Source organism: Panthera tigris, chromosome E2, assembly GCF_018350195.1.
Source record: "Panthera tigris isolate Pti1 chromosome E2, P.tigris_Pti1_mat1.1, whole genome shotgun sequence".
Lineage (NCBI taxonomy): Eukaryota > Metazoa > Chordata > Mammalia > Carnivora > Felidae > Panthera > Panthera tigris.
In genome coordinates this window covers 33,834,203-33,975,886 of record NC_056674.1, presented here as the reverse complement: position 1 = coordinate 33,975,886, position 141,684 = coordinate 33,834,203, and the positions used below count along the sequence as shown (strand labels likewise).

At 52.0% G+C, this 141,684-nt stretch overlaps 2 protein-coding genes across 15 annotated transcripts; both read right to left on the bottom strand.

The window, feature by feature from the left end:
- Nucleotides 1–174: 174 nt before the first annotated feature.
- Nucleotides 175–47,089, bottom strand: CPNE2 (copine 2). Of its 3 annotated transcripts, XM_042968735.1 has the most exons (17): nt 46,890–47,082; nt 31,312–31,526; nt 28,349–28,528; nt 26,568–26,642; nt 24,642–24,713; nt 23,684–23,767; nt 23,319–23,408; nt 21,969–22,067; nt 21,334–21,420; nt 19,787–19,846; nt 17,804–17,937; nt 16,505–16,552; nt 15,626–15,680; nt 10,426–10,477; nt 8,929–9,062; nt 2,030–2,266; nt 175–727 (listed from the first exon to the last, which is right to left on the bottom strand). In XM_042968735.1, exons 2-17 carry the CDS (start codon nt 31,489–31,491, stop codon nt 620–622), a joined length of 1,695 nt encoding a protein of 564 aa, XP_042824669.1. In that variant the 5' UTR covers nt 31,492–31,526; nt 46,890–47,082; the 3' UTR covers nt 175–619. The 3 variants fall into 3 exon arrangements, with proteins under 3 accessions (XP_042824669.1, XP_042824670.1, XP_042824671.1); XM_042968736.1 differs by lacking the exon at nt 16,505–16,552 and having other exon boundaries at nt 46,890–47,080; XM_042968737.1 differs by lacking the exons at nt 175–727; nt 2,030–2,266 and adding an exon at nt 10,150–10,318 and having other exon boundaries at nt 8,979–9,062; nt 46,890–47,089.
- A 7,116-nt stretch (nt 47,090–54,205) lies between these two features.
- Nucleotides 54,206–141,266, bottom strand: NLRC5 (NLR family CARD domain containing 5). Of its 12 annotated transcripts, none has more exons than XM_042970031.1 (49): nt 141,172–141,266; nt 116,001–116,117; nt 114,632–115,173; nt 112,849–113,155; nt 111,943–112,035; nt 107,880–107,960; nt 105,134–106,808; nt 104,037–104,120; nt 103,807–103,890; nt 102,353–102,436; nt 102,143–102,232; nt 101,344–101,403; nt 99,549–99,614; nt 99,016–99,099; nt 97,137–97,220; nt 95,820–95,909; nt 93,690–93,758; nt 92,838–92,906; nt 91,277–91,360; nt 90,763–90,846; nt 89,162–89,251; nt 88,367–88,411; nt 87,411–87,500; nt 86,412–86,495; nt 82,331–82,414; nt 79,887–79,976; nt 79,637–79,699; nt 77,094–77,180; nt 75,371–75,454; nt 74,634–74,723; nt 74,246–74,311; nt 72,551–72,634; nt 72,387–72,470; nt 68,987–69,073; nt 68,416–68,493; nt 67,531–67,614; nt 67,114–67,197; nt 65,422–65,505; nt 64,700–64,783; nt 62,904–62,987; nt 60,893–60,976; nt 60,509–60,592; nt 60,279–60,356; nt 59,473–59,556; nt 59,316–59,387; nt 58,957–59,040; nt 57,202–57,285; nt 56,814–56,897; nt 54,207–55,986 (listed from the first exon to the last, which is right to left on the bottom strand). In XM_042970031.1, the coding sequence occupies exons 4-49, from the start codon at nt 113,141–113,143 to the stop codon at nt 55,875–55,877; spliced, it is 5,568 nt and encodes a 1,855-aa protein (XP_042825965.1). In that variant the 5' UTR covers nt 113,144–113,155; nt 114,632–115,173; nt 116,001–116,117; nt 141,172–141,266; the 3' UTR covers nt 54,207–55,874. The 12 variants fall into 12 exon arrangements, with proteins under 12 accessions (XP_042825976.1, XP_042825965.1, XP_042825968.1 ...); XM_042970034.1 differs by having other exon boundaries at nt 77,094–77,177; XM_042970035.1 differs by having other exon boundaries at nt 107,892–107,960.
- Nucleotides 141,267–141,684: the final 418 nt, after the last annotated feature.

The following is a 141,684-nucleotide window of genomic DNA, read 5'->3' as shown; positions in this document are numbered from 1 at the left end:
TAACAGAGGGATTACTGTTTGTGTGGAATGTGTGCCCTGCACCCCCCCCCCCCCCTTAGGTAGAAATGATTGCACCATCTTGCCGGGCTTGTTGGGAGAAAGAGGTTTTCGTGTTTCCTTTCCCAGATCAGTGAGCCCATCAGGTCCCAGCTGAGGAAGGAGAGGACACAGGAACATCTGAAACTCCTTTATTACCCTGAGTATTACAAATAGAACACAGTCACAGTATAAAAAAACAGAGCAGGAATTAGGTGCAGGCAATGACACAAAGTATGCACTGGGGACACATTCCTTTCAGAGTCTGCAGCTAGTTACTTGGAAAAAGCCAGTTATGATTGTAAAAATTTTCTCTTTAATAACAGTAATTCCACTAAAATTATACAAAGTACATTCAATACTTAAGGGTAGGGAGGAAGCCAGTTTGGCCCGGAAGCATCATCAGTCGACTCCAACAAAGGAAGCCCAGCTGGGCTGGGGGAAGTTGGGGGTGGAGGTCCGGTTGTAAAAAAAAAAAAAAAAGGTTAAAAAAGCCACCCACAAGGAAGCAGGGTGAGCGTGCACGTTCCTGGAGAGGGCGGGAGGCCCAGCCGGCATGCTGCGGCTGGGCACGGGCTGGCGCTCAGGCAGGCTCCGAGTTGGTGGGGGGCAGGTTTTTATGCTTGAAATACTGCACAACTTGTTGGGGTAGTTCCGCCAGCACAGCTTTGGCCAACGTCTCTTTTGCCGCCTGCGGGGGTGGGGGGGGGGTAAGGTGGAGAGGAGAGACAGGGTTACTGGAGGAAAGTCGTGAGGGGCACCAGGCCCAGACAGCTGCTAGAGGGAGAGGGTGTCCCTGGAGAACAAGAGCGGTCTGGAGGGCCAGAGTGGTCTATAACGCGCATCCCTTGTCCCAGCCCAGGCCTGAAACCCCACTGGCTAGCAGCGCTTTCCTTTATATGAAGTCTGATTCTTACCTTGAGCACTTAAGATGCCTGGGAGTAACATTTTAGGATAAATTTGTGTGTAGGAAGCTCCTGGGAAAAGAGATGGTGGAGGCGAGCTGCATAGCCTACTCCCCTGGCAGATATTTCCTGAGCACCTCCTTGGCCACCATAAATGGGCTGGGACTGGCTCACCGCTGAACACCCAGCTGCAGGCCAGGCATAGGGAGTCAGTCAGTGTCCTCAGCCTGAATGGGGAGCCAAGGCCCAGCATCGAGCCTCAGGAAGCTAATGCCCCAGAGGAAGGAGCTGGGCCATCTCAGGCAAACCCAGAGGACACTGGGCAGAGTTGTGAGCACCACTGGGTATAAAATATGCAATCGGTTCATGCTGGGACTAGTTTATAGGATCTGAGCCACAGAACCCCGAGAGGCCTTATGGCCAAGGGAACCTAGGCCCAGAGACATCAGGGACTTGCCCAAGGCCACACAGTGAGCTTCTGGTCAAATAAGAGTTGGGCCCCAGGCTGGCAGTACAGGGGTGGCATCTGAGAGACTGCTCCCTCTGGGATCCTGGTGGGCCCAACTGCCAGAGCAGTGACCTTGTGGGCAGACCTGGGGCCACCTGCAAATAGGCTCAGAGCCACCTCCAGGAACAAGGCGGGGCTACCAGTCCCCCTGTGGAGGCCATCCTAAGATGGGCCTCGTTTCTGCTGGCTGAGGTAAGGTTACCAGGAAAGCCTCTCTCACCTCTGGGCCTTTGCTCTCACACCACCACCACCCCCCCACCCCTGCCTGGCTTGGACCCACAGGGATAACTCCCAACTTCTGGTTCAGGACCCAGGTTAGAGGGCAGGGCTTCCATGAAACCCTGCCCTGGAGCCCCAGTCTAGATCAGGCAATACCCCGTGTGTTCCTCGAGCTCAGGGAAGCAAGTGCTCATGTGGTCACGGGGCCTCCTCTCGGGGCAGGCCCTCGGGCGGGGCGCAGTCAATGGAGCGGAGGGTGGAGGAGCCTCAGGTTAGGCAGACACTCCCCAGACTTTCATCCTCACTAACTGGTTGCTGGGGTCCCGTAAGTGCCCCCTCCCCAGCCCAGACCCACACTCACGTTGCGGAACTCTCGGAAGGGCACGAACTGCACGATATCGCGGGCGGCCTCCTCCCCCGTGTGGGAGCGCAGTGTGCGGCTGTCCCCGTCTAGGAACTCCATGGCAGCGAAGTCGGCATTGCCCACGCCCACGATGATGATGGACATGGGCAGCTTGGAAGCCTGCACCACGGCATGGCGCGTCTCCTCCATGTCACTGATGACGCCGTCGGTGATGATGAGAAGGATGAAGTATTGCTGCGGGAAGGAGACAGCAGGTGCGCTGAGGCCTCTGCCCCCCGCTCCCCAGCCTCCCCCAAACCTTCGGACCCCTGGGAGGAAGGCAGCGCTCCATCGTCAACAGCTGCGTTCTTGGCAGTCAGGACCACGGCTGAGAAGGGAGACCCATGCCGGCCGACGGACTCGGGGGCCAGCCTCCCTGGCTCTGTTCCACCTGCGCAGAAACCCCTGCAGACCGCTTGTGCCCGATCGGCACGGCTGGCCTCTGAGACGGCGCACTGGTCATGCAGGCGGGCGCTTCTGGCCCTGTGGGACCCTGCTGGTAGTAAGTGACTTGGGGTCACACGGCAGACAGCATCAAGCCATGGTGTTAATTCCGCACAGGTCTTTAAATTCCACAAACTGTACCCAGGAGGGAGTCTTGTTTGATTCTAGTGTGCCTTTAACGCCTACCATTTGCAAACCTTCCTTACCAACAGAGAGGCGGGAAGCCCAGCCCTTCGGGGGACCATAGTTTCTAGCTAGACTTCACTATCAGGTCCGGTTTGTTGTGTTTATTTTTACAGTTACTCTCTACATATGGCAAGTGTAACTTTTCGCTTAGTTGGGCTACAAAGTTTCTTTATAAAATTACTTAAAAACACTAATTAGCATGGGTGATGTTGGCCATAGCGTGAACTGCAAAGGGCGGGGGTGGGTAGGCGAATGAGATTCAGGAAGGCTCACTGGCTGGTCTGGGCAGAGACCCAGCATTCTAAGCAGGCTGAGACCTCAGTTTCAACTTGGCCCTGACCTTAGCACCCTCTGGCCCCTTTTTGAGGAATGTGGTTTTCCTCCTCTGTAACATAAACAGAAAAGCCCTATGTGGCCCTAATATTCGGAAGCTTTTGCCTCCTAGCCTGATCCTCCGGATTCTCAGGAGAGGAAGTAGGGGGCCCAGACTCGTCCAGGTGATTGAGGGCAGACCCAAGCCAGATCTCAGATCAGCGCCTGGCCACCTTCTCACCCAGCAAAGCCATTTGCTCCCTGGGGAACATACAGAGGCCCCCTTGGATGCCCTGCTCTCCCCCTTGTACCTCACACAGTCGCAGTGGGAGCAAGTGAGCCGTGTGGAGGTGTAGACACACCATCCTAAGCCCCCTGCTTCCTGTGGCTGCCGTGCAGCACAGCCTGCACTGTGCCTTTAAGAGACCAAGCCCTTGGCTGGGGATACCTGTTGCTATGGAGATGACAGCCTAGATCCCTGCAGTGGAGGGCAGCTGCTGCCCTTCCCCCTCCCCTCCCCTGCCCCCCTCCCTGGTTGGGGGCCTTATAACCCCATCTACACCCTTGTCCCCCCCCACAGCCCACCATTGCTCCAGCACCCCTTCCTTAAGTGGCCCTCTGGCCCCCCTTCCATCCTGCAGGATAGTCCAGAGCATTATTTCCCAGGCACCTAACCTGGTGGGAGGGAGGATGCCTGGCCCCCATCAACAGGTTCACCACTGGGGGCAGGACTGGCCTCCCACCCTCCTTCCAACGACCCTCCTGGCTTTCCCCTTTCAATCGGCCGCACCTCTACACTAGGAGATTGGAGCCCGTGGCCCCCAGGCCTCCTCCTCTAAGGAAGGCCTTAGAGCCTTCTTCCCATGGAAGTGGGCGCAAATGGGGCCTGGGTTCCCGCAGGACCTCGAGTACCAACTCCCAGGGTGAAGAAGTCCCTGCTCACACGGCAACAGTGCTGGCCCTCCTCACCCTGTGCTTCCCATTTTAGAGATGGGGAGAGGGGCTGAGAGCGGTTCAGTGACTTGCTAAAGGCCTCACAGCTGGGAACGAGCACAGTGTGGGTTCAGACACCAGCCTGGCTGACTCTACAGCTGGGGCTCTTTCCACAGTGTCCTCCTCTACCACCCGCATTTTGTGGCCGAGCTTCTCCAGTAGTGGGCCCTGGCAGGGAGGCGGTTTCTGCACCCCCTCACCCCACACCGTGGGGTCAGACAGCCTTAGTGTCCAAGACAGCAGCCCAGGGAAGAGCCCAGAACCATGGCACTGGACATTAGCCCTTGCTAATGCACCAGCCCGCCATAATGCTCATGACCACGTGCTCGACCGCAGCTTCTGCCCAGCTGGGCAGGCCTTGGCAATGAACGTGCAGCTAACAAGTCCTGGGCTCCTCACCTACCCCAGGCAGAGTCAAGGTTGTCCAGGAGCCTCTTAAGCCACTACAACCCCAGGGGTCCACAGCCCCACCTCCAAGACAGAAGTGGGAGGGGGCTGTGGGAGAGGAGAATGAAGGGCAGAATCAGGAGGAGGGAGGAAGGAGGCTCTGCTGTCCCCACACAGAGCCCAGGTCTCCCCAACCCCAAGCTTTCCTACCTCCATGCCCTTCCTGGTGCCTCTCCTCCTGCCTGGCATACCCTTCCAGCCACAGCTCCAAGATCCATCTGAGCAGACCTCCATCCCAAGCAGATAGAAGGCCCTTCTGGGCCCTGAGCTCTGCTTCCCCTGCCAGCATTACCCCTTGGGGAGGTCTCCTCTGGATGCTTCTCTCTCCCCCCACACTCTGAGGGCTCCATGCTCCAGAAACACACCAGTCAGTGTTCTAACCAAAATTAAAACCCCCACTACGACTCAGGGATGGAGTATCTTTTGCCTTTACCCAGAGATTCTTCAGGCTTCTGGAACTGTAAACAGTCACTTCCCCTAATGCATTTAATATGTGATCTGATTTGTAAAAAATCGACCATGACAGTTCCAGGCAGTCTGGGGAAGCTGCTCCCTGGCTTATTTCTGGAAGTTGGCTACAGAAGCTTCTGGTGGTGGGGGGGAATTCCTAGGATGACTGTGTCCCAGCTCCCCCAGCCACTGGGACAGCAGATACCTAGGTAGCCAACCAGGAATGGGCAAGACCCAGGGTTTATGGGCAGAGGGAAGGATGAAGGTCCCACGATAGGGTCCCACGATAGGGACCCACCTGGCCCCAGCTGAACCTCTTAATACCCTTCAGTGGCTCCCCACAGCCCTCAAGAGAAAGTCCAGATTCCTCACTGGCTTCCAAGGCCCTGTGGTAGCTGGCCCTCATCCATCCCCATTCACCCCTCTTACGTCAACACTCCTTCCCTTCAGTTATGTCCAAACACGGCGCCTCCTGGCCTTTGCCTATGCTGTTCCCTCTGTCTGGGGCACTCCACTCATGGCTAACCCTTAAGCATCCTCCAAGCCTGGACATCACTTTTCCAAGAAGCCTTCCCTGAGCCCCCTTAGGTTAGGCGCACCTTTATGATCCTGTACCTCCGTCACCATGGGTTTGATCACCTTGCACCCGCAGCTGGTTTCCAGGCCAGGCTCCCCACTAGACTGCAAGCTCTGGAAGGGCAGAGGCCGTGCATCACAGTCTCCCCAGTGCCGCACAAAAAACATGATCCAGGAAGACAGGCTGTGTGTGTGTGAACGGGGAGGACAGGCCTGCATAGAGAGCTGCCTCCCACCACCTGCTCTCGAGTTCCTATACGTGGGTGTGCATACATCTAGGGACAGGGAAGGTGAAGCCACACCACGTATTGCCCCTAAAGCGGCTGTGCAAACGTGTCAGTTATCCGCAAATTATTTCCGTTTGCCTTGGGTCTAATTGTGCTCAGTGCCATCAAGAGGTGACCCCAGAAGATTCAGCCGCCCACATTTCTTGAGTGCTTACTGTGTGCCAGGCACTGTGCTGAGCAATTTACATGCCAAACTGGTTGAATTCTCACAGTGTTTCCATGAGGCAGCCACTGTTGCATCACCTCCATGGTACGGGTGAGGAAACAGGTTCAGAGAGCTTCGGCAACCTGCCTTGGGTCACACGGCCAGGCAAGTGGAGCAGCTGGGGTCTGAACGAGGTCGCCGGGCCTCTGGAGCCGGAGGCTGAACCATCAGGCGGCACCACCTTTGGAGCACAGTGAGATGTGGGACAGCAAGGCCAGAGGTGGAGAAGCCTGTCTATGTGGACGTCAGGGTGAGAGGGGCTGAGAGAGGCCCTCTGTCCCACTCCTGCTTAGAAGTGCCCCAAGTCACACCGGGGTGCGGGGTAGTGCTTCCATGAGGGGTGAGGGTGCCAAGAGGAGGCTGCCTCCCCAGGGCGGGAGGCCAGGGATGTGACAAAAGTGCCTGGGGTGTTGAGAAGATCAGGGGCTGGACAGAGAAAAGACCAAGTTTCCCCTCTGGGGAGCCGTCAGCAGTTATTCCCCAGGACACAAAGATCCCCTTCCTGGCCTCGCCCAGGGCCCAAGCCCCTGGCACACCCGGGACCTAGCAGACACAGGCACCTTTCCCCCCAGGACCACACGTCCTGCCCGGTCCTACCCTGGCTGCAGGGTAAGCCTGGCAAGAGCACTGGCTTCGCTCCTGCTACCATTTGCATTTCTTCCTTTTAAACAAGAGTGCGGGCCTGTTTTTCCATCCCTTTGAAAGCTGACTCAGGTGGACAACAGACTGGGGGTGACAACGGCCTGGTTCACAGACGGCAGGCCTCCAGACGGTGCAAGCCCAAGGGCTGCCTCTCGTCTGCCCTCCAACCCATTCCAGCCCTGCACCCCAGGAATGCAAAAGTAGTCCCTCCCAGGCCTTTCCCTGGTTGCGGTCTCATTCAGGTTGCCCCAGATCCTCAGGGCACCCAGGGGGGCTTTATTTCTCCCACCTCATAACGGAGAGAGGCTCAGAGCAGGAAGCGACTGGCCTCAGGGCCTCAGCCGCCAGCGGCCGGGCAGGACTGGCACTAGAGCAGACCATGCCCCCTGAGGAAGATGCCAGGACCGCCTTCCTTCTCCCCTGACCTGCATGCCGACCTCCTTCACGTTGTCCCGGCCTCTGGCGTCCTGTCTGCCTGGCCTTGCTCCTCCTGGGTGCAGGCATCGCATGATGTTGCTAATCCGAACACCACCTCCTCAAAGTAGGTCCTGTTAGTACCCCCATCGTACAAACAAGGAAACAGGCTAAGAGAGGTTACGTGATTTGCCCAAGTCACAACGAGGAAGGAGTGTGAGCGGGATTCTTCAAACCCTGGCAGCCTGATCCCAGAGCCCCCTGTGGCCTTCTGAACAACTAGACCGTGTCCTTCCGTCCTGCCCTCTCCGGGCCAGCCCTGGTGTCCTCTTTCTCGCTCTCATAACCTCCACCTCCTCCATCTTTACCACCACTCCCGAAGCCAACCTCCACCTCCCTAGTGACCAGGTAGGGCCTCACCCTCCCTTTCCCTTTAGGAGAGGCCCTGCTGGGTTCCCTCCTCCTGCCTCTCGAGTCCTGCATAGCGCCCAGTCCGAGGCAGGGCCTAGGACAAATTCATCCACCCCCCCACCCCCCCGCCATGATGCTTGAGCACCTGCCACAGGCCGGCAGGAGGTGATGGCGGACACAACAGCAGCAGCCCGGGGCCGTGGGGCTGTGAGTCATGGGGAGAGACGCACAACGGACGAGGAAATGGAGACAGCTAAACAGATGCTGCTGCCATCCTCGGAGTCCAAACGAGAATAAACAGAGAAGGTGGGAGAGCAACCTCAGAGGGGTGGTCAAGGCCCGCCACGGTGGGGGCATCTGAGGGGACCCTGAGAAATGGGTGGAACCGGCCGGGCAGAGTGTCACCGGAGCAAAGGCTCTGTGAGGGGAACAAGCTTGTGTGTGAGCAACAGGCATGAGGTTGGTGATAGAATCATAAAGGGAGGAAAGTGTGGGGGAAGGGTGGGAGAGGAGGTCTCCGTGGAAGGGAGGGGCCTGGAGGGGCCAGATCTGACATTTGCTGTTAAAAGGATTCCAGGCCGGAGAATGGATTGTAGGGGTCAGAGGGGTGAGGGTGTGGTTGTGATGTCAGATGACAGAAGACGGTGGCCTTGGCCATGGGAAGGAGAAGTCAAGAGAGAACCTAGGCATGGGTGCAGCTACTCTTTCTTTCCAAGGGGGAAGCCCAGAGAAGGGCAGAGGCTCATGAAGGTCCCCCGGGGGGAGTGGCCAGGCAGGAGTCAGACCGAAGTCTCCTGGGTGGCAGCCCAGGCTCCACCCCAGGGCTAGGAGCTGGGTTTCCAGCCGTGGCTTGAGCCTGACCGGTGGGCCTGGAGACAGGGCCTGGGAAGTACTACACAAGACACTGCCCTTGGGGCCGGGGGGGAGAAGACTTCCCACCAGTCAAGTCAGCGCAAATCCTGGTGGGGGAGGGAAGAGTGGACAAGGCGACCCTTGGTGACCCCAACACGGGCATTCGGCCTGAGGCTAGGGAGCAGGTGCCCACGATGGCCATCTGCCATGTACTCCAGATGCCACTGGCAGTGTCCGGCCAGGCCCTTGCCTCACCGCTGGGCCAGACAGTGGCCCAGGGGGTAGCTTTAGGGCCCGCAAGGACCACCATCCCTTGGTGTCCATGTATCCCAGGAATACCAAATACCCCCTGTGATCACAACCTTATTCACCACTAAGCATAAACAGAATCACTGTGTCTTTTTCAAGTCTGTGCTCCAGAAAGCCAGCACCAATCGAGTTGAGCTTGGTCCAACCCCCTTGCCAGACCTGCAGGTAAACTGAGGCACAGAAGGCAGAATATCCAGCTCCCCAGCCCTGTGGGGGCAGGTGGAGTTGGAAAGACAGGCCCCGGTCTGGCCCTCCCTCAAGTCAGGCAGGGAGGGCCCAGCCAGTGCCCGCCCTCTCCCACACGTCCACGCCGGTGGCTGCCTACTCACCGTGGCTGTCTGCTGCTGTGTGGCCTGGGCTGCAAACCGAGCCACGTGGTTGACGATGGGTGAGAAGTTGGTGGGGCCGTAGAAGCGGATGTGGGGCAGGCAGGCCGAGTATGCCTGGGCGATGCCATCGACACCTGCCTCGAGGAGAAGATTGTATCAGCAAGGTTGCCCCCCGGCCCTTCACCTACCCTCATCCCATTTGCAGACCCTACCTCTATTTCATGTTCACCCTAAATGCCCCTATGGTGGCCAGTGTAGGTCCCATGAGACTGGAAGCTCCCAGAGGGCAGGGCCAAGTATAAAGCAAAGAGTCCTGAATATGGAGTCAGGCGGACCTAAGTTCAAATCCTGCCTTGGCCCCTTCTTAGCTGAGGCAAGTTGTTTAATCTTTCTGAGCTCATGTCTTTGTCTGTCAATGGGACTGATAATCTTCACTCTTGGGCAGTTGACAAGAGGGGACCCAGCAGGCTCTTCCCAGAGAAGGAACTTGGCAGCCCAAGTCTTGAGGTCCATTCTGGACATGCTATGGCTTTGGCTGAGGGTTGCCGTGGGGAACTGAGATGCTTGCATGGCCCCTAAGAATATCCCACTGCCCGGTGGTCCTGTCCAGGAGGCCTTTGTCTGGGGAGGAGGTTGACCAACCCAATTTTGGACAAAGTCTCTAGAGACCTGCTCTAAGCGAGGCAGAGCCCAGGAACAGCAGAGGGCTACATTTTTAGCCAACAGATAGATGCCCATGGCTTCCGAGTCACAGTATCATTTGCAAGCTGGTGACTTGACACCTTTCCCTTCCAAGTACAAACTGGGCCCAGCTTTGGGAACTCCCAGGGAAGGCAGGTGCTATACCCAAGCCAGATCCTAGGCTGGAAGGTCTCGTGATGGCAGGGACCACCCTCTTCCATACCCACCTGGGGCCCCCTTCCTCCTCCAATAGTTTCTCAAATGATTCTGGAGGCTCAGAAATTCTCTTAGGTCAAGGGGGCAGGGGTGAGCACAGGCACCACACTCACTGCCTGCCCCTTTCTCTCCCCCTCCCCTCTGGCAACCCTCAGTCCTTGGGTGCCAAGGCTCTTTGTGGAAGGCAGGGGGAGCAGGGTGGGGTTAGGGCTGGGTCCTCCCAGCAAGGGCGGGTGGGAGGCGAGAGGCAGGTATATAATTTGCCGCCCTCACCTCGTCCTGTTCTACACAGGGCTTCCTGTCAACGCTTCCCTTAATTCTCACCTGACCACCCAGTGAGGTGAGCTAAGCAGGTATCATACTCCCTGGGGCAGGTGAGGAGGCAGAGGCCCAGAGAGGTGCAGTGATCTCTCCAAGGTCACACAGCCAGGAAAGGGCAGCAGCTGGCCTTGAATCCAGGACCACCTGACTCCAACCTCCAGCTCTTCCCCATCTGTCATTATGAGCAAGCATGAGGGGGAGGGGAAGGGAGAAAAAGACAAAACCTATACTCTGCCCCTCCCTCTGCCCAGCGCAGATGCAGGTGGGCTTAGCACTCACCCGAGCAGAAGGGGTTGGTAGGGTTGAAGTTGATGGCAAACTCATGGGAGACCTGAAGTGCAGAGAGAATGTTGAGCCGGCAGCCTCCTGGCTCCAAGCCCCACCCACTGCTGGGCCAAGTCTCCCTCTGTGGGTACCTGGCTCTTCAAGCCCCATCCCCACCCCAGGTCAAGGCTATTGACACCCCCCTACATCTGCTTCCACCTTCCGGTGCTGGGGCTGAGCCACACAGAGAGGTCTGACTACCTTCACTTTGTAATGGGCACCACATCACCCCCATCTCTGTCGGCCGGGGGTGGGGGGGGGGGGGGTCAGGCTGCTGCCTGTGTCTCCTCGCCCCACCAAGATAGTTCCTGAGTGGGACAGAGAGGCTTCTGAAGGCATCTAGGTGGACTCCAGGAGCATTTGAACTGAGCCTCTGTCACAGGCCATCACTGACGGTCCACTTTGTAGGGTCCTGAGGGCTTTCCTCTGACTTAACAGCAGGAGTGCTAACAAAGGAGCCTGTGTTATGCCAGGGAGCCAAACGGGATTAGCGATTAGCGGACAGCCTGCTCAGAGCTGGACTGGGGATGAGGAAGCATAATGGGACCAGAGGAACGGGGGGCAGGGACAGCTATCACAGTTCCCCTGGGCCCGGTCCCATTTCTCTGCCTCCAGACCCAGCCCCCAGCCCTGTGGGTTATTCTGCACACTCCCGATCCAGGAACACAGAGGAACAATAACTAGACCCCATTCGGGGCTGCGGGGGCTGCAGAACCCGGGCCTCTGATGGGGCCCTCCCCACTCTCTGTCCTGCTGCCCTCTCACAAAATCCCCACGCGGCCCCCTTCCCTACCGCATGCCACAACCCACGTTCAGAGTTTTGCAGGCATCCCCTCACTCCTGGCAATGACCCAATGGGGAAAGGCCTGTAATTACCCCATTTTCAGAAGATGAAACAGACACAGAGTGTTCTAGAAAGTTCCCAGGCTCTCACATTTACCGAAGGACAAGGTTGGGACTAGAACCAAGGTTAGGCTGCCTCCTGAACCCACTAACCTCAGAAGGCGTTCCTCTCGGTAGGCGTGCGGACAAGGACTCCATCTTGTGTCTGCACAATGACCTCCCTCGGGGCTACGTGTTCTAGGCCCCAAGGAGGTTAACGTACGCCCACATGGGAATGCAGGAGGGCTTCTTCTGATCTTTATAAAGTGGTGCACGAAGGCCCTACGTTAGCTAACCCGTAGAGAAGGCGCGCACACAGAGGGCCCCACTTTAGATAACTACCCTGTGACCTCACCACCACGCCCCTTGCTCTGTAAAAGCTGCGGCTGAAGGTTCTGCTGGCCCATCAGTAAGTTATCCTGAATTAAGCTGTGGAAACGGTAGGGAGTGGCTTGCTTCGTTTTTCCCTCTTAAAGTGACTTCTCAGTCCGGAGGATACTTTACCGACCCTCCTCTGCCTTCTAACACTCTTCCTTCCACCAGTTTTAAATTAGGAAGATGAAGCGGTCTAGGGGAATATCTGCCAGGTGAGAGCTTTAGTCTGGGCACAAACACTCCCAGACGACTCATTAGCTCCAAGACAATTAGCTCTATACAACGTGCATGTTAGAAGGCCCCCACCAAGTCCAATGTACCCATTTCACAAGTAAACAGAGGCCCAAAAAGGGGAAGCCAGGTGCCAAGGCCACACAGCAGAACAGGCCTAAGACCTGAGCCTCTCATGCGTCCAGTGGGAGTTGGAGTCCTGGCCTTGTGAGCCCTCCTGGGCCAAGAGGGGTGAGACTCAGCACGAGGAGTTCACCCCAGGTGGGCCCTATGGGTGACTGGGTGGCCTGAGAAGACACTTCCCTGTTCTGGGCAACAGCTTTTCTGTTCTTTGCTCCCTCCGCCCTAAAGGCTGGCACGGAGCCAGTCCCCTAATGACCGTCTTGGGTCCTCTCCCTACCCTGGGACCCTCTTCATCCTGACCCCAATCTGGGCTCCTCCAGCTGTGGGGGCTGGAGGTCCTCATTGCCATGGCAACTTCATGAGCCTCTACAGAGATTAAGAGGGGGGCTTGTACCGAGGGGTTGAGAGAGGAAAATCGTTGCCAAGGAAACAGGCCTCTGTGGGCCAATGACTTCCTACAAAATCAGATTTTAGGAGATTTTAGAGACCAAGGGGGAAAGCCCCCTCCTGATAGGAATGGAGTAATATTCTGCTTTCTTGGCCACCCAGACTCTTGATTCTTCACTGCTTCCCCCCTTTCTTTGCAGGAGGGCTTGGTGGTCCAAGTGGATGGGGCTGTGGAGGTCACTCATCTAGCCCAGAGGTCCCTCAGGTCACCTAGACCAGCAGCTCCATTTTACAGGTCAAAAGACTGAGGTTCAGAATGGGTCAGGGCATGCCCAGGTGACACGAATGAGCCACAGCAGAGCTGGGACCAGATCTGGGAGACAAGCCTCAGCAGCCCAGCCCCCTCCTATGCTTGCTGCCCTGGTTTGCCTAAGAAATGCCTGTAAACAGGACAAGTTTCCTGGAGGCCATAAGCCAGATTAGGGGCCCCTGGGGGCCTGTTGGCCACAGGTCTTTGTCCTGGGACTCCCTGCTGCCTTGTGACAATCAGTGGTTCTGTTCACCAAGCCTGGCCCGAAGTCAGTGAGTTACTTAAGAGGCTGCTCCCTGTGGCCCTGGCGGGGGCAGGGCATGGGGGAGGGAGCTGAAGGGACCCCAGAGGGACTGTCCTCTCTGAGCCTCAGTTACCCCATCCTTACAGTGGGGAGAGTCATGGACTGTGCACTTCCCCACCGCAGATCTTCGCGTGCCCTCCTTCCCGCCTCATCCCTCTCTTCATCTGACCGACTCTGGCTCATTTTGAACGTCCAAGCCTTCATGTCATCTCCTCAGGAAAATGCTTCCTGAGTCCCTCCGCCACCATCCAGGGTAGGGGTCTGCTTGGGGCGCAGCTGGCCCAGCCCCAGGGAGGATCGAAGGTCCCAAGTGCACGTTCCTTCGAGCTTCTCACCCTCAGAGAACCAACACTTCTGTCTGCTCAGGCTGCTAGGCTGCTGATTCACTGTCAACAAGTTCTGCACTCCTCATGTGTGCCGGGAGCTGGGACACAGAAAGGAGGAAAGTGGGGGCCCTCCCGGACCGTGAAACCCTGGAGGGAGGCAACAAACAGGCCAACCCACACATACAGAGGCGACCATAAAGTTCTGTGAGGACAGTGCCTCTCACTGGACGAGAGGAGGGCCCCGCATGAGCTTCCTCGGGGAAGACCTCCCAGAGGGAAAGATCTCTTGGCCTCTAAGAGTGGGAAAGAGGTGAACAGGAGCAACAGGCCAGGGGAAGGCCAGGCGCAACGGCCTTGAGGTGGGGAGCAATGAAAGAAGGTTCAAGAGGCTGGGGCAAGGCCAGCTAGAATGAGAGGGAGGGAAGGGGCTGGGAGGGCCAGGCCTGGCATGTGCCCTTGCCCATCCTGGCTCCCACATCCCTCCTGGCGCCGCCGGGCCCTCCAGCCTGGCCAAGCCCGAGCCTCTCCAGAGCTGCCCTGTGACATTTCCAAGGAGGCTTTTGAGCGAGAAAACGTCTCATTCAGCCAGAGTTCTTTCAAAGCTGGCTGGTGTCCTAGCAACGGGCTCTTGCTGGGCCTGGCCGCACCAGCCCGCCCTGCCCCCAGTGGCATCACTGTCTGCCCAGAGGCCCGGCTTTGGTTCTGCAGGATCCTGCCCCCTGCACCCCCACACCGAACGGTGGCCAGGAGGCCACAGAGCCGCTCCCTAAAATCCTAGGTGAAGATGGTCCTCCCTAGAGAGGGTGGGAGGGTAATGCTCACTGGAAGCAGCGTGGGTCACAGCAGGGCAACAAGAGGGGGCACTAGCTGAGACACACGTGCAGGTTAGGAGCCCTCTGTGCCCGCAACAGCCCAGGCTTCTCACTTATGGAGAGGCAGCAGACCCTGAGAACAAATGGAAGCGTCCATTTGCCCAGCTGGAATCCAGGCTCCCTGTTGGGAACACGGCCTTGGGCAAATCACCTGAGCCTCCGTTCTTTCACCTGGAGAATGGACAGCACTCCTTCTCTTCATCCCTCCATCTGGCCCACTCTCACCCTAGCCAGTCCCCACTCAGCAGCCAGAGTGGGCCTTCAAAATGCCAACTGCTCTCTCTCTCTCAAAATAAATAAAAAATGTTTAAAAAAAATCTTTAAAAAGGGGTACCTGGGTGTCTAACTCTTGATGCTGGCTCAGGTCGTGATCTCACCGTTCGTGGGATGGAGCCCCACACTGGGTGCTGTGCTGACAGCACACGGCCTGTTTGGGATCCTCTCTCTCTCTCTCTCTCTCTGCCCCTCCCCCACTCGCTCGAGCCTGCATGCACGCTTTCTCTCTCTCAAAATAAAGACATTTTAAAAAGTCTTCAAAATGCCACCTGGATTGTAACGCTCTACATGGACCCTCCAGTGGCTGCCCATTGCTGTTTAATTAGCATTTGAGGCCCTGAATGGCCGGCCCCCCACCCTGCTAGCCATGTCTCCCTCCACCCTCCACAAAGAGGCCATCGCGGCCACCTTCTTTCAGTTCCTCCAACTTGCCCTGTCCCCCCTGCCTCCCAGACTTTGCAAAGCTGGTTCTCTCTGCTCTGAACACTCTCTCTGCCCCATCACCAACCCCAATCACTCTGCAAACTCCTTCTTGACTTAGACCATGCCTCTCCAGGAAGCCTTCCCTGCTACCCCCAGGCCAGGCTGGGGCCCTCCTCTAGGCTCCTCCCAGGCCCAAGCTGCCCCATCTCAGCACTGATGACCTTCCAGTCCTGGGGGCTTCCAGAAGTATATAGGATACCCCGTTCAATTTGAATTCCAGATAAACAACGGATAACGTTTCAGGATAAGTATGGCTCAGGCAATATTTAGGACATAGTTATACTTTAAAAATGTGTTTATCTAAAATTCAAACTTACTGGGTATCCTGGATTTTTGTTTGCCAGATCTGGCCTCCTACTTGTCTTCTTAACCTGACCTGAATACCAGGGGTCAGAGACCATAACTGTCCCGCTCATTATAGCCTCCAGCGCCTCCGTGAGGTTCAGGCTGAGGAAAGAGTGTGAGTTTGGGGTAAATGCAGAGAACACAGGGCAGCTGGGTGGGCCTCCAGCAACTTCCAGATTCCAGAAAGGCCAGACACACAAATCCCATCTCGACCAAAAGGAAACAGTCCAGCTCCACTCACCTTCCAGTCTGGGGGTAACTGGGCCCCGAAGCCCAGAGCCGGAAACATCTTATCACTAATCAGAGACAGGAGAAGAAAACTACTGTAAGACATCAGGTCAGAGGGCTCACTGCCCCCACCCACCCCTCCCAGCTCTCACCCAGGGCTGGGCCCACTCTGCCTTGCACACCTCCAAGGACAGAAGGAAAAAGCTCACCACCTCTAGAACGAGCTCTGTGTGAATGATCTACTGAGCTCACACCCACCTCTAAGTACCTGGTGAACGTGAGGCTTGACCCTATCCACACCTGTGGCAGACATGGCTAATCAATCACAGAACTTCTAACCGGTGGGCCTGGATGCAGCTTTTAGGTCCTTCTCAAACTGGGACCTCAGGCATCCGCTAAACCACAGTCGTTACAGAAATATACTGCCTGTCTCTCAACCTCCCATTTCTGTCTGAGAAAAATTCTCCTAAATGAGAACCCTGGCTTAGTGTCAAGGCCCTTCATCATCCAGCCCTAGGACCTACTCTCATCTCCTTCCAGCTGCCCTCCCTCATACCCCACTGGCCCAGCCCTGGCCACTGGCCACTAGCTGTGTCCCAAACACACGGGGCACCTCACGCTCCAATTTTAATCATGTTATATCTCCTTTTGCCCCCAGCCTGTTCCCTGTGGCAAACTCCTACTCATCCACTAAGGCCCAATTCAAATGGCCCCTTCTCTCTGTGGGTTTCCCTGAGGCCTGAGAATGCCTCTCTTTGGTGCTCCCATAGGTCCTGCCTCACATGTAAACCGCTCTCTCGGAACTCCAGGGATTCGTTCCCGGTCTTCCTCCCCGCGTGGGAACTCCCTGAGGGCAGGGATCATGTCTCACCTGTTCATTCACTCAACTTACATATTGAGGAATCCCCTGGCTGTTGTGTGAAGGACAAACTGCCAGGTGCTAGGACAGAAGCAGGGAGACCAGTGAGGAGCCTACTGAAGTGGTCTGAGCGGGAAGGGATGCTGGCTTGAACAGGCTGGTAGCAGTAGGGGTGGGAGAAGGGGCTAGATTCAACTAGGTTTGGGAAGGATTTGCTGAAAGAACACTGGGGGAGATAAGGGAAGGAAAAAGTGAAGGGTTTTGGGTGAGTGGTAGTGCCTCTCACGGAGATGGGGAAGAGGGTGAGAGGGGTAGGGGCTGGGGCAGGTGCCCAGAGCTTACTGGGTCCTTCTTTGCTAAGTCCGAATGCCCATGAGGAGGCTCAGTGAAGGGACTGAGTGGGCAGCTGGATACAGGGGACTCCAGAGCAGCAACAGCAGGCTCCTCCGCCCAACCATGCAGATGGGGACTTTCACCTCCCTTGCCCTGTGGGCTATACCTCTCTTAATGTGGCCAGGGATCACAGCCCCCCACCCCCCACCCCGGACCTGGGAATCAGACACTGGTAGTAAGGCTGTCTCTCTCAAGGAGGCCAAGTGCACACAGGATTCCTGAGCCTGCTGTTGTTCCTGCCAAATCTCTGGCACCTGCACCTTCCTTCCCTGTTCCCTATGTTTTGGCTTCCTAGTCATTCTGCCCTCTGGCCTGGAGGTCCTAACAAGCACCACCTGTGGCAATGATGCCATAACCTTCAAGTGACTTCTGATCCTCCAAGGCCACACCCCCTACACAGCTTTCCTTCACTGACTTTCCACTGCCCCCCCTCCTTAGCCCAAAGATCTCCAGGAAGCATGGCCATGGGAAGAGGGCCCACACGTGCTGGCTGCTCCTTCCAAGTTCCCAGCAGGAGTGAGACTATTAGGCCAGTAGGTGCCAGGCCCAGGAATCAGAATGTCTGGGTGCCAGTCCCCCTGCTCTGTGTGACTTCGGATACATTCTCTACCCCCTTCTCAAGCCTACATTTCCCCAGCTCTAAAAGGGAAAGTTGCAACAATAGCAAACACGTTTCATTTTCCATCTTGATTCCTTTTCTTACTGGCTACTTGGGGTACCATATGGAGAAGGATTCCAGCGTGGAACTGGGCTCCGTAGGTAAGAGGTCAGCAATTGACTAGCGAAGTCTGCCGCAGGTGTGGGAAGGGGCAATAAGGCACGTCATGTGTTGGCCATTCCTAGGTTTGATGATCTTTGGGTCCCTTCCAGCTTTGATAAGCTGAGCTTCCTGGTTGGATGAAGCTGGAGCTGACCTTCATGGTCCCTCCCCAAGTTTACCTGTCATAGTCCTGAATGATCTGCCCGACAGCCCAGATGGCTGACAGATATTCGTTGGTGCCCATGGGGTTGATATAGTGCAAAGAGGAAGGGTCCAGAGGATTCCCATTGGAGGCTGTGAAGTCTATCCCAACCTGTAGCGTGGGGGTAAAAAAAAAAAAAAAAAGGCCACTCAGGGTGGTCACAGACCCTAGCTCCCTATCGCATCCCCAGGGAACAATGAGCCTGATGGGACATGGGGAGCCCACTCGTCTCCCTGTGCCAACCCACCCTTCCGTAAGATGGTCTGACACCTGGAAACTGTCATTCCTTTGGTTCCAGTGCCATTTGGTTCTAGTGCCATTTGGCTCCCTATTACTCAAGCATAAAGTCTATTGCCCAGATGTGACACAAAGCCAACTCATAGTCCCAAATTCCTTTCTCCCCCTCACTGTCACTACCCACACACTCATCTGTTTCCATTTCCAGGCCTTTATTCATGAGGTTCCCTCTACCTAAAGAGCCAGGCCATCTTTTCTCCCTAATTCTCCTCCATCATTCAGGCCCAGTTTGGATCTGCTGCCCCGTGGAAGCCTTCCCAGACACCCTCTCCCCTCCCCAAGCCGCCTCCACCAAGAGGCCCCGGGACCTAGGGCTGCCTCGTATGGCAGTGCCCATCTGCCCAGAGTCGGTGCTCACTGTAGGCAAGATACGTGCCCCTGAAGCCAGGTCCGGGACTAGGCACAGAGCACCAGGGAAGATGCTCCATAGGAGCTGGGGCTGATATCTGCTCTCTCAGCCTGCAGGGAACTCCAGCCCAGCCCCCGGAGGGCTAGCAGATGAGTGGGCAAGCCTGCCTGGCAAGGGGGGATTAGGAGAGGGATCCAGGGAGAAAGATGGCCACCTTAGAACTTGGTCATCGTGGGATGGGTTTGGCATAGAGGAGGTGCTCAGTATCCATTTGTTGAATGAACACACACACACACACACACACACACACACACACACACACACAGGAGGAACAGGAGAGCCCAGCCTATTGGAAAGAGAGGGTAGTGGTGACCAGTGGGGTCAGAGATCAACAAGGCCAATCCCATGACCCCATATACTCATGCAGATGACCTCCCGCCCCATGGAATCTAGAGGTGGTGGTGGAGAACAGTGAGGCAAGGCAGGGAGGTGGGCAAGAGCATGGGACCCCAGCAGGACCCCTGGGCCCCAAGGTCCCCTTTGGGTGAGGAGCATAAGACCAGATGGACAGGACAAGTCTGTGGGGCCTACACTCCAGGCCACAGGCAGAGGCACAGTTCATTTACTAAATACCTACTGTGTGCCAGGCACTGAGTGATTTGCTGCGGTTGGTACAGAAACAAAACAAAATCCCTGCACTAAAGGTACTCACAGTCTGCAGAGTGGGACAAACAGGGACAAGAGAAAAAATACTTATATAATTTCAGAGTGGCAAGTGTCCTGAAAATCAAAATAGGAGAAGAGACAAGAAGGAAGCAGGAAGCATCAGGGGAGGCTTCCCTGAGGAGGTGACCTCTATGCCATGGCCTGAAGGATGGTAGGGCAGCAGCCATGAGGAGGTTCCGGAGGAGCGTTTCAGAAAAAGGAAACAGCATATGCAAAGCCCTAGAACAGAAAGGAGCGTGGCATCTTGGAGGAACAGTGGGGTCCTGTGGGCATGGAACCGAATGAGCAAACAGGAGGGGCAGCAGAGGAGACAGGAAGGCCTTCTGACCATTGAAGAGCTTCTTTTCCTGCTGAAGAGGTGTAACCAGCAATCCTCGGAGGGCTGGGCAACCATGCCCTGATCTCTAGCTACACCCTGACTCAGGCCCAATCACCTATGCCCTCTCCTCTGGGCCAGACACACCCTTTGCCCTGGAGAAGTCATTCCCGAAGTTTACCCCACGTCCCTCCTGCTACAGTGGTGACCCAAGCCCTTAGGGAGGATCCTCACTGGGGTTGGGTGGGGTGGGGTTGGGGGGAGAGACTTACCGTGAACATGAGCTGGCAGCCTCCCAGGATGTAGTCCAGGAAGGAGTAGTCCCGGTTTATCTGGAAGGGATCAGGGGAGTCACTGGGCCCCTGCTCTGCACCTGAGGCCTGGCCCTCTACCTAGTCACAATACCCAAGAATGACCTTTGGAGAGCTGATTGCTCTGTGCCCTGAAACCTTAGTAGAGTCAAGGAGGCCAAGAGAAGACCCAGTCTCATTATAACCAAACTCCAGTCTCTATAACAGCACTCAGAGTAACAGTTCCAGTGGGTGAGACTGAGACACACACACACACACACACACACACACACACACACACACACACACACACGATGATTCCAGGCAGGGCCCAAGGGCCCAGTGTCAGTTATACCTACCAATTACACGGCACAGAAAGTCTCAATTTGTTGCTGTTCAGTCCTTAAGCCCTCTTTAGCCCTGACCAAGCTCCGCTCCGAACGGAGAGAGACCAGGCCTCCAGCTCAAGGCCTTCTGCTATAAATTAATAAAGCTGCTAAAACACTGTGTTGGTTTTGATGGTCTTTGCTCCTTTTAGCAAAGGATGCTGGCCTTCTAATTTTGGTGGAGTCAGAGGGGGGTTCCTTTCAAAATAAATGTATTTAAGTAAAAAAACAAAAACCAGCCAAAGAAACAAAAAATCGAAGAATGGGAGAAGAAGGGCTGATTACAAAAAGGAATAAGTAAGGCAGGTGCCAAAAATCATGAAGGGGAATCTGAGGGACAGGAGCGTCAGGCACAAGGACCCAAAATCACGATGCTGTAACCTGACGGATCAGCTTTCACAGAGCACTTCCGCGTTGTGACCTCACTGAACAGTCGTGGAAACCCCAGCCTGTGACAGCGTGGACTCCAGACCGGGACATAGAAGCCTGGGGTCTGGGGTCAGCCAGCTGGCATGGAGAGGGCGCCAGGACTCACTCGGGACCTTCAGGCCCACCGACCAGGGCTCTCGCTGCCCCAGCCCAGGCTGTCTTCCTTAACATCCGGCCTCATTCCAGCAGATGCTTGGCTACCAGACATCCAGGGACAGCCCTGACCACTGCTGGTGTGAACCTCACTCCCCTTCTGGGCCTCAGAGGATCCAGCTCTACCACGGGAGTCACCGTTACCAGAGCCCTCGATGATGTTAGCAGACCCCCACCCGATGTCCCTCTGCCCCCGGGATGCCGAACACGCGGTGGGAAAGCCACCAGCATGGGAAGCAACTTCCCAGTGACCTTCCAACTAGCAGAGGCCCTGGAAGGTCATCTCATGCCCTCTCGGACCTCCTTATATCACAGGAATGTGAGCTGAGACCACCCTTCACATGCTTTACCTAGTTAACATCCCCATTCTACAGATGAGGAGACTGAGGCCCAGAGACATTAAGCTCAGAAGATCGCAGAGCCAGGATGTGGCAGAACCAGGATTTGAATCCAGGCCTTTCTGGCTCCATCCCCAAAGCTCTGTCTATACCTTCTGCGGTGATACCTCCCTGTGTGACCCCAAACCAGGCCCCTGCCCCGTGCCCACCCCTGTTGGCTCACCTTGCAGGAATGCAAGATAATGATGCCCGAGTTCTTATAGTTCTTTTTCTTCCTTTGCTTCTTGGGGTTGATGCACTCGAACTCCAGCTGGGCAACATGGGAAGAGAAAGAAAGCTCAGCTCAGAGCTTCCGTGGCGACTGACCCTCCCCTGGGCCGCAGGATCCCCTCCACAGTGCCTCTTCCAGGAAGCCTTCCTGGATGCCCACTCCCAGAAAAGGTTCCTGACGCTTCAGGCTCACACCAAGCTGTGCCTGCCCAAGGTAGGAGGATCTGCATTGCTCCCTACCCCAGATGACTCATCTGTGTCATGTCCAGAACTATGTGTATGCCCAGAACCACCCCCCAGGGCCCAGCTTCTTGGGGGGAGTTAAATGGATAATTTTGAGTGCTCCCCACATGCTGGGCACTTTACCTGTATCATCTCATTGAATTCCCACTCTCTTCCTCTGCCCCATTAGACAGATGGGGAAACTGAGGCTCAGAGGAACTGGATATTTTGCTTAAGAAGTCCTTCTTGATTTAAGGTCCTACAGCCAGAGAGGTGGGATCTGAGCCCTAGTCTGCCCAAGCCTGTGCCCCTCGCCCGGCCCCCGCTGAGGTTTCAGGGTCACACACACACACGGGCCCATCTCACCGGGACACCATCACGAGCCTCACACATCTGCGACACTGAGGTCTGGAACTCGCCGATGAAGTCATGGCCTCCGTCGTTGTCATAGTCGTAGCACATGACCTGGGATGGGTCCAGCGAGGTCACCCCAGAGCAGCCCCCAAGGATGTGCTCTCCAGCCCTCTCAGCTGCCTTAGCAAACCCCATGTCTTCCTTTTGCTTATGCTTCCCCAAACCCTCCAGCATCTGCCTCGCTGGCCTGGGATGACACTGTTAGCTTCTGGACTGTCTCCTACAGGAAGCTTTCCATGATTGCCGGCAAAAGGAGCACCCCAGCAATGGAGGCTGTACACTCTGGAGCAGGAAGCTTAACTCCTTATACACCTGTCTCTCTCTGCTCCTCATCTGTCTGGGGCTGTGATCTACCTGTCTTCACAGGCCATGGCCTGAGGCCCTCCCTAGACTCTTACTTTCCCTGACACAGGTACAAAAAAATCCCAGTTTTCTATGCTCTCTAATCTAGCCACCACTCCTAGGAGGAAGGCAGGAATTATCATACCCATGCCACCGACGGGTAAACTGAGGCTTCAAGAGAGAAGCACTTGCCCAAAGTCTCGCAGTGGCAGTAGTAGACCCAAAACTAGGTTTCCTAGTACTGTGTTTCAGAATCCCCGCCCTCGCCTTGCTGGCTTCCTCTCCCCCATCTCAGACATGGTCCCTGAGGGTTTTTAGAGACCAGTATTCATTGTCCTCATCAGTTGTCCACCTCAAAACACCACAGGGACAACACTTGGTCACCTCCAAGGTGTTTCCACAGTTGTTATCCCAGCTGGCAGCAACGCAGCCCTCTGGGAAGAACCAGACAGTCATTCTGTTCCTGTTTTAGAGGAGGGCTCACAGAGACGGGAGCCTTGCCCAGATGGCTCAGAGGGTCAGGCAGACCCGAGACAAGAGCCCAGGTCCCCTGTCTCTCCCCCTATATAGGTTCTCCTTTCTACCTTGATAAGAAAGAGCTTTGGGGGCCCCTGGGGGGCTCAGTCGGTTAAACATCCATCTCTTGATTTCAGCTCAGGTCATGATCTTGTGGGATTGAGCCCACACTGACAGTGCACAGCCTGCTTGAGATTCTCTCTCTCTCCCTCTCTCTCTGACCTTCCCCTGCTTGTGCTCACTCTCTCTCAAAAATAAATAAATAAACTTTAAAAAAAATCCTAAGAAAGAAAGAAAGAAAGAAAGAAAGAAAGAAAGAAAGAAAGAAAAGAAAGAAAGAAAAAGAAAGAAAAGAGCTTTGCCAAGGCATCCCCAGAAAGCCTCAGATAGACTGGGAGGCTGGAGCTGGCAGGGTGGGGTGCAGGGCTCCCAGCGTCCCCTCACCTGGATGGGCTTCTCCATGTCCCCATCACACAGGGACACCAATGGCACAGTGAATGGTTTCCACACAGGGTCCAGCGTGTACTTGATCACCTGCAGTACGTGAGGGCCAAGGGTGAACTCAGGCCCAGGGCAGCAGTGCTCTGGGGTGGGACCCGATGGGGATGGGGGTGGGGAGACCCACGACCACGCTTCTGGGGATGGAAGTGAGGATCTCTGTGGCGGGGAGGGAACAAATCCTTTGGGCACCGTTGTAGCCTTTCCTGCTCCCTGCATGGCTGCGACCACACAGCCCCATCCTGAGACACTGGGGGTGGCCAGACTAGAGACCCACTGGCTTAGAGACCCCCAGAATCCCACGCACCCACCTCAGTCCTGTGGACCAGCATCCACTTGCCATCATCTCCCGGTTTATAAAACTCGAGAAATGGGTCTGACTTCCCAAAGAGGTCCTGGAGGAGGCAGGAGGATGTGGGTGAGGGAGGCACGACTCTGGCGGATGCAGATGAGAGGTGGGGTGGCCCAGCCGCTGCCCCCAACCCAGGCTCAGGTGCGGGAGCGGTGGGCAGAGCCAGTCGCCTGGGGCCAACCAGCTCCCCCACCATCCTGGTGTTACCAAAGCCTGTGTTCAGAGACCCTGAGACCTGGAGTCCGCAGGAGCTACAACGTAGACCGGCCGGGACTTCCAAAGGGCGATTGTTTCCAGTGCAGGGCGATGCCAATGGGAGGATGTGATTTTAATTTATTTTAGTGGGCATCTGAAAAACTGAAACTATCCCAGCCCATCACAGAAGGGAGATGATGTCCTCTGGAAATCCATTTATTTAAGTTAAAAAAAAAAAATGTGTCAGGGAACATTCAGGGAAAAGAACTTCCCAGGCAGAGGGAATACCAAGGGCAAAGGTCCTGAGGCCTTTGAGGCCTGAGGAGAGTGCCTGATGTAATCCTGGAACAGTGATGAGGCTGATTTGGCTGAGGCAGAATGAAGGTGGGGAGAGTAGAAAGGGTGAGGTCGGGGGTGGGGGTAGGGGGCTGTGGACAGGGGCGGGGCCCTGTATGTTACTATAAGGATCCTAGCAATTTATACTAAGTGAGACAGGGAGTTCTAAGCAGTGGGTTTCCATCTATGTCTTGAATACCTCTAAATAACGGGAAACTCACTACCTCAGTGGTAAAGAGGTTCTAACTTGGTCCTAAGCTACGGACTTGTTCCTGGATGCGGGTGATAAAGGTGATAGCCAGAAGCACCAGGATTAGGCCGCACACCGCTGGGCTGGGGGAGGGATACTGCTCCCTGATGGAGAAACCCCTCCTTGCCTGCCTTACCTTTTTGTCCAGCTTCCTGCCCGCCAGACTCAGCGTGATGACCTGGTTGTCTGACAGCTCCTGGGCAGCAATCTGTAAAGCCACAGGAATGTGAGGGGTGGGACCTGCCCCTCTGGCTCCCCCTGGCGCCCTGCCAGGCAGAGTGAGCACGGGTGCTCAGGAGTCAGTTCTCCAGGGCTGGGAAGGGGAAAAAAGAGGAGGGGGAGTACCGGGCCACCCTGGTCATGCCCCTTGTCTTTTCAATGGAGGTTTTCTAAAACCTCCATTGCCATCTTCTGGAAAATGGGGTAACCCATCTGAATATGAGGAACCAGAAGTGACTCTGTGTGGCTAAAGAGAGGAGGCCATGTGAAGCTGTTACCAGACATGAGGGGAGATCTTGAGCCTTGGGGAGAGGTTCTGGGCCAGGGAGCAGCTTGACAGGCCCCCTCATGCCCCACCGCAGACCTCAAAATGCCACGGCATTGGGGGATTCCAGCAACCTAACCGTGCAGCTAGGGAAACTGAGGTCCAGGAGTCACCTGAGCTCCCTCTGCTGTCTTATCAGCTCATGCTGTCATCTGTCTTCCATGCCTTCGCCATTGGCCATGACCCTATGGCCCCAACCCAGCCAGTGATGGACCAGCTGAGTGACCTTGGGGCTACCTTTGCCCTCTCTAGGCCTCTCTCTGTCTCCCCTTCCTCACAGGGTAGCAGGGAACGCCCTTGGGCCGACAGCAACACAGGTGAGCTGGGTCCTCTCTTGGCTAGGGCTTCCTCTCCCCCCACACCTGTAGGACAGCCTTACCTACAAGATACTTGACCTTCCAGAACTACACAGAAGCCAGGCTGGATGCCAGGCTCCCTTTCCTCTCCTCCAGCAGAGACTTGCTCAACCACCTTGCAAGATAGGTCCTATTACTGCCCCCATTTCACAGAGTTAGGAACTGAGGTTTGGAGTGGCACGGTGGAAGTGCTAGGGGTAACAGTTACACCAGCCGGGCTGGTTTCCAGGTAGAGGGGAGGTGGCTGGTGAAGGTATTTAGATAAGGAGGTTCTGAACCCCAAGAGGTTGGGAGGAGACATTCAAGGCGGCAGGAACAGTGGCTAATGGTCTGTGATATGTGTGGTATACTAAGAATTCAGTTTGCCTTGAAGCCAGAGTATGCACACGAAGGCGTAAAACACGGCTGAGGCAGGAAAGCAAGGTGGGGTCCCTCACAGCCTTGAATGCAAAGCGCCACGGGCGTGGGGAGCCAGGGAGGCTCCAGAGCAGGAGGGGTGACTATATATGAGCACATACAGGTTTGGCCCTCCTCCCTCTAGCTGGCCAGTTCCTCTGGCCTCACGCAGTCTCTGAAGGGAGAGAATCTCACTGAGCCTCACCTCCCCAGGGCACTTCCTCTCTGGGCTCCAGGTCCCTCATCTGTAAAACAGGTTTCCCAGCCTTCTAGGAGACCTTGAGGACCCAGGACTGTTCCGAGCAGAGAGCCTGCGTAAGGCTGGACTCATTGCGCATCACTAGAATCATTGCACATCCCATGGCTGGAACTATTGCGCATCCCGAGGCTGGAACCGTTGCGCATTGCAGCCGCAAACAGAGCTCCACGGGTCAGGCGCTCCTCAAAGACCCCCTAGGGCAGGCCAGGAGGGGAGGGCCAGCTGGGAGGGCTAGGGTGGACTCGAGGAATGGGTAGGAGCGCCCCTGCCCTGGGAGTAGGAGGCCACAGGGGCCTCTAGCAAGCCCCCTACTCCCAGCTTGGCGGCCCCCAACGCATCATATGTGGAGCCAGGAGCCCGTTGCTAAGAGACCTGTTGCTAAGTTGTAAGTTGGGCCTTTTTACTCCAAACAAAGCTGGTGATTATCTGGCAGGGAAGCAGCCCATTGATGGGGGAGGGCAGCGAGCAAAGGCGGAGGGGTGCAGAGAGCAGGGAGGGGGCTGGTACCGTAATCAGGCCCTTCCCTGCAGGCTTGTCATTCATCAGCAGCAGAGGCCGAGTGATCTTCTTGCTGGAGACGATCTGGGGTGGGGAAGGAGAGAGGAGAGTGGCGCTCCTGAGGGTTGGTGGGGAGGAAAAATGCTCAGCAGTCACCACTCACAGCACGCGCATGCATGCGGCTTCGGCTCGGCACTGGCACTGGCGGGTCACTGGCTACACCTCCCCATGCAACCAGCAACCATCACTGACTCCAGGGCGCCGCTGAGGAGACAGACGCCCAGAGGGGTTAAGACACTCGCTGGATGTCCCACAGCTGGGGCGCAATCCCTGCAGTCCACTCCCACTGACCCGGTTGCCCCCAGGCAAAGGTTCTTACCAGGCTCACATTCTGGAGGCCCCTGCAGGGAGTCAAGCCCCCTCACTGCCTCCCCCAAAGCCACCTACAGACCCCACCCTCCTCAGGGTGTGATCCTGATGGAGAAGAGCAAATCCTATGTATTTTCACGCTCTGAAGAGAGAGGACATGCACACAGCGCTCGGTCGGCGATCAACACAATAGAGAGAGGAAAAGCAGAACATGTTGTAAAGTCGCCCCTCCGCCATCTCTGTACCCCATCCCCACACTCTTCCTGGGCCACCCTGGTTCTCGGTTTCTTGGCGGGGGGGGGATGTCAGTGTTTCTTTGTGCTGCCGTGCGCACATGCTGGTTTTCCTCCCCAGTCCACTCTTGCCCTGGCCCTTCCTACCTGCTCAGAGCACAGTGGCCTTCATCACCCCACGCGCAACCCTGGGCTGTGGGTACAGCCACGGGGGGCGCCAAAAGGCACCAGACGACCAGGAGGAGAGCAAGGCCGAGCGGTGGTTTGGCAGATCTGACGCTCCCACAGCTTCAGCTCTAGTCCAGAGGCCTCCATGCTGTGGCCACATCTCTCACGGGGCCCTGGCAACCTGCTGCCTGCCCTGCCCCCTCTCCAGGCTACGGGCGGTCCTGCCTGTGGCAGGTGCTGCCAGCTCACCCTCCAGCTCTCTCCTCAGTTACCCTTTGAGGGCGAGGACTCCAGGCAGAATCCCAGGGACACACCCTGCTTCTCACACAACTGTGGGCCCTTGCGTTTTTTCCATCCCATCTCCTGGAAGGCCCAGGCCATTTTTAATGTGCACTGTTCACCATAGACTGAGCAGTCGTCAGCAGGCCCCAAGTGAAATGGGGGGAGGCTGAGGCCCAGAAGGGGGTGGGGGCTTGCCCAAGGGCGCACAGCAAAAAGGGCTGGAACTCCTAACCCTGCGATCTCCAGCCTCGATAACTTCACCAAGGACTGAATTGGATGGGAAAGTGTGGCTCAGAGAGAGAAAGGAAGTTGCCCGAGGTTACACGGTAAGCCAGCCACGGAGAAGGATGCCCATGGGTGCCGTGGTTGCTGGTCAGGTGCTCCTAAGCCAGGAAGTCAAGGCCGCATCTGATCACTTCTGACAAATAGCAGTTCTGGCCACATGGGGTCCCCATTCCTGTGTGGCAACAGCTCGCAGGCACCGTGCTCAGTGTTTTCCACCGGGAACTCTTCAGCCTGGCCCCAAACCACCAGGCTGCTTACCCCCTTTCGTGCCTGCTGCCCCCCACGCCTATCCGCATTTGTGATGCTACCTCGAAAGCCAGCCAGGAAAATGGGGCCAGGGAAAGCAGGTGGCAGCAGAGGCTCTTTCCAAGGGACTGCCCTGTCCTTGGGAGCAGGGTGATGCCCAAGGTGAGAACTACCTTGCCCTCGTCCACCGGGAGGGGCCCGGCTCACCGTGCCCAGGCTGCAGGAGAACTGGCCCAGGAAATCATGCTCATCGAGTTGTGTGCTGGACTTGTCCTGGTCAAACAGGGCGAACTTGAGCTTCTGCACCTCCTCAAAGTGGTAGTCGAGGACGAACTTCTTGGAGAACGCGGGATTGAGGTTGTTGACGGCAGTTTCTGTCCTGTCGTACTAGCAAAGGGGCGGGGAAGCAGGAGCCTGAGTCAGGCAGCTGGTTCAACCCTTCTCGGGCTGCCCGAAGTCATTCAAACTTGCAAACACCTACTCTGGCAGGCCCTCGTGGCCAGTTACCTGGGTGGCTGAGGTAGTTATTACTCCCGGCTCACAGATGAGGACACTGATGCACAGAGAGGTTAAGGGACTTACCCAAGATTGAACAGCCAGACGGGCAGTGTCAACATTTGAACCCAGGCCTGGCTCTAGCACGGACAGTCTTAACTCTTCGACTCTGGCTCCACACCAGGTGCCAGGGGAAGAGCTTGAGCCGTGTCTCTGCCTAGGTAAGTGGCAGACAGTAAGTCCCTTTTGCCATCAGAGCCTCTGTTTCCAGTTCTGTGCAACAAAGGGATTTGACTATCAGTGCTTTTCAGTCTTTTTATCTTGGAAGAACCCTTTTTTCAAACCACATTTCACATGGAAGCTGAGGGAGGGAACAGAAAGAGGGAGGGGTATGTAGGGGCAGGTGGGGGCAGATGTTGGTATGTTGCACAGATTCCTGGAATGTCCAAACTGGGAACTGTACAGACCAAATCCACCCCCCCCCCCAACCCCACTGTGGAAACCAAGGCCTGGGTAAAGACAGGGCCTTGTACTGTGGGTCAGCGGTGGGGCTGGGACAAGAACACTGCCTCCTGGCCTCTACACTGAGGCCCCAAACCACGGAGTCTGGGCGATAGTCTATTTTGGGGCCTGGGCTATGTTGATTTTTCCTCCCACCCAGTCCATTTCCGAGGGCTGGAGAAGCAGGGATGGAAGAAGTCTTGGCCCTGGGCTATTTTTAGCCAGGGTGGCCAGCCTGGGTGAGAGACAGATTGTCAGGGGTGGGGGGTGGATGCCACGAGTGGGGGTGTGGTGCGGTGGGGATTACACCATTCCCTGAGGGGTAGGCGGAGGTCCCAGAGACCCGGCAGAGGGAACCAGGGTGCTCCAGACATGCTGGCTTTAGTCCTCGGCTGACCTCATGTTCCACCTCCCGCTTCTGGCTGTATCACCAATGCACTGGGTGACACAGAGGGGCCCCTACCCACTCTGGGCCTGTTTTCCCTCTGTGAAATGGGTCAACAATCTCAGCACCAGTTCCTTGGCATCATGAGAAGGAGCCAACATCTGTGGAAACTCTTTGTAAACCACAGTACGTTCATTGGGCTGCCCGCTGTGGCTCAGCTGGATAATTATTAAAAATAGATACGTATTTTGGAAATTTTACATGCACAAAACTATCTCAAAGGCCGGACACCAAACGGTTAACAGTGGGTCTCTCTCTCTCTCTCTCTCTCTCTCTCTCTCTCTCTCTCTCTGACACACAGGTTTCCCACCTTTGCTGATTACTTTCTTTAGGGCTGTATGTATTTTCTAAATTTACTACAATGAACAGAGACCCCTTTTGAAATAAAAACAAAGCCTCTTTTAAAACTTGAAAGTGCTAACAGTTTGCATTTCTCAATATCCTTCCTCAGGCTGCATCTCTCATCAGCCCACAGGCCAAAGTCTTCCAGTTCAGAAGTCCTGAGCACCATCCACAGCCCCAGGTCTGGGTCTCTGCAAGGTAGGCGGGAGGGAAAATATCCTCATTTTACAGATGAGGAGACAGGCTCAGAGAGGGACAGCCACTTGCCCAAGGCCACACAGCAGGGAGTGACAGACCTAGGTCTTGGCCCAGCTCTGGGACCAAAGACTGAGTTTCCCATTTCTCTGTTTGCTTCTTACTGAATATATGCTCATTTAGGAATAAACATGGCGGGGGGGGGGGGCGCCTGGGTGGCTCAGTCGGTTAAGTGTCTGACTCTTGATGTCAGCTCAGGTCATGATCGCATAGTTCTTGAGTTTGAGCCCCATGTCGGGCTCTGCACTGACAGTGTGGAGCCTGCTTGGGATCTCTCTCTCCCTCTCTCTCTCTCTCTGCCCCCCACCCCACTCATACAAGTGTACTCTCTATCTCAAAATAAATAAATAAACTTAACAAAAAATAAATGTGGAAGGTTGTTTTAAAAATGGAAGCATTTTGTAAAACCCTAAAATATATTTTAACTATATATTACAGTAATTTAAAATATTATGATATGGGGGGGTACACCTGGGTGACTCAGTGGGTTGATTGTCAGACTTTAGTTCAAGTCATGATCTCCTGGTTCATGAGTTTGAGCCCCACATAGGGCTCTGTGCAGACAGTATGGAGTCAGCTTGGGATTTTCTCTCTCCCTCTCTCTCTGCCCCTCCTCTGCTTGCGTGCATGCTCTCTCTCTCTCAAAATACATAGATAAACTTAATAAAATATTATGATATGAAACAATATAATTATAAATCGAAATCTATGAATTATAATAACTTACAAATACAATTATTTGAAATAATGAGTACAATTTTTAAAAATGTTTATTTATTTTGAGAGAGAGAGAAAGAGAGAATGCAAGCAGGAGAGGGACAGAGAGGGAGGGAGAAAGAGAGAATCCCAAGCAGGCTCTGCACTGTCAGCACAGAGCCTAACGCAAGACTCAATCTCATGAACTGTGAGATCAGGACCTGAGCCAAAAGCAAGAGTCAGACACTTGACTGAGCTACCCAGGTGCCCCTAAAATTCCATTTTAAAAGCAACAATCTTCTAAGTAACCCCTGGCCCACCCTCCAATGACCTCCAAGGGTCTATCTAACCTGGAGGTCCCAGGATCCAGTGGGAACCCCTCCCCGGCAACCTAGCCACCCTCCCCCCAGCCAGGGCACACATGGAGGGGCCTCACCTCAATCCACCTGCCATCATTCTCTGTAAAGAGGACACAGAAGGGGTCAGACTTGGAGGTGACATCCCGGTCCAGCAGGTTCTGGCCACTCACTGACAGTTCCACCTTGCACACACAATACTGGGAGCCCATGGGGGCCGCCCCCGCTGCCGGGGCGCCCCCACCAGGGATGTAGGCCATAGGGGTTGTCGGTGCTGGCAGCAGTTCCTGGCAGTCTGGGCGGGGAGAGAGGTGGGGGTCAGAGAGGGCACAGACATCCGCTCTCCCACCCTACCCCGAGGCGGTGTCACCAACCTGACCCTTCCAGATGCAGGTAGAGACGGAAGGAAAGGTGTGTGCATGGGATAACACAAGCAAAAGCTTGACCGAAGGAGAATGAAGAAAAACGGGTCCTTAGCAGGCATGTTTAGTTTGAAGGTATTATCTGTGCTGGTCAATTGTTACACACACAAGTCCAAGGTGCCCCTGCCAAATCAGCGACAGATCACGGTGGACGTGGGCACCTAAAATATTCATTTTGCCAGGAAAACCTAGGCTTCTCCTGAGCAATTAACAGTTTGGAATCGTGTGGCTACCGTGGGGCTTATCATTGCTCAGGTTTCCCTCATTGCTTTGGCCACTAGGAAGCTCACTTCTGATTACTTATCCAAAACTCGACTTTGTTCATTGCAGTCTTGTTCATCTTGTATCCCGGGCCTATGCACAGGGACTGAGGCACAAGGAGGCACTCAGTGTATGCTTGTTGAATAAAAAAGAGGAACGAGTGTCTAAATCAGTGAACGGACAAACCCTCCACATGGCTCAGATTCTGCCTGAGTTGGTCATTATTCCCAACATAGAACTCTTCCGCTCGTACGTGACTTCCCCAGATTCCATGCCCAGGGCCTTATGTACCCTTCCACTGTCACAGCTAATTACTGGCATTTGCTTATGTTAAGCAGTTCTGTTTTCCAGCAAGCGCAAAGTGTTCATTTGGAGCAAGGGAAGAGAAACCCATCTCGGGGGTGGAGGGGAGCTTTGGGTTCCGCCCATAACAAGGCCCTGCGGACAAGCCATCTGGCTCTCTGTGCCTCAGTTTCCACTTCTACCCACGAGACATCAAGATACAGCCTTGCCGAACTCCTGTGGTCAGGTCTCTTCCACTGGCTCGTGTGTAGTTAACACAAGCCCTGACCCCATGTGGATGAGGCCTTGACTAATATTTCAGCCCCTCCCTGCTGAGTGAGTAACCAGCCCTGTACTCCCCCAGGGGGGAGAGGTAAGAGAAGGGTGTTCCCTCGGGGGGGACGCAAACCCGACTTACTTACTCACAGTGTTGACCACAAGCTGGGCACATGATCTGCACAATGTTTCTAATTCTCATTCAGTCTTGTGGGTCAGGGACTAATATCACCCTGTTTTCCAGACAAGGACCCCGAGGCTCGTTCATCCACTCTAGAGTGTTTACTGAGCATCTACTAGGTCCCAAGAACCAAGCCAGGACTGGGATCCCGCAGTAAAAAGGCTGCCCAGTCTCAGCCCTCACAGCCTGGCTGACGGCTCGGGGACAGCAGCCAGGTCCTGGGGGTACTGGGGCTTTGTTCTGAGTGATGGAAGTCTCAGAGGGTTTTAAGCAGAGAGGTGACATGACCTGATGTGTGTTTGGAAAAGCTGGCTCCAGCCCCTGTGGGGAGGAGGGGATGTTAGGCTAGGAGAGGCAGCAGGGGGGCTGGCGAGGAGGCTGCTGTCATCCAGGGAGGAGGGACCAAAGCACGCCCACCCGTCTCCCTCTGACCCCAGCCATAGCCCGCTCCCTGAGCCCCAGCCTCTGGCTGGGCAGACAGATGCCCCAGTCTGCGGGAGGCCCAGGCCAATGTGGGGCTGGCACCAGAGGCCCCTCTCCCTCTGCAGACACAGCGAGCCCCGGGCATGCCTGGGAGGATCCGGACAGTGGCAAAGCCAGTCCTCAGCCCTCTCCCTCCCACTGTCTGTCCCGACAACCTCATCATAATCACGCGAGCCCGGAGCGTCAGGGCAGCACTGCAATTTGCCTGCAGGATTTATTCTTGTCGTGTAAAAATTAGTTTCCACTGGAGGGGCCGGAGAACTGCATTCACTCTCCCCGCGTGCAGCTGGGTGGCCTTCCACGTGGGGGCGGGGTGAGCAAATCCTCGACCCAGTCAGGAGGGCGGAGGGGATAGGGACGTCTAAAAGGGACACCTTGCCGTGCGGCTGGGAGAACACCTGTTTGTGCTCACAGCCGCCCTGAGGTGGGGTGGGTCACAAGAGTCACCCCCATTTTACAGATGAGGAAGCTGAGGCCCAGAGAACAGAGGTCACCTGCCCAAGGTCTCACAGCCAGGTAACCGCAGAGGCAGGGTATAAGCTGGGTCTCTGGCCTCCCCAGGCCAATCTGCGTGCTTCTGGCCGGGGTAGGGGTGCTGCTGAGCGTGGTAAGGACTAGGACCTGGGTGGGGACAGAGGGGAGTTGGCCAGGCAGAGGGAACCCCAGTTCCTCTGGAGTCGCACTGTCCGCACTTCTGGGGTCATCACTGAGGGGGTGGGTTCCAGTTTACCCGCCTCCTCTGCACCTCACGGGCCCCCTTCGTGACACGCTGGACGGCCCCACAAGGGCCACCTGTCCCCTGCTGCCAAGTCAGAGGCATCTATTTTCCTCCTGAGGGGTGTCAGGACGCACGCCAAGGCTGACACACTTTCTGTGCATGTACACACGTGTGTGGTCACACACACGCACATGTACGCACGCCCCAGACCAACACAGGCAAAGGCACGTAGGCCTATGAACACCGTGGGGCCGCTTCTCCCCTGCCCTCCCCCAGTCGGAGCCACTGTCGTCACTCCAGTGTCCCTGCGCTGTCCTCCTGCCCCACACCGGCTCCGGCCTGGTGGAGGGCATGGCAGGGAGGGCCAGGTCACAGGGAGGGTCAGGCTGGGCCGAGCTCCTCGGAGTCCACCGTGACTCCACCTGGTCTAGCTGGCAGGCCCTGGCTAGAGCGAGCAAGGGGTGGGCAGGGCAGGGGCACGTCTCCCCCAGCCAGGGCTAGGTTCCCCCGTCCCCAACTCACCCTCTGGCTGGAAGCTTCTGGATCCCCGAAATGGGGAGCACATGATGTCCGGAGTTGGGGCAGGCGAGGGTCAGAGCGGGCCCCTCTGTGCCAGCCCGGCAGCGGGCAGGCGGGCCGGACCCTGAGGCCTGACGCAACGGAAAAAGAAATCACAGCTTATGCTGGGCCAGGCCCCCTCCCCTCCTACTCCAGCAAGAGGGCAGGCGGGCAAGGTGTCATTAAGGGAGGGCTGGGCCTGCCATGCGCATCTGGGCGAAATGGAAACCTCCCTGATGCAGCACCCGCCCCACAGGTCATTTGAGGTTACAGGCTGCACAGGGGGCATGGGGAGCCAGGCAGGGCCCGCTCGCAGATGGTCCCGATTCTTGGCCCAGATGGGCACGGGCCTTCTAGGGCGACCGGATCCCCAGGGAAGGAGCTGGAAGCCGGGGATAATACAAAACTAGTAGCTGCTTTTATGGATGGGTCGGCTGAGGCAAAGAGAAGGCAGGGCTTGGGGATTCCCATTCAGTCATTTCACAAACGTTCCCTGAGTGCCCTGCGATGAAGAGTAACGAATGAACAAGACACAGAGGCCTCGGTCCCCACAGGCTCTAGTGGCCCCAGCTAACACATCTTGCCCTTCGGGGAGGACAGGACAGGATTTGGAGATGCTGGCGCTGAACCATAGATCTAGAACATTATGGTCTTAGCCAGAAACCTAGGAACCCATCATCCTTGACCTCTCTCTTTCCTTCCCCCCGCCCCCCACCACCACCCATATCCCCCTGCTGTGTAGATTCCACCTCAAGATGCAGCGAGCGAGCGATGTCCTTATCACCCCCTCCCCCCCTTCCGCTGCCTTGGCCCAGCCAGACCGCCATCATCTCACGCCCAGCCATGCACTGGCCCATGACAGATCTCCCGGAGCAACAAGGAGCCAGAGTGAGTCTTTACACATGCAAATCAGAGGCTACCACAGTTCTACCTAAAAATCTTCCAGTGGCTTCGCCTTCCAGGCCACACCAAACCCAAATTCTCTCCAGGCTTATAGGGCCCTGCTTGACCTGACCCCATCTCATGCCACCCTCCCCCTCCCCCTGTCTGTCCCAGCAACACAGGCTTCCTCCTGCTCTGCAAACAGATCAACCTCTCTTCTACCTCAGGGCCTTTGCATTTGCTATTCCCTCTGCCAGATGTGCTTTTCTTCACAGGATGGGTCTTAGTTGTCAGAGGCCTTCCCTGGTCACTTGAGCTAATGCAATTTCTGTCTCAACACAATCACAACCACACTGTTCCCTTCACAGATCATTGTAATGTGCAGTCACTTTACTTGTCTATTTGCCTGTGTATTGTCTGTCTGGCCCCCTAGAACATAACCTCCACGAGGGAGGGACCATTCCCGCTTCTCTAGCACCTAGGGCGGCCTCTGCACATACCGAGTGCTGAATAAATGCTTGCCAATGAATGAGGGAGGGAGAGAACCCACCATACAGGCTCTTTAATCTCCAGCCCCAGAGAAATCACAACCACGTCTCCCTGACATACATCACGAATATCACAAAGCCATTACTCAAACCCTGGAGCCTCAAGATTACTCTAAGAGGCCAGCAGGAGAGGGCCTCATATCCTACTTCGCAAGAGTGGAAACTGAGGCCCAAGAAGGGGCAGTGGTTTTTCTAAAATAGGGAAGGATGATGCTGAGGCCGAAGGCCACCTTGCCTGACTCTATCCTTTCACCCACTATTGGCTCCAGTGGTTCAGGACCCAGGGGCTGGGCTGTGCGCCTCACTCACTGCAGGGAGGAGATGGTGAGGCCAGAAGGGTTCCCAACTCAGAGATGGGCAGGCACAAGGAGACACCGAGAGGCAGGCACAGGGAGATGGGCAGTAGGGGTGGGGGAGGCAGACAGCTGAGCTGGAGACCTGGAGAGCCAGCTGGGGAAAAGAGGGGATAGAAGGGAAGGGAAGGGCTGACCGAGGTGCTCAGGGAGGCAGCAGCCCCCACCCCAGAGTCTCAAGTGGTGGGGACGACGGGGCAAGTGTAACAATGGGACGGCCTATCAGGACTTCTGGTGGGGGGATCACGTGCTGCATGAAAACGCGTCTTCAACTTGATATTTAGAAGATGGAAAAGAAATTCTGTTTTTGGTGCCAACTGTGGAACAAAAATGCTCTACAAAGTCTTGTTAGTGGTAGTAACAAGGACAGGGGCTCAGTCCTCTGATCAGTACCCCCAACAGTTAAGAGCACAGACGCTGGACTCAGAATGCCTGACTTTCAATCCCTGGCTCTGCCATTTATTTGCTGTGTGACCCTGAGCAAGTTACGTAATGTCTCTGGTCTCAGTTTCCCCCTCTACAAAATGGCAGACGGTGAGAGTGCTCCCGGGGGGGTATTGCAAGGAATAAGTGCAGTAAAGCACTTAGAATGACAGTTTGCAGCTTGTGGTATTATCAGCAATTCTTGATGGCTGGGGGACGCAGGGCAGATCAAAACCGCAGGAGATACGTGAAGTTTGCGGATTATGTAAAGGGGACAAAGAGTTCAAACTGGTTGAGAAATACGGCCCTAGGTTCCCCTTAACTGGAAGACATAGTGCTGGGATACCAGTGGAGAGCAAGGTGGTGGGTGGGGGGCCAGGGAGTGGATAACGGATTCAGACCCCATAAGGTGCGTCCTTCAGGGCCTCTGGGTCCTTATCCATGCAGCAAACCCCACTCAGTGGGGTTTAATCACTGACCACAAAGGCTCCAGAGGCTATGGCCCTAGGCTCTCATGGCTCCCCGTATTTTTCCCAGATGGGCCACTTCAGCATCTCCTGGGAGCTTGGTAGAAATGCAGCATCCTGGGGGTGCCTGAGTGGCTCAATTGGTTGAGTGTTTGACTTTGGCTCAGGTCATGATCTCGGGGTTTGTGAGTTCGAGCCCCACGTCAGGCTCTGTGCTGACAATGCAGAGCCCGGAGCCTGCTTCGGATTCTGTGTCTCCCTCTCTCTCTGCCCTTCCGCTGCTTCCACTCTGTCTATCTCTCTCTCAAAAATAAATAAAACATTAAAGAATTGATACACACACACACACACACACACACACACACACACACACACACATAAAGAAATGCAGCATCCTGGGCCCCACCAGACCTGCTCAGTCAGAATCCCTAGAGTGGCACTTAGCAACCTGTGTTTTAACAGCACTCCTGGTGATTCTGCGGTGGGCTAAAGTACACACAGACACCAGGGGGGTGGCCAGGTGGGCATCTTGCTAAAATGCAGATTCTGATTCAGCAGGTCTGGGGAGAGACCTCCATGTCTGCATTTCTTTTATTATTATTATTATTTTTTTTGTTTGTTTTTTAATGTGTATTCATCTTAGAGAGAGAGAGACAGAGGCAGAGACAGAGAGACAGAGGGTGTCGGGAGGGGCAGAGAGAGAGAATTCAAAGCAGGCTCCGGGCTCTGAGCTGTCGGCACAGAGACCAACACGGGGCTCGAACTCACGAACCGTGAAGTCAGACGCTTAACTGACTAAGCCACTCAGGCGCTCCATAATAGCTGCATTTCTAACAAGCTCCCAGGTGATGCTGAGGCCACCCATCTGAGCCTGCGCTCCTAGATCAGAGGTTGCAGTATGGCCACCCAACGGCTGACCATGTGTCAGGGGTGGCTCTGCTTAGCCCACGCTCGGCAGAATAAGGCAGACGTTGTATCTGGTCCTCATACAAGGACTGTCAGCCTCACACACGGAGTCTGCAGGCCAGGTCTCTGCAGATCTCTGAGTTTGCGATGTTTGGTCTAGAGGGTGACACTGTGAACTGGAACCCTTGGCTAACCAGATGCCTGGTCCCCACTGGCCCCAATGGCTGCACTGGCTGAACTTCTGGGGTCAGATCATGTCTCAAATATGTCTAGATCTAAGTTGCTCCTTCGCCCCATTTCCTAGATGAGAAGATCCAGAAAGACAGATGGTAGCTGTATTAGGCTTCCCCAAAGAAAACAGAACAAATGGGATATCTATATATATAGAAAGGGATTTCTTTTAAAGAATTGGCTCATGCAACTGTGGGGGCTGGCAAATTCTAAGTCTGTAGGACAAGACAGAAAGCTGGGAATTCAGGTCAGAGGTGATGTGGCAGTCTTGAGTTCAAAATCCACAGGACAGGACAGGACAGGCAGACTAGAAACTAGGCAAGATTTCTATGTTTCAGTATTTTTTTAAAAAATGACTCACCCCCAACATGGGGCTCAAACTCAGAACCCCAAGATCAAGAGTTGCATGCTGGGGCACCTGGGTGGCTCAGCCGGTTAAGCATCCGACTTCGGCTCAGGTCATGATCTCACAGTTCGTGGGTTCAAGCCCCACGTCGGGCTCTGTGCTGACAGCTCAGAGCCTGCAACTTGCTTCGGATTCCATGTCTCCCTCTCTCTCTGCCCCTCTCCCGCTCACACTCTATCTCTCTCTCTCAAAAATAAACATTAAAACAATTAAAAAAAAAAAAAAAGAGTTGCATGCTCTACCAATTGAGCCAGGTGCCAGCTGTGTGCCCCTCTATTTTGGAGTCTTGGGGCTGAATTCCTTCTTCTTGGAGAAACTTCTTCTTTACTTTTATAAAAAGCCTTCAATTGATTGAACAAGACCCACCCACATAATGGAGGGTAATCTGCTTTAATAAAAGTCCACTGATTTAAATGTTAATCAGATCTAAAACAATACCTAGACAGCAACATCAGACTGGTGTTTTAACCAAACAACTGGTCACCAGAGCCTAGTCAAGTTGACACATAAAATTAACCATCACTACAAACTTCAGCCTCTGGGAGACCTGCCATGGGGAAAAAAAACAGGGTGCTGGGGCTGGAGTTCTGGGCCAGCCCTTCCTAGATGTAGGAGATGGGTGGGCCTGCTCCCACCCTGTCAGCTGGAAGGGAAGAGAGGAGGTGAGTGTGGCTGTGCTGATGGAGAGATAATAATAAAATGAGAGTAATAATAATGTCCGCCCCGGACCCTGTGCCCAATACCTTATGGGCTTAAACTTCTACGGCTTCACAGCATCCTTAAGCAAGAGGTTAGGATCACCCCCATTCTCCAGATGAGCAAAATGAGGCTTGGAAGGATCTGCAATCCAGAGCCTCTGCTAAGATGACTCTGGATAAGCTCGGTCCTTCCGAATCTTAGTTTTCTTACCCATCAAACAGAAAGTAAAAAATGCCTAACACACTGTAAGTGCTGGCTCACAATGAGGAAGACCTCTCCGTGGCTCTGGGCCGTTCTCTGGACGACATCCAAGCCCCTCCCCCGCCCCGACAGAGCCCCTCCCACTTCCGGCTCCAGCTGTGGTGTCCACCACACAGAGGGCCTGGAGCGCCCTTCCCCCTTGTTTACTTTGCTTTTTCATTCTTCCAGCTCAGCTCAGCAAAACCAAAAGCAAGTGATACTGCTGTGCCCCCTCCCACCGCCCCACCGCCCCTCCCGGGATGGCCAAAAGGAAAAAGGCTGACAATACCAAGTGGTGACCAGGGCGTGGAGCACCTGGAACTCTCACGCTGCCAAAGGGTGTGTGCCCGGGACGACCGCCTTGGAGGGACGTTTGGCAGGGTCTACCTAAGCTACGCGACCGAGCCCCTGTGATGAGCCAGCAATGCCCCACAGAAACATGCACCTGTGTTCACCAAAGGACCCCCCCCCCCACCCCGCCCCACACCGACTTTCACGGCAGCACTATTTACGGTAGCTCCAGACTGGATGCACCCTGAACACCCCTCATCAGGAGAAGGGATAAAGAAATGTGAACACCCACGCAGTAGACTATACTGCTGGGGGCACGAGGGCAGAACCAGGGTGCCAATGATCCGGACGGGCCTCACGAACACGCTGAATGGAGAAGAGCAGACCTAAAGGAGCACATGGTCCTGTCTGATTTCATTTATACGAAGTTAAATGCAGGCCAAACGGATCTGTGCTGCTGGAAGTCAGGAGGGAGGGGTGCTTGTGACCCGAAGGGGGCACCAGGGGGCTTCGGTGATGGTCACATTTCTCTTCCTTGACCGGCTGCTGCTGACAAATGCTCTGGTGTGTGGACAGTCACGGAGTTGTACGTGTGGGATGTCTGCTCTATTTTGTATGTTTTATAATGTGATAAGATTCGAGGACTCCTCTACAAAGCCCCTCCTGAGCCCCTGGTCTGTTGGGGGGGGGGGCACTGACATCGTCACCATATTGTAAGTACTGGCTTAGGAGATGTCACCGTCCTTTGTTGAAAGTGAGGAAGAGCGAAAAGGTGAAGGGGGACTACAGATTCTCAGAATTCCAGGGCTGGTGAAATCTGGGATTTCAGAGTCACCAGTCCCCTGAATCCCTGAGCCGAAAGGCTTTTGGTTTATCTGGTCCCACCTTCCCAGGCATACACCAACCCCAACATCCCACAGCCCCAGTTCTCTGAGTTGGGCGGTGGGGGGCAGGGGGCCGTCCAGCCCCAAGCTGCTCATACCCCTGGGCCCTTCCTGCAAACCCCTGCCAGGGACAGCCCCCAGAGTGGGCGGGGCTGGCTCCGAGGTGCGAGGTGAAGGGGGCATCTCGACACAAATCCACAAATCGCCTCTCTACCTTAGCTAGGCTCCCGGCTGCTATACTCAGAAGACACCGCACTCCCGACAGGCAGCCGGGCCATTATGGGGATAAATATAGATGCAGACAGCACAGCGTGGAAGCTGCAGCAGGGGTCTGACACCCCTGGGGTCCCCAGCTTCCATCAGACCACACCCAGGGGAGGCTATTCTCTGCAGCGCCCACCTAATCACTAAGCTCTGGCCCCTGGGGAAGGGGGCCTCCCTTGGGACCCCGAGGCCCCTGGTTCAGCTCAATCTTGGTCCAAAGGGCTTGGCCCCGTGTCTCCCCAGCCTATCCCTCGAGGGGCTGCTGCCGCAGGCTGCACGGTGGCCTCCAGCCCACCCCCCACCCCTCTGGGAGTCAGGAGTCAAGGCCTGCTTCTGCCACCTCCTCCCTCCTAGGCCTCAGCTCCTTCATCAGCAAAGTGGAGCAGGTGATGGCCTGCCCTCCCACTTCCCAGGAAGCATGACAGAGGACGGGTGTAGATATACTCTGGGATACAGAAAGTACTTCGGGAACTCGGGAGTGGGTCTGGCCAAGCTCGGAGGGTGGACCAAGCTAATGGAGGGTGGAGGGCATGGTGACAGTGAACACCAGCCAAAGTCATTCCAACCTGGCTTCATTTGTAGGGGGCTGTGCGGCAGCCTGAGGGATGGAAGCCGCCCTCGGCCTTGCCCTGTGGTGCCCATGCCTACCTGGGAACTACCACGGGGAGACTAGAGACAGGGGTGCCCAAAAAGTGTGTTTTTGGAATTCTTCCAAGTTCCTTCCCCTCTCTGTGCCTCAGTTTCCCTGCCTGTGAAGAGCCTGGGCTCCTTCCAGCCTTGAGGAGTCTCTAAATACCCCTCAGTCTTTCCTGGGCTGCTCTGAGCCTCAGCCCCAAGCTCCCACCCAAAATCTCTGGACTGATGGGCCCTGAAAGTCATCGGGGCTCACCCAGTACCGAATCCCCTCGTGGGTTCCCGCATGGGGGTTAGACCTCTGCTCACCCCTCCGCATGTGGGGCTCTCCCTACTCTTTGTTAACGGTGTCTTACAGTTCCAGTAGCTTTTATGCTGCCCAGCCCACACCCTGCCACACTGAAGGGGTGCCCCCTGCCCCTCCTCAGCCAGACAGCGCAGAGGGGTGTCTGTGAGCCAGACAGCAGGTGCTACTTCAGGCCCAGGCCCTTCTCAGCAAGTCCTCCTGGTCAAGGACACTGCCATCTGTTCTTCAGCTCTGGGTCCCAGCTCCCAGGAAGTCCTCTCTGAGAAGAAGTAAACAGTAGCATGCACTGGGCATGCCTGGCCCTGCCCCGAGGTTGACAGCATTCTGTTTAGGCCTCCCTGCAATCCCAGGACATGTGCCCTCTTACTAGCATCCCATTTTACTGATCGGAGAACCGAGGCACAAAGAGGTTATGTAGAGGTTAGAGGTTGAATTATGTTCCCCCCAAAGCTAAGTTGAAATCCTACCCTCCTAATTCCTCAGAATGTGGTCTTATCTGGAAATACAGGAGCTGCAGATGTGACTAGTTAAGATGAGGTCATACAGGGGTAGGACGGGCTGTTAATCCAACGCGACTGGTGTCCTTATGAGAGGGACCGTATGAAGACACTAGGGAAGGAGACAGAGATCGGTGTGATGTCCCCAGAAGCCTGAAGAGGCAAGGAAACACACCTCCCCTAGAGCCTTTAGAGGAACATGGCCCTGCCCACACCTTGAATTTGGACTTCTGGCCTCTGAAACAGAATATATTTCTGTGATTTTGAGCCGTCTGGTTTTGGGTTCTTTGTTATAGCAGCGCTAGGAAACGAATACACTGCCCAAGGTCATCCAGCTGGTCCATGGCAAATCAGAGCGTGACATCAGGCAGCTGGGCTCCCTATGTGCACGCTGCAAAGCGCACCCCTTCCTGAGGGGCCGCGGGGTGACTTGGAAAGATTGCTGGGGCCCAAAGGAGGGAGAGGTTGAATGGCGTCTTCTGCTGGGAGCTGAGCATGCTCTCTCCTGCATCATGGGGAGGGGAGAGCAGGGATACAGTCGGCAAACCAGATGCCCCCAGCTCCCGACAAGAGCCACCGAAAGGAGAAAGAGAGCTGGGTCATAAGGAGAATGGGCTCTTGGAACACACGAAGCATGTTCCCAATGCAAGGCTTTTGCATGTGCTGTTTCCTCTGTCTGGGGCACGCCTCCCTCTTTCATTCAAAAATATCCACTGAGCACCTGCTGGGCACCAGGCACGGCTGGGATACAGCCATGAACCAGAGACCAAGGCCCTGGATTAGCATGCCAGCTCGAATGTCACCACCTCCTGCTCTAGAGGCCTCCCTGAGCCTCACACACTGCACTCCCCCATCATTCACTCTACCTTGCTTTATTCTCTTTGGGGCATTTTCCACTATCTGAAGTCTTTCTGTCTCCTTGTCATTTGCTGGCCTCTCTCTGTCCCCCCCCGCCCATTCCACTCTGAGCTCCATAGCCGCGCTCCCAGCTTCAGCACAGCCCCAGGCCCAGAGGAGCTGCTCAGTAAACATTTGTTGAGTGACGACAGGTGGCCACACAATGACTGGAAGGTGGGACCCAAAGCCACAGGTGGAAGAGGAATGACTCCATACACTGCCCTCTTCAGTTTACAAGCCCTTTCAAAGCTGCCTAAAGAACCCCATGAAGAGAGCAGTGGGGGCAGCTCGTGGTCTAAGAGTCCCCATTTCCTAGACAACGAAGCGGAGGTCAGAGGGGTTAAGAGACATGGCCCAGGTCACACGGGGAATGGGGACTCTCCCCAGTACACCTCGGTCCCCTGAGTGGGCAGCCCATGGCAGCAGCTGCCACCTCAGTCTCCTCCAGCCCCGGGTCCTTCAGTGCCAGGCAAATCCCACCTTCTCCAGACTCGTACATTTCCCTCCTCCATCAGCAAGGCCACTGCCCTGTGCCGGTGTCCCAGCACTTAGCAGGGAGAGCAGGGCTCCCTCCAGAGACCCGAGAGGGCAAGCTTATGACTCCTCGGGGCTCCATCAGCCAGCATCACAGAGTCCTTTAACAGGAGGCTACAGTGCGGGGCAGCCCCAGTCATTTATCTTCTCTAAGTGCAGGGAAAGGGCCCTGGACAAGATGGACGCTATCCTCGCCTGTTCGTGGCGCTGACACTCTTTGGGAAGGGGGGCAGATAATAAGGTGATACACGAATGAATAAATAAGATGAGTGTAGAAGGTGGCTAACGCCCGAGAAAAATTAAGCAAGGTGATACATAGTGAGGGAGCAAATAGCAGCTAATTAGCCTCATCTCAGACCCCGAAGGAAGAAGGTGAGGACAGAGCTAGGAGAGAAACACTCCAGGACACTGAAGAGCACAGTCCACTTGACTCCGCCATGGGAGCAGAGGCCGGGTGGCTCAATGAGGGGAGAGGGCACTGGGCTGACAACGAGAAGGCGCCTTAGACCCCCACGCAGTTCTGAGGCAGTGCAGGACCTCAGGAAGCCATGACCCCCCTTAGGACCCCATATTCTCCCTCTGGACAGTGGGAGTGGGACATGACTGTCCCCTTCTCCTGTTGTTGGCTGCCAAGATCCTAGGGTGACCCAGCCTCCTGGCTCCCAAGGAGCCCATCCTGTATCCTGCAGGGGGCTGGGCAGGAGGGGAGGGAATCCTGTTCCCTTTCTGAGGCCAATTCTCCAAGGGAGAGGGGGCTGGGTTCTTGAAATGATTGGCCCCGATTCAGCAGCTCCTGTAAGGGTTAGAGGGGGACAGAGGGAAGGAGACTTCAGCAGGCAGACGGGGCCCTGGCTCTGGGCTGGGGGCTTCTCAGTAGGGGACGTTTCCTGCCCCCAATGCTTCCTGCTCTGACAGGAGCTTTTCTGTCACTCCTCAGAGCCCTGTGGGCCAGCCCAAGGTGCACAGGGGGGGAACACTTTTGCATCCAGCATCCCTCATGATGTTCTCTTTGGGAGAACCTTCCTACTCAGGACTCTGCACCTTGAACAGCCCAGAAGTCTGACATTTGGCTTCTGAGGCTCCTCTCTCCAGGGAGGAGGTGGGAGAAGGAGGAGCAGGCTGGCCTGAGAAAATCCCAGAAGGAATCCTAAATGCAGCTGCCCTCACCGGGATTATGGATATTCCCAGGAATAACGATGCTCACAGTTACCAGTCACTGAGTGCTTACCACCAGACCAGTCAAAATGCTGGCATGTGAGCCCTTTGTCACCTAATTTAATCCTCACAACTACCTTTAAATAAATACACAACCACCCTAAAAGATCACAAAGCTATACAGCGTATTGTTCTCACTACTTTACAGGTATAGAAACAGAGGCTCTATTCCCAGCCCTCTTATGTACCTGAGTTTTTCATTTTCATGGCCCCTGGGAGGGGAGGGGTCCCTTGAAACACCACACTTGCCATTCGTGAAGTGCACCCCACTTTGCAGAACCCCTGTCCCCTGGTTCCAGCCTCCCAGCAGCCCTAGAAACGGGAATGTGTCATAGTTTGCTTCATTTTACAGATGGAAAAAGCCCCAAGCCCAGTGAATGACAAGGCACAGACAGGAAGTGGCAGAGGGCAAGGAGAACCCAAGTGTCCACATTCCCAGCCCCTGGTTCTTTCCATGGAGAAACCTGCCTGAGTGACCGCGTGCCTGGGGCCAAAGCAGTGCTCACTGGGCCCTGTGCCAGAGGGATTGTAATAAAACCACTCCTTTATGTCTTCATGTTTGCACCCAGCCTCCAGGCACACAGGTCCTTGACAATTAGCCCATTTTACAGATAAGCACCAGGTCAGAGAAGAGGAAGGGCCCCCAGCCCGCCACCGGGTGGGCATTCAGCCCCAGGTCTCCCCAAGCTGGCCACAGACAGGTTGCAACCGCTGAAGGGTACAAAGGGGTTCCCACGTCCGCACCAATTACTGAAGCTGTGGGTGCGCCAAGGAACAGAAAAAGCCCTCCATCCATGGATGACAGCCCACACTCCTAGGCAAGCAAAAACTAAGGGCACACAAAACAAAGGGCAGCTCACATTCTCCCAGATCCCTTGAGGGTGTCACTTCCCAAAATACGCAACAGGGCTGGGAGAATCACAGACATCAGGATGAACCCTCAACTGGCTACCAGAGCCCTGGGTTCCAGTTCCACTTGTGCTCTTGGGCAAATCACAGTCCCCTTTGAAGGAGCCCCTTCCCAAAGGCCTTGTCCAAGGAGGGGGGCAGAGGTCGGGGCTGGGATGGGATGGGATGGGAAGAGGGGAGTAAGACACCTCTATTCTCAGAAAAACAGGGCTGCGAGAAACGGAAAGGAAGGAGTCTTGCTCTCTCTCCCATGTCCCCCCACCCACCCCCCTTAACCACACAGGTGCCAGACAGCTTTTGCGAAAAAACTAGTTTGCAAACACACTTCGACTTCTGGGAAGCTGCCCAGCTCCACGCCCTCCCTTCGTAGCCTCTTCCTGGGCTGGGAGCTGGCTCTCCGGCAGTACGCTGGGGCGGGGGCGGGGGGGGGTGGGATATGGAGGTTGAGAGCAGGTTACGGCGCTGGGGGGCGGGGGGTGGCCAGGGGCCAGGGACCAGCCCGACCTCAAGTCTTCGGCAGCTGGGACTTCGGCAGCGGGGACTCTACCTTTCCGGACGCTCCCAGGCTCCAGGGAGGAGGTAGGAGAGTCCCTACACAGCTGGGCTCGGACACCGAGGGGCACCACCCTCCTCCAGCACCCTTTCCTCTTTCCCCCACGGTGGTCCGGGCGCAGCCGGAGCGCCCCCGCGTGGCCGGGTCGCAGCTGAGTCACCCAAAGGCCAGAGGCTGGGTGCGCGCGGGTGGCGGGGGCTTGGGGTGTCACGGCCCCCGAGGCGGAACCCAGCCTCCTTCCAACCCGCCACCGGCTCCAGAAGCCGAGCCGAAAGGCCGAACTTAGCGTTCGCGCCAGGGCGCCCCGCCCGCCCCTGGCCCGCCCGGGCCCCACTCACCACGGGTCCCGCGGGCGCCGCCGCCCTCACGGCGTGGTCGCCGCTGCCGCTGCCCGCGCTCCGGGCCGCCGGGGCATCCCGGGGCGCTCCTCTGCTTGGCGGGGCCCGCGGGCGCGGGACGGGCTCAGGGCGCTGCCCGCGCGGCCCTGGCCAGCTCGCGTGCGCTCCCAGCCGCCTGGGGTCCAGTGCTCCTCCCGGGCGGGCGGGCGGCGGCGGCGGCGGCTCGGGCTCCTCCCTCCGGCCGAGAGGGGGCGGGGGTGGGGAGGCGAGGCGGGCGCTTCCTGGAGGGGCGAGCGCTCCCCACGGGCGGAGCGGGGGAGCTGTCCCGCCCGCCGTCCGCGGCTCGGATCCCGCGGCTGGCGCGCCCTGGCGCTCCGGGCTCTCGGCGCCGCGGGGGCCGGAACCCGAGGGTCCGAACGCTCGAGGCCGGAATCCGAGGGTCCGAACGTTCCAGGCTGGGACTCCGCGGATCGGAACGCCTCTGGTTCGCACCCTCCCGGGCCGGTGCTGCCGGAGTCGCGGACACCTCCGAGTTCCGAGCACCGTGCGCTCAGGGCCGCGGACGCGGGAACCGAGGAGTGGGCTCAGCCTGGGCCTTCGGGGCCCCAGCTCGCCTCCTGCGGCCTCGACCCCGAGGGCCCCGCGCTGCGCCCTCGGGGGACACACCACAGGGCTAGGTTCTGGGCCGTACTGAGCAGCACTAGGACCGCAGTGTCGTCTCCCCCGCCCCCCAGTAAAAGAGCTCGGCATTTTCTTGTCGCCAGGCACTGGGAAGATGACACATATTTCTCAGAAAGGATAAGATAAAGAGTTTGAACAGTGCCTGGGGCTAGTTAGCAGGAGGATAATTAAGGGGGGGCTTGAGGCCCTGGCACCGACTCCCCCCTTTCTGCGAAGGCCATCTTTTCCCTAGAAGAAGCACCGATTCTTAAGAAATGCATCTGTCGCCGGGAGCTCCTGCTGCAGGTCACTCAACGGTATTTATGTGCACCCCCCCCCCCATTCAGTGTCTCAGACAGCTGAGCCTCATTTAACCAGATTGTGGGAGATCTCACGGCCACATCCAAAGCCCTTGGCCCTACAGCTCAAGGAGTGGGCGACTGAGAGTTAACGCATTGCGCTTGGGTTGTGGGTTTTCCATTCCAGGTAGGAGAGGGTTAACTAGGAGACTCGAGCTAGAGCCTGTGAACCTCCCTCCAGTCTGAGTCACAGGCACTTTGCAGCCTTAGAGGGGCATCCACCGAAAAACCCCAGGGCTCTGAGCTTTGTTCTCTGCCTGCCTGTCCCCCCACCCCCACCCCCATTCATCCTTCTTTTCTCCCAGCTCTCCTCATCTTTCCTCCACCAAAGTCCTCAAAGCCCTCAGCCCAGCTGTGGGGCAAACCAATCTATAGGCATTCTTAGACCAAGCTCCAGCCCCACCTCCCCCAGGAAGCCTTTCCTGATTGATCTGGCCCCCAGATTCCCTTTCCTCTCCTTGCCCCAGAGCCACAGAAGAGACAGGCGCTGGGACAGACAATGGTGAACCCAAGCAGAGTCCCTCCCCTGAAGTTGCAATCGTAGAAGTTGCAATCGTATTATTGTGTGAAAAGTGCAAAGGTTGGAGGTGGGTTGGCATAGAAGACCCAACTCAGCATGGAAATCAGGCTTCCTCTAGAAGCCCTGAAGGATGAGGTATGTGGGCCTACCCAGGATGAAGAAGATACTGGATCCCTGGCCTAATGGACAGAATACAAAGGCCAGGGATCAGAGCAATTCCACTCCTAGGAATTTACCCGAAGGAAATGAAAGCATATGTCCACGCAAAAACTCATACACAAAGGTTCATTTTAGCATGGTTCAGAATAGCCAAAAAGTGGAGATGACTCAAATGCCCATTAACGGATGAATGGATAAACCAAATGTGGCCTGTCCACACAATGGAATATTATTCAGCCATAGAAAGGTAAATATGAACGGACTTTGAAAACATTATAGTAAATGAAAGCAGCCAGTCATTAAAGATCACATATTGTATGATTCCATTTATATGAAATGTCCACACTAGACAAATCCACAGAGACAGAAGGCAGCCTAGTGGCTGTCTAGGCCTGGGAGGAGACTGGGGAGTAATTGTTATTACTATGGGATTTCTTGGGGGCGGTGATTAAAAATGCTCTGAAATTATAGTGATGGTTGAACAACTGTAGGTATACTCAAACCATTCACTTGTATACCCTTAAAGGGGTAAATGTTATATCTCAACAAAGCTGTCTAAAAGAAAGTCAGGGATTAGGAGAAGCCAGAGGTCAGGGTGCCTGGGTGGCTTAGTTGGTTGAGCGTCCGACTTCGGCTCAGGCCATGATCCCATGGGGTTCGTGAGTTCGGGCCCTGCACCGGGCTTGCCGCTGTTAGTGCAGAGCCTGCTTCGAATCCTCTATCTCCCTCTCTCTCTGCCCCCGCCAAAAATAAATAAGCATTTTTTAAAAAGAGGAGAGGCCAGAGGTCAACTGATTAAGGCCAAGTGTCTTACCCTCTGTCCTTCAGCCACACAATATGTAAGGCCGTTAGAGCAAAATGTTGGAGGACGTCTTTCCTTGCCCTGGTAGAGACCTCACTGCGCAAGCAGGAGGCCTCAATTTCCCCAAATTGGCCTAGTATGTAAAACACCTGCCGTCTGGGTGTTTATTTCCTCAGTCCAGGCTGTCGGGACAAACAGATCGGAATAACCAGGGCTGCGTGTACACTTCAGTGTGTTTGTGAATTACGGACACGTGAAGGTACTGCCTGTGTACCGGGCCCTGGCTGGCCTCAGGATGTGTGAGGGGGTAGAGGATGGAAGGGGTCCCAGTTATTTATGCTGCATCCACATCACCCCAAACTTTATGGTCTCTCATGGCTCTGGGGGGGGGGTCACTGGGCTCAGCGGGAGTGGTTCTTGCGTAGGATTTCTCAAACAGTTGCAGTCAGACCATGACAGGGGCTGGAGTTATCTAGAAGGCATATGTCTGGCAATTGATGCCGGCTGTCAGCTGGGACCTCAGCTGGAACTGTCAGCCGGAACACCTACCCACGACCCTTCCGTGCGGCCTGAACTTCCACATAATATGGCAGCTGGGTTCCAAGAGTGAGCATCCCAGGGGAACCAGGTGGATGCCTTGTTATCTTTTATAGAACCTAGCCTTGCAAGTCACATCATGTCACTTCTCCCATAGTTACCAGCTCCCTCCATAGACCCGCCTCTCAGTGAGAGGACTGTCACTGTCACATTGTAGGGAGAGCATGTGGGATGGGAGGAATTGTGGTGGCCATCTTTGGAAAATACCGTCTGCCACAGGGAATTGATATGGAGATATATTCATGATGGAGACAGCCCCTCGAGAATCTCATGGCTGACTCCAGTGCCAGGCTTCAGGCAGAGTCATGGCTGTGGGTTTGAATCTCAGCCGCTCTAGTTATTGCCTGGTGAGATCACTCAGTTCTCTGGGCCTCAGTTTCCTCCTCTGTAAAATGTAAGGATAGACTTGTATTGGCTTCTGGGGATGCTTGTGGGAATTCAGTGAGACCCTTTGTGGCTAGCACAGCACCAAGCACGCTTAGACACCAGGGCTGGTGCATTGTTCTGGCTATTTTTAGGTCCCAGGGCTGTGGTCACTGTAATGCAGGGATGCCCCCTTCTCCGGTCAGGATGCCCGGGCTCCCCTGCCCTTTCAGTCAGCCCCAGACACCTCCATCGGACCCAACCTTACACTGAAATATTTGTGTGGGGGTGGGGAACCACAGGAGCAGCTGGGGAAACCGATGCTTCTGTCCTAGGAACTCAACCTGGGGACCCCAGTTGGATTGTTCTCAAGTGAAAGCTCCTTTTTTTGGTGGCCTCCTCCTTAGGGGAAAGGTCACTTTCTGGGCAGCCAGGGCAGGGCTGGAGTTTGTGTGGGATGAACGACAAGGTATGGTTTCCAAGGCCCGGGGTCAGGGAGGACGCCAGCTCTGGAAGCTGGGAGACACATGGGGTAGGGGTGAGGTGCTTCATCAGGGTGGCTGCGGCGGGAGGGCGGACCAGAGGACCAGCTGTCCCCAGAACTTCCTGAGACCAGCCCTGGGAGGAGCTTTACCAAAGCAGCCACTGTCAGGTCTTTCCCAGGAAGCTCTGGATGTGTCCAGAGGGTGTGCCCAGCTCTGGGCGTGTCCAGCTCTGGCTGGGGTCACCACCCTCTGGCCTGGCCTTGGCCATGGGAGGGGGTTGGGAGCACAAGGTAGGCTGCACAGCCCTCCAGACTGGGGTGGGGGTCGTGGCGGGGGGTGCTCTCTGAGGAACACACAGACCTGCAGACCAGTTAAATCCCCAGCCAGGACCACCTCCACTTCCTGCTTGTTCCACGACTGGAATTGAAGCCCCACTGAATACTCCCCGTGTGACCTTGGCAAGTCTCGTTCCTCTCTGGGCTTCCATTTTCTCCTTTGTAAAACAGGGTAGCTTGTTGCTGAGATTACGGCTTTGGGTCTAGAGGACGTCATGGATGGTGGAAACCCTACAGGACAATAACCTGGCAAGGCAGGTGACAGAGGGTTCAAAACCCTCCCCGAGGGAGAGTTAACCATCAGGTCACCTTTGCAGCACTTGTGAAAGTAGGTCTTTGTGCCTTGTCTCAGTTTGCTCATCCTTTCACCGTACAGATGGGGAAACTGGGGCTGCACCTGTGGAACTGAGTCACAAAATTTGGAAGTGGTTAAGGGAGTGGATCCTAGGAGCTTTCATCTCAAGGGAAAGAGCCATTTTTTTCTTTCTCGGTTTTCTTTGGTAACTATATGAGATCCTGGGTGTTAAATAAACTTATTGTGTTGATCGTTTCACAATGTATGCAAGTCCTTAGCCTACGTGTTCGCACTCATACAGTGCTGTGGCACAGTTGTATCTCACTGAAACAGGAAAGGGGGGAAAAAGTCATGAAATGTAGGTTTGATTCCCGGTGCTACCACTTACTAGCTATGTGCCTTTGGACAAGTCAGGAAAAATCTCTGGGTCTCAGTGTCCTCATCTGGAAAGAGAGGGCCCTTGGGACAAAAGAAGGGATCCAGGTACAAAGTCTTGTCTTGCCTTCTACGCCCACAACTGCACATTAGCATTGTCTGGGGACCTTTCTAAATAATGTGTGTGTGTGTGTGTGTGTGTGTGTGTGTGTGTGTGTGTGTGTTTTAAGGTGTATTTATTTATTTTGAGAGAGAGAGAGAGAGAGAGGTAGAAAGGGAGAGAATCCCAAGCAGGCTCCACGCTGAGAGCACGGAGCCGGATCAGGGGCTCGAACCCATGAACCATGAGATCATGGTCTGAGCTGAAACCAAGAGTTGGATGTTCAACTGACTGAGTCACCCAGCTGCCCCTAAATACTATACTCTGGTTTTTTTTTAAAGGCATTTTAGGGAAGACTGGGGGCCCAATCGGTTGAGGCTCTGACTCTTGGTTTTGGCTGAGGCCATGATTTTGTAGTTCATGGGTTCGAGCCCTGTATCGGGCTCCACGCTGACAGTGGGGAGCCTGCTGGGGATTCTCTCTCTCTCTCTCTCTGTCCCTCCCCTGCTTACGCTTTCTTTCTCTCAAAACAAATAAATACATTTTTAAAAAGGCATTTAAAAAAAGTTTCCCAAGTGATTCTAATGCACAGACAGGGTTGAGACCCACTCACTGGCTGATAGCCTTGCAAAGCTGAGTGTGGTCCAGCAGTATAGACATCACGTGGGGGCTCTTAGAAATGCAGCATCCTAGGCCCTGCCCAACACCTGCTGAACCAGAATCTGCTTGTTAACAAGATCCCCAGATGATTCGATGCACATTACAGTTTCTGTAACTGTGATTTTATAGTTCAAGAAGTAGTGGCCTGGACAGTGGATTTCAGACGTGTGTGTTTGGGGCCAGGATGGAAGGGGCAACTGGGGAGGATTTGAGGCCTGTAGGGATAGGAAGGGAGATTCTGTGACGCCCATCAGAGAGGTGGATGTTCAATCTGTAAAACCATAGGACAGAGGCCAAGTGACAAAGTAGCAAAATGAGCTTCTCCCAGCCTTGCGGACACACGAGAGTACTTACCAGCCGGCTCACATTCTTGGGGAGAAAATTCACGTACAGAAATCGGGAGCGAGCTCCATGTTCATTACCCTGCTCACTTGGCCACAGCCTCACTTTTCTTTGAATTGTATTTGTTTCATGCATCTATTTAAACAGTTTACTTTTCGGAGGAAGGGGGCAGGGAGACTGGACCTCATCGGTGTTGGGTAGAAAAGCAGTCCAGGCCACCAGCAAGCAGGTGGCTGCAGAGGAAGATTAATAAAAGGAACGAGGTGCCTGCACACTGCCCGTAACGGGCCCAGCCAGCTCTGCAGTGCCCAACATACGGTTTATCTCAGGGCAGCTGCTGAAAGTTTCTTGGGGTTTAGAACTTGGCCGGAGCTGAAAGGGAGAGAAGAAGGAAAATGTAAAACGAATAAGCAGCAAATGAAGAGCATCCCTGAGCTCCGGGCTCTCCTGGTGTGCATTTCATCTGGCCTGGAGCTTCTGGTTGGTGCCCTGTTCCTTCCTCAGCCATGACTTCCTGGGAAAGTCACCTTCAGGCTTTGAGGGACTCATACTCCAGTTTTGGGCACAGAGAGAGGACAGTACAAGCACCCCTCCCCCGCTTGGTATGAAGGATCCAGAGTCAACTTGGCATCATTTCCCAGGGAGGAGAGATAGCATTTGGGGTTCCAGTTTTCTGGGGAAACTTGTTAGAACCTCTGCCTGCCCATCCCCTCCCCCATGACCAGGATCATGGCCCCATTCGGTGCCAGGTGTGCCCTGACCCTAGCCCGATAAGAGTGTCCTCGTGTGGGGTGTGGGTGCTTGGCACTTGGCCGGAGGACTTTCTCCTCGTGCTTGGCGGGGGACCGGAGACAACATGGAGAGCGGCAAAGGTCAGGGCTGAGCCACCCAGGTGAACCACTAGTAGGCAGAGTATCCCAGGATCCTAGGCCAGGTGGGACAGGCCCCTAGCATCACCTCTTAACTTCATTCTGGGTCCAATAGGAAGTAATCTCAGGAATCACCAGTGGGCCAACCTGCCCTCTAGTGGTGCTAAGCTGTAACTGCACCCTGTCTGCCCGCTTTTTCACAATGGGGTGCAGCTCTGGGGGAAGGCGCCCTGTGATCAATTTGTTCAGCCCACAGGCAGGTGACGGAGAGTGGGTGCCGTTCTCCTGTCATTTCAAGCATCTCTTCACCTCGTATATATTCAACCCTAAAAGGAGAAGGGAAATGGTGATAAACCATTACCCACTGCCTATTAGGGATTTTGTATATATACCATGCTTCCTGGATGCCTCCAAAGGTCCTGGGTGTTGGGGGGCGGGGTGGTTACTAACCCTTGTCCAGAAATAGTTCTTGTCTTCAAAGACCAGCAGCAAGGAGTCAAGTCACAGTCCATTCCATGCCCATCTGACTTCCAAAGCCATGTTTTTAATGTTCCACCCACCAGTGGACCCCTCTAGGCCAGGAGGTTCTAGGCTCTCACAAGAACGGCCAGGCAAGCAGCAAAAGGGAGGGGTGATACATCAGAGAGTGGTGGGGACTGTGGCAAACTAGGAGGTGTGTGTCCTATCCAAAGGGCATGGTCATATGACTCCCCAGATTACTCTTGAGTGAGAATGTGGGACCAACACCTAACAAAAGTTGAAAATCTAGATTTTCATGTAAAAGTTCCCAATCTTAAATACTGACAATTGATTCCGAAAAGAGTTTAAATATAATGCAGGTCCAACAAAGAATGTTTCTAACACTTCGAGCTTCTATAATACCCGCATAGTACAGCTGAGTCAGGAGAGAGAAGGCAACTTGCCCATGAGCCCGTGACCATATGGAGACAGAGTCTGGAGTTGAGCCCATGTCTCCTGACTCCCAGGCCAGTGCTCCTCTCAGTTCATCTCTCTGTCGTCTGTCCTGCTCTCCAGTCCCTGGGGCAGGGGGTGAACCACTTCTGACCTTGGTGAGTTACCAGGATACATCAGACTCAGGGTAGAGGCTGTTAACACGATCCACATTTATTGGTCAAATTTGGCTTACAGTGTAGCAGGGCCGTCCTTGGAAGCAACAAGAATATTACGTAGCACGTGCAGCCCCTGGGAACTCACCCGGATCCTGCTGAGGTAGTGACTGGACCCAGTGGCCTTGCCTGATTATCTTGGTAGTGCCTATCCCCACACCCTTAGACCTGGCTTCTTCCCTTACATAGGTCAGAGTAGGCCTGTCCATTCCCACGGACTGTACCTAGCCCTGGGCCCAAAGTCCTTGGAAGCCAGTGTTTAAGAGGAGGGAGTCATCCCATTCACAAATGGGAAAACTGAGGCTTGAGGCAGGAGGGGACTCATCCAAAAGCCTCAGGGCTGAGTCCTTGGCTTGGTTCTCAGGCCACTGGGCTGATCAGTGCTTGGACACCTCTCCCCATCCCCAGTTCTGGGTGGAGGACATTCCCTAGCTTAGATGCTCTGGAAATGCAATATATAAATACATACTTGCCTTTAAAAAGTAATAAATTAGATTTTGTACCAGCCTGAGGGTATCCTGCCAGCACATATCCTACAATATGAGCAGCTAGCACATGCCATCTATGAGCCACAAATCATATGTCCTGCCACGTGTGGTGCTAGGACCCATGACAATGACCCCGAGGCCACACCGCAAGCTCTATGTAACGCTGCATAGAATTCTGCCACGGGCGACCTGTGTCACCCATCACATCACGACACTCTCATTGTGCGACATGTCCCCGACTGCTCATGAATATCACATGTGATGCAGGGTAGTCTATTGGCCACACCAGGCTTTGGGCCCTTCTTGAAGACTGTAGCAAGACAAATAGGCCCCGCCCTCCTAGGGCAGCATACAGGGGGACCCAGCTGCGGCTCTTTTCCTGAGCCCTCAGTCCTGGTGGGTGGAAGCTGGCTTCACTTGGCTGTATTCAAAGGACCTTGAGGGGGCCATCAAGTACCCCAAGGGGCTTTTGGCTGCTTGTCAAAGAAAGCGAAGTCCAGCCTGGGCTCCTGCCTCTGCAGACGCCGCACCGTGTCGGGGGGAATGGGGTTGTTCCAGAGGCTGCAGGGCACAGAGGCAGGCACTCAGGTCTAGGAGTGGCTCACTCATTCTCTTGTCTCCATCCCCCGTTTGATCTACAGATGGGGAGACCCAAGCCCACGAAGGGGAGAGCCATGCCCAGGGCTACCTGGCAGAAGCAGGTATTAGACGAGCACGGCCACCCTCGGGAGAGGGTGTCCTCCACACCCACCTCCCGACTTCTCCCACTCGGTCTCCATCTCTGGGCGCTAGCGATCCCAGCCGGGGCCATGCTCTTATGACACATTTGGGCGAAGAGGGAAAAACTATCTTCTTCAAGACACTCTACTTCCATCATTTGAAACTGTCATAAGATATCGATTTCCATAGCACAAGACACTTCACTACCATTTACTAGAAATTCAAAATGTCAACTGTATAAATGATGTCCCTTAGTGGCAATGCCCTTGTGCAGTGCACAGCCTCTAAAACTATATGTGGTGGCTCTGATTATATAATTTTAAGTGCTTACTACGTGCTAGGCATTGTGCTCAGTGCTTCATATAATCGTCTAGTCCTCCTAGAAACTTTCTGAGGTAGATACTATCGTTGACCCCATTTTACAGATGGGGAAAACTGAGGTGAAGAGAGGTTGAATTCCTGACACAAAGTTGCATAACTGGCAAATGGCAGAGCTGGGATTTGATCGAGGTCTGCTTGCTGTCTAATTCCTGGTGGAGTGATGCAAGTCCCCTCTGATAATCCCCAGCCCGGGTCTTGCCCCCTCCCACAGGGAGTCAGTCCCCTTACATTGTAGAGGTTGATGTGGCCTCCCACCCACCATCCCTGCCCCTGTGAGCCCTTGTTACCGAATGACTTGGATGCCAGACCCTTGCGCCAACCCTTCAGCCAAGAGCCAGGCTCCACAAGCTGTGATCCGATTCTTCTCCAGGCTTCCCAACAGACAGCAGAGAGAAGGGAAAGAGAGAAACTGGCATGAGTGTGGGGGATGGGCTTCCCTATATCCCCCCACCCCAGGCCCAACGGAACCCAACAGACAACAGTGCAGCGGGAAAGCCAAAGGCGGGGACCCAGGGAGAGTGAAAGTCGGCACGGGCTTGGAGCAGGGTGTGCAACTCAGTGAGGGCTTCCTTGCAGGCAGGGGCCTGACCCAGTGGCCTCTCAGCTTTCCCCAGGATGCAGGTTCCCCTTCGCGCCCTCCCCTAGTTCTGGTTTCCCAGGAGGTGCCCCTCATACTCCATTCTCTTCAGCCGGCCCATCTGCGGCAGGACCCGGGCCAGCTCGGCAGCCGCCTCGTCCCCGAGCACATTCCAGGACAACCTGCAGGGTAGGGGACCTAAGGTCAGTGGCAGGAGAACAGGGAGGCCGAGGGGTAGAGACAAGGCGGCAGGTGGGGAGGCCTGGCGGCCCACGATGGGGGGGCTGTCACGCAGGTGCCAGAAAGGCCAAGATGGAGTGCTTGTGTGGCCTCCCCAAAGACTTCGGAGCACAGGTAGTCGCTTCCACTCCTGAACCCCGTTTTCCAACTGGTCATGCCTCAAGACCCCAGACAGCTCAGGAGCTGGCTGTGCAGACAACTCAGAGCACACGGTCTGCAGCAATAACGCCAGGGTCCAAACCTCCACCACGCAGGTGCCTCTATCATAATTTTTGCTCTATCCATGCACCTCCTGTATTCTATTTTTCTTAAAGCAGTCCTCACCCCCATCCTGCTTTTTTCACTTCAAGAAATTAATCTTAGGGAATGGTTATCACCACCATCAATGGAAAACCCGTGTTCACAACCCTAAATAGGAGGTAGTTATGGGACGTCTGGGTGGCTCAGTCGGTGAAGTGTCCAACTTCGGCTCAGGTCACGATCTCACAGTTCATGAGTTCGAGCCCCACATCGGTCTCTGTGCTGGCAGCTCAGAGCCTGAAGCCTGTTCAGACTCTGTGACTCCCTCTCTCTCTGCCCCTCCCTGCTCATTCTCTCTCTTTCTCTATAAAAAATAAACATTAAAAAAATAAATACATAAATAAAATAAAAGGAAGGTAGTTATAAGGATAAACACAGTGCAGACAACAGTATTAACTTCCAGCTGGAACCTAGGTTCTTTTTGAGGGTGATGAGCCGGTGGCCTGCCCCCTGCTGGTTAAAAAGGGAGAATCATGAAGAGAAACTGAAGCAGAGAAAATTCCAACACTGGGAAATTTACTCTCCGGCACAGTAATATTTCAAGACCATGACAATGAGGCTAACTGGCTAATCTCTGATTCATCTTTGGTATGAAGTAAGTATCTACTCCATGGTCATATACAATATTCCTTGACTCATTAAGCAAAAAAATAAATAAATAAGGGAGAATGCCTTAGCACTGATCTGACACTTTGTCTTTGGTGTCATGTAATGAGAAGGATTAAAACCTTTACGATGCAAACCTAAAATCGTCTTAGAATCACTTGTGTCCTGTATTTCAGGAGACAGCATTTTCTCCCATTGTGTGCTCAGGGTCCCAGGCTAGTCCTGGCAGTGTAGTGCTCCCCAAGGTCGGAGCGCCTCTGATTGCCAAGAGCAAGGTGCGCATGGCCAGCGGGCAGGTCAGGGGCATGCTGGTTTGGGCCATTCTTCACTACGAACCGGTGGTTTGTAAATGAAGGCCCTGTAAACCGGGTGAGGTGTTTGATCCAGCCACCTCCCAAAGGGAAGGTCAGGGGCAAAGAGCCTTTAGAGAGGAGCTGGCCTCCCTCCCTGCCCCACCCAGCCCCACCCCCACCACTCCAGAGGTTGGGAAATGGGCAAGAGAGGCTGAATGAATTTGCCCAACATCACTCACAGCTCACATGTTGAAACTTCCTCCAGAAGAGGTTTAAGCAAGAATGGCCTTCCCCGTTTATAGACGGGGACCGGCCAGGGAGGGAGGGGCCAGCTCTAGGCTGTACAGTGACTGGCAGGCAGGCCAAGCCCCCGATGCCTGCTTTTCCCAGCTTAGGCTTCTTGTAAGTACTCACAGAATTTCTTCCAGGGCCGGGCAGAGAAGCAGGCTGGCAGCGAGGGGCTTGGCAGTGTGGTCGTCAATATCACATGAAACCAGGCTGGGGACAGAGAAGGGGATGGGATGGAGGGTGTCTGAGTCGGGGGCACCTCCAGCCAGCCCGCCTCTGCCCACCTTGCAATCAGAACGGGAGGGAGAGGAGTGGCCAGGGTGCGGGGCAGGGTGGGAGTCTTAGGAAGGTGCCCCTTTTTGCTCCAGACTCCCCTACACCTGAGGCCCCTGTCACTTCAAAGGCCTTCCCAGGTGCCAGAGAAGGGCTCCCCCCATGCCATCCCAGCCACCCCCCCCCCCAGGTAGTCAGGAGAGGCTACTTACTCTATCCGCCTGAGCAGTGGGAGCCCCTGACAGAATTGTGGGATCCCTCTGGCCAGACTGTTCTCTGCCAAGCTGTAGGGCAGGGAGACACCTGTGAGAGGAGTCCCCAGATCTCCCTGGCCTGTCCCTCTGCCCAGGCTCCATGGTCCCTACTCACCTGACCTCTTCCACATATGGGCATCCGTCCAAGGCCTGGCTCAGGCTCAGCGCCCCCTCTGGGCCCAGACGGCTAGATGGCAGGCTGGAGAAAGGGGAGGAGGTGAGTAGAGCGTGGGGGACCAGTGTGGGAATTGGGAACCTTCCCAGATCCCCCACACTCAGCATTGTTTCAGGCCGCACCATCAGACCTTACATGGTCTCTGGGTGCCTGCCACGCCCCGACCGCCTCCCCATCCACACAGGACCTGGGTGGGTATTAAGGGTCCTGGCTTTGGGGTCTGAGATCCCAAGTTCAAGGCCTGGCTCTTTCTTGTGTAAGTAAGGTAAGCTCTCCATGCCTCTCTTGGCTTTAGTTCCCTTGCCTGGAAAATGGAACAACTAGAAACCGCGGCCGCGGGGCTGCTGTGAGGCTCAAACGAGACCGTGGGCACGAACTGGGGTTTTTCTCCTGAGTCACCCTTCGCCGACGCGCCCTCACTCACCCTCACAGACTGGCTCAGAGCTGAGACTATTACACTTCTTTTGCAGATGAGGAAACCGAGACTCAGAAGGGGTAGTGGCTAGGCCAAGGGCCAGGAAGGGGCTGGTGGCGACCCGGGACTAGGCGAGGTCTCCTGACAGCCCTGCCCCGGACTCCAGAGCCAGGCAAGGAGCGGGCAGGGTGGGGACAAGCAGCCCCAGTACATGTACCACAGTCTGACCTAAGGCAGGGCAGCTGGGCCAGTGGGGGCCTTGGTCCCCCACTGCTCCCAGGGAACCCCTCCCTGCTAGCCCTGCACCAGCCCCAGGCAGAGGGACACTCACTGCAGGATTCTCAGGTGTCGAGGCAGTCCCTGGGCCAGCCCCAGGGCTGTGGCATCCCCCAGGGCATTGCAGCCAAGCCTACAAGAGGAGAGGGATGAATCTGAGCAGGGGGCTGGTCTGCTCCGGACCCCTGCACTGCCCTGTGCCCACGTGGGGGACACAAAGGCCAGGAGGGCGGTGGGGACGCAGAGGGCAGAGGGCAGAGGGCAGCCACTGGCACTCATACTCACATCAGCTCCTCCAAATGCCTGCAAAGGCTGAGAGATTCTGCCAACTGCACTCCCCCAGCTGGGCCAATGCCATTTCCTGAGAGGCTGAGGGCGGGGCAGGCGTTAGGCTCTTGGACACCCCATGTCCCCCCACCTGCTTAGGGCCCCAAGAGCCAGCATCCCTGCCACACACCTTCCCAGCCTGATGGGGGCAGAAAGGACCAGAGAGGAACGGGGCCTGGGCCAACTAAAGGTCCCAAAGCTGGCAGGGCCAGGAGGCCACCCAGCCCCACCACTTGCACACTGAGGTCTGGGGGAGGAATGTCCACCCGAGGCGGGGGCCAGTGTCCACCCCGGCCGTGGTGTGGCCGCTGAGGGGCCCTGTCAGCAGGACCAGCCACTCACTCTATCTTCCTGAGCTCCGGCAGCCACGGTAGGACGGCAGCTAAGAGCTGGGCACCGGTGTCTCCAATCTGGTTGTGGCTCAAGCTTGGAGAGAGAACAGGAGATGATCTGGAACCAGCAGCCTGCCACCCATGTCATTTTGTCCGTGCCCCCGCCCCTCCCAGAACAGAAGAGGAGGCTGAAGTCTGGAGAGAGGCCTCAGCTCACACGGAGAGAGTCCCCTCACTCTGTGTTGGGTGAGGACTTCAAACTCCTGTCTTCTGTTTAGAATGTTCTCCCTGATGTCTGACCTGAATCCCTCTGGCTGCAATCCACACTCGCATCCTATCTCGGGGTCTCCTGGTGGTCTTGGCCTGGGGTCATGCAGTGGGCAAGTGGGTGAAGGTCATGGGACTAAGCAGGGAAGCGTGCTCTCAGGGAGCCCCTTGCTTTTATCATCTGACCCTGCCAAAGTTGTCTTGTGTTGGGGGAGGGACAGGCAACTCATTCCAGCTCCTCCAAGCTGGTGGCAGCTCTGAGAGCCTCGGAAAGCGGGTGGCAGCGACATCACAAACACCGTTCCTGCTCAGACTGGAGAAGCAGAGGCCTTAGTGGGGAGCAGAGGCCTTTGCAGGTGCTGCGCTAAGAACTCTACGGTTTACAAAGCTTTTACACATCCAGGGGTGCCTGGATGGCTCAGTCGGTTAAACAGCTGACTTCAGCTCAGGTCATGATTTCACGGTTCGTGAGTTCGAGCCCCACATCAGGCTCTGCACTGACAGCTCAGAGCCTGGAGCCTGCTTTGGATTCTGTCTCCCTCTCTCTCTGCCCCTTCCCCACTCATGCTCTGTCTCTCTCAGAAATAAATAAAACATTAAAAAAAACCCAAACAAACACAAAGCTTTTACATAACCAGGAACCCATGTGCCCATCACTAAACCTCATGGGTTGGGGAGGGGGACAGGCGAGGTGGGCATGACTGTACCCAAAGTCTGGATGAGAACACAGAGGACCAGGGAGGAGCCATGACTGGCCAAAGTCTCCTAGTGACTCCCAGGCAAAGTGGAAATGAAAGCCTGGAGCCCCCCACTCCTGGAAGCAGTGGCCACATTCTCTGGTTGGGTCAAGCTTTGCCTCAGCCTCTGTACCAGGGATCTCCAGCCAGCTGAATGCCAAGTTCACGTGGGCTCTGCAATTCAGGCAAATCATCTCTCTAGGGCATAGGTGCTCTAATCTATGCAAATGCTGGGCTTTTCTATAAAGCCAGTTTATTGTCTTTTCTGCACCCTGACCTTGCCCTGCCTCCATGAGGGGGGAGAAACAAAACGAAACAAAACAGCTGAGGCAAACTGTCTTGGCCCCATGTTGAGTCTTTGAAGATTGTTTTGTTTTCTTTCATTTCACAAAATCAACTTCAGTGAAGTGCCTTTCTAGAAATTAATTTTGGATGGAATGACCTAGTCTCATCTGATATGCTTCCAGAACTCTCTGACCGTGCATTTACCACCCACTCCATACCGCTAGCGTCGGGGGTGGGGACTTGGGTGAAAACAAAGCAGTGTTTTGTGCTATTGCTGGGGTTTGTTCTTAGCCACCACATTTCATATTTTGAAAAAAATCACATGAAAAGGAAGTGTTATATCTGTTAATCAAGGTGGCCAGGGGCCCAAGGCGAGAATGTCAAAGTCACCAGATCTGAGTCTAGACCCTCATTACTCAACGTGTGTGGTCTGTGGCCCCCAGACTTGGTATTACTTGGGGGCTTGTCACACTGGGTGAATCTGTGCACATTAAGGGTCGTTCCAGAGCTTGGGCCCGACCCCTTCAGGTCACTTCCATAGCCAGGAGGAAGCTGGTGGCATCCAAAGGCAAGAGGAGCGGGCACCGACCTGGGAGGGCAGCGATGTCCCCAGCAGAGGAGCCACAGAGGGTCCTCAGGAAGTCCCCCTGGTGCTTCCCTGGGTGGGTGGTCCCAGTGGAACTGGGGAGCATGCCCTCCCACTCATTCCCTCGGGCTCACTTGGTCACTCACCGGAGGCTCTGCAGGAGGGTCATGTGTCTCAGTCTTTGAGTGAGCATGGGCAGGATGGAGCCTCCCAGTGGGAGATGGCTGAGGCTGGAAGAGAAGAGGCCAGAGGAGGGCTTGGTATGGCTGGGGTTGGGTCCCAGGGGCAGACTGAGGCCCTGTCCGGTCTGGAGGCTTGAGGCCTTGGTGCTAAGCAATGCCCAGGGACCCCCAAGATAGCCACTTACATCCACAGCGAGTAAACACGTTGTACAAAATGAACCTGCCTGGGAAATCCAAAGGCCGTTTCTCTGCGTGAATTCAGGCCATCCAGGCGACAGTTCTATGTTCCAAATCACACTGGACCCAGACTGTTGACCAGGAATCATAGCAACCACTGTGTACTAGCATACTATTACTGAGCACATACTATAGGCCAAGCACTGAGCTCAGGGCCGTCCTGAGAGGTGGAACTCTTATCACCCCCATTTTACAGATGAGGCACACTGAGGCTCAGAGCATTAGAAAACTTGTTCAAGGCCACACACAGAAAGTAGAAGCCCTGGGAACAGAAGCCAAGGCTACAGGACTCCCATTCCTGGACGCCAACTACCTGTTACCCATGGGATCACACTCCTTAAGGCCCCCTGTCTGGGCAGGAGAGAGGAATAATAATAATAATAGTCAATACTTGTAGAGTGTGAACTCTGTGCCAGGCTCTAAGGACTTAATACGTATTATCTCATTTAATCGTTATAACAACCCACGGAGGTAGGTACAGCTGTTATTTCCAAACTCAAGATGGAGAGAAAAGCACAGAGAAGTTAAGTAATTTGCCCGAGCTCACACAGTCAGAGGTGGAAGCAGGAGGTGTCCTGGTTTGCCTAGATTTATCTTTGTACTTTGCAAATTTCCCTATGCTACGTCGTGGTGTTGAGCTGTTTTTGTTGATTTTAAGGGGCATTCTCTGTGCCTCCCAGACTTGAATGCCTGTTTCCGTCCCCAGATCAGGGAAGTTCTCAGCTATAATTTGTTCAGATAAAACTTCTGCCCCTTTCTCCCCACTCTTCTTCTTCTGGGATTCCTATGATCCAGATACTGTTTCATTTTATGGAGTCACTAAGGTCTCTAAGTCTCTCTTTGTGATCTAAGAATTTCCTCTCCCTCTTTTTTTTCAGCTTCATTGTCCCCCATAATTTTATCTCCTGTATCACCTACTCTCTCCTCTGCTTCCTCAATCCTCATTGTGACTGTATCCAGTCAGTTTTGCATCTCAGTTATAGCATTTTTTTATTTCAGCCTGGCTGGTTTTTGGGTCTTTGATCTCCACAGCAAGGGTTTCTCTGGTGTCTGGATTTGAGGGGGTCTCCAGGATGCGGGACTTTCAGCTCTGGGCAAACCGGGACAGGCGGGTCACCCTACCGAGACTTGAACCCAGGTGGGGTGGCTCCTAACCAGGGTCCGTGCCCCTAATCACTTGGCCACGGATGGAGAGGTGGAAGACATCAGCTGGAGAGCTCAAGGAGAGCTGCCTGTCAGGGAGGAGACCCTGGGAAATGACAGATCTGAAACCAGAAGAGGTGTCTGGGCAGCGAGGATCCCTCCCCTTTGTGGTGTGGGTCAGTTTGAGCGAGTATCTATTTCCAGCGACCGAGCACTTTGATGGCACTCAGAGCCAGGCGAGGAGGTAAAAGGGAGGGCATTCAGCTCACCTGCATCCATCCAGGGATTTCACAGTTTGTGTTCGCAGGAGCTGGAGAGGTTCCTGGCCATGCTCCCGACTCCTCCCCACCTTCCCCCCTTAACCATTCACCACCACTTACTCCAGCCTCTTCAGCCAGCACTTGCCCTCGAGGACCCCCATCAGCACTCTGGTGCCCTCCTCGCCAAATTGATTGTTGGACAAGCTGGAAGGGAGCGAGTACGAGGTGAGAGTTAGACGAGCCCCCTGGCTCCTGGAGCTGTCTCATCAGCCCCCTCCGTCTCTCAGTGCCCCCCTGGAGGGCAGCTCTGGGTCCGCAGATCCTAGACCACCGTCTTTGTCCAGGCCCCGCCAGGGCACTGCTGGCTCTAAGGGCCAGACACGGCCATCACAGCTGACCCAGCTGAGAAAGGATGCCCTGGATGAGGGCTGCAAAAGGGGAAGCCGGGGACAAGGGACACACACACGCACACACACACGCACACACACACACACACGTGCAGTGATCCCTTCCGCCCCGGAGCCTTCACTGTACCCTGGTACCCACAGCCACCCCAGGCAGAGAAAGAGGATGACCCCCGTTTTACATTTTACATGAGACAGTCCAAGCCCAGAGAGGCACAGTTGTTTATTTGTCCAGGGTCACCCTGAGTGAGTGGTAAGTTGGGACCAAGGAGACAGTGCTCAGCTCCCCCAGGCCACACCCAGGGTCGCTGGGCTTCATCGGGGAGCAAAGTGATAGGTGGAGTCCCCCACCCACCTTATCAGCGCCTCAACTGTCCTCACCACCCTCAGCTGGGTCACCCCTTCCCCCCACCTCCCACTCCCAGCTCCGCGACTCACTCCAGCTCCTCCAGGTGGAGGCAGTGGCTCAGACCCGATGTCAGGTGCACCAGGCCCTCGGACCTCACACAGCTGCAGGTCAGCCTGTGGGGGTCAAAGGGCAGCAGGTCAGGTAGGGGCTGTGGATCTTGAGAACCCCGAATGCCGGTAGCAGAGAGCAAGGAGGAGGGGTGCGGCGGGGGGGAAGGGGCCCTCCTTCCCTTCATAAACCTCCCTGCCACGGAATCATTAAGCTGAGGTATAGCTTGGAGGCAGGAGCACGGACTAGTTGAGCATTTCCCTAAACCATATCCAGGTAGCAACCTCACAATGTAAGCCACGAAGTCTAGCTAGCTACTATCTTTGACCATGAGCTCTGCCTCTTTAGTTCAACAGCAAAAGCGAGTAGCAAGTACTGGAGAGGTGTTAAAGATGCCCTGGCACCAAACGGACACCTTCTCCTTGATGCGTTCAGTTGGATTCAAAGAGAACGAAAAGTTAGAAAAGCTCCATTTCGCAACCATCATAATGACACTTGACCCAGGCAAGAATTATCAATGGAGGTTGAAATCTGTAGATTTCAGATGGAAATGTGAGGAAGGACAGGATGTTTACACAGTCTTAAAGTATCGCCCTACAAGATACAGGTTAATTAGAAAGGGGAAAGCAGTCGCCTTGCAAGGGAAGAAACCTGGCAGCCACCAGCTTAATCAGGTGATCCCAGTTCCCCGTCACCAGTCAGGGGACAAAGAGACAACATGTGCCTCCAGGGAAGAACACAACATCACCTCTGTGATATTTCTGTTCCACGCGCAGAACATAAATCTGAACATGAGGAAACATCAAAGCCAAACGGAAGGACGTTTTACAAAATCACTGGCACGTAAATGTCATGACAATATCATGCGCGACAAAGAAGGCCTAAGGACCCTTCCAGATTGTCAACTAGTGTTGGCAAATAACAACTAAGTGCAGTGCGTGATCCTCGGTGAAATCCAGGACTAGGAAAAAAATGCAACAAACAACATTATGGGGACATTTGGCAAAACGGGCACAAAAATGCTAGTTCTGATAACAAGCATGTGCCAATGTTACATTTCCTGCATTTTACACTTTCACTGGGTCATGGGAGAGCATGTTCTTGTTCTTAGGAGATTCCCTGAAATAGTAAGGGGGGAAGGGGCAGGTTTATGCAACTGCTTCCAAATGGCTCAGAAGAAAGAGAGAGGGAGAGAGGAGAGGAGCAGAGAGGAGGGATGAGGAAGGAGGGATGAGGAAGGAGGGATGAGGAAGGAGGGATGAGGAAGGAGGGATGAGGAAGGAGGGATGAGGAAGGAGGGATGAGGAAGGAGGGATGAGGAAGGAGGGATGAGGAAGGAGGGAGGAAGGGAAAAAGAGCAAAGGTGAAAAAATATTGACAAGGGGTGAATTTGGGAAAATGGTATATGGAACCGCTTCTCGGTCTTTTATTAGTTTGCGATTATTTCAAATAGTAAAGAAAAAGAAAAAGAAAGCGTTGGAAAGGAAATCGTTCTCTGCCATACGGCCATGTGGATGACCACACACCTTGACTTTCCAGAGCCATGGAGTGGACCCAGCCCCCAGGGTGGGGGCGCAGAGTTAGTTCTTCTGAGCCCAGGGCTGGGGAGGGCGGGAAGTGCGGGGGCAGAGCAAGGGGGTGCCAGGGGGCGCGTGAACATCTTGTCTGCATACCGGAATGTCTTCAGCTCAGAGAGGGACCGCAGGAGGCTCTGCAGCAGCAGGGAGCTGGTGTCGCAGAGGTTCACCTGGGACAAGCTGAAAAGGCGCAAGCATATTCGGGAGGATTTCAGGTGGGATGCTCCTCAGGGAACATCCATCACATAGAGATGGGGAGGCCAAGAGGGGGAAAAGAGCCACCCAAGAGTTCCCAGTGGGGGCACCTACACCACCCTGGAGCTCTCCTCAACGGGCCAAGTATGATTCTCTCCTGCTTGGGGAAGCAAGAAGGCCACGGAAAGCAGTGCTGCCCCAGGCTCTGCTCCTCGCCATCACAGACTGGCCAGCCTCTCCCCTGTGGCCCGGGGGGGGGACTGGGTACGGGGGTGACCAGAGACCTCGGGACCCTAGGAGGTGTTTCAGGGTTCTGACCTGAGCTGCCGCAGCCTGGCACATGTCTCCATCAGCTGCCAGACAAGAAGATTGTGGTGGGTCCCAAGGTCACAATGAGCCAACCTGGAGGTAGATAGGGAGGCAGCAGTTTCTGAACACCTGGGTTACTGTTGGGGACTCAGTCCCTGCCTACATGGAGCTTACCTTTTAGGGATAAATAAATGCTAATGAAATAAAGTCCCACAACTTTCTATTCATTTATGGGAAGTGCTATGAAGGAGAGGTCCAGATGGGGCAGCTGGTATGGCTGTGCAGGTTGTTCACCGCACAAGGGGACCCAGCCAAGAAGGTGAGCTGGGGCCGAGTTCCAGCTATGATCTATTTCCCAGAATGTACACATGCAAGGCTGTGCATTCACCTAAAAGGGGTGATGTTTTAGTTTCCAAAATGTGCTGCATGGATTCGGGGTGCTGTGAATCCAAGCATCTGTAGGAGTGGATCACGGGAGAACCTGATTCTTTCTGGGGGTTCAGACGGGCCTTCCTGAAGCAGTGGTGTTTAAGCTGAGACCTGGAGAATGGAGTGGGGGGCGGGTAGCCAGGTGAATCAGAAGGAGGAGGGTAGGGGGAGAGAGAACATTCTGGTCCAGGAAGAGCCTGTGCAAAGGCCCTGAGGTCAAAGGGAGCGAGGTGGTGTTGGAGGAAGTGAAAGATGGTGGGGGTGACTGGAGCTGAGACTAAGATCTGGGGTGGGGATGGAGAGCATGGAGAGGCAGGTTGGGCCGGCTTTCACTGGCCACCTAGACGCTTTGGACATCAAAGGACTCTGAGCGACGCATGAGAAATATTGATCAGAAGCAGCAGGTACCCCCACCCCTACCCCACCGCCAGCTACTGGTCTGGGGGTCCAGGTACTAGGTCCCACCTGAGGGCCACGGCCTCTGGGTTCTCCTGGCGGGGAAACTCCAGCTGGAGACAGAGTTGCTGCTGGGCCTCGGCAATGCTGAGGAGGGAAGGGGTAGCCAGCGTGAGGGCTGCAGCTGTCTCCCATGGAGGCTGAGCTCCGGACTGAGGCTGCCAATCGACTGACTAAGCTCCCAGACCCGGTAGGGACCAGACTCGGGGCAGCGGGACCCCACAGCCTCTGCTCTTAGCTGCCCTGTGTCATCTCTGTGGCCTCCGGTCATAGAGCCACACTGCGCGTTACTGTCATCCAGGGGCCGCTACCAGGCAAGCGGCACGGCCTCCGGGCTGTGCACCCCCGCGATCCAACGGCTCTTTGCATCCGCGGCTGCCTTCCTCTTTCTGGCACGGTGGCCTCATTACTGCATAAGTCACGACACGTGTGTGTAGCCCCTGCCATCTTGGGGATCCAGAGAATTTGCTAGTGACAGAGCTGTTAGCCCACAGGCCAAGAGATCGATGTCTAGGGTAGGGACGGTCCCAACGGTCTTGAAAAGATGAAGCATTCAGGGCGGCCTCCTCCCGCGACTCACCTGATTTCCGTGATGTTGCCTGAGGCCTGGGTGCAAACTTCCAGCAGGGCGAGGACCCCGGCTTTGCCTACCCATGGTTCCTCCACCCTGTCACAGAAGAAGGAGATGAAGGTCCCCCAGGCTGAGCAGGGGAGGGCGTGGGAGGAGGGCCAAGGAGGCTTTTTCGTTTGACTTATTTAAAAACTATAAAATTACACAACCACGCACAAACATAAAACAGGAAATTAACATCATCCTTGTTCCGACAGTTACTGTAACAATCCTAACAGAAAATATTCTTTTTTAAACAATAGTTTTAGACTTAAGGAAAGGCCTATATAGCATCATGTGGCAAAGATAAGGAAATAAAATTGTATATAAAACATCCCAATTTGTATTTAAAAAAAAGAAGGGGTGCCTGGGTGGCTCAGTTGGTTAAGCATCTGACTTCGGCTCAGGTCACGATCTTGGGGTTCATGAATTCGAGACGAACGTCGGGCTCTGTGCTGACAGCTCAGAGCCTGGAGCCTGCTTCTGATTCTGTCTCTGTCTCTCTGTCTCTGTCTCTCTCAAAAACAAATAAACATTAAAAAAATTTTTTTTATGTTTATTCATTTTTTTTGAAAGAGAGAGACAGAGCACAAGCAGGGGTGGGGCAGAGAGAGAGGGGGCGGGGGACACAGAATCTAAAGCAGGCTCCAGGCTCTGAGCTGTCAGCACAGAGCCCGACATGGGGATCGAACTCACGAACTGTGAGAACATGACCTGACCCGAAGTTGGATGCTCAACCGACTGAGCCACCCAGGCGCCCCAAAATAAATAAACATTTAGAAAAAAAAATTTAACAAGGGAAAATATGAGAGGGGAGAAAACATGGAGGGAAACAGAGAGACAGAGATACAAGAAAAATATATTAAATGCTAAGGCTGGTTGTTTAGACGGTAGAATTCTCACAAATGGTTTTTCCCCTTTTTCCTTAGTTTCCAATATTTTCCAGACTTTCTACAATGTGCATGCACTAATTTAGAAGCAGAAAAAAAAAAAGAGTTGTTTAAACTATTTCTGCTTTTGAAGTTATGTTGAATTTTTTTTTTCAAAGTACTATTTTCTTATGTTCATCTGGATTTTCCACAAATCTCTACGAGTATGTGTTATTTTTAGGGAACGGAAAGTTTTCATTTAAAGCATTATTTTGGGTGCTCCAGCAATTCTGGGTATATACCCAAAAGAACTGAAAGCAGAGATACAAAGAGAGATTTGTACACTCATGTTCACAGTGACTAATACAGTCACCGTATTATTGGCCACAGTCACTGTGGCCAAAAGGTGGAACAGCCCAAGTGTCCACGGACGGATGAATGGATAGATAAACAAGATGTGGTATGTCCCTACAATGGAACGTCAGCCAGCCTTTTAAAGGAAGGAAATTAATGGGGAGCCTGGGTGGCTCTGTCAGTTGACAGTCCTACTTCAGCTCAGGTCATGATCTCGCGGTTCGCGAGTTCGAGCCGCGCGTCGGGCTCTGTGCTAACAGCTCAGGGTCTGGAGCCTGCTTCCGATTCTGTGTCTCCCTCTCTCTCTGGCCCCCACCCCCACTCACGCTGTCTCTCTCTCTCTCTCTCCCTCAAAAATAAACATTAAAAAAATTTTTTTAATAAAATAAAAGAAAAGTCTGACATGTGCTACAACATGGATGAACGCTGAGGATCCTGTGCTCAGTGAAATAAGCCAGTCACAAAAAAGATAAATACTGTACAATTCCACTTATAGGAGGGACCTAGAGCAGTCAAATCCATAGATTCAGAAGGTAGAATGGTAGTTCCCCAGGGGCTGGGGAAGGGGGAAATGGGGATTTGTTCAAGGGGCATGAAATTGCAGTTTTTCAACCAAAGAGGTGGGGTTGAACAACAACGTGAATGTACGTAACGCTCCTGAACTGTGCCCTTAAAAATGGTTAAGATGGTAAATTTCACGTTATGCGTATTGTGCCGTAATTAAACAAGGATGTTATTTCGGGGAACAACCAGACTCACACGCCTCATCACTGGCTGTGCTGAGAGGTGCACAGCACTGGCCACAAAGGAAGTTTTTTGGACACAAAAATGCAACTGAATCTCACGGAGCCTCTTCTGATGTAACTTCCATTCCAGGAAAGTCAGCGATTTAGAGGAACAAACACAGTGACGTCACAGAGCCGGCAAGGGAGTCTACAGCACACGGCTGGTTTTGTCCATAGGTCACTGGCATAAAAGAGGAAAGTGGGGAAGGGGATACAGATTAAGAGTCCTAAGAGCCCCCCCATGCCAACACGGACCTTGCCTGGATCCTGGGTCCAACGAGCCAGCTGCCCCATTTGGGGACGATGGGAATTTTCAGACTGGATTGGGTAATCACGACACTAGGAACTGCCACTGACTTTCCTGGATGTCCTAATTCAACCGTGATTATGTACAAAATGTCCTCATATTTAAAGATCCATGGTGAAATATTTAGGAGTAATTTTTAAAAAAAATTTTTTTTTAATGTTTATTTTTTTTTGGGACAGAGAGAGACAGAGCATGAACGGGGGAGGGGCAGAGAGAGAGGGAGACACAGAATCAGAAGCAGGCTCCAGGCTCTGATCCATCAGCCCAGAGCCCGACGCGGGGCTCGAACTCACGGACCGTGAGATGGTGACCTGAGCTGAAGTCGGACGCTTAACCAACTGAGCCACCCAGGCGCCCCAGGAGTAATATTTTATGGGATCTATGGCTTATTTGGAAACACTGTAGCCAGAAAAAACAAAATTAAGATATGAAACAAATATAGAGAACCCTGAACATCTGTCAAGCCCAGGTGATAAGAACATGGGTCTTCAAAATTAGTCTACTTTTTAGTATCTTCAACGCTTTTCTGAAAGTTTTAAAATGATCATAGCAAACATGCACACATGGTATTTGTTATATATTATTATTTTTAAAATGTTTAATGTTTATTTATTTTTGGGAGAGAGAGAACGAGTGCGAGCAGGGGAGGGGCAGAGAGAGAGGGAGACGCAGAATCCGAAGCAGGCTCCAGGCTCCGAGCTGGCAGCACAGAGCCCCACGCGGGGCCTCGACCACGAGATCATGACCTGAGCCGAAATCGGATGCCTAACCAACTGAGCCACCCCGGCACCCTGTTATATATTATTTTTGACCTCAGCCGGGTGTCCTTGGGGGTTTCCTTTTTTTCTTATGTTTCGAAGCATAGGCCCCACCTCAAGGAGGGCGGCTTCTCTGTGTGCTAAGGGGGTTTCTGGGACCACTGTCAGGATCCAAGTGGTGGGGTTTGGGTGCAGGAAATGGCTGGGGCCACAATCCCGGGGGGCCCATCCTCCAGTAGCCACCCTGACCCCATTCACGCCACAGCCCCCTCCCAGGGCCACAGAGGAAGACAATACCTGAGATTGAACACTCCCACGGGCCACCTCACCAGACTCAGGAGAACAGTCAGCTGCTTCAGGCCCAGGCAGCACTGGGTCAGCCTGGGGACAGAGGTCCATTACTGGGGTGGCTCTCACAGGGAGTCCCTGTCCCTTCACCTCCCTTGTGCCGGGTCACTCACGTGAGCGCTGTCGGCCTCAGGGCCTGGTTCAGGCCGGTGGCCAGCCTGGGCACGTGCTCTGGCCTGAAACTGCACTGGCTCAGCCTGAGGGCAGAGGGGAAGGGGCAGAGCCCAGGTGAGGCCTGTGGGAGCTGTTGTCCTGCTTCTTCCTGTCTGCCCCAGGGTCTATGGGGAGCCCCACCCTGAGTGCAAAGGCCTGGAAGCCAGGCCTCAGAACGGGCCAAAGGGGCAGTTCTTGCTCTGGGAGCTTCCGGTCTCCTGGGAGAGATCACCACCCCCACCCCGACCCCGCCAAGAAGGGGCCGGGAGTGTCACTCATTGAGCCCTGACTATATGCCAAGCCGTGTGCCCGCCTCTGGGTACACCGGGTAGGCTCGCCTTACGTGCAGTATCTCGCGGAATTCCAAGCACATCGTTTACAGGCAAAGAAACCAACTAACCCAGGGCGCACAGCTGGTGAGCGGTGAGGGCAGAATCGGGTTGCAGTCCGGGTCAGCCTGACTCCAGACCCCAGGCCTACCTACCGCCGCAGCCCTACTCCCCAGTACGGCTTTACTCCGGGCTCCCTTGGAGGGAGGAGGCCTGGGACTCTGGGGGGGGGGGGGGACCCACCCTCCTGGCACTCTGGCCCTGGGTGGCCCAGGGCAGTTCACTCCCAAGGGACAACAACGAGGCTTCCACGAGAGGCTGACATCAGCTGCACGTTAAAGGACAGGGGGAACTTTATCTCAGAAACCACAGGGAAGACAGTGTCAGGCTGAGTGCCCCGTGGGAAGGAAGCTTCAGCGGGCCATGTGTGCTCTGAACAAGGAGTGAAGGTCCCGTGGGCTGAATGTGTGGGTGCATGTGTGCTGTGTGTGTGTGTGTGTGTGTGTGTGGTGTGAGTGTGGTGTATATGTGTGTGATATTGGGGGGCGAGGAGGAACACAGTAGGAAGTGGCAGCTAGATCAGACTGTGAGGAAAAGGCCAAGCTGAACAACTTGAACCCTATCCTGGGGACACTGGGAGCCACCAAAGGGCTTGGCACGATGGAAAGGGCACAGTCCGACGTGTGCTGGGAGATCCCTCTGGCTGCTCGGAAGTGAATGGATTGGGGGAGGCCTGGCCAGAGGCCGTGGACCGGTTCAGAGGCCATGATCACAGCTGAAGAAAGACATATAGGGGAAGTGACCCAAGACAGTGGTGGTGAGGCTGAGAGGGAGTGAGCCCAAGGCTACTGGTGGGTAATAACAACTGATACGGCACTCGGCACTCGCGAGCCAGGCCCTTTCCGAGCACTTTACGCTTATCAGCTCATTTAATCCTCATAATAACCCCAAGGGTCTGTCTTACTATTATTCCCATCTTACAGATGAGGGGCTGAAACAGAGAGATTAAGTCACTTGTTCAAGGTCACCTGGCTGGGATTTGCCCTCAGGTGGCTCCAGAGTCTGAGCTCTTAACCACGATACTCAGAAGCTTCCAGACTTAAGACGTGGCTAAGAGGCGCGAATACAACGCGAAGGCCTGGCCGCAAGGACTGGAGGTGTGGGGGCCTGGGGGCAGATCTGGGGGAGGCAAACCCAAGCCGTGAGCATGACGCTGGGTGTCTGACGGAGGAAAGGGCCCAGCGAAGGAGGCACGGAGGCTGCCACGGGGTCAGCCTCTTCTTCCCCATTCCCTCCCCTTTATCCTCACCCCAGACCAGGAATTACCGTAATGTCTTCCCGGCCTCCTCCTGTCGGGAGAAGTGGATCCAGAAGCTTTGCTCAGAGCCCAGGCTGCAGAGAGAAGGGTGTGGGAGGCCCAGCATCCTGAGACCCAGACACCAGGGGGTACACCAGGGAAGGGGGCTGGGCCCGCAGGGGGAAGGCAGACCAGAGGAGACCCCCAACCCACTCTGTGAGGGACACTGAAGCCCGGCCTTCTCCATCCTGTGACCTCCCTGGTCCCTATGTCACGTAGGCCTCAGAGGATGGAAACTATGATCCCCCATTCAGTGAACGCTGAAAGGGGCACAAGTTGCCCCAAGTCAGACAGAGGGCTGCTAAGCGTGGGCCCTTTGCTTCTCCCCCCCATCAGCAAGTGGCACCAATCTCTTACTTCACGGAGGCCTCCCGGACGCGTGGGCAGGAGGGGAGAGTCTTCACCAGGCACAGAGCACCTTCCACGGAGATGCTGTTGTGACTCAGACTGGAAGAGGAATGAGGCTCAGGATGGGGGCGCACCTCAGGGCAGCCCTGCCCAGCCCCCCTGTCTCCTCTCTTCCAGCTGTCATCTCTGGGAGGAGAGTCCTCAATGTCCAAATGCAGACTCTGAGGTCCAGAGAGAGGCCAGAGGGGCACTATCCCTGGCGGGTCAGACACCGGGCCCCGAGTCCTCAGGAGTTGGGGCTGACACAGGGTCCTTGTGGTCTGAGACAGGGCTGATGAGTCCAGGCTGGCAGCTCCAGCCCCAGGGGCTCGGGGAAACCCAGAGCCCAGCTCAGCTGCCTAGCGACCTGCTGTGTCTGGCCACCACTCTGTGGGTCACTGGGGTATCGGCTGAGAGTGTGGGTGACTTCCTAGGGGCCCTCCCTGCTGTGGGAACATCTCCAAATCTGTGTCCCGTAGAGTTAGTCAAGGGGAGCTGCAGGGACAGGATGGACCAGAGCCAGGACAGCTGGTGTCCTGCATCAGCTGGTCAGAGACAAACTGTCACTTCCCTGTCCCAAAGTCACCTTGGGTCACCACGCTTTAGTTACAGCTTCTCCTGATGCCTGGTGGGGGCTCTGCCTATGGTGGGCAATGAGGGAGAGAGGGGTGGGTGTGGGGCTGTCCCCCAGGCTGCTCATCACTTACTCAAGAGAAGCGGAGATGGGCAACTGAGGCAGACATTCCAGTAGGCACTGGAGCCCGTCGTCACCCAGCAGGTTTGCTGAGAGGCTGCGAGAGGCAGGAAGAAGTCGGTGGGGGTCACACGCGCCCCCTCGGCCGGGGCCTTTCTCTTCACGGTTACTATCACTGCTACCCAACCCACACAGGACTGCTTCCGTGCCAAGGTCACCATCACGCTGTCGCTGTGGCGGGACAGCACCGTGCCCACCTCCATCACACCATCCTCTCTGGCACCCCCTGCACAATCGCCCAGCACACAACAGCTCCTGCACTGCCCACTACCGCCCCCTGACCAGCACCGCAGGCTGGGGTCACCTCACCTACTGGGGCCCTCGGGCCTCCAGCAGGCTCCCCGGAGTTAGAGAAAAACGAACTTGCCTTTACTGTGCCCTTGGCCCACATCAGTTGAGAACCGCAACTTTTGCACAAGAGTAAATTCAGGAAAAAGAAAGATGTTTGGAGGCCGCGTTTACCCAGGAGATTTCTTCTTTTAATTCGGGAATGTAATATCGGAAATTGCACTTGAATACTTTATTTGCCCTCACTGAAGCCTCCTATGGTTTTAGCTACGGTTGCAGGAACGGTATGATCAGCAGGCCTGGAATATCTGATTCTTGTCTTGCATCTTTGAACTCATTTTGTCCCTGATGATGACTCTTTTGAGGCTTGTCTTTTTCGGAGAGACTTTAAAAATTAAAAATCGGTGTGTCTCATAAAGCCACTTGATAAAGTAATCTTTACAATTAGAAAAATTTCCCTCCACAATGAAAAACAGGAAAACTCAAAGCTGCACTGATTTACCTAATATGTGATTTCCACCAGCCCCATTTCTCTTGGCCACATCACAATAGGAATTTAAAGTGTGTGTGTGTGTGTGTGTGTGTGTGTGTGTGTGTGTGTGTGTGTGCGCGCGCGCACACGTGCTTTTAGACAGCTCTCTTTATGTCCCACTGGTCCTAAGCTGGACGCCTAGCAGTTGTGAGCAAAGACTGCATCATCCTAGCTATGTGACCTTGGCAAGTCCTTAAATCCTCCCTGAACCTCAGTCCTCTCATCTATAAAATAGGGGACAATAGCACCTAGGGTTTGGGGAGGGTAAAAAGAATACATAAAGCACGTAGCACAGTGGAGAGAGTGCTCAGGAGGTGTTACCAATTTTAATTTTTCTACCCATCTGGGGGTTGTGCTACTTGGGCACCCAAGACAGGTCATACAGGTGCCACCTCTCGACAATATAAGGGCCCATGAGGCCTCACCCCAGCTGGCTCCCGGACCCTCCTCAGGCTGAGCCATCTGGTACCTTTAACCACTTGCCAGGCAGACCAAAGGATCCTTCGTTTTGGTTCCCATCTGCCAGCAGAACTCCAATGTCTTATCATCGTGAGGCCAAGGGGCTCTTACAGCCCTGTTCTGAAGAGCTCCCCAAATTAGATCAAGGGGCGCAAGCTGAACTAGCTCCACCATGGCAAGAGTAGCGGGTGGAAGAGATAAATGGGTACAGGGAAATTTTATGAACGTGACCCAGGATGCGTCCCAGGCATCCCTGATAGCTGGCCCTGAGAGGTGTTGAGTGCATGAACACACACACACACACACACACACACACACACACACACACACACAGTTTTATTGCCACCCAGGCACGTGCTCCCATGCTCCTCTCCCTCCTCCCCCACCCCCCACTTACTCCAGCTGGTTGAGGTCCTCGCATTTGCTCAGCAACCAACACAGCTGCTCCATATGCTCCCGACTGAGGGCACAGTCCGTGAACCTGCTGGAGGAGGGGGAACAAGCCTGAGGAGGGGGGGCACTGACTCATCCTGGGTGTGGCCTCCGAGTTCCCACAGGGCCTCACCCAAGGTTGGATTCTCTGGAACTGTCCATCATCCACCACTTCCGCCTGGCTCACAGCAGAGCTCACCTGGCGCCCACAGGCTCCCTCTGGGGAGGTGGCTGTCGGAGCGTGGTCCCTGACCGACCACACCCGCAACACTTGGGAACTTGTCCAGATGCAAATTCTAGGAAACCAGCCCAGACCCACTGAACCAGAAATCGTAGAGGCAAGGATCTCCTGGTGGCTCTGATTCAACCTCAGGTTGGAGAACTACAGCTCTTGGGGTCCTGTTAGTGACCAGATGTGCAGGGTGGGGCGGAGGAGAAGTGGGGGTCGGGGATGTCTGCTCTTGCCTTTGATATTGGAATTAAGGTGAAGAGAACTCAGAGGTACAAACTCCCAGTTATTGAAATAAATAAGAATCAATAAGTCAAGAGGATGAAAAGTATGGCATAGGGAATATAGTTAGTAATGTTGTAATAATGTTGTATGGTGACAGATGGTGACCGTACTTATCACGGGGAGGACTGCCTAATGTACAGAGTCATTGAATCCCTAGGTTGTACACCTGAAACTAATCCAACACTGTAGGTCAACTATACTTTAATTAAAAAATGAATAAATAAATAATGAGACTACACAAAAAGGTAAATGAAGGATCTGTAACCAGCCAGCAACTTAAAAAAAAAAAAAAGAAAGAAAAAAAAAAAAGAAAAGAAAAGGAGGAAGCATCTTAAAACGAGAAAGTACCTAAAATCAATATCTCAAATTTTTATCACTGGTCCTGCCCTTCATGATCTTTTCCCTGTTCCTAAATTCCTTATTATAGTATTATTCACTTCCGATTTTTAAACCAGCTCACTCTTTTGACTAGACGCATTTATTATAAAAGGAAACCCTATTATCATTCACTCAAATGGAAACCTTACACGTGGTGCCACAAACAGACCATAAGCACAAGAATGCATGAAATGAGAGCAAAATAGCATCATTAAATTTGAGCCAGAATTTCCTGGACGAGGGCTCTCTCTCTCTCTCTTCTTATTAAAAAGGGGGCTCAGCAAACATTAGAGTCAGGCCACCGCCCAAGCTCGACTTCCTCTTGGCCTTAATCACATCGAGAGTCAAAAAGGGAATAGTGACCTCATTGAGGGGCTCGGTGATGATGAACTACTCTGCCAGCTGCCCCGCCCCCTAGAAAACCATCCCATCCTGTCTCTGTTCTACATTTTGGAAACCGCTGACTTAGAAGCTATCAAGGCATTCTAGAAGTCAGGGTCGTGTTGGGCTAGATCAGGACGTGGAAAACTACGGCCCAAGGCCACCTGCGTCTTGCAAGCTAAGAATAATGTTTCCGTTTGCAAATCGTTGAGTAAAAAAACCAAAAGAAGAATATTTCCTGACACAAAATACACGAGATGCAAGTCGCAGGGTCTGTAAACGATAGAGGAGTTTTCTGGCACGCAGGCATGTGCCCTGGTTTACATATTGTCTCCGCTGCTTTCAAGCTACAAAGGCAGGGTCAAGTAGCTGTCGCAGAGATTGTGTGGCCTGCAGAAACCCAAAGTCTTTACAATCTTAACTTTTTACAGGAAAAATCTGTCCATCGCTGGGCTAGGAGCACTGCAGACCTTCTCGGGTTCGAATCCCGACTGCCCCCTACTGCCAACTGACCACAACTGTGAGGCTTACAGGGCAGTAATGTGCAAAAGGCTATAGAATGGCACCCTGCAGATATTCAACGTATCTTGATGCTTCTGTTTATTGCCACTTCACGAGTGGGGAGGCTGGGACCCACAGGAGAAGGGTCCGGTCCAAGATCTCTCGGTGAGCCAGTGGCATCAGCTACCAGAAACATGATTTCTGCACTTGAAGGCTGTCCTCTTGCCTCGTCATCCTGCCTCCGGTGCAGCACCTCCTCCCTCTTACCCAGGCAATCACAGAGCACTGGTCCAGGAGTCAGCAGGGGAAGGACACTCGCATCTGTAAGTGCTTCACGCTTTACACACTGTCTCAGTTAATCCTTGCAAACATCCTGGCAGTTCCTTTGCAGCTGCGGAAGCTGGGCGTCACAGAGGTTAAGGAGCTTGCCCATGGCACCAGGCCCTGTGGAGCTGCGATTTAAAGCCTGGTGGGCAGGTTAGGAAGTACTTTTCCTTGGACCAGGCCCCTGAGCTCTGGTGTAGTCTGACAGGTACTCCTTATTTGCCTTTGATAAAGCTTGGTCCTCTCTGGCCCTCTGCTTCTCTATGTCAGAGGAAACAAGCCTCCTTGCAGGGACCTTTCAAGGGGATGCTCTACAGCTGACAATCTGTATCCAGTTCTGGGCATCCAGGAGGCAGGTCTTCTTGTCCCCAACACCTACCGGCTGCCAGGGCACAATTCCAGGGACTTACCCACAGTACTCGCCTTTCTGCTCCTCGCTAGACCTGAAGCGCAGGGTTGTGTGATACAGGGACCTGGAACGGACAGCACCTGAGTCAGCCACCCTTGGCTACAGCCTCAGGGGGCCTCCTGGGGCGGGCTTCCTTCAGAAGCCAAGCCTCTGACTTGGCTTTTACCGTCTCCATCCAACCCCCACACACCTACCAGACCCTAGGCACAACCCTCCAAGACGAGACCCAGTTGTCCTAGGGCAATGCCCACCTGAGATCCACCTTCTGAACCTGCGGGCACAGGCTGAAGAGGTCGGCCAGCATGAGGGGGCTCCTTGGGGACAGCCTTGTCTCACTCAGCCTGGGAAGGAAAGGAGTGGGACCATATGTGAGCAGGTAGGAGCCAAGCAAGAGCAGACAAGGAACCTGGATGGGCTGGAGGGGAAAGAGAAAAAAAGGATGGGGAGGGCTGGCGGGCCAGCAAGGCGATAAGGAAGAAGGCAGGGCCTCAAGAGGGACAAATAGGAGCTTAGAGTCAAGGAGACTTGGGTTTGAGCCCCAGTTCTGCTTATCGTCTGTGTGTCCTTGGACGCATCACTTAACCTCTCTAAGCATCAGCTTCCTTCCCTAGAAAAAAGGACTATTCATAGACCTTCTTCTAGGGTGTCGTGAGGGCCTCATCCTATCAAGCTTGTGCACTGCCTGGCACGACACCCAGGCTTGTTTTCTTATTATATTGTTTCTTCCCTCAAGCATGGACCAAACAGGCCAGTCCTGCTGACAGGGAATGGGAGGCGCTAGGCCCTTCGAGTCGTTTCTCAGTGATTTGGGGCTAGATAATTTGTTGGTGTTGGGGGCTGTCCTGTGGGGTGTTTAGCAGCATCCCAGACCTCTATTCACTAAACACCATCCGTAGCTCCCCCTCTCACCGCCCGCCTCCCTCTGCCATGACCAACGGAAATATCTCCGTTGCCATATATTCCTGATGGGCAAAATCACCCCTGGCTGTGAACCCCCGCCTTCCAGAAAGTGAGATGGCTCCATCTTGCCCTCAGAGGCATCCTTGGTGCTTCCATTTCCCTTGCCCCACAAACTCTCTATCAGCTTGTCGCGTCTGTTCCATTCTCAAGTTCTACCCTGGATCTGCCTACTTCTGCCCTGGCCCCCAATCCCCAGCCCGCACCATCTCCGACCCTGTAGAGCCTCTTCCCTGCTCTCACTTCCACTCTTGTCCTCTAACCCCTTCTCAACCCAGCAGCCAGACTGAACTTTTGAAAACACACATCATTCCTCTGCCTTTCAAGCCCCCTTGGACACAAACCCCCAAGCTCCTCCCCATGGTTCCCAGGCCCTGTGTTGTCTGGTCCAGGTCCCTCTCTCTACCTCCCACCTGGCAACTCTCCCTGCCTGCCCCAGGGTGCTGGCCGCATTGCCCTTCTGGCTGATCCTTGAGCCCACCAAGCTTAATCTTGCCTCAGGGTCTCACATGTGCTCTTCCCTCTACTTGGAATGCTGTTCCCTTCTCTTCACAAGCCCGAATAGTCCCTTTTGTCCTTCAGGCCTAACCTTAGCATCCCTTCTTAGAGGTATTCCCCGACCACCCTCACCGTTGCAGACGCTCTTGACCACGTTACCTAGAAAAATGCCTCATCACTGTCTGAATTTGTGCTTTTACTCGCTTATTGTCCAGCTCCCTCTACCACAAGGTAAGCAAGCTCCAAGAAGACAAGGACCTAGCCTTTCTTGCCCCCTCTTTGCTGTGTCTCCAGCCCTCCAAACAGTGGCTGGCCCACTATGGATTGAGTAATACAAAGCGTGAGCCCTGGTGAGGGACAAGCTGGCCACCTCATTCCAAAGACGGATGAGAGCTGGGGCCGATGCTGTGTGACTTGGGCATGGAGAGGTCTCTCTCTGGTCTGGAGTCTCCCACCTGTTCATGTCAGCCTGCCACTTTTTGTGTCCAAAGGAGCCCTTCCCATTGTGGGTGCCGTGGGTTGAGCCGCCTCTGGAATGTCACACGTCTCCTCCTTCCCGTCCCTACAGGACTCAGGGATAAGCAAGATCCTGGATGTGAAGCGAGCCGTCTCAGGCATCCCAGAGCCTTGGCGTTAGTACTTATGTTGCTGTTATTAATGGTATGATTTAATTTCCTGTTGTATTTTTCCATCTCAGCTGCAGCTGCCTTCCCCCCTGCTAGAAGAGTATTTAAAGTAAATCCTTTTTAAATTCTAACCAGTCTGAGCCAAAATTAGAAAGTGGAGTTTTAAATACTTTCAAGAATGCTGCTTAAGTTACCCTTTTACAGAGTTAGATGGTGACCTTTAAACATGGGTGGGTGACATATATACAACCCACATCTGTGAAGTCCCTTTCTAGGAGTTGGTGACCTTTTTGTGGGCAAGACATCCAAGAGCCCATTTGTCACAGACTTTCCGTTCTTCAAGGCGCCTGTAGAAGAAGGCGTCTTGTTTGAGTCCCGACCCTGCAGGAGGGGTCGGGAAATATTAGTCCCATTTGTCAGATGAGGAACGGCAGGCCCAGAGTGGTCAAATAACTCCCCCGCCCCACCAAGGTTAGCAGGGTATTAGTGACGAGCTCCCGGTTGTGGCAGATAAAATGAAAGAGCCCAAGAGAAGGAGCGGCAGGCAAGGAGGGGGATGGCTTTGGAACCCAAGCCCTCAGGCCAGGCCAGGGCAACGGGGAAACCAGTCTTACTGCAGCAGGCTTAGCTGGGGGAGCCGGGGCAAGTGGTTCAGCAGGGTCTCCAGGCTCTGGTCACTCAGGACCTCACAGGACAACCTGTGAAACAAAGCATCTGAATGAGGTGGGGAGCTGTGGGGAAAGCTAGGAGCACTCCCTCACAGCCAGAGCCTTCCGGAGAGGGGTTCCCCAACGCGCTCCCTCCAAATGCTGGGCCCTTGAGGTATCATTGAGGCGGGAGGAAAAGGAAAGTCACAGAAGTTTGGAAAATGCTGGCTAAGCCAAATTCAGTAGTTTCCTTTGCTGCAGGACATCTCAGAGTTTGAATATGCTGCTGTGCATCGTGAATTTCCATGGAGCTCTAACGCTTTCTCCCACATGTTGTGGACTAGCGGGATTATTATTTCGAGGGCCATGAAGATTGGTGCTCGGCGGAAGACACGTGTTAAGAAGAGAATGCCCCCTTAACCCGTGGTAAAGTAATAGTGGAAGGTCAGGCCTGCAGCACGTCGGCAAAGGATCTGAGATGCCTGGGTCTCTGTCAAAACCGGACCGAACAGCTGATCATTGTCAGGATAATTTGTCGCCACCAGGTCCGCTTAGGGGAAATGCTAGGTACCCACCCTTCGGGGTCTGCTCTGGCTACAGGACTCGGGCAAACAGGGTGTCTAAGTGCCCTGGGATTTACATAGCCTCCCCAGGTCTATGTCTGTCCCTGCTCTCCTCTGTCCCTGTTCCTTTGTGCCCTGCAGACCGCTTTTTCCTCTCACTGGGCCCTCCAGGGGCCAAGCCGCTGCATTATTTGCTGGTTGGGAGCTACCGTGGGAGAGGCAGCCTCTGATTCTGGAGCTGGAGCCTCAGGGCCAAACCTCTGCCAGGGTCCAGGCACCTCTACACCCTCTGTCCCAGGATAGGGCCAAGGGCTCCAAGCATTGGCAGAATAGGGGGTCTTCACAAAAGGCGGGTCCATCTGCAACCCCCGCCCCCCGCCCCACACACATGGTTTCTCACCAGGCCCCAAATACATGGTGTTGTGGCTTCTGGTTGGGCCAATGTGGACTTTACACACTTTTTTTTTTTAGGCAATAGAAATGTTACCCATCACAACATCTCACATGGAATACTGAAATGTTCACAAAGTAGACGTAAGGTGGTAGAATCTGGGGAGGGGGCCGGAACCCATCACCTTCCCTGGCATCCAAATTGCTGGAGTTCGGCATTAAGTACCTTGATAACAATATTCTCATACGTGGTCCCAGCACTCTACAGCTGGCAAAGCGCTTTCATGTTATAATCTCATTTTTCCAGCCACAGCTGGGGGGTGGGGGTGCTTAGACCCTCATCTGTGCTCAGACCACTGCCTGAGATAGTTTACATTGTCTCCCACTATGGCGGGTGAGCCTCAGCAGGCAGTGATGTCCAGCCATGCTTTGCTCCCTCCAGGGCCTGGTCCGGTGCCTGGTATACAGCAGGTGCTTAACAGTGAAATAATGGAAGGGTGCTTTTTGCAGTACTGGCCGCAGTGCTATAAAAAACACCACCAGCAGCAGCCTGGATGTCTGTCTAGACTCTAGAGAGGGGTGGTTGAATCGCCTGTGGCATATCCAAACTGTGGAGGGTTAATATTAAAAGGCATAAGTGTAAAAAATAGAAGGTACAGATATACAAATGTTACATAAAAACGCATTAGAAACGATCAGGATGATTAAAAATTCATGGGCTACTCCATGATTTTAATATGCCATATAGTAATGTTAATATTTTAGGTCTGATAATGGTTTTGTGGTTATACAAAAAAATAAACAGTACTCACTTTTCAGTTTCGCATACTGAAATAACTACAGATGCAGTTGTAAGGTGTCTGGGAATCACTTCGAAATAACGTCTGTGTGCGTATGTGTGTTGGGGCCGTGACGTGATAATTATTGAGGCAGGTGGAAGGGACTGAGGGCCCACTACAATATTCGCTCTACTTTTTTTTTTTTTTGAGAGACAGAGAGGGCGCTAGTGAGTGAGGGGCGGGGGCGGGGGGGGGGGGAGAGAGAGAGAGAGAGAGAGAGAGAGAGAGAATCCCATGAGGGGCAGAGGAGGTGGCTGGAGAGACAAAGAGAAACGGGGCTCACCAAAAGCCAGGGCTGGAACTTACCCGACACAGGGCTCAAACTGTCAAACTGTGAGATCATGACCTGAGCCAAAGTCAGATACTTAACAACTGAGCCACCCAGGTGTCCCTTATTCATTCTATTTTTATATATGTTTGAAAGTTCCCATTACAGAAGTGTGTGTGTGTGTGTGTGTGTGTGTGTGTGTGTGTGTGTGTGTGTTTAATAAAAAAGTAACTTCACAGTAGGGAAATCAGACAAATGGTATCTCGGCCAGGCGGTCAAGGTCAACATCAACAGTGCTAAGTCAAGTCCATAGCATGCACCTCTGAGACACGACAAGAAGGATGCTTCACTTCTGTGGTCTTCTTCCCCCCAAACCCATAACCCCAGTTCATCCGTGAGAAAAACATCAGACAAAACCAAATTGAGGGGCATTTCACAAACCATGTCACCAGTACTCCTCAAGGCTGTCAAAGTCATGAAAAATGAAGACTAAGAAACTGTCACAGACCAGATAGACTAAGGACATTGACTAACTGCATTGCGGGATCTTGGACAGGATTCTGGATCAGAGAAAGGGCCTTCGTAGAAAACTGGTGACATCCCAATCAAGCCTGGGGTGCAGTTAACAGTCCTGTAGCAAGGTTGATTTCTCAGTTGTGACAAATGTACCATGACAAGTGATATAAACAGCAGGGGCAGTGGGTGGAGGAATTCTCTGGACCAGCTTTGCAACTCTTCTGGAAATCAAGTCTTAAGCTATTCTAAAATAAATGGTTTATTAAAATGTTTACTGGCGGGGCGCCTGGGCGGCTCGGTCGGTTGAGTGACCGACTTCGGTTCAGGTCATGATCTCACGGTTTGTGAGTTTGAGCCCCGTGTCAAACTGACCACTCAGAGCCTGGAGCCTGCTTCAGATTCTGTGTCTCCCTCTCCCTCTGCCCCTCCCCCACTCATGCTCTGTCTCTCTCTGTCTCAGAAATAAATAAACATTAAAAAAAATTTTTTAAAGTTTACTGGCTCCATATTCCAGGAAAGCCACAATGTACTGTCACGAGACAAAAGCTCATCGCAGAGACGTTACACGGTAAGATCCTGTGTCGGTTAACAATGTCAAAACCCCCTTGTTCTGTGTCCATAAGCATTTGCACACGGAGAAAGGCATGGAAAGACGGGTACCAGGTGATGAACATGGATGAGCCTGCTGCGAGGGTCAGAGATGGGGGTGGGAAAGTAGGCACAGAGACCGTAGTGAGTGGGAGAATCATGTCAGTGAAGCTGTCGAATGCAGTGGGTCTGTGACCGCAGACAGGTAACAACGGAACATGCACACGGATGAGGAGTGGAGGGTCCCGGGGACAAAGGACAGCACTGACTAGATGAGGAGAGGGGTGTATTTAGGGGAGGCAGGCTTGTCTTGGATTTCTTTACGTTAAGGTAATTACTGTCAGAAGATGACAACGATGAGGACCAAAGGAAAGGCCGAGCATCTCTGCAGATGACAAAGCTGAGGCACAGGGAGTTAGAGCCATTTGCCCAAAGTCACCCAGCCTGGAGGTGGCTGGGCCGGGACTCCTTTGATTCTAAGGTCCAGTCTCTGGTCACAGACCCCAGTGTTCTGGGGTGGGTGAGCTGCTAACCGGGAGAGGGAGGCCCAGAGGAGGGGCCTTCAGAGGTGATCTGCTTCAGCCATGGAGGCAGCCCGGGGGGTGGTCAGGGCTCCAGGGATGGAGGGAGCAGATCGGGGCTCCCAGGAGCCCGGGGTCGAGCAGATGGGGAAAGGGAAGCGGCCTCTCCCAGGAGGAGGGGCAAGGTGCCCTGTGGGACACAAGGAGCCTTCTACCAATAGGTCAGGGGCAGGCAGGGCTACAGGGTCTGGTGGGAAGGGACCAGCAAGGACTCACCTGTAGCCAGGATACCCCCACCCCCACCCCCACCCACGGGGCAGATGCCCACAGGGTGTCCTCTAGGGCTGCGTCCTCCTTACTTACTTGACTTCCAGAGGCCCCGGGCACTTCTCCAGAGTCTCACAGAGGTGGGTGAGGCTCAGGGGCTCCAGCAGACACTGCCGGAGGCTGAAAGGGAGCAGTGGGTGGGGCAGGCGTCAGAGAGGACCCAGGGCCCTTCTGCAGCCCCAGGGCCCTCCCCTTCTCCCTCTGCCCCTCCTCCTCCACCTCTAGGCTGCAGGAGCCTTCCCTTTCAGGGCATGCTCTGCACTCCAAGTGTCCCCTATAGCCCGATCCCCACCACTCAGTGACAGTAAAGGACCCCAAGTGCCTAGCTGCCCTTGCTCAGTTCCAAGGCCTCCCCACTGCCACTGCTCTTGCCTGAGTCCAGGCCACCACTGTCACTTGCCCGGACCACTTTAATACCCTCGAACTCCCCTCTGGCCTCCATGTAATCCTTCTCCACCTGCCAGTATCTTATCTCTTAAATGCAAATCTGACTATGCCTCTCAGGAGCTTAAGTCCCCTGTGGCTCCCTATTACTCTTATGCTAAAAGCAAAAGGCCTTTTCCATGGCCTCACTTGCCTTCGCTCACCTCCACTTGCCCTGTATATGTCCCAGCCACACTGACATGCTTCCCAAGAACCAAGCTTTCCCTCCTCGGGGCTTTTGCCCAAGTTGACCCATCTGCCTGGGACACCCCTCCCCACTCTTCCGCTGGATAACCCTGTTTGGGCCCCAGCTGAGGTGGCTCTCTTCCTAGGTGAGGAAAGCAAGGCCCAGAGAGGGGAGGGGCCCAGCCATGGTCACACAGCCCCCCGAGGCAGAGCTGAGAAGTCTTCTGAGAAAACAACAATGTGGTGTCTTTTCTCAAGGGAGAAGTCTGGGCCCAGCAGCCCCCCTCACCAGCCTTCATACTGGCCCTCTTTCTCTTCCCTCAAACTCCCTCTCCCCCAGCCCTAGCTCCCTTTAGCCTCTCCTCACTCCCTGACCCTTCACCCCTATCATGGTTACCCCCAAATAAGAAGTGGGTAAGACAGTACCAGATGCTCCTGGGGATGCAGCGCTGATCAAACGCGGAGAACCGGGCTCCCGCTGGGAACTCTGGCAAAGGTCCACCAGCCAACTGATCCCTTGGGGTGGGGAGACCGTTTTGAGAGGGAAGTTCAAATCGTGCACATTGGAAGAAAGACTCAGAAGTCAGGGCTGCAGGGGGCCTAGGGACAACCAAGGCCCGCACTGCACAGATGGGGAAACTGAGGCCCATGAAAGGGAGACCAGAGTGAGAAAAGCCGGCAGCTTACACATGGTCCAGGTGGCAGCACCTGACTAGGTCAGGGGGAGCCAGGAGGGAGCCCCTCCTCTCTCTGATCACCAGTGCGGCATTCACGGACTTCACCTTCCTGTGCCTCCATTCTTTAGGCTTCAAGAACCCAGAGTCCCCAGAAACGGAGACCTGGGCCCGGGACGTACGACCACCCGGGCCCACATCAGGCCGCCCCGGGGCTTGCCAACCTCCCACGAGAGCCCAGGGTGCCCGGCCCCACTAGGGGGCAGCCAGAAATATCTGCGCAGAACCAACTGTCGTTCCTTGTTTACTGCAAAGGTGGGGAGACTTTGTCGAGCACCAACGGTTCTTGGCTTCTCAAATGCCATACTCACACAAGGTCAGAAGTCTGCAGAAATCTGCAAATGTCTCCAGGGACGAAGCCTCGCTGCCCTCCCTCCCCCTCGGCAGCCCTGTGCCAACGCCTGCTCTGGGCTGTAACACCACCACCGTGGCCTCCCTCCCCAACCGCACTGCCTCCTTCCAAGAGAGACCTCAGCGGCCGATGACCACAAACCTACTGACACAGGGGTACAGGCGCAGAAGTGGTGCCACACCTGCGTGGGTTACTCTAGGGCTAAAGGCATGGGGCTGGGGTGGGGGGCACCCGGAAGAAATGGGGACCGGGGGGAGAGGGGAGCCCACACTACCCCCGCAGCTCTCCCTCCTCACCTGCCTCTTCTGTCACCTCTCAGGACGACGTGCTGGCTCTCAGAGCTGCAGAGAGAGAGGAGGCATCAGTCTGACTGAGACCGGGCGGCCTGGTCAAGGAGCGCCTGGAGAGAGGTCCACTTTTTCAGCAAATACGACGACACGTATACTAAGCATAACTACACTGATGAGGGCACATCCAAGGTGCACCACTGACACGACTCCCTTTTATTCTCGCAGTGCCGCTGTGAGGTAAGGAGGGATTCTTACCTCTCTTTGACAGATGAGGGAACAGGTATGGAGAGGCTCAGCGACGTGCTCAAATCTGCACGGCATGTAAGTGGTGAGCCTGGGTTTGCACCTGATCTGTCTGTGCTCACACGTCCCGCTCTTGGAAGGGGAAAGGGGAGGACTGGGCAGACCTCACTGAAACCACGGCTCCTCTGCATGGCCTGGCTGGGTGACTTCCCTCCTATATTTTCATCAGCTCCAGAGACCCCACGAGGGAGCGCTCAATGGCCACCAGGGAGCTCCCAGTTTCCGTAAAAGTCTCCCAGGATAATCCAGAGAGCGAGCAAGGGAGAGCTGATGGATTGTGTCCCATGGCAAATTTGGAGAGATGTGACAGTCCCAGGGCGACATTCATTCATCCGTCCGTTCACTCATTCGGCGGACATCTAGCACATGCTCACTGGACCTGGGACCATGCAGGGCCCCGAGGAAGCTGCACTGCGATCGTGACAGACAAGAAGTGCGGTGGGAGCTGATGGCCTGTGCGGTCAGAGGGCGGAGCGGGGGGCCCAGAGGCACACTCACTTGACTTCCAGGTGGAAAAGCCACTGCACAGTTGAGAAGCACTGGGTCAAAATGAACACCGAATCCAGGGACAAGCCGTTCTCACTGAGGCTGGAGAATCATAGGGGTGACGTTAACAGAGCTCACCCAAGACTCAAAACCTCCCTGTTTGTGGTGAGAACCCAGGGCAGGGGAGAGCTGTCCCTGAGTCCAGACGACAGAGCTCACTGAACCCCAAACGGTCGGAGGGTGCCTCTTCTAACTCCCTATTGTACATATGGGGAAACTGAGGCCCAGAGAGCGGCAAGGTCTTGCCCAAGGTTATGAGACATGTCAGTGACAAAGCTGAGAATACAAGTCTGGTTCCCTGGGTCTGTGATAAATCTGGGGAGTGCTTTCAGGCCGGAGTTGTGCCTCAATTTCCCCACCTGGTAAAAGAAGGGCGGTGCCCAGTGCCAAATGAAAATGCAGGGGTTCCTGTTCAAAAGGCAGGAGCAGAGCTTTTCCTTTCTTTTGGGTCTGTCAATCTGTCACGGTGTTTTTCTATCTGCCGTTTAACGTCGCACTCCTCTGGCACGGGTACTGGTAGGTGAGTGCGGACTCTCATGGGTCTGGGGTCAGAGTATTTCGCAGTATGGAGGAGGTCACATGGAAATTTGCGCCCATCTACATATAATTTGCCTGCAGTGGTGAGGCCTACCTCCCCACCCACATGCAGGCCCAGAACAGGAACAGAGGCCACCCCTTCTTCCCAGATCCCACAGCAAGACAGCAGGGAGGGCCCTCAGGCCACAGCACTCATTCTAAAGTTGTAGACAAAACCAGAGCCAGCCCCTCTTATAGTTTAGGTGTTAACTGGGAACCAGGGGCCCAGAGAGGTGAGGTAACTTGCCTCAGGTCACACAGAGAACTAATAGTTGTGAGCTCTCCCCAGGGGCTCCTCTCACTGTAGCCCAGAAGAGCTCAGGAGGAGGAGATGGGTATGTGGGAGCCTAAAACACAGGGGTCTTTTAGCATCCAGAAACTCTAGTCTGTTGCAGGCAAAGTCCTGGGGCTCCTGGCCTCTTTCTAGGGCATCCCTCCCATACTGAACATCTTCCCTCTTTCTGCTCTCCAGCTTCCCTGGGCACCCTGATTGGGTATCCTGTCTGCCACAAATCCTCCCTGCCTACCAGCTTGTTCCCTGTCAACAGCCCCTCCCTACACCCCAGGGCCAGCATGGCCGCCAGTCATTAGGCTAACTAATCATTAGGTGACACTTCAGCCATGCTCGACCAGGTAACCTGGGCCTCCCAGAGAGGCTGTGCAGAGACACAAAGACAGGTTCAAGAAACAGAACCTTAAGTCAGCAGCTGGATCACTGAGTCACAGAGGCCAGTCTCTGTTAATGAGAGTCACAGCGTAAGTACCCTTTTTGAGCACTTACCATGTGCCACGGACTGGACTAGGTTACTGACTTTCATTTTCTGATTTAATCTTTACAATAACGCAGGAGGGAATGAGATGGGACACAGAACACACCCCCACACACACACTCTCTCACTCTCTCTCTCTCTCTCTCCCTCCCTCCTTCCTTCTGATGAGGACAAGCCTCAAGAGGCTTTGCCTAGTTAGCTACTCACTTCAAGGACTGTAGAGTGCCCAACCCTGGGAGCAGCTGAGCCAGCTGGGCCGCGCCTTCGTCCCCCAGAGCGTTGCCTGAGAAGCTGGGAGGGCAGAGGGGAGAAGAGGTTAATGCAGGATCGGATTGGGGCTGGTAGGAGCTTTGTCTCTCCACTCCGGTCACTCAGTCACTTAGCTTCTCCTGAAACTGGGACACCACCCTGAGCTGCCAGGCCGGATCTCAGAAGGTCCCACATGGGTCAGCTGCAGTTTCCCCCAGGGCTCCTATCCTGAGGTCTGTGATGCTGGGGAGTCAAGAATGGACTTCAGAGGGGGTCGTATGTGGGGACCTGTATTTTAGGGGGAAGGGGTAACCCCTCGCCAGATTCTCTAAGGGGTTCCTGATTGCAGGAAGGAAAGACTGCCGATCTGAATCTTAAAGAATCAAAACAAAACCCAGCACGCTGACACCCACTGCCTGATGGGCCCCTCGGGCCCCTCCCCCCCCCCCACCTTCCAACAGCAAGCACTCACTCAAGGTGACTGAGGCGACAGCTTCCTCCCAGTGCCCTGCAGAGCTGTGCTAGGTGCTTGGCTTGCAAGCCACAGTGTGTCAGCCTGCAGAGGGGGAAGCACAGCCCTGCGGTGTCTGCCTCTTTGAACAGAGGTAACAGTGGCCACCACCCCCACACACATAGGAGAGGCTTTCAGGAGAGGGACGGGGACGCATCTGGGATCCAGACAGAGGGACCAACGCACACCACACACATCAGACATGCCACACATGCGGCATCTGCCGCATAAGGCAGTAGAAAGCCAGAGACAGTAAGAGACACAGGGAGGCAAGCAGACTAAGATGGAGAGACACTAAGATGAGAGACAGAGGAAACAGATGCAGAGATACACGTGCACACGCACCTACACACCCATGCACATGCAGGCATGTGCACACACACATGCATACACATGCACACGCACACACATGCATGCATGTACATGCACACACATGCACACATGCATGCACACGCACACAAAGTATGCACACACGCACATGTATACACACACATGCACACACGCATACACATGCACACACATGTACAAACATGCACATACACGCACAAACATGTGCGTGCACACACATGCACACGCACACACATGCATACACATGCACACACGCGCACACGTACATATGCATGTACAAACATGCACACACGTGCACGCACACACATGCATACACATGCACACGGACACACACATGCGTGTACACGCACACACATGCACACATGTGTACACGCGCATGCACATACACACATGCATGCACACGCATATGCATGCACACACATGCATACGCATGCACACACACATATGCACGCACATGCATGCACAAACGTGCACGCAAATGTGCATGCACGCACATGCACACGCGTGCATACACATGCATGTACACACACGCACACATATGCACACACATGCATATGCACGCATACATATGCACACACAAACATGCACATACACGCAACATGTGCATGCACACACATGCATGCGCGCACATATGCACACATATGCACATGCATGCACACACACATATGCAGGTGCACATACACACACAGTGCCAGGAGAGAATAGACAGACAATGAAAGAAAAGGCAGCAAAGACAGAGAAACAGGAAATATAAGAGAAACAAGAAGCAACAGAGACAGGGAGAATCAGATGGACCTAGAATAAGAGAGAAGTCCAGAAGAATATTGACAGGAGCCTGTGGGGGCTGAGTTAAGTCCCAGGATGAGGAAGGAAGGGGCCACATGTCCCCATTCTCTCCATCCAGAGTCCCCACAACTCATCAGCTGCTGGAGGTCAGGGGAGCTAAGAGGAGTGGGGGCTCCCAGGCAGGGAAGGTAACTGAGGAGCTGCCTCATGAGCCCTGGGTGGGATGGACTGGGCAGGGGAGGTGGGCAGGGAAGCCAGGCCACAACTCCTGGATACAACAGGTCATGTCTTCCAGGGAGCACCTGAGGCCAGAGGCCTGGGAACAGGCTTCGAGAGGAGGAAGGGATGAGCCTCGAGCCACAGCCAGGCCTGCAGGCCAGCACCGTACCTGATCCTTGTGGAGTGCGGGGGCAGCTCACAGGGCATCTGCCGCATAAGGCCGTCACGGAGTGCAGCCCTGGAGGGACACACACCAAGGCCAGGCTGAGCAAACTCCTCAGCCACTATCTCCAAGCCCACCCTCAGCCTCACCTCCCGCCATTCAGTCTCTACACGAGGCCCGGGGACAGCCAGACCTCGGTTCCACTTGGGCTTCTTGGCTTCCAGGCTGCGTGACGTGGGACAAATCACGTAGCCTTTCGCTGGGACAACGCATGTGAACTGCCTGAATGTGCTGCTTGCTGCATGCACATCATAGTAAGTGCTCAGCTAACCTTGGCTGTTAGTATCATTAATCTCAACAACATCATTAGTGCCTTCAGAGATGTCAGCCTAGAGCTCAGACCTTACATAAGACATTGTAGGAGACACTGAGGGGCCAAGAGCTGAGTCTCTGCCCGTATGTTGGGCTGGGATAATCCAGGCACCTTGTAGGCGGCAAACTTCCTCTAAGGGGTCCTCATGCCAGAGGGAGCCAGAAGTTCTGACCAAAATCAGAGCTATAGACCAAGCAGTCCGCAGTCCTTGGGTTTAGGCTGAAGGACCCCAGGCTCTGGTGCTCTGCTGTGTGGCTATCCCATCCCCACCCCAGTACGCCATTCTGTGTCACGGGGCAAAGGGGAGGCAGTCTGTCCTTTGACACTCCCTCTCAGGGCTGCCTCCCTTGCTGAGTCTGTCGGCTTCTTAATCCTTCGTGAATCTGTCAAGGTTCCCTGGCAGCTGAGTGATGCTGTCCAGCTGTGGAGGCCAGGGAGGATCCGGCCCTGGCTAAGGATGTGGCCAGGGTGAGGCTGGGCCCTACCTCTCCTGGATCCCTCCCTGTTCCTCCTGCTCCAGGGCAAACGTGAGGACCACCGTTTTTCGCAGCAGGCTGCAGAGAGAAGAGAGAAGGGGACAAGAGGCTTACAGGGGGTCCTTGTGTCATTTTATAACCTCGCCTGGAGGGACCTAGAAGGTGTCACCTCCCACCTGTAGCTGCAGCTACTTGCTGTCACTTCCTGAGTTTCTGGGCTTCTGAAGTCTTTCTACAACAGAGATTTTGCAAACTGATTAAGCCCCATTTCCTGACAAGTCCTTCAAAGAAAGCCTCAGTTCTGCTTTCTCTCTGGTGTGGGCCTCAGGTTGAAACCCTCCTCCCTCTACTATGTTTTCAGAGCATGCTCGGTCGAGGGCACTCACCCCAGCACAGCGGGGTCACTGCCAGGTCCGGGACAGGCACCGACATTCCACCCGAGGCTGTAACTTACAGCAGGAGCATCCCTAACCTCACCTGTATAAACTACAAGCTAAATACACATTTCTCATTGCAGAGGTCATACTTCTTCTGAGTGGAGAACTTACAAACTTTACTAAAGTAGGAAAGAAATAAAGAAAACCACCAACCATCTTTTCTACCTATCAATGACCGCTGATAATACTTGGGAGTGGGTTCTCCAAGTCTTTTGTTTTTTTGTTTGTCTGTTTTATTGTTTTTTTTAAGTTTATTTATTTTGAGAGCGCAAGCAGGGGAGGGACAGAGAGAAAGAGAGAGAGAGAGAGAGAGAGAGAGAGAGAGAGAGAGAGAGAGAGAGAGAGAGAGAGAATATCCCAAGCAGGCTCCACACTGTCAGCACAGAGCCTGACACAGGGCTCAAACCCATAAACCATGAGATCATGACGTGAGCTGAAACCAAGAGTCAGACGCTTAACCCACTAAGCCACCCAGGAGCCCCCCCTTTTTTATATGCAATTAATGTTCCTTCTTTTTTGCCTTTTTTTTTTAAATGAGATTAACTTACAGATTCTCTTTTGAAAGCTCAGTTTTTAAAGGCACAGGTGAAGCCAAGGTGACAAAATATTGATAATTATTGGTGGGAGCTGGGGTGTTCATGGCATCATTCCTTCTACCTTTTGAGTATGTTTGAAAAGCCTTACTGTAAAAGCAATGAATCAAAATTTTTGTTTATTTAATATGCCACAGTCAGCTCTCCATGCTATAATTGTACCTATACCACTATTTTTCATTGAGTTTTTCTCTCTGAAGATAACTTAGTTTACTTACCTAATATTCAACTGTTACACATTTAAAGTACATTCATTTTTTTCCTATATAACCAATGCTGAGGTGAACATCCCTGCATCTAAATGTGTTTGTACCAGCAATATGATTTCTTTACTATAAATTTCTAGCAATAAAGAGCGTCATTTGGAATGAGCTAAGGATCCCTTATCAGATCATTATATACAGTGAACCAAGGTCTCTTAATCTCTCGTTTGGGTTAATTGGCGTCTCTCTCCTCCTCAAAGGAGGGACCACCCTACTCAGTGAAGAGCCCTTCTGGGTGGGGACTGTGTTGACTGTGTTAGCATCTGTCCTCAGCATCTAAGACTGAATACTGAGACTTACAGAAATAAGGTTGGGCCATGTCTTGGGTCAAGTTCCCTAGAAGCAGAGCCTGAGCCTATGAATGGGGCAGTGGCTCAAGTGTCACCTGATGATCACTTGTGTGCGTGATGTACTAAGGGCCTGCTCTCAGGAGGAACTGGGAAGGGAAGGGAAGCAGAACAGAGCAAGTCCTCAGCCTGATCCCACAGGGAGCTCTGGAGCGTGAATGGCACCAAAAGTTTGTCCCACCTGAGGCCAGAGGGCTGGAGAGTGATATCTCTGCCTCTGTCATTGGCCACTCCTGGCTGGGGGAATTGGGAGGGTTACCTCCCAGGCATCACTGGCTCCTATCAGCCCAGGATAGTTTCCCGGAGAAGGTATAAGCTGTGAGTAGCCAACACCCAGAGGAGCTGGGAAAAGAGCGTTTAGGCGCGGCAGCACATTCTACAGGTCCCAAAGGCCTGGGACCAGAAAGAATTCTAAGGACTGAGAGAGGATGATGGGAGAGTCCCAGAGCTCTAGGCTGGAGGTAGGAGTGGGTAACAGTGGTCCACTGGGAGTTCCTACCTGATGTGTAACTCTGCGAGGGTCTGGCACATGCTCACTGCGCTCAGGACACCATACACCCCATCCACAGACAGCCCGTTGTCGCTGAGGCTGTGGAGAGGAGGGACAAGGTGGCAATCAGCCGGCAGCCGAAGTCCTCAGCCCTAGACCGCTCTGGTCCCCTCCTCCTGGCACAGTAGGCTTGCTGACTGCCACCCTTGGGATGTCCCGGATCCTTAACCAGGGTGTCTCAAAGGATTCTGGCCCATGTGGATGAGCCAAGAGATGCCTGAGCCCCCTGCCCCACTCAGAGAATAAGGTTCTACAGCTTGAGCGATAAACACTGACTCACTGTTTTCACTTCTCTGGGCCTGTTTCCTGGTCTGTAAAATAACCACCATTTTAATCCCATTTTACAAGTGGAGAAACTGAGGCCCAGAGACATTAAATTCTGTTAAAGCTACTAAGCGACAGAGCCAGGAATGAAATCCAAAGCCGAGGCCCCAAACCACTGTTTCCCAACCTCAACCTTTCACCCACTTTTTTTTTTAACAGGGTCTTTATTTTATTTTATTTTTTTAAAGCTCTTTTTTTTTTTAATTTTTTAATTTTTTTTATTTTTGGGACAGAGAGAGACAGAGCATGAACGGGGGAGGGGCAGAGAGAGAGGGAGACACAGAACCGGAAACAGGCTCCAGGCTCTGAGCCATCAGCCCAGAGCCCGACGCGGGGCTCGAACTCACAGACCGTGAGATCGTGACCTGGCTGAAGTCGGACGCTTAACCGACTGCGCCACCCAGGCGCCCCAACCTTTCACCCACTTTTAACCCACACTTGAGGCTATGACCCCAACACATCCCAGCCAAACACCACCCTATGCCATACCACGTAATACCACAGCATACCAACAGCCTACTACTCGTTCTGTCCACCCCACCGCCCCAACAACCCACCCCTTTCCCTCAGCACCATCCCCCCACCCAACACACCTCTCCCCACTCCGGTACCCCACCACCCATCCACCCGGTGCAATACCCCACCCCACCCCACCCCAGGGCTGTCGTAAGGACAAAGTGAATGCAAGCCACTGATATACAAGGAATACGGTCTACACAGGCAAGGAGTTTTAAGAACTGGAACGAAGACAGTGGCTCATGCCAGACAAAGGCAAGTCAAGGCCAAACCACTCCAGTTTTGCTGGTACTGGGGAGAGAGTAGGCGTGGCCAGTGTGGCAGACCTACGTCTGGTGACTGTGGGCACACAGACCCAGGTGGGAGGGACCAGCAGGGGCTCTCCGGGGCCCTCCCTGCTACCCCACGGTGAGGCGGGCAACTCACTCCAGATTCCTGGTGATGTCCAGCTGGGCTGCAGCCTCTGCCATCAGCCGACAGCCTTCATTGTCCAGCTGGTTCCCTGAGAGGCTGAGACAGAGGGGCCTGATGCTCTGTGCTGCTAAGGCAGGGTCCCCCCAGCCTCTGTATGCACGCTGTCCCTCCTTGACTTCAGCCAAAGCATCACTCTGGTAAGTGAGCCTTAATAATAATGGGTGCTACAAGACTGTGCACTACATGTCCAGCATCATCCCAGCTGCTTCTACTATTATTGGGTATTTAATCCTCGTAACCACCCTGTGAAACAGGCCCCATTATTATCCTCACCTTACTAAGCAGCAAACCAAGGTACAGAGTGGTTAAAACACCTCCTGAAAGGGGGACCTGGGATTTGAACCCAGGCAGCCTGATTCCAAGGCCTCGCCCTCAGCTGTTTCTTTACGCTTCAATCTGCATAACTGCTTCTTGTGATAAACTCCTTAGTCATACGGGCATCAGATCTACTCTGGGGATCAGGGAAGTTTCCCTGATGTTTGAACGACTTGCTTGAAAAAACCAGGAGCTCGGTAGGTAAGGGGTGGGCGAGAGATGGGGGAAAGGTGATCCCGGTACTGGGCACAACTCATTCAAAGGCCCTGTGGTGTAGCACACAGGAGGACCTGAAAGGGGGACAGTGTGTCAGGATCGATGATTTCAGTGGCAGGGCAGGGTCAGCTGGGGCTTGGGGGGTTGGAGGCAGCGTTCCGGATCACACAGGATTTTAGCGTCCAGGCTTTATCCTGAGCAGCGGGAGGGAGTGAAGGGGGCAGGCAGCAGTGGAGTGCAGTTCACTCTTTACCCGGTGGAGGTGGCCAGTGTGGAAGCAGGGGACCCAGTGAGGAGGCTGATGGGGTCATCCAGGTGAGGAATGAGAGTGGTTCAGACTGGAGAGGTGGATGAGAAGAGGGTGGTTTTGAGAGCTACGTGAGGGGTAGGTGGACTTGGCACGGACTGGCTATGGGGGGAGGGGAAGGGAGCTGAGAGGTGTTTGGTCTGTGTAGCCAGGTGGGTGATGGGGTCATACTGCAGGTGAGAGCACTGGGGGAGGGGCAAGCTTGGTGACGGCCAGGTGGGTGGAAGCATGCGAGTTTGGTAAAAACGCCTAATCCTGTCTTGGTTCTCCCAGTAGGACCAAGTCAAGGCTCAAGCTTTGGTCACCAAGGCCCTCACCTGTCCATCTTTCCCTGGGGTGGGGCCACTCACCTCAAAACACATTATGGCATTCCATCACTCCACCCTCGTGCCCGTTTGATTTCCTGGAATGGTCTTGGCAGGGGTCCTCTCCGGATGACACGACAGGACCTCTACCAATCCCCAAGCCCTACTCTCAAGGAGCTGGACATGAATGGAATTTCTCCAGCCCCAAAGGAGAAGGTGGTCTCACTCTCCTCTGGGTGAGGGAAGACAGGGTGAGGGCACCTGAGAGTTGTGGTCCAGTAGACAGGTGCGATGAGGCTTCTGCTCTGCAGGTCTCGATGACACTGGTTATGGGGACGAGGCCGGTGGGAGTCATTGTCTGAGCTTGAACCCTGGCCTGGACTCTTCCTAGCTGTGTGACCTTGTGCAAACTTACCTCTGTGTGGCTTAACTTCTTCTTCTATGAAATGTGTGTAGTAAACAGCACTTACGTCAAGGAGATGGGGAGATTAAATACGAGGATGTTTGTAAAAAAGCCTGGCCAGAGCAAATGCTAAATAGTGGTAGCTGTTATGATATCTGCGTCCCCCAAATTCTTAATGAGGCAACACGCCCTTCCTCACACCATGCTCACACACACAGTAGAGGCCCTTCAGACCCTGCCCTGCCCGCCACCCTTCTCCGCCCCAGAACTTCCCATGATACTCACTCCACTTTGTCCAGGTGGGGGCCTTCCTGGAGCTGGGCTATGAGTTCCTGCACATCATGGACCCTGAGCTGACACTGCTGAAGCCTGAGGTCAGGGTGGAGGCAGAGGGGCTCAGGGCAAGAAGCTACACCATGCCTCCTCCGGCTCCAAGGACCACTGCCAGGTGTGGGAGCCAGGAGGCAGACAGACCTGGGGTCTCATCCTGGCCCTGCTTCTTGGTAGCTGGGAAATCTTGGACAAGGTACTTAACCTCAGTCTCCTCCTCTATAAAATGGGAAGAATAAAGCGTACTTTGCAGGGTTTTCAAACGAATTACAATGAGGTAAAGTGCCCAGCAAGGGCTCATTAAATTATAATAATTATTGTTGTTATAACAGATGCTCCTTGTTCAAGCCAGGATGGGTTATTCATGTGCTTTCTCTGCTCCATGCCTTTATCCTTTATCCTCCTTGCCCCTGCTACACCTCTCCTGGGAAGGCACCTCCTTTCATATTATATCCCTCCCCTTAAGGCAATGGAGCCCACAGAGGTACCTGAGTGCCAGGCTTCTGCTCTGAGCCTCTTTCCTCTGGCTGGCATTTCCCTGTAGGTCTGATGCCCTGCAAAGAGCAAATCCAACACTGGCCTTGGCTTAAGAGTCTAAGACCTGATGAGCCAAACCTCTTATTTTAGGTTCTAGGGGCTGAAGACCGTGCAGCATGACCCAAAGTGAATGAGTAACAAAGACAGTTGTTTGAAGGTGCTGAAGGTGTTATTCAGCAGAGCAAGGAGAGCAAAAGGTTGGAGGTCAAATAGGCTTTATTCAAATTCTGGCTCTGCCTTATATATAGCAGTGTGGCCTTGGGCAAGTCACTTCACCTATCTGAGCTTCCACTGTTCTTTTCCAAAATGGGACGACAATATCTAACACAGAGTGATTGAAGGATTAAATGAGATGATGCATGGTCAAGTGCCCCGCATAAGCACAAAATTGAAGCTTAGTAAAAAGAAGCTGCTATTTCAATGTTGACGCTTTCCATTTGTATATGTGCCACCTATAGTTCAGAAGGTTGGGAGCATGGACTGTGTGTGGGTCCAGGTTGTGGGGGCCAGGGCACACCCAGGCTCTCTCTCACTGGGCCAGGGGAGGGTTGGAGGCTGCCGAGAAGCTGGAACATTATTAGCTACGTTTTCACAGACCTCTAGATTGGCATTGTCCAAAAGAACTTTACACGATGATGAGGATGTTTTATATCTGTGCCACCTGCTGCGGGAGACACTAGCCTCCCATGGTCATTGAGTACCTGAAATGCGGCTAATGTGACTGATAAATTTAAAGGTTCACTTTACTTCATTTTAATTAATATACATCTGAATCGCCACATGTGGCTAGTGGCTACCATATTGGGCATCACAGCTATACAGTTGGAGGAGAAAAAGACATTGGTCCTACAGGATCATTGTATGGGCGAGGAAACTGAAGCTCAGAGAAAAGACTTGCCCAAGGACATACAACATCATCTGTCTGTGTGTCTCAGCCAGGAAGGGGTATGAGGAAGCCTAGATGTAAATGTTCTTTCATGGAAAGGCAATTTCCCTTTCTTCACCCATGCAGGACTAGCCAAGCTGGAATCCACGCACAGCTGGAATAGCCAGCACCTGAGTGTCACCTGGATGTCAGTAGTATTTTAAGTACATTAAATGCGTTAATTCATTCAATCCTCAGAGTAACTCTGAGATGCAGGTATCATCGTCTTCTCTTTTTAAAATTTTTTAATTTATTAATTTATTATTTGTTTATTTATTTTGAGAGAGAGAGAGAGCACACAAAAGCATGGGGGAGGGACAGAGGGAGACAGACAGAGAGAGAGAGAGAGAGAGAGAGAGAGAGAATCTTAAGCAGGCTCCACACTCTGTGTGGAGCCCGACATGGGGCTTGATCCCATGACCCTGGGATCATGACCTGAGCAGAAATCAAGAGGCAGACACTCAAGTGACTGAACTACCCAGGCCCCTTTTTTTTAGATGGAAGAGTTTTCCAGGGTGTTCTCCACATACTAATGCCAACCTAACAGTATATTCATGCCTTCCCTAAGGGCCTGCCTTGCTCTGAGACTTCTGGGGATGCTCCCTCATCACAGGGGCCAGATGTGGTCAAGATATGCTAGAGGAAGTTAAAGTTCTTTGCCAACTCTGAGAAGTAAGTCATTTCTCAGGGCAGCCATAGCAAGAAGCAGCCCCACATTCCAACTCTTCATGTGTTCTCTTGCCCACCTTTCCCTGCAACTGCTTGAGCCCAGACTGCTCTTAAGAATGAGCCCAGACTCACCCCCCCTTCTACGTTCTTACCCTTGAAGTTCTGCAGCTGTCTCCGTGGGTGGGGAAAGAAGGAAGATGAGGTCCGCCTCCCTGCAAGAGTCAGATACCGAGCCATGAAACCAGTGGACTGGAAACCAGCACATCACCCCCTGCCTGCACACCCCTTGCTGTTCCAAACATCTAGAAAAGGTTGATTTTGTAATCAACAGAGAAACAACTGGCAAAAGTGCCCCAAATCAGAAATTAAAATTGTGACTATGCTATTGCTTGATGAATACTTAAAGAGTGTTTTTAAAAGTCAGGAAAGCAATTTTTACAGAGATGACTTTTTTTTTTTTTCCAGAGAAGACTTTTAAAAATTAGGAATGCAAAGAGTTTTTATGGGAGTTACAGTATTTTAGGTTTGCATGGCACTTAACCTACTCCATAATCCAAACAGGTATCCCTAGTTCAGCACCATGGAGAGCAACATGCGGCTAATTATCCCTTGGGCTAGGCCTATGCTTCCTAGATCTGTTGTTGATCCATTCCTTCAACCATCTGTCCATCCATTCATCTATTCGTCCATTATTCTACTCATTCAACCATCCGTCCATCCGTCCTTCCGTCCATCCATCCATCCATCCATCCATCCATCCTTCTATCCATCCGCTATATACTGAGTACCAGGTGCCATATCTGAACTAGGCTCTGGAGATACCGATATGAATAAAACAAATTCAGGTGCCCACACATGTAGATCTTGCAGACTAGGTGTTCCTTTTCCCACCCACTACCTTCCCCTCCCCTTTTCTCAAGACCCTGAGGCCCAGATTCCATTCCTGCTCACCTGACCTGCAGCATCCTGACAGCGGGGCTTGTGATTGCTACCTTTGTCAAGCAGAGTAAGGTTGACATGGAGACACTGTTGCGGCTCAGGCTGCAAGATTGTGGCAAGGGTGTCAGGAGTGAACCCTGTATCCCATGGGCTCCTGAAGAGACTTTCTTCGCTCTCCAGGGAGGAAGGTGACTCAGGCAAAGGGGTGGAAAGACTGCTTACTCAAGCTTCTGGAGCCGCGGCAAACAAAGAAGCACCTCCACAATGTTCAGCAACACCCCGTCCTTGAGCTGGTTGTCCTGAAAACTGCAGGGAGACCAAGGCCCAGCCCCTCAGCCATGGAGTTGGGGGATTTGGGAGCCCCAGTTGACAGGTGATATGGCTGCCCTTATGCAGGAGACACAAGTCATAGGCCCACAAGGTGTTGGTGGCCTGCTCCACAGTATCCAGTAAACCCAGCTAAGTGGAAAGGCCCTCTGCCAGCCTCACTTCTGTCCCTATTCAGCCCCAAAGGGGAGCTCCTGCCTAGGCCCAAGAGATCCAGATAATGGGGCTGTGAAGGTCTCATGAAGCGGAATGAGGACACCCAGCACCCTGCTCTCAGGGCTATGTCTGGGATGTGCCTGAGGCTGGAGTTTATTAGGGCCTCTCAGCTCCTAGGTGATGAGCAGAGTCTAGACTGGATAAAGGAGATGCTGCCTCCATCCCCAGCTCTGGCCTTGACCCCTAGTCCGAGCACATTCTTTCCAGGCTCACATACTCCATCTGTCAAATGGAGTCCACAACCCAGCCTTGCCTGAGTTCCTAGCTGGAGGGACAGAAGTGTGAGGGTACCTTTGTGCATGATTGCTCTGGTCAGTGCAAAGGTTTGGAAATGTGAATTGTTAGCGCTGTTTTTCCTGATTATTGAGAGTGACCTTAATCTTTTCTCCTATCACCTAGTGATCCCACATAAAGGCACTCAGCTGTGGGGAATAGGAGCTGAGGTCCTACACTCCACTCAACAACCAGTACAACCTAGTGCCAGGCTGCATCTCTCTGGATGAATGGATGCTTTTTCTAAGTCTCATAAAGGTGCCATATAAGCTAGTGATGGTTCTGCCAATGAACTGCTGAGAAGGTTCCCTGGCTCCACCCCTCTCAGGTTACTCATCACAAACACAGGGCAGGAGTATATTTGTGCTCATGTGCTTAGTTAGTGTGTAATTGCATCTAAGTGTGTACGTGGATCTAAGTGTGCATGCATGTGTGCACACCTATGAATGTGCAGGTCAGGAGAGCAGGAGAGTGCAAGTGTGAATACATATGTGTATGAGTGTGAAGGTATGTGTCTGTTTCATGCACTTACTTGTATCCACAGTGCCCAACACCTGCCTACACGCTGCTATCCCTTCTCTCAGGGTCACGGAAAGAGGGCCTCAAAATTCAAGCTCCTTAAAGATGGAGCAAAATATTAGATGAGGGAAGCAGTGCTCTAGGGTCTTTGGGAGCCTTGTGTTTGGATCCAGCCCCACACAGTTCTTGGATCTATGCCTCCCCTTTCCGGGTCCCATTGAAAAACAACTGGCCAGATCCTGATGGAATATGCAGGATTCATCACAGGCTCCAGGGGGTGCACAGGGACCTGGGAAGTGACTGGTCCCCATAGCCAGCAGGTCTTCCTGGAGATCACTCACCTGACCTCTTCCAGCTGTGGACAGAGGGGCAAAGCCTGCACCAGGCGGCCGATGCCTTGGGCAGTGATCTTACTTCCCACTAACCTACAGGATAAGCAAAGAGGGTGGGAAGGAACAGAGATGGGAAAGGGGGTAGGCCAGGAATCTGCCCTGTGCAGGGTTGAAGGGAGAGGGGAGAGTTCCAGGCATCTCTGGCTGAGGATTCCTCTTGGACCCAAGCCCTGGCTCACCCCAGCTTCTTCAGGCTCCCCATTGTCGGCAGGCTCCTGGAGAGGGCTTCTGCAAAGGCGTCCCCACACTTCCTGCTCTTAAAGCTGCCACGGGAAGAGGCAAGATGGCAGAGGATCAGCGCGGAACAGGGCTTAGAGGCCATCACCCACCCCTCCTCTGACTGATGGAACTGAATGCAGTTATGTTAATAGTGGTAGCAGTAGTTGCTGTTTGTAGTAGTAACAAATACATATTATGGCAGACACTGCTAACTGTCCATTGAAACCCATTCTCCACTGATAGAGCTCTAACTGGGAACGTGGTTTCCCAGTCAGAGATGGCATTTCCAGCCTCCCTTGCAGCTCAGGGTGGCTATATGACTATGTTGTCACCACTGGAATGTGAGTGGAAAGAATGTGCTCTGTGTCCACGTGTGTGGGCTTTAATACGCTGGGTGTATTGAGTATATGCTCCCCTTCCCTTCCCCTAAGCCAGAACACGGATATGCCCATCACCCAGCTTTGACCATGCAGATTCAGACGCCCAAGGAGACGATGGAGAGACAGTGGGAGGGATCTGGGTCCCCGCAGGACCACACAGAGCTGAGCCATCTCACTGACCTGGACCACTGACCTCTGAGTCTCCCGTGACAGTGAAACAAAATTCAACATTATTTAACCCACTGTATTCAGGGGGAAGGGTTCTCTGTTATGAGCCTCACCTTTTCTCCAGCTACTACTACACATACTGAGCCTCCACCATGAGCCAGGCACTGGCTAAGGAGGGTCTTCCCCGTATTCTCTTACCCCCTCTCCCAACCACCCCACGCAGTTGGTATCACCACGAATTCATTTTAGGGAGGAAGAAACTCAGGCCGAGAGGTTAAGTAGCCTGCCAGAAGTCAAACCACCTCTGGACGCGGAGGCTCCAGCTCACGGCTGAGAGGGAGGGGGAGACTAAAAGCCTAGCAACCGCAGCAAAAGGAGGGCCAACTGGACCCTAAGGTCTTGGCGAGGCATGGAGCTTCCCCACCGGCTCTCAGGCTAAGCGGTAGTTCAGACTATCTGTTCTGATGTTTGAGATTCGTACCCAGCCTCCCTCAGCAAGAACAGCTCACCTGAGATTCTCTACCTGCTTACAGCCTGCCAGGGCCTCAGGGCAGTGGGGCTCCAGGGGGCAGCCTTCAAAATCCAGCTGGATGGGGGCATTCCTGTGCCCCAGGATGTTGTTCAGGGAAGCCAGGTCAGCATAGGTCAGTGGGAAATTGTGGAAGGACAGGTGACAGGGGAGGCTTTGGGCCATGAGGCTGGCCAGCTCAGGCTCCTGGGTCTCACCCACGCAGTGACAGAGTGCCACAACCTTCGGTCCCGTGAGCCTGCGGGTGGCCAACTTCCTCAAGGCCTGCATCACCTCAGCCTGCCTGGCACCCACCCACACCTCGTCCCTCTGTGCCACGTGGCTGAGGAAGGGACAGCAGGCGCGGGACGCCAGCCCAGCCAGGAAGGTGGGGAGGTGGTCTAAGAGGCCCAGTCTAGCTTTGGTCCGCAGCACCCAGCGAGAACTGAGGGTGACATAGTGGGCAAGTGCATTTTTGTCCACCTCGGGGCTGGCCATCAGGTGCAAGGCGGCAAAAAACTCCTGCAGGCTGAGGTGGGTGAAGGCATAGCCAGTCTCCTGGTGCCCAGGGCCTGTGCAGATGCAGAAGGAGGTCAACAAGCCAAGGGCAGCCCCAAAGGCCATCATGGGGGGAGGGATGTCTCCTACAGAGAAGATAACCTTCCCGGTCTCCAGACCCCTCAGGGCCACCTCACTGAGGCCCAGCAGGGACTCAGGAAGCGGGTGCCCACGGGGGCCGAGGGTAGATACCAGCTGCACATAGTTCTGAGTCACGGTGGGCAGAAGGGCCGCAGATTGGCCTGGAGAGCTGCTTGGGAGCAGATGGTAGAGGCAGAGGCAGGTGACTTGGCATACTGCGGGCACCGCGCACATGCTCTGGAGATGTCTGTTTTCCCTCAGCTCTGCCAGGGCTGCCTCCTGCCACGGCTGGTTACTGAAGAAGTGGCCCACGTACTCCTCCACCCGTGGCCTGTCAAAGCCCCACATGTGGACCATGGCTGCCTCCGTGGGCAGACAGTCGGGCAGCTTCCCTGGACGGGAGGTGGCCAATACCCAGCAGCCAGGCAGGAGGGTCCCTTTGCAGAGCCCGGAGAAGAGGGCAAGGGCTGGACTTGGGGCCTCAGGACCTGCAGTGTCCTTGCTGGAATGGGGGTGGAGGGCCTGGTCCAGTCCGTCAAAGATCAGCAGGACTCCCTTAGCATTCTCCTCCAGGTACTGGAAGACCAAGTCGGGGCCTGCCTCGGGGCTCAGGTACAGATCAAAAAGAAGCTGGGGCAGCGTCAGGAACTCTGTGATCAGGTTGAGCTGGCGGAATTCAAAAAGGAACAGGGCCTGGAAGCGGTCCAGCTGGCCGTCAGCCCACTTCTGGCAGAGCCGGTGGGCCAGTGTGGTCTTGCCCATGCCCGCCTTCCCCAGGAGCACCGTCACCCTCGGACCCTTGTCGGCCTTGGTGTTGAAGAGGTCCAGGATGCTCGCCTCAGTGCCATCTTCTGCCTTGGGGTCCCCCAGGATGGCCCCCTCCTGAGTGTTGAAGGGTGCTGTGGCCCGGCTCCACTGCAGGATTGGCGGGATATAGGCCTGGTGGAAGGCAAGGGGTTGCCCTGGCCGGCGCGTCCTGCTGCCATAGCGCTGCTGGGCAGAACTCCTCAGCAGCTGCAGGTACCTCTTGGCCAGCTCTGCAAGGGGCAGGGAGAGGCATGAAGGCTGGAGCTCCCCACCCCCAGGTCCCCTCACCCCAGTACCGGCAGTTGGGAGCCTGTGGCCTCAGCTGTGTATATATAGGTGTGGGAGGGCTGGCAAGAGCACACGGGGGCTGTTGTACCAACCAAATCCCTAGAAGGAACTGGTTCTACAGAAGCACAGGTTCTGTAGAATGGCCTTTGGGCCATTTAAATAGGGAAGTCCGACCGGGGAAGCATGGATCGTGGTTCTGTTTGTTCTGCAACAGTATACATGTAAAGCTTTCAATGAGATGGGGAGGAAAAGTGGATCACTCCCTTTGCAGCATCTTCTTGGAACAGACTGTGTATCTCAGTAGCCCGTTGCTCTCCCTAATATTTTGGGGCTGCAATGCCCAGGGGTGAGCGCTAGTAACCTGTAGGCCCAAGCGCTGACCAGTCGGAATTGGAGCTGGGCCCTTACTGTGCGAGGTACTAACTTTTTAATTGCTGGATCACTGGGAGATCTTGGGTGGCCCAGGGGAAGGACTGGAGCCACTGTCAGGGGATACTGGGGATAACTGGTTGTGAACAAGGACCCTTCTGGACAACTGGTAGAGAAAAGAGAGCAGTTCTGTCTTTTCCACTCCCTCTGGCCTAGCTGGTCCTCAGCCGTCCCCAGGCCTTGCGGTGGTGCTGGGGTCTCCCTGGTATCCTGCCTATCTCTAAACTGGCCACTGAGGGTCCAGGTCTGAGGTCATGCTGGTCACCTCCCTGAAGCTCCCTCAATCCTGAGGAAATGGAGTCCCCGTAAGAGCCCAGATGATGAAGCTACAATCTACTGGGAGTGCTTCAAGCTTCTTCAGCTGCACCATCTCTGGAGAAGGCCCTGTGGCCTCCTGTGGGGGAGGTCCTCCTTGCCAGACCCAGCCTCTCCTCTGCCCACCCAAGACCTCCAGTCCATATCTACCGGAAGCTTGGAAAACAAGAGTCACCGGGCCCTTGGAGGCTTGTCAACAGGGCACAGAGTCCAGGATCTGTGCCCTAGCCCCAAGGTAATCCAATCCTTACGTCTGGGTCTCTCCTCACCTTCGTACCCACCTAGCTGCTGCTTCCTACACTGCTTCGGGCGGGGTGAGGACCCACAGCTCTGATGAGGCCGCTTGAGGCCTGGAAAGAATGAAAGAAGGGTAAGGGATGACGTTTGGGAGCCTGGGCTGAGGGGGCACCAAGCACCTTTGGGGAGCTCCAGTCCACAAATACGTAGCAGGCAGACAAGTGTCTCCACACCTAGGGACTGAGCGACGGGCAAAGGCTGCATCAACACCAGCTTCTGTTTGCAGAAGTGGGTCTCAGGCCTATGTTAGAGGCCTGGAGGCTCTGGGCTGGGGATCTCCCAGGCTGCAGGGAGCTGGGCCCACAGCCAGCAGCCTTGGGAACACGTGGCCCCAAGCACTGCATGGCTTGGGAAAGACCCAGGTCTGTCGAGGCCACTGCTGGTTAGAAAAGTGGAGTTTCCAATGGGCCAGGCCTGTGCCCTCTCTCTTGTGCCCGTGTGTTTTATCGCCCTCATTTCACATCTTCCACATTTGGTTTAATGCTTCCCTTAATGGTTTCACGAATTCCTGTCGGGTTATGGATTGTCAACAGTCACTTTAATGCCTTTCTAAAGAGGTTGGGAAAGGAAGAAAGGGAGAAGGAAAACAAGAAGGAAAGGGAGCAAGAACAGAGGGGAGGAAGAAGGGAAAGAGGACTTAGGGAAGAATTTGAAGAAGTAATGTGGGATATTCCTACAGCCAGGCATTAGTGACCAATCAGAGCAGCCCTGACAGGTCCCTTGCGTTGCCAGGTGTTAACTTAAAATTTTTTTTATTATTTATTTATTTCAAAAGATTTTATTTATTTGTTTGTTTATATTTGAGAGAGAGAGAGAGAGAGAGAGAGAGAGAGAGCTAGCTCATGCATGCACAAGAGTGCAGGAGAGGGACAGAGAGAGAGGGAAAAAAATCTTAATCAGGCTCCACGCTCAGTGTGCAGGGGCTGAATCCCAGGACCATAAGATCATGACCTGAGCCAAAATCAAGAGTGGGACACTCAAAAAAAACAAAACAAAAAAACCAAAAAAAAGAAGAGTTGGACCCTCAATGACTGAGCCACCCAGGCACTCCCTGGTTGACTTTTTATAGGTGCTGGCTTACAGGAGACTCAGGGATCCCAAAGAGGAACTGGAACCTGTTTGAGAGTATTTTAATATTCCAATAAGTCCTCTATTTAAAAAAAATGTTTATATATTTATTTTGAGAAAGACAGAGCGTGTGCCCATAAGTGGGGGAGGGGCAGAGAGATGGAGAGACAGAATCCCAAGCAAGTTCCACGCCGTCAATACAGAGCCCGATGCGGGGCCTGATCCCATGACTGTGAGATCATGACCTGAGCTGAAATCAAGAGTCAGGCACATAATCGACTGAGCCACCCAGGCTCCCCAAGTTCTCTATTAATAAGGGACTCACTGGCTAAATATCAATCGGGCTTGGTCATAGCCATGTGATAGTTATGCCAGTTCAATGATTTAAGCCAGAAGGGACAGGGACCAGGACAAATAGTTTTGATCTGCTGGGGAGCTGGGATTATGGAGTGGCTGTTCTGTTAAAGCCTGTTGATGTTAATGCCAAGCACAGCTATAAGTTCAAAGCCCATACTTCTACAGAAATAAAAGGCACCTAAATTGGAAAGGAAGAAGTAAAACATGTTTATGGATGAGAAGATCTTATATGTAGAAAGCCTTAAAAACTCCACAAAAAAGTTTTTTAGAATAAATGAATTCAGCAAAGTAGCCGGATACAAAGTCATCACACAAAAATGAGTTGCATTTCTACACATAAGGAACCACCTAAAAAGGAAATTACAAAAGCATCAAAAGAATAAAATGGTTAAAAATTAACCTCCAACAGGTGGAAAACCTGTACGATGAAAAGTAGAAAACATTGTTGAAAGAAATTAAAGAAGGCATAAATAAATGGAAATATATCCCAGGCTCATTGGAAGACTATTATTAAGATGGCAATCTTACCCCAAATGATCTATAGATTCAGTGAAATTCCCATCAAATCCCAATAACCTTTTCTGCAGAAATAGGAAAACGTATCCTAAAATTCATATGGAATCTCAAGGGACCCCAAAGAGCCAAAACACTCCTGAAAAAAGAAGAACCTTGTTGGAGGACTCACATTTCCTGATTTCAAAACTTACAAGCAAGCTACGCAATCAAAACAGTGTGGCACTGGCATAAAAACAGACATGACAGTCCAGAAATAAACCTTCACTTATATGGTCACATAATTTTTGACAAGGGTGCCACGTCCATTTAATGGGGAAAGGACAATCTTTCCAACAAACGGTGCTGGGGAAACTTGACATCCACATGCAAAACAATGAAGTTGGACCCTTACCTAACATCATATACAAAAATTAACTCAAAGCGGATCAAGGACTGAGATATAAGATCTCAAGCAATAAAACTCTTAGAAGAAAACATAAAACAAAAGCTTCACGACATTGGATTTGGCAATGATTTCTCAGATATGGCACCGAGGCATAGGTAACACAAGAAAAAAACAGACAAACCAGGCTTCATGAAAGTGAAAAACATTTTGTGCATCAAAAGACACTATCCACAGAGTAAAAAGAGAACCTACAGAATGAAAGGTATCTGTGAAACCTGTATCTGAAAAGGGATTAACATTCAGAATATAGAGACCCCCTAAACTCAACAACAACAAAACAAACAAGGCAATTAAAACCACAGAACAAAGAACTTGAAGAGACTGATCTATAAAGACGACACACAAATGGCCGACATCACCAATCGTTAGGGAAATGGAAAGCAAAACTACCGTGAGATGGGTACCACCTCACACCCATCACCATAGCTACTGTAAAAAACAAACAAACCAGGAAACCACAAGGGTCGGCAAGGATGTGGAGAAATTGGAACCCCTGTGTACTGTCGGTGGGCATGCAAAATGGTGTTGCCAATGTGGGAACAGTGTGGAAGTTCCTCAAAGTATTCAAAATAGAGTTACCATATGACCCTGGATTCTGAATATATACTCAGAAAGAACTGAAAGCAGGATTTTGAAGAAATATTTGTTTACCCACGTTCACAACAGCATTATTCACAATGGCCCAACTGTGGAAGCAACCCCAGTGTTTATCGGTGGCTGGATGGGTAAGTCAAGTGTGGTATACACATACAATGGAATGTTATTCAGCCTTACAAAGGAAGGAAATTCTGCCACAACATGTAGGAGGAACCTTGAGAACATTATGCTAAGTGAAATGAGCCAGTCACAAAATGATTCCATTTACAAGAGGTACTTAGAGTAGTGAAAATCATGAAGACAGAGAGTAAAAGGGCCCAGGGGCTGGAGAAGAGGGGAATGGGGAGTTAGTGTTTAATGGGGATAGAGTATCAGTTTTCCAAGACAGAAAGAATTCTGGAGATGGGTAGTGGAGACGGTCCCACAATAATGAGAGTGTACTTAATACCACTGAACTGTGTGCTTAAAAATGGTTAAGATAGAAGTTTCATGTTATGTGCATTTTACCACAGTTTAAAAAAAAATGAACATAAAGAAAGGTTTGGAGAATAGAGTGAATAAATCCTGAGGTGGTCACCATTTAACTGCTGACCCCCCACCCCCATCCCTGCCGCACTCCATCAAAAAATCAGTCAGAGGTTCCAGAGTGTGGACAGTAGTCCGTGGGTCAGCATCATGCCCAAGGTATCTAAATGAGGAGGAGGCCTGAGTCTGTGGGTTTGGAATATGAGGCCCTGAGGCTTAGGGACAGGGAAGTGAGAACACACTTCTCCTAGTGAAACGAGACATGATTCTGGCAGGTGCCCAGGAGCTGTCAACTTCAGACTCTCTCTGGAGGTTCCAGCTTAGATCCCCTGGGAACAGGTTGTATCAGAACAGGCCAAAGCCTTAACAGGTGCAGAGGGGGAGGAGGCGGGACTAGGAGCCAGGGGGAGGGGCGGGGGTACAGGCGAATGTGTTAGAGGGTGGAGGAGGCTGGTGTAAGGGAAGCAGCTGGCTGGCCACCACCATCCTCCTCCTCCGGGTTTGAGGTGGGGACTTAGCATGCTTACCACCCCCTCCTGCTCCACAACCCCAGCTCTCACCGTGGTGGAGCTGAGATTCAGGTTGGCTTTCTTCACCAGTTTCCAGCTGGCTGGGGAACCCTGAAAGAGAAGGGGAGAGTGCCACATGGTCTAGGGATGCAGCGGATGCCCTAGGACCAGCTCTCAGGGCTCATCCCTCAGGGCAGGTCCCCAGCAGGGGAGCAATAAAGTGGACGCTCCACGATCTGTGGGGGACACAACTGGTGAAGGCAGTTGCCGGCAGAAATGTGTACGTATGTGCAGGTCTGTGCACGGATAGGTATGTGCTTATGCTTGCGTGTATGCATGTTTGTGCACAGGTGTGTGTGATCATACACCTGCATGCGCACTGTGAACCCCCCTGCATATCCTACGCTCTGTCGTGTGCTAAGTTCTTCTATGAGTTCTCACTTCCTCCCCAGGAACATTGTTGGCCCTCAATGTTTTGTTTCCGCACGACGCTGTGTAAGTAGAAGGTGCCAAGAAACACCCACAGAACTGAACAGCGTTCAATGCACCTGCCCACCCGTAGAGGTCAAAGGGCTCTCCCCGCAACTGCTCCTGACTGTGCTGAAGAAAGAAACATCTTGAGCATTATGGGCTATTTGGAATTTCTTGCTTGGAAGTAGGTACTGGTCCTTTCTCTCCTTGCATCCAGCCTTTCTAGGTAACTGGGGTGAAGCAGGGTGGAAGAAGGGATCTTCCAGGTCCCCAGCTGATATGGTGAAAATAGGGAATTTACTCTGGAAAGTGCTCAGAAACATAGAATTTTGTTCCTGGCTTGACCATGTCGTCTTTGTGTAACTTGGGTGGGTCCCAGCCTTCCCCTGGCCTCCCTGGCTCCCATGGCAGGGGGCTGGCTGGCTGCTTTGTGCCTCTTATGCCTGCCCTTACCGTCTCCATGGCCCCAAGTGCTCAGCAGCGGCACCTCCAGGTCCAGCGGCACGTCAAGTTCCATGCACACACAGTGGATGAACGCCTGCCAAGTGGCCTGACCTTGAGTGTACAGTCTGTTGAGCTGTAGCATGACACCCTGCGTGGCATCCTCGGCCTTGCTCCTGGAGCTCAGGTCCATCTTGGGGAGGAAGAACTTCACCTTGGCATTTAGCCATTGTGGGTCTTTGCTGAGCAGCCTCACGAGCAAGCTCCACAGGTTCTTGGTGCCCAGCTGGAGGCTAACGGGGTCCATGAGGAGCTGGCCCTGCAGGGATAGGGTAGGCAGGTGAACTGTGGAGCAGAAAAGCTGGGGGAGAGGTGAGTTGGAGGACAGGTGAGCTGGGGGGCAGGTGAGATTGGAGGACAGGTGAGCGGGGGTGGGGGGGCAGGTGAGTTGGAGGACAGGTGAGCGGGGATGGGGGGGCAGGTGAGTTGGAGGACAGGTGAGCTGAGAGGCAGGTGAATAGGAGGACAATTCAGCTGCAAGGAAGCCAAAGAGGGTAGTCAAGAACCACCTCCCATATCTGGGGGGCAGTAAATAGGCAGACAAGTGGCTTCTTCACGGAGTCTCAATGCCTGTGCCCAGGGATTGGTCCCAGAGAACAGTTTGCTTCTTTTCCTCATCCCCCAATTATCCGTGCCCGTGTCCTGGCTCTGCAATGGTCCAGTTTATCTCCTGCAGATGGTTCCCAAGGATGCTTTATTTTTTCTTGTTTCCATGGACCTGTTTGTGCTGCTCTCTGTCTGAGCTAAGCTCATGGCAGAGACAAATAGTTGTCCTCCCAAATCTGTTCTTCCCTTCTTCCTTAGGACCAGAACCCCTGAATATTTCCTGGTCATCTGGAATAGACTTTATTTCCCAGCCTTCCTTGCATTTAGAATTAGCCATCTTACTAAGTTTTGGCCAATGGGATATAGATGGAAGTGTTGTACATCTTTGTTTCTTCCTATTGCTTGGAATGTCAGCATGATGGCTGAACTTTGGGCAGCCATATTGGATCATGAGGTGGAAGCCAGTGCAGAGAAGGTGTAAGGTAAGCCTTTCCACCTGTCCTGAATTTCTCTTACATGACAAGGAAATACATGTCTATTTAAAGCACTATTTTTTAGGGCTTTTTGCTACTCAGTGAAATCGAATCCAATCTAACACAAACCATCGCTCTCTCTCTAAGCAACTTCTCCTTTTCTAAACTGGCACTCTCAACCTGCTGGTAGGAATACCAATATAAGGCCAGGGGCACTTACATAGCAAAGCTTAAAAAATATGCAGTCCCTTTGATTCGGCAAGTCTGTTCCTAGCACTCTAACCTTAGGATATCATTATAGGTGTGCATAAAATTTTTAATTGCAAAGCTGTTCGCCTCAAGACTTTTTATATACATAAAATTTGAAACAACATTAGTTGTTAACTAATTAGTTAACTAATTGGTGGTCCATGATATAGTGGAAAATGCTGTAACATTTCCAGATGAACTTTCTGGCATTATTTCCTTAACAACAGTAGCAAACACTTAGAAAGCACATACTACGTTCTAAGTGCTTTATGTGTCTCATATAATCCCCACATCTGTGGAGACCCTACTTCTGAGAAGAGTGGGAGGCTCACCCAAGAGCAGCCTTAGCAACTCCCAGAGGCTGGGGCACAGGACTATGTATCCTGAGGTTCAGACGGCAGCTGTTCCCTTAAGTCCCACCCACCAGAGGCCTCTGGGCACGTGTCCCCAGTCTCCTCTGGTCATACCTTGGCAACTGGACTGATGGCAATAGATCCTCTCTCAGACACAGAGCTTCAGAATTCATGAAACATGCTCACATCCATGGGGCAGGCAGGGATCACCATCCCCACTGAACAGACGGGAAGACTGAGGCCAAGGAGGGGAAAGGATGTACCCAAAGTCATACTGAAAGTCCATGGCAGAGCCAGGCTCAGAATTGAGATTTATCACCTGTCAGGTCAGTACATTTCTGAGGCCTTGGAGCCCTAGATGGCACCAGACAAGTCCCCGGACTTTGTGTGATCTTGGTAAGAGGATGTGGTTATGGCCTAGGACGCAGCTTCTTTTCCGGGCTACAGTGTTCAAAGTCCATGATGTCCATGAAGAAATCAGCCAGGACAACAAGGGGTCAGGCGGAAGTGAGGTGCGCCTGGACGGTATCATTTCTGTGGAAGTCCTTTCATCTTCAAATGTGTCCTCCTGCCAGTCTGACACAACGCCTTTATTTCTACCGTTAGTGTTCGATCCCCTCGGGGTACAGCATCAAGCTCTTTAAGGGTAACCATCCCTGGGAGAAAGAGCACATTACATTATGATTGGTCACTGAGATTTCTATGAAAATAGCCTTGGAGACAGAGGATTATAGTAGAAAGATCTTCAGCCCCAAAGTTAGGAGACGAGCATTCTTGACCCGGCTCTGTATCTCATTCTCTGTGGTCAGCATTAGGGCCGTTCACAGATATTCTCTTTCTCCTCTTTCTAGGCCCTTGGAAGGATTGCACTTCCCTGCTCTCTTGACATCAGGTATGGCCACAAAACTTGCTTTGGCCAATGAAATATGCTAAAGAATGACACATGTCATGTCTGTGAAGAAGTTTTAAGAGCCAGTGCATGATTCACCATGCTCTCTCTTTCCCTCTACCACAGGGACCAGCAGTATTCCAGATCTTGGCTGCTCCTTTAGCCTGGGTCCAGCAAGAGGATTATGAGGAACAGAGGTCCCAGTTGATTGACGATAGACAAGAAGTAGGATCGGGAAGTAAGCTTTTGTTGTCATAAGCCACCAGGACATTGGTGGTTGTTTGTTATTGGCCTATCCTAGCTGATACACTCATAGCATAGCCTTGAGCAAGTCTATTCTCTATCTGGGCCTCAGTCACATCATCTATAAGGTGGGTAAATCAGATGCCGTCTCAAGGCCCTTCCTGATTTTCTGTGTCTCATGACTTTCACTCTCAAGCTGAATGGTGGCTAAGGGTAGGCTTGTTATATCAGGGGCAGCCCAGAGAGGTAAACCTGGGTAATCTGGGTAGGGAGAAGCTGGTAGGGAGTAGTAGGGGAGTGAGGGAGTGGGTGGGAGGGTAAGAGAGGGGGCAAAGGGTAGAGGTCACCTACTTGGCTTCCCGGTTCATCCTAGACGTTCGAGAGTGTCTGCAGAGATGGTCTCATGAGTACCTGGGCCAAGTCTTGTGCTATGAGCTGATTTTCAGGTTGTTTCCACAGGGCAGGCTGCTAAAGAGAGGAGACAGGGTGCTCTCCTCAATGTTCCAGATCCCAAGAGGAATGCTGTTTGGAAGGCACCAGCCCTTACCCCTCCTCTGGAGACACCTCTGAGGTAGGTGTTCGATCCAGAAGAGTCCCCTTGCCCTCATGCACTGATCTTGTTCTTCCCCAACCACGGCTCCTTTTGTCCCTAGATTGTGTATAGCCCGACCCTCTCTGGCATCACCTCCTACCACATGTGGCCCAGAGGCTGCCCCTCTTCCTCCTCCAACTTGGACATTCACCTCACAGTGACTTGTGGCATCAGAGTGTGCCCTTCAAATCCAGCAGACTTATGACAGCCAATTCATTTGGACGAAAAAGGAAGAATCCTCACGACAGATGCCAATTTCCTTTCCCAGTAAAACTCCCAAAAGGGTATGATTTGCGGTTTTCTTTCTTATTACATTCGATGTATTTTTTTAGGCGGTCGCGAATAAACCTTCCTCTTCATGAGAAAACCCAGAGGCACGGCCCGCTGCCTCAGCAGGAACACAATGAAATGACACTCTGGCACACATGCTTAAGAGACGCTGTCTAACAATAGAGGATGGGAAGAAGAAAGGTGGCTGAGAAGTGCGTGGAAGAAAGCAAGCAAGGCAGATGAGTGTGTGCCCTGACAGTGTGTCTATGGAATGAGGACTGTAACTTACCAAGCCCCAGGGCTTTAGGTAAACCCACATAAATATGGCGCCCTCTCACATAACAAAGGTAAGTAACAGAGGGGCGCCTGGGTGGCTGAGTCAGTTGAGCTTCCGACTTCAGCTCATGTCACGAGCTCACGGGTTCGTGAGTTTGAGCCCTGCATGGGGCTCCCTGCTGTCGACAGAGCCTGCTTTGGAGCCTGGGTCCCCCCCACCCCCGCACCCCTGCCTCTATCCCTCCTCTGCTCATTCTGTCTCTCTCTCAAAAATAAATAAACTTAAAAAAATCTTTGAAAAAAAAAGGTAACTAGACAGGTTTGTGTCCCCCCCCCCACACCCCATTTATATGTTAAAGCCCAAATTTCAAGTGTGACTGTATTTGGAAGCAGGGCCTTTGGTTCTTGGGTCATGAGGACGGAGCCCTCATGATGGGTTCAGAGAGCTTCCAAGAAGAGGCAGGGGAAAGCCTGCTTCCTCTCTGGTCCCTGCCACACGAGGATACAAGGAGAGGGTGGCCATCTACAAAGGAAGAGTGGCTTCACCAGATACTGGATCTGCTGGCACCTTGATCTTGGGACTTCCCAGTCTCCAGAGCCATGAGAAATAAATGTGTGCCGTGTAAGCCACCCAGCCTGGGGTGTTCGGTTACGGCAGCCCGAAATGACTAAGACAAACATGCCTGTGACCAGAGAGAGTAAAAGAAAAAAAAAAACCCTCTAAGTCAATATGTAGATTTAAGGCAGAACCACTTAAATTACAGCAGGATACTTTGGCTAGCTTGATAAAATTACAATAACAGTCATTTAGAGAAAAAAGGGCAGACACGACAAGTGTTCATATGCCTTAAGTATTTCATAATAGGTATTTCGTAATAAACATATTAGATAAAACAAGAAAAAAATGAAGGCAATTATATCAAAGACCATTTGTTGGGAGAGGCAGGCAATAATGGGGAGGCTTCCAACCATCGTAAAACATCTTATAAAGCACCTATCATTAACACTTTATGGAACGGTATTAAAAATAGAAAAAAACTGGCCACAGGAATGGAATCAAATTAGCTCCACACTCACTTAAAACTCACCAGCGAATCGATGGTATTAAGAGAAGACATATGGAAAAACACATAGTATTAACACACACGGTAATGCAAGTGGTTTAAATTTAAGGAATTATTTTTTTAATTAAGTAATTAAGTGAAAATGCTCTGTATGGAAACCAGCTGCCATTTCACACACCCCCTCCCCCCGAATGGCCATAACGAACGAAAGGACCATACAAGCGTCTGTGAGGATAAGGAGACCTGGGAAGTTTATATGCTGCTGGCGGGGACGTGAAATGGAGCACATCCACTTTTTGGAAAAGTGTGGCAGGTCCTTAAAATGTTACCCCCGAGAGTTACCACATAACCCAGCAATTCCACTCCCAGATCTCCCTCCAGCAGACACGAAAACAGACGTTTGCACAAAAACGTGCGAACAAATGTTTGTTATCCGTAACAGCCCAACAGCGGAAGCCATGCAAATGTCCAAAAGCTTACAAACGGAGAAGCAAAATATAGTACATCTACACAGCGCAATGTGATTCGGCAATGAAAAGGAGCAAAGTACGGACACATGCTACGAGGAGGAACCATAAAAATGTTACGCCAAGGGAAAAAAGCTCCAAAGTATATCCTTATAAGTAAATTCAAATGTGTGTGTATTTGCATACACAGAGACCCACTCTAGGCCTATACAACAAACTGGTGACAGGACTATGTCCGGGGAGGGGACGTGGAGAACACAGGCAAAGGAGAACCCTTTACGCTGTACTCTTTCGGACCACTTTGACATTCAAACTTTAAAAACAATATTTTTTAATGTTTATGTTTGAGAGAGACAGAGCGTGAGCAGGGGAGAGAGGGGCAGAGAGAGAGAGAGTGGGAGACACAGAATCCAAAGCAGGCTCCAGGGTCTGAGCTGTCAGCACAGAGCCCGATGTGGGGCTCGAACTCATGAACCTGAGCTGAAGTCAGACACTTAACTGACTGAGCCACCCAGGTGCCCCTCAAACTTTTTAATAGGCACATTTTTACAAACAAACAAACAAACAAACAAACAAACAAAACCGTAAAGACATTTACATTAAAAATGAGAGTAGACATTTCCCCAATGTGTAAGGAAGATAAATACATGGTGATAAATGGGCCAAGAAATTATCAGTGTTGGCTCATAGAAATGGCAGTTCCCTCCATTATGTTAAATAATAAAACTAAAATAGAGGTAGGAAGGCAAGCAAAAAGGATAAACACGTGCATTAAGTATGACAGAGAGAGGCTAAACATTCAAATCAAAAAGTAATTCATACATATGGAGGACATATTTTCTTCTACATGTTAGCTGAACGTTTGCATGTGTGTTATGGGGACCAAATGCCACGTTCGATGGAAATAACTAAACATTCAGCACAAAGAATACAGGCTCAGTGCCAGGCAAGGGCCTTTCGGCCTCAGTGGTTTCAATTCTCACAACTACGCCTCTTGGATGTCCTGTATGCATTTTAAAATGTCCCCCGCTCCCAATGGCAATCCTGGCCTCCCTGTCCCCCTCCCACACTGCCTGCGTGCACCACCACCGTCCCCAGGTCAGTGAAGGGCGGCCTCCTGTTTCTTCGAGCTCAGGCCAAAGATGGGAACCTGGCACCACCATTTCTCACCTGGATTCCTGCACCAGCAGACCTGGTGCCTCTCCTCCCTGCCCCAACATCCTCCATGGAGGGCCTGGGTATCACTGTCACACTGTGACCCAAGGCAGGTGCCTCCGGCACACAGAGCCGCCCCCCTGACCCCAAGTGAAAGCCAAAGTCCTTTTCAACGCTGTTCAAATTGTTTGAATGGTTAAAAAAAAAAATCAAACTTGACAACTTAAAATTTTCATTTGACACTTATTTTTTATTAACTTTTGGCACTTCATGTTTTGTGAGAAAATTGCATTTTGCCAAGAATGTTCAAACTTTAATAGAGCACACAGTTGCAGATGATATCTTCCTATACTTAGAAATCTTGCATCTTTCACATTTAATTTAGTTTATTTTGCTTTGTCTTTTTCTCCTTATTAGATGGGCCAGCAGCTGCTATCTCTTATGTTTAAAAAGAGAAAACACACTTTCATGTTCATTTATTAATTCTGTAGAATTTTTCCTTTTTTCCTTTTATAATTTTTTAATCTCCTGACTTATCTTCCCTGATTTACTGAGAGTGTTCCTTGTTAAGCTTATGAGTCAGTTTATTGTTTAAATCAGTTCTAGTCTTTTAATTTTAAAAAAAAATAATAAGAGAGAACACTTTTGGCAAATTTCCATAAATTTATGTCAAGTTTATATCAAATTTATATCACGTTACTAGTAGATTATAATTTTAAACTGAGTCATTTAATAGAGGGGTGAGATATTTTTTAAACCTTTGCCATTAATTTTTTTTTTTTACCGTTCCGTGCAAAGAATAAGTTCTATGCAATTTCTGCTTTAGGGAAATATGTTGAAATTTTCCTTTTTTGCTTGGCATATGACAAATTTTAAAATATTCCATGACATTTAAAAAGTTATTCTTTTTCAATAAATATGGATTTCTGTCCCTCGAATTATGCCAAAATAAAGTCTAAATGAGGCCAAAATTTAAATGTAAGAAGTTAAACCATAAAGGTACTAGGAGACTACAAGTATTCAATTTACAACAACTCATGAAGCTCTTGTTGAATTTTCTGCATTTTTTCCTATGTGCTAGATTTGACAACAAAGAACTTAAAAATTTTTAAGTGCTGGAGAAACACATGCTTTTGGAAAAGCCTATCGACATAATTTCGGAGTAGAGAGGGTCTAGGGTCTGACACCATAAAAGAAAAATGGAATGAAATTGATCAGATACAAATTAGAATTTTTGTACTGCCAAAGAACATGGCAAATAAAGTGAAAAGAGAAATGAAAACCTGGAAAAAATATCCGCAAGTTATCAAAGATTGAATGTTTTTAATATATCAAGAGTTACCGCAAATCAATAAGAAAAAAGTCCAATGCAGCTGACAGAACAGTGGGCAAAGAACACGAACAGTTTGCCGTAAAGGAAATACAAATAGCTCTTGAGCATTTATGAGAAGATGTTTGACTTCACAGGAAATGAAAGAGATACATGTTAAAGCTACAACAGACATACCATTTTCTAGCTCTTAGATGGTCAAACTATAGAGCTGGCAAGGTTGTGAATTAACAGGCATTTTGATGCACTGCTAGTGGGAGCATGTACGAATACAACTTTATCTATGGAAACTTCAAATGTCACATAACCATAGCTAGCAATTCCATGCTCAGGCACTTAGCTTGCAGATATATTCATAACGTGCAAAATAACTTATGTTCGGGAATATTTAATGTGCCCTTGTTTATAACCGTAAAAGTTTGGAAAAAAAAAAAAAACCCTAACTGACCATTGAAAAGAAACTGGTTAAACTGTGGCACATCCATACAACAATGCACACGCAGCCATTAAGAGGGAAGAGGCTGAGGGATGTGGGATGACACGGAACAGCGTTCATATCACGCGCGCACATTCCTGTGGCCAGAGCTATCTCTAACACTCAGCTCTGGTCTGGCCACGTTTCTGTCTGAACCTCCTATCAGCGTCCCAACACCTCTCAGATAAAGTCACAGCATGTTAATATGCCTGCCCCAGAGTAGGTACACGTCAGGCCACCAGGAAAGGTTCAAAGTATGAATAAATAAATGGTCCCTCCCCACCTGGTTGCTGGCCACCTCCTGGCCCTCTCACTCACCTGCCGCCCTGCCCATGGGCAGCGCTCACAGCCCCACCTCCCCATCTTCCTGCTTGGATCACATGACTTCCTCTCCCTGCGGTGCCCCTTCCTGTCTCTTCTCACCTGTGCAACTCCTCCTCCTGCTCTCTTCTCCAGAAAGTCTTCCCGTCTGCCCTCCGAGACCTTGTCATGCCCCCGCCCCCTGCCACTGGCCTTCACCCCTTAGCGCTCTCTTCTTTCTCCTCCACAGCAGATCTCGTGCCCTCTCATTTTCTCTTGGCCCACCTGCTTCCCTCTGCGTGTTGGTGATACCTTGAGGGCAGGGGCAGTGCCTGATTCCAGATAAGAGCAGACACCTTGCACCAGGGCCCTGGATCTGAGTCTCTACTAGTTGCCAGTTATATGGCTTTGATAAGGTTACTTCAGTCTCTTGCTGCCTCAGTTTCTCCATCTGTAAAATGGGGATGTTGTAGATCAGGCTTCTAGAAGCGGAGCTCAAGACAAGAGGGGCTCCTGCAAAAGTTATGTATTGAGAGGGTAAGGGAAGTCTTGCTTCAGCCTAACACGTGGGGTGGGACGGGGTGGGGGGAGCTCTGGAATGTGAACGATGCCACAGAGTCTGTCCTGTTAAGAGGCAAGGAGGCTGGGTCATTACACCCCCATATCAGTCAGTCATTGGCTATGGGTCATACCCATGGTGTGGGGGAGGGAGGCATCTCTGTATGAAGTAATTCCTGTTAGCCAACGGCAACCCTTCCAGAAGGGTGCTGATGTTGGTGGCCTGGGACCACAGTGGATGGGGGATGGGTGCACTGGCTGGCTAGGGGCAAAGCAGGTGAGTGAGAGGGAACACGAACAGTGTCTGTGACGGGCATCCTAATATCTACCAGGCAAGGTTGTTGGGAGATGAAGCAGGCAAAATCCCTGACATGGCTTCCGGCCCACTAGACAGGCTCGACATGTTAGCTATGATTACAACTGCGTTGTTGTTGTTTCCTCCATAGCCCCAGCCCGTAGCAAGGGTCCAAAGAAGGAAGGGAGGGATAGCAAAGAGGACACAGCTTGAGTCCGAAGCTTCTGAGCCATGTTCCTTTGGCTTCTTCCCTCTTCCTGACTCCCCAGGCATGGATTATGGGGGAGCACCCAGAAGGCTGGGTAGAAAACGGAAACGGGGGGCTGACGGGTCCACTGGCTGGTTGGGTCCCATCTCCTTGTCTCTACCAGGGGGTCTTCCACCTGCCTTCCCTGTTCCCGGGGCTGGTGGGAAGGGTCAGGCCAAGGAGAAGGGCCCATGGGAGGCCAGAAGCCTCGTCCACACAGCACCGGCAGGCCTGGGTTCTGCCCCTGGGCCCGGGTGGGAGAAGAGAGGACAGAAGGGGGAGGCTGAGGGTGGCCAGTGAGGAGAGAGGGACAGAGGTACAAAAGGGTTTGGGTTTAACCTCAGCCCCAGAAAGGCCGTGGTTGGTGGGGTCATATGAAAGGCACCCTCTGTCAGGACAGAAACCTTAGACACTTGGACAGAAATATCCCGCAAGTGAGAAAGAAAAATGCCGCTGAAGTTGGCTTCTCAGGACTGAGTGGACAGTCAGGCCTGGGGACCCTGGGATGGACCCGACCCACAGAGGCCCTCAAGCCCTCTCAGAATGCCCAATGCCAAGCCCTGAAAGAAGTAACGAGATCTGGGCCTCTGCCTTCCCTGAAGGGTGGCTGGTTACAGTCTAAGGCTTCAGAGGATGTCTGAGCCTGGGTGCATGACCCAGTGACCCAGACTGACCCAGTGGGCTCTTTCTAGAAGGCCGATGCAGCCCCACCCTAGGGGCTAGCCCCACCTCTTTTCACTGGAGGGTTCCCTGGGGGGACACCTTCAGAAAGATGTTAGCAGAAGGGGCACCCCGGTGGCTCAGTCAGTTGGGCATCTGACTTAGGCTCAGGTCATGATCTTGAAGTTCATGAGTTTGAGCCCCGCAGCGGGCTCTGTGCTGACAGCTCAGAGCCTGGAGCCTGCTTTGGATTCTGCGTCTCCCTCTCTCTCTGCCCCTCCCCGACTTGCGTGCGCGCACTTGCTCTCTCTCTCTCTCAGAAATAGACATTAAAATAAAGAAAGAAAGATGTTGGCAGCCATTTCCTCCCTCAACCACAAAAGCCAGTGGAGCAGACAAGAGGGGTCCTTGACACAGGACCCCTGTTGGGGGATGAGGACGTGGGGGTGACTGTTCCTTTGAAAACCACCCTTCATTATCCTCACAATGTCAGGCTCCTCCAGGACTTAAACTCAGTTACAGGCCTTTATTGATGCAGAAACTGAGGCTCCCAGCAGTGAGGGGATCTGCCCAGGCCACTTCTAGAGAGCCAGCAGTTGAACAAAGGTCTCCTGGCCTTGCAGCCCCTCTAGGGGGTGGGGTGCACGCGTGGGGGGTGGGGAGGGATCCAGAGAGGGTGGAGCAGCCCAAGCCTACACCCTGGCCCTCAGGCCTGGGTGGTACCTGTCCCAAATCCAACGAGGCCTCTCCCCTCCTCACTGCAAACTGGGGAATCTGGGTCCCAGCCCGTATCACTAGGCTTTAAGTCACCTCCTTCACCCCCACCACCTTCCTGCTCAAAAGGCTTGAGCTCTCCTCTGGGATCGGGGTGCCCTAGAGCCAGCAGGGGACCAGGTAGTGGCCTTGCCTCTCCTACTCAGCCCTGGCAGCTTGGGCCCAGCACCCACATGAAGTGGCTGGTGACGCCTCCATGAGGCTTTTACCCAACATGTTCCTGGGCCTCCAGAAGGCTCTCCTGGGATCTGTCAGGTCACGTCAGGAGTTCACAAATTTTTTTGCACGTTAGAATAATGGAGGGGGGGGGGTGCTTTCAAAAATTCCAAAGGGCCACACCCTTTGGCCAATACCAGCATTGTCTCTAGGGGTGGAACATCAGCATCGGTACTTCTGGAAGCTCCCCATGTGATTCTCATGTGCTGACAAGCTTGGGAACTAATATTCTAGGCACGATGACACCAGTTCTCCATTCCCAGCTGGGGGAGACTGGTTCTGTGTTCCCTTGCACTTGGCACCCTGCTTCTCCAGTAAACCAGACCCAAGTGAGTCTTGCCCTCTGAAAGGTTGGGGACAGGAAAGCCACCAAGACAGCCGTATTTAGACGAAACCCTGTGGGTATCCCCCAATGACTAACACTTCCGCCTCCAGCCTGTTCCTTGGCAGGCTCTGTGGCTCTCCCAGCTGCTCTCACACAGGCCCAGGCTCAGCACAGTTCCACCAAACTGGAAAGGAAGCCAAGGTCTGGAAATCCCCTCTTTGTCTCCAACCATCCTTTGGTGAGAATCCCAAAGGAATTTAGTTTTGGAATTTCTGCGGGACAAAGTCAGTCAGAGAAGGGGAAATACCATAGGATCTCACTCACACATGGAGTTAAAAAAAAACAAAAACAAAAAAAACCTAGCCAGCCAACCAACCAACCAACCAACCAACCAAAAGATCCAGAGAACAGATTAGTTGCCAAGGAGTGCTGGCGGGGGTGGGCAAAATGGGTGAAGGAAATCAAAAGGTACCGACTTTTGGTTATAAAATAAACACATCATGAGGATATAATACACAGCAGGATGACTACAGTTCATGATATTCTACTGCATATTTGAAAATCATTAAGAGACCGATCTTCAAAGTCCTCAACACAAGAAAAAAAATTTTCTGTAACTATGGGTAGGGATGGATGTCACTTATTGTGGACATCATTTTGCAATATATATCAATATTGAATCATTAAGTTGTCCACCTGAAACTAATATAATGTCCTATGTTAATTATACCTCAGTGAAAAATGGACAATTTTTAAATAAATGGGTGAAATAAGACCTATCCAGAGACTTTTTACTAACTGAAGCACCATACTACCTTCAACGAATGGTCTTCTTTCCAAAGGAAATTCCCATTTCCATAGATCTTTATTATTTTTCTGCTTACAAAAAATAACCAGTCACTTAAGAAGTCCTAAACATTGCAAAAATAAAACTTAAAGTTTATATCTCACGATTTCACCCATTAGGGAGAGGCATACAATTTCTATGACTCTTTACCCATAGTGGAGGACATTTTTGCCTGATCCGAGAATCAGAAGAATGTCACTTCTTTAAAACTTTTCTAAAAATCATCTCCCATTTAACTTTATTTCTAAACTATGGCTCACCATGAACAGAAGATAACCCTCAAAAAAAAAAAAAAATGGTGCTGTTGAACTAGAAGAAGTTACCACCTGCCCAGGGCTCTGACCTGGGGCCTGGACTCCCGTTGCTGAAAAGGAGACCAGGAGTGTGAGAAGCACTAATTCAGCACCAACGGAGACTTTCTCCTTGACTAATCAGGAAGGATTAATGAGAACTGAAAAGATGACAATGTTCTCACTTTATGATTCAATTTGCATGAAAGCCCTGACTGCACACCTCCTAAAATAATCGTGTTGACTCCTACTGGATATGTCTCTCTTTGGGGCAACACTGACCTGTCCATTTCAAGAGGAGGATGCTGAGGCCCAGCAATACGCAGGACACCCTTAAGAACTCAGGGAAGAGACTACCACGAAGACACATAAGTAGCAAATTATTTCTCTTTACAACAAGATCCAAATGCCTCAGAGGACCAGCTTCCCAGGGTTGGAATGCTCCCTCCATTTTGCCATGAGGAGCGGAAAGAATCACCAAGGCAAAGGACTGATGGGGATTGGGTGACGGTACAGGCTCTATCCCTCCACCAAGGACATGGGTGTTGGGGCATCATGCCATTTCCCAGCTGCCTGCAGCCTCTACATTTGCACAGGAGAGAAATTTAGAAACAAACAATTTAAAAATAAAGGTCAAGGAGAGGATTCTGGAAGATGGCAGAGTGGGAAGCACCAGGACTCTCTCTCCCCACCTAGACAACACTTGCACGGGCACAATCTGTCTGATGGAATTGTTGGGGAGCTCTGAAGTCTTTGAAGAAGACTTTCCGCTTCCAGGGGAAGGCCTGGGTGGCAAATTGTGGTTAATTTTGGTCAATTCCAGCTCTAAGCACAGTAGCGGCTCTCCATACCCCAAACCTGGTCTCATGTCAGACAGCTGTGCATATGTTCCTGAAGCAGCCTGCACACAGCCTGGAAGAATCAGGGTGAGTAAAAAGGACCTTGTCCTCCAAATATTGGAAATTTGTGCTCTGATTGCTGATTATTGCTTCTGATCACAGGTGCAGAAAAAAAAAAAAGGCAGGTAGTCATTGTTGTTGTACCTCCCCTCATTGTTGCAAAATCCTCTCCCTCCAGTTAAACTGTTAGGAGATTTAAAGGGCTAGACCCCTTTGATCCCACCATTATTTTTCCCTTCTCCCCTTTCTGGAGCTAGACATTAAAGACTAGGACACAGAATCTGTACATAAGGAGAAAATTAGAAAGTGACCACATATGCCCAAGGAAACCTCAGCAAAAACACAGGAAGACATTAGATTTACACCTCAGACTGCTCGTCAGCACAAAGACAACACCACACACACACACACACACACACACACACACACACACAAATGATAACCAAAAACAGTAACAAAAATCCCAGAAAACTCTGGGGAAAGGAGAGAATCTGATTTCCAGAGACACCACATTATTATACTCAAATGTCCAGTGTTCAACCAAAAAAATCACAAACCATACGAAGAAACGGGAAAGTATGACTCATTCAAAGGGGAAAAAAAACACCAACAGACTCTCCCTGAGAAAGACTTCATGGCAGATATCTCAGACAATGATTTTAAAACAACTGTCTTAAAGGGAGCCTGGCTGGCTCAGTCAGTGGAACATGCAACTCGATCTTGGGGTTGTTGGTTCCAGCCTCACACCGGGTGGGGAGATTGCTTAAAAATAAAATCTTTAAAAAACTGTCTTAAATGCTCAAAGAACTAAAGAAATAGGTGCAGAAATTCAAGAAAGCGATATGTGAACAAAATGAAAAAAAAATCAATAAAGAGATAAAAAGAAACCAAAAAGAAATTCTGAAACTGACAAGTACAATTAGTGAAATGGAAAATTCACTAGAGGGATTCAAAGGCAGATCTGAACAGGCAGAAGAATCAGTAAACTTAAAGACAGGGCAATGGAAATTATCGAAGCTGATGAACATAAAGAAAAAAGATTGAAAAAAAGCAAACAGAGCCTAAGGGACCTGCACATCATTAAGTGGACCAGCATGCACACTGCGGGAGTCCCAGAGGTGAAGAGGGGGAAAAAAAGAGGGGCAGAGAGAATATTTGAAGAAATAATGGCGGAACACTTCCCTAATTGGATGAGAGGTGTGAATATAAACATTCAAGAAGTGCAACAAACTCCAAGTAAGGTGAACTCAAAGGAATCCAACCAAGACACATGATAATCATATTTTCAAAAGCCAAAACCCAAAGTGGATCTTGAAAGCTGCAAGAAAGAAGCAAACCATCACATACAAGGGATTCTCAATAATATTATGTGTAGATTTCTCATCAGAAACTTGGGAGTCTAGAAGACAGTGGGCAGATATATTCAAAGTGATACAAGGAAAAAAAAAAACCCTATTAACGAAAAACCCTGCATCTGGCAAAACTGTCCTTTGGAAGTGAGGGAGAAATCATGACATTCCCAGATAAACAAAAGTTGAGGGCATTTATGACCACTAGACCTGCCTTACGAGAAATGCTCAAGGAAGTCCTGCAGATGCTACACATTATTCTGAAGCTGTATGGAGAAACAAAGGTAAATACATAGGCAATTATAAAATCTAGTATTGTAATGATGGTTTGTAATTGTACTTTTTGCTTTCTACAGGATTTAAGAGTCTAGTATATTTAAAGAAAAACAATTATTGGTGTAAAAGCTAGTATCATTGTAACTTTGGTTGGAAACTCTAAATCTTGTTTTCTACATAATTTAGGAAATGAATATATTTAAAGGAATTAGTAGTTTATGTTTTGGGGTACACAATGTATAAGGTTGTAATTTTGTGACATCAACAACCAAAAGGAGTAGGGACAGAGCTGTAAAGAAGCAGAGTTTCTGTATGCTACTGAAGTTAAGCTACTATAAAATCAAATTAGAATGTTGTAACTTCAGGATGTTAAATGTCATTCTCATGGCAACCACAAAGAATAAAGCTATAGAATATAGACAAAAGGAAATTGAGAAAAAATTTAAACATTTCACTACAAAATATTAACTAAACACAAAAGAAGACAATGCAAGAAGTGAGGGACAAAAAAGCTGTAGAGCATATTAAGAACAAATAGTACAATGACAGAAATAAGTCACTCTTTGTCAGTAATCATGTTAAATGTAAATGGATTAACTCTCTAAACAAAACACAGAGATTGGCAGAATGGATAAAAACACATGATTCAATTATATGCTGCCTACAAGAGACTTACTTGAGATACAAAGACAAAAACAGATTGAAAGTAAAAAAATGGAAAAAGATATTCTATGCAAATAATAACCAAAAGAGAGTAGGAATGGCGATATTAATATCACAGAAAATAGACTTTAAAACAAAAACGGTTATAAGGGACAAAGAAGGACATTATATAATAATAAAAGCTTCAACACAGCCAGGAGATGTAACAATTGTAAACATTACATGCCTAACGACAGACCACCAAAATGGAGAAATAGACAGTTTTATGGTAATATTTGGAGATGGTAATGCCCAACTCACAATAATGGACAGAACAACCAGAAGAAGAGACATAAGGAAATAGAGGACTTAAGCATACAATCAACCAACTAGACAGACATATATAGGACACTCAACCCAACAACAGCATACACATTCTTCTCAAGTGCACAAGCAACATTTCCCAGGATAGACCATATTTTAGGCCACACATTAAGTCTCAGTAGATTTTATTTTTAAAGTTTATTTATTTTGAGAGAGAGTGTGTGGGTGTGTGAGCAGGAGAGGGGTAGAGGGAGTGTGTGTGTGTGTGTGTGTGTGTGTGTGTGTGTGTGTGCGCGTGTGTGTATGAGAGAGAGAGAATCCCAAGTAGGCTCCGAGCTGTCAGAGTGGAGCCCAAGATGGGGCTTGATCTCATGAATCATGAGATCAGGACCTGAGCTGAAACCAAGGGCCAGACACTTAAACAGACTGAGCTACCTAGGCGCCCCAAGTCTTGATAGATTTTAAAAGATAGATATCACACAAAGTATCTTCTCTGACCGTGAGATGAAGAGAAATCAATAACAAAGAAAATTGGAAAATTCACAAAATTGTCAAAATTAAACCACACACTTTTTTAAGTGTATTTACTATAAGAGAGAGCGAGAACGGGAGGAGGGAGGAGGGGATGAGGGGTTGAGAGAGACGGAGAGAGAGAATCCCAAGCAGGCTCCACACTTGGATGCTCAACCAACTGAACCACTGAGACTCCCCTAAACCACACACTTAACCAATAGAGCAAATAGGAAATCACAAAAGAGATTAGAAAATACTTAGAAATAAATGAAATAAAAACATAACATACCAAAATGTGTGGGATCCAGTGAAGGCAGTGTTAAATAAATGCTTAGATTAAAATACAAGAAAGGTCTCATATCAACAGATTAACTTTATAATTTGAGGAACTAGAAAAAGAACAAACTGAAACCAAAACCAGCAGAGAAGGGGAAATAATAAATATTAGAGCAGAAGTATTGGAAATAGAGAACAGAAAAACAATAGAGAAAAATCAATGAAACCAAAGTCGGCTCTTAAAAAAGATCAACAACACTGACAAACTTTTAGAAAGATAAAGAAAAAAAGAGAGAAGATTCAATTTACTAAAATCATAATTGAAAGTGGTAGCATTACTACCAATTCTACAGAAATAATAAGGATTATAAGAGAGTACTATGAACAGTTATATTTCAACAAATTGGGAAACCTAGATAAAATGGAGAAATTTCTAGAAACACACAACCTACCAAGACTAACTCATGAATAATAGAAAATCTGAATAGACCTGTAATCTCCTAATAAGGAGATTAAATCAGAAATCCAAAGTCTCCCAACAAAGAAAAGCCCTGGACCTGATGGTTTCACTGGTGAATTCTATCACACCTTTAAAGAACTAATACCAATTCTTCTCAAACTTTTCCAAAAATTGCAGAGGGGGATGCACTTCCTAACATACTTATGAGGTCAGCATAACCCTGATACCAAAGCCAGGATACAGACACTATAAGAAATCTACAGACTAATATTCCTTATAAACATTAATGTGAAAATACTCAAAATAATAGCAAGACAAATGCGAAGCCTATTAAAAGGATTATACACCATGACCAAGTGGGATTCATTCCTGGAATGCAAGGATGATTTACCACATGAAAATTGATCAATGGAATACACCACATCAACAAAAGGAAGAAAAAACCCCCACATAATCATCTCGATCGATGCAGAAATGCATTTGACAAAATTCAACATGGTTTCATTATTTTTTTTAAAACTCAACAAACTAAGGGGGTACCTGGGTGGCTCAGTCGGTTGAGCATCCAGCTTTGGCTCAGGTCATGATCTCGTAATCTGTGGGTTCAAGCCCCACATTGGGCTCTGTGCTGACAGCTCAGAGCCTGGAACCTGTTTCGGATTCTGTGTCTCCCTCTCTGCTCCTCTCCTCCCCTCCCCCGCCTCAAAAATAAATAAATACTAAAAAATTTTAAAACTCAAAAAATAATAAAAAGCATAATAAAAGCCATAATAAAAGCCATAATACAAATAAAATAATAATAATAATAATAATAAAAGCCATGAATGAAAAACTTCACATAATAAAATCCATGAATGAAAAACTCACAGGAAACATTATATTCAGTGGTGGAAGATTAAAAGCTTTTCCTCTAAAATAAGGAACAGACAAGGGTGTCTGTTTTCCCCACTTCTATTCAATATAGTAGTGGAATTTTTAGCCAGTGAAATTAAGTAAGAAAAAGAAACAAAATGCATCTAAATCAGAAAGGAAGAAGTGAAATTATCTGTTTGCAGATGATATACAATATTCTTGCATGTAGAAAATCCTAGACTGCACAGAAAAACCATTAGAACTAATGCATGAATTTGGCAAAGTCACAGGATATAAAGTCAACACACAAAAGTCAGTTGCATTTCTAGTCACAAACGATGTAGAATCTGAAAAGGAAATTACAAAAATGATTCCATGTACAATTGCATCAAAAATAATAAAATACTTAAAAATTAACATACGAGGTGAAAACCATGTACAATGAAAACTACAAAACATTACCAAAAGAAATTAGAAGCATAAATGAATGGAAACACATTGTAGGTTCATGGAATGGAAGACTTCATAACGTTAAAATGTCAATATTATCCAAAGCAATCTACAGATTCAAGAAAATTCCCACCAGAACCCCAATGATGTGATTTGCAGAAACAGAAAAACCCATCTTAAAATGGAATCTCATATGGAATCTCAAGGGACCCCAAATAGCCAAAATAAAAAAAAATCCTGAAAAAGAAGGTCTCATAATTTCTGATTTCAAAACTTACTACAAACTAAATCAAAACAATGTGGTATTGACATAAAAATAGACATATAATTGACTCTTGAATAAGATGGGTTTGAACTGCATGGGTCCATTTCTACAAGAATTTTTTTTGATAAATACAAAATTTATCAATTTACAGTACAGTACAGTACCGTAAATATATTTTCTCTTCCTCGTGATTTTCTTAACATTTGTTTTCTCTAGCTTACTTTATCATACAAATATAGTATAGAATACATATAACATACAAAATATGTGTTAATCGACTGCTTATGCTATTGGTAAAGCTTCTGGTCAACAGTTTGCCATCAGTAGGTGGGGAGTCAAAAAGTTATACACGGATTTTTGACTGCCCAGAGGTCAGCACCCCTAACCCCCACATTGTTCAAGGGTTAACTGTATAGACTAATGGAATAGAATAGAAGGCCCAGAAATAAACGTTGGCATATATGGCCAAATGAGTTTTTACAAAGGTGTCAGGTCCATTCAATGGGGAAAGGGAAGTCTTCAAAAAATGGTGCTGGGGAAACTGGACATCTACACGCAAAAGGATGAAATTGGACCCTTACTTTATGCCACATACAAAATTAACTCAAAATGGGTCAAGGGCCTAACTACAAGACTCAAAACAGTAAGACTCTTAGAAGAAAACATAGGACTAAAGCTGAACCACCATGGATTTGGCAATGATTTCTTGGATATGATCCCAAAGGCACAGGTAACCAAATATATATCTTAGACTTCACAAAATTTTACTTTTGTTGGACTTCATGAAAATTTTAAAACTTCCGTGCATCAAAAGACACTAGCCCCAGAGTAAAAAGGCAACCCACAGAATGGGAGAAACTATTTGAAAAACATATATTTGATAAGGGATTTATCATCAGAATATATACAGAATGCCTAAAATTCAATAACAAAACTAAATGCCTGGAATTGAACAACAGAAACAATTCAAAATTGGGCAAAGGACTTGAAGAGATGTTTCTCCAAAAAAGGCCTATGAATGGCCAGTAAGTGCCATTGATGGCTACTATCAAAAAAAAAAAAAAACAAAAAAAAACACAAAACTGAAAACAACACGTGCTGGCGAAGACGTAGAGAAATTGGAATGCCTGAGCACTGCTACAGCCACTGTGAAAAACAGGATGGTGATTCCCCCAAAAAACTAAGAACAGAATTACCATATGACCCAGCAATTCTGCTTCTGAGCATACACCCAAAAGAACTGAATGCAGAGTCTCAAAGAGATATTTGTACACCCATGATCACAGCAGCATTATCTGCAACAGCTAAAACGTGGAAGCAACCCGAGTGTCCATCAATGGAGGAACGGACAAGCCAAATGTGGCATATTCGTACAGAGGAATACTATTCAGCTTTAAAAACGAAGGAAATCCTGCAATATACAATATGGCTAACCCTTGAGGATATTATGCTAGGTGAAATAAGCCAGTCACAAAAAGACAAATACTGTATGACTGCACTTATATGAGGTACATCGAGTATCAAATCCCTAGAGACAGAAGGTAGAGCGGTGACGCTGGGGACCGGGGAGGGGTTGCTGGAGAGTTACTGGGCAATGGGCATAGAGTTTTGGTTTTACAAAATGAAGAGTTCTGGGGGTGGATGGGGGTGATGGCTGCACAACAGTGTGAATGGACATAACACCACTGAATATTTTAAGTGGTTAAAATTGTTAAGATGGCAAATTTTATGTTATGTGTATTTTAACTTCATAAAGTCCATATATTCCTTTAGAAGTCCACCCTGAGGGGCATCTGGGTGGCTCAGTCAGTTAAGCAGCAGACTCTTGATTTCTGCTCAGGTCATGATCTCGCAGTTCATGGGGTCGAAACCCCACATCGGGCTCCACGCTGACAGTGCTCAGAGCCTGCTTCTGATTTTCTCTCTTCCTCTCTCTCTCTCTCTCTCTCTCTGCCCCTCCCCCCAGAGCACTTGCTCTCTCTCCAAATAAATAAGTAAACTTAAAAAAAAAAAGTCCACGTTGAGAACATAGCCTAAGGAAATAATCCAGAATGTGAAAAGCTCTAGCTGCCAGGATGGTCATCACAGCGCTGGATGTCAGACACCTTTCCGGATACAGATGCACTGGCTCAGACACCAAGCCACCTGGAATACTGTGGCCTCGGGAAGATTAGGGTCTGTCCAGGTCTCCCCGCAGGGGAGGGGATGGGAGGCTGTAGTCATGAGGTCGCCTCCAGTGCAGGTCCAGACTTTTGTTAAATTACACGCAAAAAATTCACTCACAAGAAGCACTGTGAGCACAGAGGACTTTAAACTTCTCCTCTTTCTCCTCCCCTCCCTTTCTCCCTCCCCTCTTCCTCCTCCTTTCTGCTTTTTGCTACAGCTTCTGCCTGGTTCCCTCTTCCTCCAGACACCATAATGGTTCATGGCTCCCTGCCTCACTCCCCCCAGTTGTCCCAGGTGCCCCTCATGAGAAGGCCACGCCTGGCGTCTCCACACACAACCTTTCCTGCGCCCTCCACCTACCCCCTCGCCTACCTAGTCTTTCTTTACCACGGTCACCGCCTCTCCACAACCGCACATCTCCGTGCAGTTGTTTGTTGCCTTTTTTCTGTTGGCACATCAGTGAGACTTTGTCGTGTTGTCGGCTGTAACCGAGTGCCCAGCACAGGACCTGACATGTTACAGAAACTTGTGCCGAGCGGGCAATTGATCGCTGGGTAGAGCCAGGCGGGAATCTGTGCTGGCGGTACCCCCCTTACGTGGAGAAGGGGGCATCACCCCACCAAAAATGCCCTCTGGCCATCCTACCCCCAAGAAGTTTCTGGGGGGTCTCCTCCCTGGGTGGCCCAGCCTCTCTCCCTCTCCTCCCTTCTCTTAGGAGCAAATACAGTACCCACCCCTAGTACCCCCACCCCACTCACATGTTCCATGCAGAGTCTGTCCCATCCCCCACACCCTGGTCCTTGCTGACCACTTTGTACCCAGGCCCCACTCTCTCCAATCCTGTCAAGGTATTTTCCCCAAAATACTTCCCTTCCTGAGAGGAATCTGGGGCGGGGGCGGGAGGGGGGCTGTGGAAAGAATTAAAATGTCACATTTTTGGGGGCGCCTGGGTGGCTCAGTCAGTTGAGCGTCCGACTTCGGCTCAGATCATGATCTCACGGTTCCTGAGTTTGAGCCCCGTGTCGGGCTCTGGGCTGACAGCTCAGGGCCTCGAGCCTGCTTCGAATTCTGTGTCTCCCTCTCTCTCTGCTCCTCCCCTGCTCATGCTCTGTCTCTCTCTCTCTCCTTCAAAAATAAATTTAAAAACATGAAAAAAAATTTAAAATGTCACATTTTGTTTTTCATATAAAAGAAAGGAAACAGTCCACATGTAGTAGAAGAAAACAAGACCAATGCTTAAAAAAGTGGATATGGTTCCGCCATTCTATGGACAACTATGTGGCCACTTAAAGTTCCAGTATGTTCATGTTACAGACAACGAGCCAATTTCCTTAATATGTACAGTGGTTTTATTTACAGCTAAGTAGGAAAAAGACCAACAACCCAGTGGAAAGTGGACAAAGGGTACGAAGAGGCAGATGATGGAAAAAGAACTACAAATGACACTTAAATATTTGAAAAGATAAGAGAAACTGGGGGAAAGACACCATTATTCATCTCGCAGGTCTGCAAATATGGAAAAGTTTGATAACACGTGTGTTTGGGGGGCGGGGTGTGGGAAGCAGGTCCCCTCACGCATAGCTGCTGGGAGTGAACGTTAGTCCAACACGTAAGGAGGGTAATTTGCCATATTCATTAAAGCTCAAACTGCATATTCCCTTTGGCCTTGCAAATGTTGCATATGTGAGAATACGCACACATGATGACTGAACAGAGATATTCACTACAGCACTGTTAGGGACAGCAAGGGACAGGAAACACCCTAGATGCCCAATAACGGTTAGATTAATTGTGGAACAACCATAACAGAGAAATACTATTTAGCCGCTAAGAAGAAAAAAGCAGATATTTTTGTTTTGTGGTGATGTGGGAAGATTTCCAAATTACATTACATTTTTAAAAAGATAAAGGGGCACCTGGGGGGTTCAGTCGGTTGAGCATCCGACTTCGGCCCAGGTCATGATCTCACAGTCTGAGTTTGAGCCCTGCATTGGGGTCACTGCCGTCAGCACAGAACCTGCTTTGGATCCTCTGTCCCCTCTCTCTCTGCCCTTTCCCTGCTTGTGCTCTCTCTCAAAAGTAAATAAAACATTTTTTAAACCCCCCCCCAAAACAAAAAAGATAAAAAACACTATCTAGAGCATACCACTATTCGTGAGAAGGGGGAGAAAATATATATATTTGTATATATACAATATATGTGTGTGTGTGTATACAAAAAATGTATAAATGTGTATATATATATATGTGTATACATACACACACACACACACATATATATATACACATTTATACACACACACACACACACACATATATATATATTTGTAAAGGCCCACTTGAAGTATCTTTGGAAGGAGACGTAAGAACCTAATAACATTGGTTGCCTTCAGGAAAGTAACCAGGTGGCTGGGAGAAAGAGGAGGGAGGGAGAGTTACTTTCCATTATATACCTATTTGTAGGTTTTATATTATTTTACTATATGAATGTATTAGCTACTAAAAAATGAAATAATTTAAAAAATGAGATAGGATGTACTTTTCCTGTAACATATAATTCCATTGTAGTTTAAAAGGTATAATTCCAGGGGCACTTGGATGGCTCACTTGGTTGAGCATTTGACTCTTGATTTCAGCTCAGGTCATGATCCCAGGGTCATGAGATAGAGCCCTGCATCAGGCTCTGTGCTGGGCATGGAACCTGTTAAGATTCTCCTCTCTCTCTCTCTTTCTCTCTTTCTCTCTTTCTCTCTCCTCCTCTGTCCCTCTCCCCCACTCATGCTTTTTCTCACTCTTTCTCATAAAAACATTTAAAAAGTATATGTATATTTTTACATATGAGTCTATTTAAAAATATGAATATACACACATAGAAAAAAGACTGGAAGTAACCAAAGGGAAAACAGAGACGATCTGAGGTCAAGCCAATGTTCTCTCAAGGCTCTTTGAAGTTCTCCTTTGCCAAACATCAGAGCATCTCAGCGAGAAGGGCTGTACAAAACCTTTCTGGGGAAGATTCCTGAGTCTGAGAATTTACCAGAAGACTCTGGAGTGACCCAAAGGATGGAGCAGGAGTCCCATCACAGAGAGTCAGGCTGGAAGCAGCATAAATGAGTGAACTCACATTTCCCCAGGCCTCTCATCCCCCTATCCCAGGAAAATGACTGGTTTCATGCCTTGGTCCACTAGGGAGAAAGGATGTCCACAGAGCGGAAGAAGAGTCTGGGGTCAGAGATAGCCAGAACTAAGATCATACCTACCTCCACCCTCCAGATTCACAGAGAGCTAAAGACCACTTAGGGCTTCCCAAAGGAACAGAAGGGGGGTCCGTGCCAACTTCACCCAGCTCTAAAGGACCCAAGTACCCCAGACAGCATGCAGGTTACACAAGGACGCCTGTTTTACAGGTAACAAGTCCCACATATAACCAAGCGCTTGTCTGCCTCACCGCTTTTGCAATGGTTTTAAGTACAGTGTGTGGGAGAGACATGTTCTCCAGGGTGACCAGAGGGACCCAAAATCTTCCCTTCTCTAGAAATCCTACACCCACAGCCAAAGTGATCAATTTTTCAATTCTTTGTTTCTTCGCAAATCATCTGGGCCTTTTCCTTGCAGACTAGATTTCAGCCAAGGTAGACGACCTGTGGGCTACCAGCAACACAAACACAGACCTGGCAAAGGACGCCAGTAGTTTGTGTCCTTAGAACACCTACAACAAGTTTTTACGGGGCGCCTGGGTGGCTCGGTTGGTTGAGTGTCTGACCTTGGCTCAGGTGGTGATCTCGCGGTTCATGAAGTTGAGCCCCACATCGGGCTGTCGGCGGTCAGCGCAGAGCCCGCTTCAGATCCTCTGCCCCCACCTGCCTCTTCCCCACCTCCACCCTCTCTCTCAAAAATAAGTAACATTTAAAAAAAAAAGTCTTTACAAAGTGTTGGCACTTGTATCAATTTGCTTAACCCTCAGTCGACTCTGTGTGGAAGGCAGAAGAGAGGTTTGGGGATGATGAATTTTCTTCCTAGCTAGGCTAGACTTGTAACAAAGTATCCTCCAGGGGAAGAGCCTTCCTTGCCTTTTCTGGCTTCTGAAGGTGGCTGGCAATCCTTGGGGCTCCTTGCCTTATAGATACATCATTCTGACTTCTGCTTCTGTTGTCACATGGCTGTCACCTCACTGTGTGCTGACCTCTTCTCTTATAGGGACACCAGTCATAGCGAATTAAGGGCCCACTTACTCTGGTATGACCTCATCTAACCAATGGCATCTGCTACGACCTTATCTCTAAATAAAGTCACATTCAGAAATACTGGGCGGGGGGGGTCAGTTAGGACTTCAACATATCTTTTTCAGGGACACAACTCAATCCATAACAGACAGGAATAAACATACTAAGGAGTTCTGTGGAATTTTCCTCAGCAGGGTGGTGTAGGTGCAGAGACTACTTGGCCTGCCAAACATCCAGTCACCTCTGCAACTTTTTTTTTTTTTTTAATTGTGAAACACTTCCAGAGACTTTCTCCTCTGCTCGTCCACCTTCATCAAGGACCCATGGCACTCCGCATGCTTGTGTGGTGCTTTTGAGGTTTGACCACGCCCTGGGGCAGGTCTCATCTCATCTAAAGCACCCTCTGCAGGACACATTATCATCCCCATTTCACAGATAAGAAACTGAGCTTCTGAGAGATCTTAGTTCATGGTCACCCCGCAGATACAAGGTGCTGAGAGCCCTGGTCTGCCCGCCTACCCCGCCAGGTACCCAGCTGCATGCCATGCTATGGAGACAAGGCAGGTAGCCACGATCAATGGCCAGTTGGCACTAGAGTTCAGCCATGTTTGAGGAAGGCATACTGGAGAGAGGCTTGGATGCACCCTAAAATAATCAGCTTTCCCTTCTGCTGTGTTCTCCAGTGGGGGACCCAGCCAAGTGCCTTTCTGGGCTCATTGCTTCTTAGAAGGAAAAGCAATTTGGAGGGATGAGGCTCTCGGTACAGGCCTGGGGTACATCCCACATCCCACCACCCCCAGGTTTGGGAGACTAGGAAGTGCTGATTTTCAAACTGTGTTTTTTTAATGTTTATTTATTTATTTTTGAGACAGAAAGAGAGAGAGAGAGCACTCGTGCAAGCTGGGGAGGGGGCAGACAGAGAGGGAGACACAGAATCCGAAGCAGGGTCCAGGCTCTGAGCTGTCAGCACAGAGCCTGACATGGGGCTCGAACTCACAAACCGTGAGATCAGGGCCTGAGCCGACTGAGCCACCCAGGTGTCCCTTCAAACTGTTTTTTAAGTCTCCAAACCCCCAATCTTTTAAAAAGGAAATGTAAGGATCCCCAACTTATAGGTAGGGATCTCTCCCATACCTCCCCAAACGGCCACCTCAGCAAACTCCATGTCCTGACTTCCTGAGTGAGAAAAATGTCTAAAAACCACATAAAGTGCAAAAAAGCAGATGATAAAATGTTCCTATGTCTTCACTTACTATGGGGTTAAAATGTTCATTAGAAATAGGCGGGAAATTTGACATGAAGAAATTACTGTTAAAATGCTTACAGTCTTCAGATGGTGTGGTTATTATTTTTAAGATTCCTTATCTTTTAGTACATTCTGAGATATTTCGGTTGAAATGCTGTGATGTCTGTTTGAAATTTGTTTCAAAATGAGGTGTGGTAGGGGCGCCTGAGTGGCTCTGCGGGTTGAGCAAGCCACTCTCGGTTTCCACTTCGGTCATAATGATCTCAGGGTTTCAGGCAGAGCCCCACGCTCAGCGGGGGGAGCTTGCTTGAGTCTCTCTCTCTCTCCCTCTCCCCCACCCCTTCTCCCTCACTCTCTCTTTCTCTCTAAACTAAAAAGATAAATGATGAGGTGTGGTAGAGACGAAAATGGGCTGCAGAAGGTTGGCGTGGTGGTTATATGAGGCTTCTCATCTGGCTCAGCCCAACTGCGTTCCCTCTATTCTGTAAGTGTGGCATGGTAACAAAAAAGCATTTTTCGGCTAAAAAGACTGAATTGTGAGTAATGAGCAGCGTGGCTTCTGTAATTCTTCTTAAAAGAGATTATTATCGAAGTACAGTCGGCATACAATGTCATATTAGTTTCAGGTGTACGACCTGGATATTCCACCTCTCTGTACACCCGCAGCTGCCCTTTGTCACCATTACAATACACGTTACTTTTCATCTGCGTGAGTTATTTTGTAACTGAAAGTTTGTACCGCTTTCCTGTAAAACACTTCAGTGAAGTATGACTGACACAGAAAAAGCTGTGTGTATTTAATGTATACAACCTGATGAGGTTGCAAGAAAATACACACCTGTGAGATCATCACCACAATCCATGCCATAAACCCACCATCACCTCCAAAAGTTTCTTCTCGCCCTCTATTAATGTGTGTGTGTGTGTGTGTGTGTGTGTGTGTGTGTACTATAGGCTGTATGCTGTACAGAAGGTCTCTAGGACTTACTTATCTTGTGTATCCAAAGCAAACTTTTGGTACCTCTTAATTACCTTTATGTATTTCCTCCACCCCCCACCCATCTCCCACATCTTTAATTCTTTTTTTTTTTTTTAATTCTTTAAAAAGCAATTAAAAGTTAAAGTTCCAGGAGGTGATAGGGGCGTTGGGAGGGTGCTGAGAAAGGCGAGCGCAGCCGCGTCCCCCGGGGGGGTGGGGGGGTGGGGGGAACCCCGACCTGCCTTCCTCTGCGGCTCGCACCCAATGCCCCAAACTTCTCCGGGCGGCAGGCGGAGCGCCGCCCGGCCCCGGGCGCCCCATCTGTCCACCCGTCCGTCAGTCCTTCCACCCGGCCAGCCGGCGACCTTCGGGGTCTCCCGCCCAGCGCCCCGGGGCACCGCCACCTCCCCGCGCCGCCCACCCGGCCTGCGCCGCGGCCCCCGGGCGCGCTCGCTACTCACCGGCTGCGCTCCTTCCCCAGCGCGCTGCGCACGAAACTGAAAGCCAGCGCGGAGAGCTGCGGGGCAGTGCCGGGAGCCGGAGGCCGCTGCCGGGAAATCACGTGGACCCGAGGTGCGGAGACCACGCGCGCGCCGGCTGGGCGGGGGCGCACCGCCGTTCCTGCGCGCCGCCGGCGGGGCGGCGGGACCCGGGCACACCCCCGAGGGGCGCGGCGGGCGCTCGCCGCTTCCGTGGAGGCGAAACTGAGGCAGAGGCGCGCGCGCGCGCGCGAAGGGGTCAGAGCGCTGCAGGAGGACCCCGGGATGAGTTCGACTGTCCGCTCTCCTGGGACGCTGAGGAGGCGGGGACGGGGTGGGAAAGAGGAGATGGTGGCGGCGCGCGAGGAGATGGAGCCCACCCGGCCTGGCTCCTGTCCCTCCATGAAAGGAGGGAGAAGGGAATAACGGCGACAATTGGTCTTATGAACTGAGCCTTTGGCTTTCTGACACGGTGCCAAACACTATCTAGGAATT

Bases quoted from the DNA above. Each gene is read 5' to 3' on its own strand.
- NLRC5 (XM_042970031.1), bottom strand. From the start codon at position 113,143: ATGGACCCCGTTAGCCTCCAGCTGGGCACCAAGAACCTGTGGAGCTTG. The intron at 79,977-82,330 runs GTAAGACTGGTT...TTTCCTTCCCAG, and splicing joins CCCCAGCTAAGCCTGCTGCA to GCTGAGTGAGACAAGGCTGT. The intron at 69,074-72,386 runs GTATTGTCTTCC...CTTCTGTGACAG, and splicing joins GTGGGAGTGTTCAATCTCAG to GGTGGAGGAACCATGGGTAG.
- CPNE2 (XM_042968735.1), bottom strand. From the start codon at position 31,491: ATGGCCTACATCCCTGGTGGGGGCGCCCCGGCAGCGGGGGCGGCCCCC. The intron at 23,409-23,683 runs GTGGGTGCGTGG...CACGTACTGCAG, and splicing joins TGCTGGTCCACAGGACTGAG to GTGATCAAGTACACGCTGGA. The intron at 19,847-21,333 runs GTGAGCCAACAG...GATCCCTTCCAG, and splicing joins TTATCTTGCATTCCTGCAAG to ATAAACCGGGACTACTCCTT.